The sequence below is a fragment of the Arvicanthis niloticus genome, chromosome 1 (genome assembly GCF_011762505.2).
Source record: "Arvicanthis niloticus isolate mArvNil1 chromosome 1, mArvNil1.pat.X, whole genome shotgun sequence".
Taxonomy (NCBI): domain Eukaryota; kingdom Metazoa; phylum Chordata; class Mammalia; order Rodentia; family Muridae; genus Arvicanthis; species Arvicanthis niloticus.
In genome coordinates this window covers 3,082,760-3,202,552 of record NC_047658.1, presented here as the reverse complement: position 1 = coordinate 3,202,552, position 119,793 = coordinate 3,082,760, and the positions used below count along the sequence as shown (strand labels likewise).

At 50.3% G+C, this 119,793-nt stretch overlaps 7 protein-coding genes across 9 annotated transcripts; all 7 read left to right on the top strand.

Annotated features, from left to right (window-relative positions):
• The first annotated feature begins 742 nt into the window (after positions 1–742).
• On the top strand, positions 743–34,264 carry Nectin2 (nectin cell adhesion molecule 2). Of its 2 annotated transcripts, XM_034516404.2 has the most exons (9): positions 743–1,065; positions 11,845–12,207; positions 17,041–17,337; positions 19,320–19,437; positions 19,833–19,981; positions 28,673–28,826; positions 31,210–31,273; positions 31,404–31,490; positions 33,155–34,264. In XM_034516404.2, the coding sequence occupies exons 1-9, from the start codon at positions 978–980 to the stop codon at positions 33,422–33,424; spliced, it is 1,590 nt and encodes a 529-aa protein (XP_034372295.1). In that variant the 5' UTR covers positions 743–977; the 3' UTR covers positions 33,425–34,264. The 2 variants fall into 2 exon arrangements, with proteins under 2 accessions (XP_034372295.1, XP_034372303.1); XM_034516412.2 differs by lacking the exons at positions 28,673–28,826; positions 31,210–31,273; positions 31,404–31,490; positions 33,155–34,264 and adding an exon at positions 25,217–25,929 and having other exon boundaries at positions 761–1,065.
• Positions 34,265–35,426: 1,162 nt separating this feature from the next.
• Positions 35,427–47,251, top strand: Tomm40 (translocase of outer mitochondrial membrane 40). Its single transcript, XM_034499361.2, has 10 exons — positions 35,427–35,563; positions 35,663–35,938; positions 36,631–36,698; positions 37,227–37,319; positions 39,438–39,539; positions 39,619–39,724; positions 45,166–45,288; positions 45,407–45,483; positions 45,596–45,698; positions 46,705–47,251. Exons 2-10 carry the CDS (start codon positions 35,668–35,670, stop codon positions 46,842–46,844), a joined length of 1,083 nt encoding a protein of 360 aa, XP_034355252.1. The 5' UTR covers positions 35,427–35,563; positions 35,663–35,667; the 3' UTR covers positions 46,845–47,251.
• Positions 47,252–49,089: 1,838 nt separating this feature from the next.
• Apoe (apolipoprotein E) lies at positions 49,090–52,004 on the top strand. Its single transcript, XM_034499372.2, has 4 exons — positions 49,090–49,249; positions 49,999–50,064; positions 50,591–50,759; positions 51,166–52,004. The coding sequence occupies exons 2-4, from the start codon at positions 50,022–50,024 to the stop codon at positions 51,890–51,892; spliced, it is 939 nt and encodes a 312-aa protein (XP_034355263.1). The 5' UTR covers positions 49,090–49,249; positions 49,999–50,021; the 3' UTR covers positions 51,893–52,004.
• A 3,814-nt stretch (positions 52,005–55,818) lies between these two features.
• On the top strand, positions 55,819–58,852 carry Apoc1 (apolipoprotein C1). 2 transcript variants are annotated; one of them, XM_034519040.2, is made up of 4 exons: positions 55,819–55,863; positions 55,978–56,053; positions 56,388–56,535; positions 58,696–58,852. In XM_034519040.2, the coding sequence occupies exons 2-4, from the start codon at positions 55,996–55,998 to the stop codon at positions 58,754–58,756; spliced, it is 267 nt and encodes an 88-aa protein (XP_034374931.1). In that variant the 5' UTR covers positions 55,819–55,863; positions 55,978–55,995; the 3' UTR covers positions 58,757–58,852. The 2 variants fall into 2 exon arrangements, with proteins under 2 accessions (XP_034374931.1, XP_076785236.1); XM_076929121.1 differs by having other exon boundaries at positions 57,089–58,712.
• A 7,851-nt stretch (positions 58,853–66,703) lies between these two features.
• Positions 66,704–71,421, top strand: Apoc4 (apolipoprotein C4). The gene is made up of 3 exons (XM_034490750.2): positions 66,704–66,862; positions 70,778–70,910; positions 71,203–71,421. Exons 1-3 carry the CDS (start codon positions 66,787–66,789, stop codon positions 71,366–71,368), a joined length of 375 nt encoding a protein of 124 aa, XP_034346641.1. The 5' UTR covers positions 66,704–66,786; the 3' UTR covers positions 71,369–71,421.
• A 1,086-nt stretch (positions 71,422–72,507) lies between these two features.
• Positions 72,508–76,583, top strand: Apoc2 (apolipoprotein C2). Its single transcript, XM_034522290.2, has 4 exons — positions 72,508–72,625; positions 75,571–75,637; positions 75,806–75,956; positions 76,321–76,583. The coding sequence occupies exons 2-4, from the start codon at positions 75,583–75,585 to the stop codon at positions 76,406–76,408; spliced, it is 294 nt and encodes a 97-aa protein (XP_034378181.1). The 5' UTR covers positions 72,508–72,625; positions 75,571–75,582; the 3' UTR covers positions 76,409–76,583.
• A 7,583-nt stretch (positions 76,584–84,166) lies between these two features.
• Positions 84,167–116,201, top strand: Clptm1 (CLPTM1 regulator of GABA type A receptor forward trafficking). Its single transcript, XM_034508194.2, has 14 exons — positions 84,167–84,266; positions 92,728–92,840; positions 102,678–102,801; positions 103,532–103,690; positions 105,841–105,958; positions 110,281–110,366; positions 111,078–111,198; positions 111,607–111,851; positions 112,193–112,286; positions 113,642–113,832; positions 114,090–114,185; positions 114,477–114,612; positions 115,218–115,385; positions 115,480–116,201. The coding sequence occupies exons 1-14, from the start codon at positions 84,195–84,197 to the stop codon at positions 115,749–115,751; spliced, it is 1,995 nt and encodes a 664-aa protein (XP_034364085.1). The 5' UTR covers positions 84,167–84,194; the 3' UTR covers positions 115,752–116,201.
• The last annotated feature ends 3,592 nt before the right edge of the window (positions 116,202–119,793 follow it).

Sequence of the window (119,793 nt, the reverse complement as noted above, 5' to 3'; positions counted from 1 at the left end):
ATACTGGATGGGAGGGACGCAGAGGCCAGATGCAGGGACAGAAACATTAAGAGTGACACAGAGAAAACTATGAGACAGGAAACAGAAAGTGACAGGAACGCAAAGAGAGACGCACACAGTCAAAGGAACACAACGAGAGACGGGGACTAAGTGACATAGGCACAAGGATAGACAAAGAAACACCAGAGCAGAGCCACAGAGAAACATGGGGATGTGGAGGGAGACTCAGATAGAAAAAGAGAAGAAATCTGGAAAGAAATGGTGCGGCGACACGAGAACCTAGAGGAGAGATCAAAAAGAAACGGGTCCACAGAGAAGTGACCCAGACCTACCACAGCAGCAGGACTAGAAGGGCTGGGACAGGGGTGTGGCCTCGTCAAGGGGCGGTGCCTCAGGAAGGGAGGCCCTATGAGAACTCACACACTCAGGCTAACCAGAGGGCAGTGGGGCGTGGTCTGGGCGAGAAGGCATGGCTTCTCCTGCTAGGAGGCGACCGGAAGTTTAGAAGGGGGTGTGATCACGTCTCATTAGAGTGACCAGTAGGGGGCGCAGTGGGTCTTCTCGGGTTGCTTGTGGGCGTGGCTCCACAGCGAGTGGGCGTGGTCAAATAGCTTAATTCCAGGAGAAGGCGGAGATAGAATCGTGGGGCCAGACAGGTGTGGGACGCGGGATGGGCGGGGTCATAGCTTTGAGAGGGGCGGAGCCTGAGCCCTAGGATCGGCTTGGCGGAGAGGGGCGGGGCATGTGACGTCATGAGTCCGGCCCGCTGGAGCTAAGCGAGGGGCCGGGGGGCGCGGATCCTGAGAGCCAGGCGAGGGAAGGCTGGGCCGAAAGAACTGATCCAGGGAGCCGTGAGCGGCGGAAGCCGGCTTGGAGCCGGACACTTCAGACCCCTGACTGCCCTCCCAGTCGATCGGTACACGAAGAGTGGTCCCTAGGCACCCCCTGCCCGGGCCCAGTCCCTCCCCGGGCCCCCCATGGCCCGGGCCGCAGTCCTCCCGCCGTCCAGATTGTCACCGACGCTGCCGTTGTTGCCGCTGCTACTGCTCCTGCTTCAGGAAACAGGTGAAAACGCGCGGAAGCCTTCGTCAGTCCTCAGAAGGGAGGGAACGGGGCATCGTCCCCCACCTTACTCCCAGCTCCCCGAGGCCCCTTTACTCGTGCCCCCTTCCAGGCTGGCCCTACTAATCGAGATCCCCTAAACACACCGGGCTCTCTCTCCGAGTCTCCTAACCTGCCTCTCTGCACCCCGCTTAATTACAAGTGCCCATTCTAGCCCGGGTTTCTGTCTCCCTTCGCCTCCCTCGGCGTGGAAGGGGTTAAATCCTCCCCATCCTGTGCCGATCACTTATCCTGAATCTGGATTTCCGTCTCTGCTCTCCCTCCCCTCAGGAATGTGGAGAATGTTCCCCCCACTCACACTAGCTGGAGGGTCGTGATGGTGAAGAGGGACGACACCCCCCCCCCCTTTTTTTTCTTTTCCTTCTTGCTGGGTTGGGCATTTGAGGCCCGGAGAGAATTGGGCGCGAGGGACCCACGGTAGAGGTTCCCTGGACGAGGGGGGTGGAGTTCCGTCTTTGGGAGCCCTTGGCAAACCAATGTTGAGAGTTGGGGGCACACTGAGGCGGGGAAGGTGTGAGTCTGGAGTTCAAGCCTCAGGCCTCTAGGAGTTTACAGACACTGACCCCTGGGTTCTGAGAAAATTAAGAGGTTCTGCCTCCAGGATCTCAGAAGGCGAGCCTAACCGGGATCTAGGTAGAATTGGGGAAAGGGGGTTCAAACTTGTGGGTCCTGGGTTTAACTGTGGGCAAAGAGCTCTGTTCGCTGGGGGGGTCCAGGTGCAGTTGGGAGTCTGAGGCACTATCTTGGCAGGTTCGGCTTTAACTGCAGGCAATGGAATTTCATGACCAGAGAACTCTGGCCTTTGCCCCCACTCCCCGACCCCAAATATAATCAAAGGCTAAAGACTCAGCCTGAAATTGGGAACTTAGTCGGCTGTGTCCCAGGTAGAGTCCGAGCCCAGGAGGTTTGCAGTTTTCCTCCCCTTCCCCCTTCCTTGTGAGTGGCGACGTCCCTGGGGAAGTTTTCCGGTATCGCTTTCACCTAGGTTGGGAGGGGCGGGGCGGGGCTGGAGCGCTCTGGAGTCCCGACTCCCGGTTTCGGGACCTTATCTCTCCTTTGGTCACGCCTTTGTCCTCGAAGCTCTCGGAGAGGTAAATGGGAGGAGCCTCCTCTCCAAGACAGGCTCCCCTTTCCACCCCCCAGCCCTGGAGGGGAAAGGCTCTGAGAGGCTGGGGGGGGCGTGTAAACAGGTGTGCTGACCTCGCCCCGCCCCTAGCAGGTGACCTGGCTGTTTCTTCTAACTACACACTATGGGATGGGGAGCGGGGAGTTTCTGGAGAGTTTGCTCAGAACGCGGATCAGAGGGATCGTGGGGAGAATGCCTATCACTTTTGGCCTCCTTTTTCTTTCGATGCCTCCTTTGAGGTCATCGGCCTTGACCTCCCAGATGGATGAGATCAGTACTTGTCCCTCTGGGTGAATTCTTAGAATCCACCTGTGTGGTACCTCACAGAAGATTCCACAGAACCCCAGAGCAAACCTTGTTCCTCTTCCCAGCCTGCAAAGGAGGAAACCAGAAAGGACACTCACTCTCTCTCCCCGTGTTCCACTCCTGCCTTGGAAGCCTTTAAAAGCCAGCAACCCAGCAGCCATGCTGAGCAGGCTCCCCAAAGTGCTTCCTGTTTCCCAGACCTGTGGTGACTCCCTTCTCTGCCCTGCCGAATCCCTGAGGGGATTCCCAGGGGCTGGGCCTTCCCTGTGAACGCTGAGGAAGGGACCTTGGCCTTTCCTGACCACCCTGCTCCTATCTCCACTTCCTCATTCCTTCTCCCTCCCCTTTTTCTGTCTCTCTTCATTTCCCTTTCCATCTCTCCCTTCTCTCCCCATTATCTCCCTTCTCCTGGCTCCCTCTCCTCTCTGTTCTGTTTGTCCTTTGCTCTCTAGGTCTCTCTTGCTTTTCCTACATCCTTATCCCCCTGACTCTAGATGCTTAGTCTCCCTGCTTCCTGGCCTCCTCTGGGAATGGGGCTTGCACCACCTGGACCTCCCGCTAGCCTGAGCCTCCCTCCCCACTCTTCCCTATCTCTCTCTGCTCATCTATGTCATCCAGGCAGCCCCACACAGTGGCGGGGGAGGGGAGAGGAGGGGATGACTGGCCTGGCTGTCTCTTCTCGTTAGGGAAGGGGAACTGAGCAGAGAAGAAATGGGGGATGGGGGGGGGTAGGAACTGGATAGAGAGCAGGGATAGGGACAGGAGCCAAGAGAGGGAGGGGACCAGGAATCAGACCTAAGGATGGAGTCATGCGCAAAGAATGAAGGAAGATTGCAAGGGAGGGCAGAAAGATACTGGAAAGGGGCAGGGATGCTGGGGTGCTAGGAGGGGTGTAGGCAGGGACACTGGAAGGGCAGAGAGGTTTGGTGACAGGAAAGGAGACCAAAAGACCCCAGCCAAAGGGCTGTGGAGATCCTGTGACTCAGAGGTCAGAGCACAGGCCTGTCTCAAGGCCACCCAGCGTGTAGGGGCCACAGGGAGTTAAAGACACAGGAGGCACAGGGAGTCTTGCACAAGGGCCAGCTCCCCTGCCCCCGCCTGGGATGCTGTTACATTTTTAATGCCCCAGCAATGCTGAGAAACGGAGCAGGAAGGGGAGGAGGAGAGGGACCAGGAGAGATGGCCCCGGCAATAAGAAAGTGTGTCAGGAAATGTGGAGAGGTGTGGATGCTGGTACACAGAGACACGAAGACCCCAGGGTCACAGAAACCTAAGATAGGGATGGGGAGAGAACACCTGTAACTCCAGCACTCGAAGAAGGCTGAGGCAGGGGAATTATAGGGAGTTCAAGGCCAGGCTGAGCTACATAGGAAGACCTTGTCTCAGGAAAAACAGAGTGGTGGAGTCAGGCCTGTAATCTCAGTGCCAGCATGGGGGAGGCTGAGGCAGCAGACTGTCCACCCCCAGGGCCGCCTGGAGAGTGGAAAGAATGGGAAAAAGAGATGGGCTGGGCCATGGCCCAGTGGATAGAGCTCACCTAGCATGCTTCAAACCCTGGGTTCCGTACTCAGAACTTCCTACAGCACACATAGTGTCACAGGACTGGAATCCAAACGTGAATTCAAGATTGTGCAGCTACATAGTGAGATTGAGGCCAGGCAAGGTTATCTGAGTCCTTCTCTCAGAAGAGAAGGAGGGAGCAAACCAGTTGGCAGAGTGCTTGCCTAGCATGCGTGAAGCCTAGGGTTCAATCCCCGGCACCCTAAAATCACCAGTGGGAGTGTGTACCTGTGATCTTGCACATGGAAGGTCCAGAGCCTCAGCAGTTCAGAATCATATTTGGCTCCATAATTAAGTTCAGGAAAGTTTGGACCACATAAGACCCTGACTCACACAAAACTTAATGTCGTTGTGGCAAGTAAGCCTTTAATCCCAGCACTCAGAAGGCAGAAGCAGACAGATTTCTGAGTTCGAAGCCAGCCTGGTCTAATTAGAGAGTTCAGGACAGGCAGAGATACATATTAAGTCTGTCTGTCTGTCTCTCTCTCGCTCTGTTTCTCTCTCTCCATATATGTGTGTGTATTATATTTAGAGAAACAGGCAGGTACTCTAGGGAATGAGAGGCCAAGGGTCAGGGAGAGAAGAAACAGACCCTAAAAGTAGGATCTGTACACAAGCAGAGGTCAGAGTCTCCTGGAACTGTGATGTACACTAAGGTGTCCACTCTCTTGGCAGGATGTGGGAGTAGTCTATCCCAGGGCCCAGCCAGGAAGAGCCTTTGAGAGCTTCACCCTGGTCAGCCTGTGCTTCCACAGGGGAGGTCGTCTGGGAGCTGAGCCTCCGCAGCAGAGGGAGGCTGCTCATCTAAGGGGCCAGAGGGGCCTCGGGAGGCTCACGTAGAAATCCAGACACAGCCCAAGCCATGTACCTTGGCAGCTCTGGATGTCTCACCCCTCAGACAGGCTCCGGATGTCCTCTGTGGGGGTGGCAACTTATGATTAATGTAATTAATTAATTACCCAGGTGGCTGAGGCAGCAGCTGATGCTGGTCCTCAAAGCCCTCTGGCCTTGAAGGGTTTGCTCCAGCCCTGCCGCACCCTGACATGGTGGGGGGTAGGACACAGCATGTTTTATAGGTGTGCAGGGGCCAGCTGGGACTGGAGGAGCCAGCCAGGCTGGAAATCTAAGAAACTAGGCTTCCAGACCCTCCTCCAACCTCCTCCTTCTGACGGGGAGTATAGAACCTAGCCCTCCTCCCTCAGACTATTATAATCCCCAGATCCAACCCAGCCCTGTGTCTTTCTTCAATCTAGGCTTTACTTATGCCAGAGGCAGTCTCTACTCTGGCCTGCAGGAAGTCTGCTCATCCATTCACCCGGGGGGAGAGAGGAAGTGTGTTTGAGGACCCAGCTGACATCTCTATAGAGCTGTCACCAGCCAGAGGCAAAGAGAATCAAATGTTCCCACTGGCCAGTCTCTGGTCACTGTCTCTGGGCATGGTGTTGACTGTCCGTGTCCCTGCAAGGTCACCACAGCTACTTGCCGAGAAGCCTACAGGAAATGTGTTTCTAGCACCAGGGCATGCATCTTCCCAGTTTCATGACTTCATCTCCCCTGCTCCCCCATCTGATACCCAGAATCCCTGTATCCCCCTCGACACATAGACTTCAAACTCCATAAGTCCACACGCGTCTGACCTCCTCCCCAAACCCAGTGTCCCATTCCCATTCCTGCTTGGGAGAAAATCTTCCATCTAGATCAGCAGTTCTCAACCTGTTTCCGCTGGTCTCAGGGAGCCGCAATCGTAAGTTTATTTTCATTGCTACTTCATGACTAATTTACCACTAAGCGGTGGTGTCTCAGTTCCTAAGGCCATTAGAGATATGTGTTTTTCAGTGGTCATGACCCACGTGGTTGAGAACATGTGATCTAGACATCTCTCCATCAATGAAGTCCTTACCCTGATCCAGAGGCCTTATGTTTATTTATTTATTTATTTACTTACTTACTTACTTACTTACTTATTTTTTGTTTTTTGTTTTTGTTTGTTGGTTTGGTTTTTGGTTTTTCAAGACAAGGTTTCTCCGTGTAGCCCTGGTTGTCCTAGAACTCACTCTGTAGACCAGGCTGGCCTTGAACTCAGTTTTGCCTGCCGCTGCCTCCCACATGCTGAGATTAAAGACCTGCCCCATCGCCACCTGGCACCAGAGGACTTTTCTTGACTCTTCCCTGACCTTTCCAGACTTTATCTTGTTCCTTACCCCTGTTTACAACTCTCCGAGGCTCCCCAGTACCCTCTCAGAAAAGCCCACACACTCCAATCCAACTGCTGCTTATGCTGTTTTAAGACGGGAGTTCATAGGCTAGCCTAGGCTAGGCTCTTGCTGTATCAGTCTCCCCAGGCTGGGGTTAAAGTGTGTACCCTCATACTTGGAGGTGTGTGTTCCCCATACTGGGAAGTGCAGCACTTTTTGGTTGCCCATCATTCATTCATTCATTCATTCATTCATTGAGTACATTTACAGAGCATCTTCAGAATACCAGACACTGTTCTAGGCTGCAGAATACAGCAATGAGTGAAATAGAACGTTCCTCCCCTGTGGCTTGGCTGGGGAGATGGGTGGTTGGTTCTATGTTGGACGGAGCAGATTAAGAATCCTTGTTATCATCTCCCCTGCTCCCCCATCTGATACCCAGAATCCCTGTATCCCCCTCGACACATAGGCTTCAAACTCTACAAGTCCCCACGCGTCTGTCTTCCTTCTCAAACCCAGTGTCCCGCTCCCATTCCTGCTTGGGAGAAAATCTTCCATCTAGATCAGCAGTTCTCAACCTGTTTCCGCTGGTCTCAGGGAGCCCCAATCATAAGTTTACTTATGGTGACCAGATCCTGCCATCACTAAGCTAGATAAGGAGGAAGCCATGTTGACCTGCTACAACCCATGCGAAGGCCTCTGAGGTAGAGCCTCTGCCCCAGACGTCAGAGAGGAGGCTGAGGGGCTGGGCATGAACACGCAGGGCTCCGAGTGAGAAGGGGAGGCGCCTGAAGGTCCTCGCACAGAAGAGGGATGCCAGCTGCCCAAGTCTCTCTCTGGCTGTGTGTGGAGCCTGAGAGGTGGGCATCTACCAGGTGACCCAGGCAGGAAAGGCTGGTGAGTTAGGCCAGAGTCCGCACCCTGAGGGAGCACACATAGCCTGACCGAAGATAAATTTTAAAGATCGAGCCTGAAAGGATGGGCTTCCTGTTGGCTTTTACTCGGGGAGATGGGAGAAAATGCCTCAGGCTTCCATGCTGATCTGCTATTAATTAAGAGTTTAGAAGAGCCTTAAAAATGGACTAGTACCCAGGAGGCAGAGGCAGCAGATCTCTGTGAGTTCTAGGCCAGCCAGGAGAAACTCTGTCTTGAAAAACCAAACCAAACAATTAAAAAAGGACTACTCCTGGTGGTGGTGGTGGTGGTGGTGGTGGGGTGCTGGTACAACAATGTGACCCCAGTATCTTTAGTTCCAGGCTAGCCAAAACTATGTAGTCAGACCCCATCTCAAAAACAAACAAACAAACAAAACAGGAGCCAGGGAAATGGCCCAGCAGAGGTAGGTGCTTGCTACCAAACTTGACAGCCTGAATTCTATCTCCAAGACCACACAGTAGTAGAAAGAGAAAACCAAGCCCACACCATGCATTGGCAACCCCACCCCTGCCCCACACATAAGTAAATGTAATAATTAAACAAACCAAACAAACAAAAAACACTGTTAATCACTTTCTAGAACACCTGTTATTTTATTCAGAATTAGAATCTTAGTTTGGAGGTCTTGGGGCCATGAGATTTTTGTCACTTGTAGGTTTTCATTTATGAATTTGAGACAGTCGTGGATAACGCAGGTTAACCTGGGACTCTCTGGCCCCAGATTCATGATCCTTATGCCTCTGCCTCCTTAGTTTTGGAATTGTGACTGAAAGCCGCTGAACCTGGTTCATTGACACCTCTTGTTACTTTAGCATGTGTGTGTGTGTGTGTGTGTGTGTGTGTGTGTGTGTGATAATACATGTGTGGAAGGCAAAGGACAACTTTCAGGAGTCTGTTCTCTCTGCCCACTATGTGGGTCTCAGAGATTAAAGTCAGGGCATCAGTCTTGGCTGCCATCACCTTTACCTGTTGGACATCTCACCAACCCCTCCCTGACACCTTTTCAAGCCCCCTTTTTTGTCCTTAATGCCCTTCTGCCTAGCTCCAAGACCTGCTCTAATTCACATTTGCAAAGATGTGCAATCCCAGCTCTTCCGGATGGTGAGACAGGAGAATGAATGTGAATTCAAGGCTAACTGCAGCTAACCATTGAGACCCTGTCTAAAACAAAATAAAACCCAGGCAAAGCAAAGGCAAACCCTGCCGGATGTGGCCTGTGGGGACAGGCACCGACCCTGTGAGACCCTGTGACCCGGCCTGTAAAGAGTGTCAGACCTTTTACTGGAATTGTTCCAGGGGACCCTGCAGGGTGACTTAAATGTCTTCATTTTACACATGGAAGAACTTGGGCTTGAAAAGGTCACCTAGCCTGGAAACAGCAAGCGGCAGGAAGCTCACATCTATCTGTGTTGCAATTCTTTGAAAAATGTACTCCTACTGCTGCTGCTCCTCCTCCGTGGTAGGGCTAGAACCCAAAGCACTGAGCCACGCCCCCAGCCCCTCACTGGGGGATTCTAGGCGGGGCTCTACCACTGAGCCACGCCCCCAGCCCCTCACTGGGGGATTCTAGGCAGGGCTCTACCACTGAGCCACGCCCCCAGCCCCTCACTGGGGGATTCTAGGCAGGGCTGTACCACTGAGCCACGCCCCCAGCCCATATGGATCTGCTCTGTGGTAGAAGATGAAGCCCTTTTTGTCTAGGTGGTCTGCTGGGTTTGAGTGGTGAGGCATATCCGAAATGGTGTGACTCTCTTAACTGGTGGCCACTTGTCCGTCCTCCCTAGCACTGTCTGACCCCAGTATTGTGTTTTGTCAGATTCCCTCACCAGGACCACCCAGGCTCTTCTTTTTTAAAGATTGTTTTAAGTGAATTGGTGTTTTGCCTACAAACATGTCTGCGCACCATATGTGTGCAGTGTCCAAGGAAGAGCTGCGTTTAGGATGGCTGTGAGCCACTGTCTCAGGGAACCCAGCCCAGGTCCTCTGTGGGAACAGTGGGTTTTCTTAACTTCTGAGTCATCTCTCCAGCCAATGTTTTTTTTTTTTTTTTTGGGGGGGGGGGGTTGTTTGTTTGTTTGTTTGTTTTTATTTGAGTCAGGGTTTAGCTATGTCTCCCTGACTGGCCTGGAACTCACTATGTAGCCCAGGCTTTCTTCAAACATACAAGAGATCCACCTGCCTCCACTTCCTGTGTAGTGGTGTTAAAAGCCCTTGCTACCACAGCCCAGCTTCCCTGGGTTCTCATGTGTGAGGAGGCCAGGATGGTACACGCTCACCACTGTCCACTGAGAGGGCAGCTCTGCCTGGGGTGCTTGTGCTCTGCCCTCTCCTCCCTTCCCTTCTTCCCTTCCCTTCCCCTCCCCTCCCCTCCTCCTCATCCTCTTCCTCTTCCTCCTCCTCCTCTTCCTCCTCCTCCTATTCCTCCTCTTCCTCTTCCTCCTCCTCCTCCTTCTTCTTCTTCTTCCTTCTCTCTCTCTCTCTCTCTCTCTCTCTCTCTCTCTCTCTCTCTCTCTCTCTCTGGTTGTAAGCAGCTGCTCATAGAGACAAGTCATGTGCTGTCTTTGAGTCCCTCACCTCACCTTGGGCTCTCACCTGGGGCTCACTGTCAATGGCCACTTGTAATTATCAAGCCTCTTTGTTTACAAAGTTCAGTTTCCTGTGGACCTAGGCTGAGTGCTCTTCAAGCATTCCTTGTTCCTCATAACACCCCTGGGGTGTGCGACACTGTCATTATGCCCTCATTAGGCAGCTGGGAAACTGAGGCACAGAGATGTTAAGCCCAGGATTTAAACCCACACATTGTGCCCTGGGTCATCGTGGAGTACTTCCCCCAAAGACCAGACACGGGCTTCCTCAATTCTATGTTTGCTCCCAGTGGGGAGACAGGGGCTGAAGAGAGAACTGGTGCAGAGGACTTGATTCCGGCTACAGTTGTCTGTAGCTCTGATTCCACTGGCTTTTGCGCCCCCTTCTGGCCTGCACAGGTACCTGGACACACCTACCATACATAGATGCACACACACACACATAAAATAAAATAAATATTTTTTTAAGGGAGGAATTAGGGACTGGAGAGTTGGCTTGGCAGTTAAGAGCACAAGCTGCTCTTCCAGAGGACCTGAGTTCAATTCTCAGCACCCACACGGTGGCTCACAACCGTCTGTAACTCCAGCTCCAGAGAATCCAATGCCCTCTTTTGCCCCTGTAGGTACCAGGCACACATGTGGTGCACAGACACACATAGACACACATAAACATCTGTATACATCAAATAATGTTTTTTAAAAATTAAAAATACAGCCAGGCAACAGTGGTGCACACCTTTTATCTCAACATTTCAACAGGCAGAGGCAGGAGGATCTCTGAGTTCAAGGCCAGCCTGGTCTACAGAGTGAGTTCTAAAACAGCCAGGGCTGTGTAGAGAAACCCTGTCTCCGAAAGAACAAAAGATAAATAAAGTGGGAAAGTAAGAGACGGGGCTCGTGAGACCCCACCCTCCTAGAGGAGATATTGGCAGTTGGTCGTCAGGCAATGGGGTAGCCTCAGACTTGTGGCCCATGTTCTAGTAGATAACCCCACAGCCATGCCCATGCAAAGCCCCAGAAAATACGACATCAAAGTCAGAGACAGATTTCTTGGGAAGAAAGTGGTCCAACGGGAGCCATGTGGGGGTGAGAAGATAACAGGGTGGGGCGGGGGCGGTAACAGTGACCAGACTACATTGTGTACATGTATGAAACCCTCAGGGAAAAAAACTAATGTAACTCACCTAGTAACTCACCTAGCATGTGTAATGCGCTGAGTCAGTCAGCATCAGTGTAAACGCAGGCAGAGAACATAGCCAGGCAAAGTGAGCGCTGGAGCAAATACTTCCTGTGTTAGTATTAGGACTGGAGTTCCATCCCCAACACGGAGGAGGCTGAAACTGTGAGCTCCTGGCCAACAAGCGACCCATCTCAAATAATGTGCGTAGCTGAGAGATGGCTCAGCAGTTAAGAGCACTCTGCCTCCTGGCTTGGTGGCACATACCTTTAATCCCAGCACTAGGGAGGCAGAGGAAAGTGAATCTCTGTGAGTTTGGGGCCAGCCTCGTCTACAAAACAAGTCCAGGATAGCCAGGACTTTGTTATACAGAGAAACCCTGCCCCATCACTCCCCTCAAAAAAGAGCACACTGCCTATTCTTCCAGAGGATCCAGCTTCCACATAGAGGGTTAGAACCACCTGTAACTCCTGTGTCTGGGACTCTGACGCCCCCTTCTGGCCTCCACTGGAACTGCTTGCACATGCTGCACAGACTAACAAGCCTCTATCTCTATAAACTAAAAATAAATAAATCTAAAAAATAAAGCTAAAAAGACAAGGTGGGTCAGGTGTGGTGACACACGGTTTGGATCCCAGCACTGGGAGGCAGACCTCTTGTGAATTCAAGGCAGCCTTGACCACATAGTTCCAGGCCAGCTCTGGGCTACATAGTGAGACCCTGTATAACGTAAGTCATTCAAGTGAGTAGTCTCATCTCTGCCTTGGCACTGCCTGTCCTGGGGATCTCTGGCTCGTTCCCTCCCCAACAGTACTGACCTCTTTCTCCTCTCCCCAGGAGCCCAAGATGTGCGGGTTCGAGTGCTCCCCGAGGTTAGGGGCCGCCTGGGAGGCATCGTGGAGCTACCGTGCCACCTGCTCCCACCCACGACAGAGCGCGTCTCTCAGGTGACCTGGCAGCGCCTGGATGGCACAGTTGTGGCCGCCTTCCACCCATCCTTCGGCGTGGATTTTCCTAACTCTCAGTTCAACAAGGAGCGTCTGTCCTTTGTCAGAGCAAGACAGGAAACAAACGCGGACCTGCGGGATGCCACACTGGCCTTCCGGGGACTGAGGGTAGAAGACGAGGGCAATTATACCTGCGAGTTTGCCACGTTTCCCAACGGTACCCGCAGGGGGGTGACCTGGCTCAGAGTCATAGGTGAGTGGGGGGGACCCTGGCCATTTCTCCATGTCCCAGCTTTCAGGTTGACCGTCCTTAATGTGTTGGCAAGCATCTTGTCTTTTGTTTTTATAGAAGTTTGTATGTTTGTTTTATTGAGATGGAGGGGTGTGTGTGTGTGTGTGTGTGTGTGTGTATCCATGTGCACATGCGTGTCCATTCCCTGCACTGTTTAGAGATCAGAAGACAACTTTTGGGAATCAATTCTCTCCTTATACTACAGGAGTTCTGGGGATCAAATTTAGCCTGGCGAGTGTCGGGCGTGGCAACGATTGCCTTTGCCTGCCGAGCCACTTTGTCCTTTCCAGCCTCTGCCTCTACCTCAGAGTGCTGGGATTAAGGACATGAGCCATCACACCCAGTTTCTTGGGTCCTGGGGACACAAACAGCACTTGGGTGTGTAGTAGCCCAAGCAACTCCGCCAATTGAGCTACATCCTCAGCCCCAGTTTTCTGAACTTCCTTCCTTCCTTCCTCCCTTTTAAATAGGCTCTCATGGAGCCTAGGCCGGCCTTGAACTCACTCTGTATGGAAGGCTGACCTTGAACACTGCATCCTCCTGCCTCCGTCTCTGCTGGGATTCCAGAAGTGTGCCAGTGCACCTAGCTTTGACAAATGCTAACTAAGCGCCTACTGAGCGCTAGTTGCACCAGGCGGTGGTAGCGCACACCTTTAATCCCAGTACTTGGGAGGCAGAGGCAGGCGGATTTCTGAGTTCCAGGCCAGCCTGGTCTACAGAGTGAGTTCCAGGACAGCCAGGACTACACAGAGAAACCCTGTCTCAAAAAAAAAAAAAGTAAAGCTAGTTGCTTACTCTGTCTGCTGAGGATATGACAGACAACAAGGTTTTGGTTTTGGGGTTTTTTTTGCGGGGGGGGGGGGGGGAGGTGGTTTTTTTGTATTTTTTTTCCTTGAGTCAGGGGTCAATATGTAGCCCAGACACTGGCCTCGGAGGCAGCTGGGACTGTAGGCATGGGCCATTACACTCTATCTACTCTGGTTTCATTTTGAGAACAAGAGCCATGGGGTTCTCAGTAAGCAGGAGCTGTGAGTTGGTGAGAAATTCTCCTCAGTGTCACAGGGAGGCCAGGCCAACTTGTTCGAATTAAAAAAAAAAAACAAAAAAAACAAGTAACTGAGTGGAGGACTAGAGAGGCAGGGAAGGCTCAAGGAAGCCAGGAGTGAGCTGTAGGCATGGGCTCTCCTTGGCTGGAGGCAGTACAAAATAGAAGAAGTTTTAAGCAGTTTTACACCACTGTCCCTGGACTGAAGGAAACATGGGAGCCAGAAAGAACACACCCACCCACGGGGCTGAGCGATGACTCCGTGGAAGAGACCCGGCAGGCACATGGCAGCTCACAACCATCTACAACTGCAGTTCTGACGGATCCACCGCTGTCTGCTCTCCTCTAGGGATACTGCACATGTGTGTACAGACCTAGGCAGGCACAACGCCCATACCCAGACAGCAATAAAGGACTCCCAGCTTGCTGGCTTCAACAGAGTGGCCCGAGGGCAGAGACTTCTCACTAATGCTGGAAAATGCCCTGCGGGGCACAGCCCTCCCGACGCCACAACACCCAGAGCCTTTGCCTGTTTCTGGCTTCAGAGAGTTGGAGCTTCCCTGGAGCCTCCCTGTACATTCCAGAACAGAGACTTCCTTTCTGAGGGATGCCAAGAGGGCTGCGTCCATAGCGCAGAGCAGAGCTCTTGCCAGTTCCTGGGGAACAGGTCCATCATGCCAAGCAACTCAGGAGGCTGAGGCAAGCTTCAGAGTGAGTTGAAGGCCAACCTGGGCAACTTGGACTTGTGTCAAAGTCAAATTTTTCCATCTCGTAATTTTTTGCTTCTTCAAGACAGGGTTTCTCTGTGTAGCCCTGGCTGTCCTGGAACTCACTCTGTAGACCACACTGGCCTCAGACACACAGATCCACCTGCCTCTGCCTCCCAAGTCTTGGGATCAAAGGCGTACATCACTACTGCCTGGCTTCAAAGACAAATTTTAAAAAGTACTGGCTAGGGATGAAGTTCTTCCAAGCATTTGTCTAGAATCCCCCAGTGAGGGGCTGGGGGCGTGGCTCAGTGGTAGAGCCCCTGCCTAGAATCCCCCAGTGAGGGGCTGGGGATGTAGCTCAGCAACAGAACACATGCCCGGTGTTCTACGTTCAATCACCTATGCAAAATAGAAGCAGGGCAGGAAGTGTGTGTCTCAGTTGCTTTCAATGCTTTCCTGTGCTGCACAAAGCCCTGGGTTTGATCCCCTGCACCACATAAAACTAGGGATGATGGCACCTGCCTGCAATCCTAACACTTGCAAGGTAGAATTAGGATAATCAGAGGGTGAAAGTCATCTTCAGTTGCATAAAGTGAGTTGAGGCCAGCCTGGACTATAGGAGATTCTGTCTCAAAATGAAAACACACACATACAAACACATTGCAAAGCCTCATAAAACTCTACTCTTATGCAGTAGCTTGAACAAGAGTATAGTCAAGACAGACTTCAAGCTGGGCATGGTGGCACACGCCTTTAACCCCAACACTTGGGAAGCAGAGGCAGATAGATGTCTGTGAGTTTGAGGCCAGCCAGGGCTACTCAGAGAATCCCTGCCTCCTCAAAAGAGAAGAAAGAAAGAAGTATATCAAGCCAGGCATACAAGCATTGAGGGTCTAAAGCAGAAGCACTAGTTTGAGGCCAGCCTGGGCTACAAAGCAAGATCCTACTTTGATAGAGAAAAATAGTGTTTCCGCTGCGTGCACAGTGTCTTGGGGTGTGCACACCTAAGCTGCGCTAGGAAAGGGAGGGAGACAGGAGAGAACCCAAAAGCGGTGGGGTGGCTCAGTGGCAGGACATTGCCTGTCATTTACGAAGTCCTCAGTTGCATCAGTAGTAGAAGAGAGGAAGGGATGAGGGCAGAACTACTTTTAGAACATTGATTAGGCCATAGGTACGGTGGATACAGTAACTTCTCCCTCTATGGAGAGCCCGGCAATATCAGAGCCACAAGAGGCCAGAAAAGTCCCCTGGAAGTTGGCCTTGACCTGGGGATGGGATCTGAAGAATATAGAACCCCCAACTTGGGACTGCACCCTAGCCAGGGTCCACGGGCAAGAGGAGCTTCCCAAGGGAAGGATCTGGAACATCCCTGTGGGTGCTGATGGGCAGGACCACCTGTTGGACCCTGTTTGGTCAGGAGGAAAACAGTGGGGAGAGCAGACTGACAACCGAGTGGGTACCTGCCCCGGTAGGCAGGTCCAGCAGGACACTGGAGACGCGTGAGTCCTGGCTCCAGAGACAATACTGGATAGAACCACACGAGGGAGTGGGCCCTGCTATCTTCGTTGGAGGTTTTTCCGTGTTTTCCGGAAGGATAAGGTTTTCGAAAGGGTAAAAATGGCGAGCTGGGGAATCGTTTCTCTTCCCTTTGGAAGCACAGTACAATGGCCATCACGGAAAACAATTAGGACACTTTGGTTTTTTTCCCTTCTAGTGCTGGGGATGGAACCTGGCGCTTCAGCACGGTTGATCGGAGCTCTCCCACTGAGCCCTCCCACAGGCCCCTAGGTTTTTTTGTTTGGTTGGGTTTTTGGTTTTTCAAAAAAGGTTTCAGATTTTTGTTGTTTTGTTTTGTTTTTTGAGACAGGGTTTCTTTGTGAAGTCCAAACTATCTCGGAACTCACTGTGTAGACCAGGCTGGCCTTGAGATCAGAGATCCGCCTCCTCTGCCTCTGGAGTGCTGGGATGAAAGGCGTGCGCCACCACCGCCCAGCTCAGGCTGGACTTTTAAACCATAGGCTCAGCTATGGAGTTTTCATTTTCTTCCAGGCTGTGACACTCTGTCTCTACTTTTGATTTATGTATTACTTTTTGTAACTTTGTTGTTCTGTTTTGGTTTGTTTCTAGGTTTGTTTTGGTGTATGTTTTGGGTGTTTTGTTTGTTTGTTTGTTTTTTTGTTTTTTTGTTTTTTTGACAAAAATCTCATGTATTTCAGGCTCGCCTGTAATTTGTGTGCCTGAGGCTGACCTTGAACTTCTGCTCCTCCTCCCTCCCCAGTGCTGCCGAGCACCACCTACCATACCCCATTTATTCTTTTGATTATTGATTATTGAGACAGAGTCTGAGTATATAGATCAAGCCAACCTCAAACTCAACGACTTCCTGCCTCAGCCTCTCCCAGTGGTCAGATCAGTTTGTGCTCCCAGCCTTGGTCTGTGCATCTTTCTGATAGGGCACAGTGGAGATTGTAAAATGTCCTACATGGGCCTGGCTTGGTGGTGCACACCTTTAATCTCAGCACTCGGGCGGAGGCACTTGGATCTCTGTGAGTTCAAGGTCAGCCTAGACCACATTGTGATACCCAGTCTCAAAAAAAAGTTATATATACATAGGTATATCATATATATAACATAACAATGATAAACTACAATGTATTATAAACATAATATATAATACACAAATATATATATATATATATATATATATATATCTCAGAGTAGGATAATGTATGCCAGACAGATCCTAAGCACTGGGTATGTCAATTTCTTTAATCCGTGTATCAGTCCCATGTAATATCAGAGAAAATGATTTAAATGGCTGCCCAAAGCTGTGCATATGCTAAGCTAGTGAGCTGGGCTCTGAACCCAGGAAGCAGAGCCTTACTATGTGGTTTCATGTTGTCTGTCCGTAAGTCCGTCCTGTCTGGTTCCGTCTGGTCTCGTGTCCGTGTCTCCCCGCCCCCACCCCAACCCCTGTTGAGACATTTGTGAAGTGACTGCAAGTTGTGAGTCACAAGCCTTCTTTGGTCGTCTCCCTAGCCCAGCCTGAGAACCACGCTGAAGCCCAGGAGGTCACAATTGGCCCCCAGTCCGTGGCTGTTGCCCGCTGTGTCTCCACGGGGGGCCGCCCCCCTGCCCGAATCACCTGGATCTCATCCCTGGGTGGAGAGGCCAGAGATATTCAGGAGCCGGGGATACAGGCTGGCACGGTCACCATCATCAGCCGATACTCCTTGGTGCCCGTGGGCCGAGCGGATGGCGTCAAGGTCACGTGCAGAGTGGAACATGAGAGCTTCGAAGAGCCAGTCCTGCTGCCGGTGACTCTCTCCGTACGCTGTGAGTGTGCCGGGAGGTGGCTTTCTCTCACACGCTGTCCATGCTGGCTCCGAGTTCTGGTTTCCTCAGTCTCCACCAGCCAAATCTTGCCTATGGTCTATACTACTAGAGATCCACCCTAGCCTGAGTCTCCCAGGTACTGAGTGGAACGCTCGCTTCTGTGGGTTCCTGCCTTCCGGAATCAAAGATAAGCTGAAAGAGGGTTGTGAGCCCAGAGGTTCACTTATTTTGAGGTTTCAAGAAAATAGGAAAATATGCCGAGCATAAATAGGAAATAGCTCAGTCCTTCAATCTCAGCATTCGGGAGGCAGAGGTGGGAGATCTCTGTAAATCCGAAGCCAGCCTGGTCAACAAAGCAAGTCCAGGACAGACAGGGTTGTTACACAGAGAAACCCTGTTGTGGGGGCGGGGAGGACTGTGAGTTTGCCTGCAGACAGCTGTCCCCTGCATCATCATCTTCTCTGGCTTCCAGGTAATGTGTGGTTCCCTGAAAGTCTTCCACTCTCCTAGGTCCACGCTGATCACCCGCTCTGTTGCCACACTATGTAGTCATTGATTCACTTTTGGAATCATGTAGCCTGGTTTCATGTAGCCTGGTCTAGCCTCAAACACCCCAGAGAGCTGAGGAAGATCTGCTCATGCACAGACCCATAAACTGTGCCTTTAACCTGTAGTCTCCACACAGGGCTCCCTCCTGCCTGAGTCACCTGGATTTCATCCCTGAGCAGCCACCCAAGGGGTCCCAATTCTTTTGTTTCGGGACAAGGTCTTGTGTAGTACAGGCTGCCCTCACGTAGCTGAGGATAACCACTGCTCTGAAACTTCTGATCCACCAGACACCACAGATGCCACTTGAAGAGTACAAGGATAGGACTGGAGAGATGGCTCAGTGGTTAGGGGCACTGACTGCACTTCCTAGAGGTCCTGAGTTCAATTCCCAGCAACCACATGGTGGCTCACAACCATCTGTAATGGGGTCTGATGCCCTCTTCTGGTGTGTCTGAAGACAGTGACAGTGTGTTCATGTAATTAATAATGAATAATTATATATTTTTTAAAAGAGTGTAAGGATTACAGGCCTGAACTACAGCAGGTCCTATGAGGAGCTGACAGCGGAACTCAGCGCCTTGTGCGGGCGAGGCAAGCGCTCTAGCCCAGCTGCCCCTCCTGTTTAAATTACCGATCTCTGACCCTCCTCTCCTACGGTGCCTTTGGCCTCTAGAGTCCCTGGGCTTCCCCAAGCCTTCCCAAAGTGTCCTAGTCTTCGGCAGAAACTGCCTATGGTGACAGCCCTCCATTTTGTCTGGGGACATCTCCCAGCACTCTCCACACACAGGGCGGGACCGCCCACCCCCAGCTTCATTTTGTTTTAGTTTGTTTTGAGTCAGAGTCTCACTGTGTTGTCCTGGCTGGCCTTGAACTTTCTATGCACGGGAGTGTAGGGCAGAGGCATTGGGTGGGTCTAAAGCTGGAGACACAGGCAGATGTGTGTCTGCGGGTGCTGGGAGCCATTCTCTGTAGGAGCAGTTAGTGCTCTTGACCACTGAGCCATCTCTCCAGCCTGTTTCTTGAGTGAGGGTCTCTGGTGTATGTACTGGGTTACCTTGAGCTCTCTGTAGCTGAAGATGACCTTGAACTCATCTTCCTGCTTCTGCCTCCTCAGTGCTAGAGTTACAATCATGAAACATGCCACTCAGACCTGGTATTTGCAGTATCCTGTCATTCACTGTGACAGCAGACTCGAATCCCAGTGGGATGGTTGTGCCCTTGTTTTTGTGATAGAGTTCCCTCACTTCATCTGCAGTGGCCCTTTCCAGCCATGCTCATCCTGAGACCGTCAATGTGAGCCTGGCTACCCTGGCTTCCTGTGGCCTGCTAAGCCACGTTTGTTATGACTGAAGGATCTCTCGTCACCAATGCTGCTAACTTGTCTCCAGTTCTGAATTCTGCCTGTCTCTGAGTCAGTCATCCTTTTCTCCCAGACCCTCCCGAAGTATCGATCTCTGGCTATGATGACAACTGGTACCTTGGCCGCAGTGAGGCCGTACTGACCTGTGATGTACGAAGCAACCCAGAGCCCACAGGCTATGACTGGAGCACGTGAGTGATGTGAACCTAGGATTGGGTCTGAGAAAGGGAGGAAGGCTGGGGTGTGCACCCCTGGGTCTGAAGGAGGAGAGCTGCGGTGTGTATTTCTGGGTCTGAGGGAAGAGGGCTGGGATGTGCACTCATGGGTCTGAAGGAGGAGGGCTGGGGCCTGGACCCCTGAGTCTGAGGGTGAAGGGCTGGGGTGTGCATCTCTGGGTCTGATGGAGGAGGACTGATGTGTGCATCCTTGAGTCTGAGGGAGGAGGACTGGGGTCTATATCCCTGGGTCTGACGGAGGAGAGTGCCTGGCCTCCCAGGTCTGCAGGAGGGCTGACTGCTGGAGTCTCCAGGACAGCCTGCTCTCCCTGGATGCCTGCTGTGTTACTCACCTCACCCCATACCCTTAGGACCTCGGGCGTCTTCCCAGCCTCCGCAGTGGTTCAGGGCTCTCAGCTGCTTGTCCACTCTGTGGATCGAATGGTCAACACTACCTTCATCTGTACAGCCACCAACGCTGTGGGGACAGGTCGTGCTGAGCAGGTCATCCTGGTGCGAGGTAAGGAAGCCTTGTGGTGTTTGAGTTTAAAGCCCAATGGTTTCTCCCTTTGGGGCTTGGGTCCACTTTGGGGTGTCACTGACGCTGCCCTGGGATAAGAGAGAGTCAGACCCACCTCTGTCCGCACAGATGAGCACGCACTTCAGCTTGCCCATTTGGTCTGCAGGTGTAGGCTGTGACCATGGGCTGTAACTGGAGGTGACCAGAGAGGAGTATAGGTGGGGGACTTTCAAACTAGGGGCTTATCCTTAAGCCAGGGCTTAAGCTGGGCACGATGTAGGTCTATAGTCCCAGCACTTGTTCAAGAATCTGAGGCAGGAGGATTAATGCGAGGCTAGCCTGTGCTACATAGTCAGACCCCTGTTTTTAGAAAAATGCCCCAAGTTCATTGAGAGAAGAGACTCAAGAAGTCGGCTTGGGTCTGTGGTGGAGGCAACGTCTAATGGCAGCGGTAGGGCTTTGTCCCTCGGAGAAGAAAGGAGTGTCTTAACTCCCTCAATCCTTATAACTACCAATGAACAGACCCACACAAAGCAACAGCCTGCTCAGTTGTGAGAACCATGGCCAAGATCCTCAGCTGGAGACCCAGGGCTGGGAATTCTCTTTAAACCTGGATATCCAGTCACCCAGATGTAACCCTATATAGTTGGAACAATTGTCCCCTAGACACACCCCAAGAAAGAGCGACACTGGCCAGGGCCTATGTATGACATGCCACAGGAACCATGAAAGGATGATCCTTAGAAATACCCTTAGCCGCCGGGCAGTGGTGGCGCACGCCTTTAATCCCAGCACTTGGGAGGCAGAGGCAGGCGGATTTCTGAGTTCTAGGCCAGCCTGGTCTACAGAGTGAGTTCCAGGACACCCAGGGCTACGCAGAGAAACCCTGTCTCAAAAAACAAAAAACAAAACAAAACAAAACAAAACAAAACAAAAAAAAAAAAAAAGAAAAGAAATATCCTTAGCCAGAATTAGTAGAAAGTATGGCAGAAGAATAACAAGTTCAGAGCACACAGGGACTACCGAATTAGTTCTGATCTAGCCTGGGCTACATATAGAAAAAAAAACTATAATCTCTCAAAATAAAACATAAGAAGAGGCCTAGAGAAATGGCAGTGGTAGAGCCACGCCTAGAATCCCCCAGTGAGGGGCTTGGTGGTAAAGCAGCTGCCTAGCACTTTGAAAACCTTAGGTTCAATCCTCAGTTCCTATACAAAAAAAGAAGACTTTGCGGCACTGGTGTAGGTACCACAGTTTGCCTATGCAAATACATGAATCTGAAGTAATGGCCCTACCAGGCAGGACCTGAGCCCCTCAGAAACACAACAGATGGCTTGAAGGGACAGTGTAAGATAAAGCCTGGCCCTGTGATGTGCTGGGCATGCCTTTCTTGAAACACACCCTTGCTGAGACACAACAACTTTTGTTCAGGCACCAAAGGCAAGGTAACGTGCCTGTAGGAACACAAGCTCGCATTGGTGGTCAGCTCTGAACCCTTGAGACATGTACTCATAACAAAGCAGCGTCAGACAGGGCCGTAGTTCACATACAGAAACATGCTTCCTCACACACCTGAAGAATATTCCAGAAGATACCTCTACATCCAGAAACTCAATTGGGGAGATTCTTGGGTCACTGGGTCAGCTGCTAAGCAATGTGTATTGAGGTTTCCTCTATAAAGAGGGATTACACTCATCTCAGGGACCCGGCAGGTGCCTCACTTAGTCAGCCTCCTCGCTGATACATACATAGACAGCACAGGGCATCACAAGGCAGAGACAGGGAACGAGCATGTACCTATGTTTCTTTCTCATCTTTTTAGATGGGGTTTGGATATGTAGCCCAGGCTATCTCTGTCTTTGAATCCTCCAGTGTCCACCTCCAAGGGCTGAGGTGACAGTATGTACTGCTATACCCAGCTTACTTAGTAAATAGTCCACTCTACAGTCAGATGCTCCTGTATGCTACATGCAGAGAGAAATTTTGGTGGGCTGGAGAGATGGCTCAGTGGTTAAGTGTGTGGCTTGCTCTTGCAGAGACTCCCCCTACCCCCGTTTGGTTCACAGCACCCATGTTGGACAGTTAACAACTGCCTGTTAACTCCAACTGCAGAAGTACTTCATCTATGGGGACACACAAAGAGGGAGAAAGAGGTAACACAGAGAGAGAGAGAGAGAGAGAGAGAGAGAGAGAGAGAGAGAGAGAGAGAGAGAGAGAAATCTTGGGGTGGTCAACTCAAAGAAAATTCACAGTATAAGAAAGACACCGAACTCCCAGAAAGGTAGCCACAGGCTACCTGTCGTGGGACACTATTCCTGAGGGGTCATGCACAAATGGCTACTTGTTCCAAATAGGGCATCAAGGACAAATCAATGTGTAGATAATACCGTAGTCCAACCGTGGTGGACCCGCGAGTTGTACTGCTTATAGGAGCAGAAATGACACAAGGACAGCTTCATCACCAACGGCCACCCCAACATAGTGACAGCTCACAAGGCTGGGAGCCTTGAGTACCCTGCAGAGCCTGCGGGCAGCTCCCAGGGTAGAGTGTTGTGAGAGCAAGCTCAGTTTATCTGCCTCTCCGTCTCATCTGGGAGGCTCAGCTGCTGTGAGAGTTTCAGGTTTCCTTACCTCTCATATGTGCTCAGAGAGGGAGCAGAGTGGCCCTGCATCTCTGGGACTTCCTGTAACCTTTAAGGCAAGTCCCTGGGGATGGAATGTTTTACCTCCCTTTTGACACCCTTTCCCTTAAGGTTCCTCCAAGACGGAGGTTTTAATTTCAGGGGAAACTGCCACATGACACCAGTGTACTTGAGGACATCATGACAAAGACAAGCCCAAAATTTCACACCAGAAGAAAAGGGCACACTGAGCACCCCAGGAATCAGTGGCTGAGCCAGGCATGCGGCACACACTTAAGACTAGCATTCAGGAAGGCTGCAGAGGAAGGAGGATCAGAAAGATATTCAAGGCCAGCACTGGCTACTTAGTGAGTCCAGAGCCAGTAGGTGCAGCCTGAGGACCTGTCTCAGAAAACCAAACAAGCTGGGCATGGGGGCACTGCCCTACAGTCATAGCACCTGCGAGACAGAGGCAGGGGGTTTCTTTGAGTTGGAGGGCAATCTTGTCTATATAGCAAGTTCCAAACCAGCATAATTTGGGGGGGGGGGGGCATATAAATCCAATTGGCAGAAGTTGGAGTGGCCAAGTCACACCAGGGAAACTCGGTTTTGGGCCCTGCCGCTCTCCAAGGTACTGACTTAGCACCCACCCAGACACACAGCCTTAGTTCCCACACATTCAGTCTTGCATGAGCGTGGCTTTAGATTCTCAGTGAAAACCATGAGTGGACACGCTGCGCCACATGGCAGGCCTCTCTGCAGCCAACTCACAATCCTTGACTCAACTCACTGACCCAGGAATAGAATGTCCAAGCTCCAGAGCCCCTCCCTCACTTCATGTGGGTGCACCCACATGTCCAATGAAGCAGCACTCAGAGAGACCTCATTACTGCCTCTGTGCAGTACTTAGAGACAGACATACTGTCAAAGTGTCCTTTCGGGGACCACTCACACACACTAGATGCAGGTCCATATATAGAATGTGCTGTTTGCATAGAACTTGCACACAACCCCCAGAACTATGACTTTATTTGTATGTTTTTTATTACTTTGTCCCTTGGATTTTGGTTTTTATGTGTTGTTTTGAGGCAGGGTCTCACTGTGTAGCTCCAGTTGGTGGGGAACTCACTCTGTAGACCAGGATGGCCTTGAAGTCAGAGATCTGCTGCCTCTGCCTCCTCCTACATGTTGGGATTAAAAACGAGCAATGTCTGAACCCAGCACAATACTCTACTTAAAAAGACTACTCAGAGCCTGGGCGGAGTAACCCAACTCCACAATTTCAGCACTTGAGAAATAGGTTGCATGGGGCTGGCCACCAACAGGCTTACGGGTCAGGAACTTTCAGGCATTTATTCGTGTCTCCCTTATGGGCTGAGGACCATCATGACAGCCCAACAGGACTCCTGTGTTGCAAGAAAGGCACCGTGGTGTGCGAGGCTTCAAATCCCTGTACTGTTGATTTCCTTTACATTCCCCTGCCATGGTGGAGCAGGTGGGGAGGGGGCTGTGAGAGGTGAGCATGAGACCCACTGGAAGCAGGGAACGGTAGGAACAGCAGCGTGATGTGGAGAAGATGATCTGAGACCTCCCAAACCAAGGAGGTACACTGATAGGACCGCAGTCTCCCGATACCTCCTCTTATATCCACATTCTGGACCCTAGTGGGAGACAACAGAGGGGTTCTACTCACAGTAGCCTCCCATCCTGCACCTCTGCATACAAGGGGCCAGCACCCCACCCCCTGACAACAGCTACCACTGGCTTTATTGTCTTTTGTTGTTTTAAGTGAGAGATGGAGACAAAACATGGGATCTTACCTGAGCTTCCTCAATAGGTGTGACTACAGGTCACAAAAATGATTTTAATTCTTAGTGTTTGGTAACACTAGAGATGGAATACAGGTCCTCTAAGCAAACAAATGCTCTACCACTGAGCCCCCCGCCCCTCACTGGGGGATTCTAGGCAGGGGCTCTACCACTGAGCCACGCCCCCAGCCCCTCACTAGGGGATTCTAGGCAGGGGCTCTACCACTGAGCCACACCCCCAGCCCCTCACTGGGGGATTCTAGGCAGGGGCTCTACCACTGAGCCACGCCCCCAGCCCCTCACTGGGGCATTCTAGGCAGGGGCTCTACCACTGAGCCACGCCCCCAGCCCCTCACTGGGGCATTCTAGGCAGGGGCTTTACTGCTGATCATTCGAGGCCCACCAACACTTTTTCCCCTCTGTAGAGTTTTTGAGAGTCTGGAGTCTCACCCAGGCTAACCTTGATAGTATGGCTTTTTTCCTCACTCTCCCCAGTGCTAGGATGTCAGTCTTGTGCCACCACACCTTGCTACAGTCTTCATTTTGGGGGACATTATGGGTATAGATAGCTATCTAGGTAGCATCAGCTGGCAGCCTCTCCTTGTGCAGTGCCTGTCCTGAAGTGAAGGGTCACGGACACCCCTTCCTCCTCCTCCTTGCCCTCCTCCTCCCTTTTCCCACCTAGTCACCTCCTAAGTTCTGGTCTGGTCACTAACCCATGTCCTAAGTCTCCCCTGTACCCTCACGCCCAGATGTGTCCTCTTGACTCCCTCTCCTCTTTTTCTCTCTCCTTCCTTTCTCCTCAGACACCCCCCAGGCCTCCCGAGATGTGGGTCCGCTGGTGTGGGGGGCCGTGGGGGGAACATTGTTGGTGCTACTCCTGGCTGGGGGGTTCCTGGCCTTGATCCTGCTGAGGGGGAGGAGGAGGCGGAAGAGCCCTGGAGGAGGAGGAAGTGATGTCGACAGAGGATCCTACGATCCAAAGACTCAGGGGTTTGGGAACGGGGGTCCTGTCTTCTGGAGGTCAGCATCCCCTGAGCCCATGAGGCCAGATGGCAGGGAGGAGGAAGAGGAGGAGGAAGAAGAAATGAAGGCAGAGGAAGGCCTCATGCTGCCACCACACGAGTCACCTAAGGACGACATGGAGTCCCACCTGGATGGCTCTCTCATCTCTCGGCGGGCAGTTTACGTGTGACCCCACGACATAGACACTGGACACATGGAAATGCCAAGTCCCACCCCCACTGCCAACCACACCAATGCCAGCCAGCATCGATGGCTAGGGACCGGTTGGACTGGTTCTTCTGGGGCACACTGGAGTTGGAAGGGCACCGCCCTGCTTTCAGGATAGAGGACAAGTGGAACCACACACCAGACTCCTATCTTTAGGGCCTCATGGAGTAGGGGACCTCAGGAGCGCCATGGTGCACACTCAGGACTCCTCAGAGCTTGCTTTCGGCCCCAGCCTAGCCCTGGCCCCGAAACACTCAGGAGCTAATAAATGCCTTGTCGGAAAAACTCAGGGGTGTTTTGTAATACATCAGACCCCTCTCTTTGTGTCCTGGGGAACACCTGGGTGGGACAGGGACCACTCAGTATGAAGGAAGAAAAACCAGTGAGGGCCCAGATTGGGAGAGTTTAGGCCACTTGTCTCAACCGTCCTGAAGCTGTGGGGATTTAGAATGGGGTCTCTGACTTTGAGGCTCTGAGACCTGAGTGTGGGGAAAGGGGCTTGAACCCTTAGATGACAGGCCAGGTGGGTGACCAGACTGGCTTCAGATCTGAGCTTCCTTAGCAAGAGCAAAGCTGTCTTGGTCCTGGGTCCTAATGATCGGGAGTGAGGGTGCAGGGGGTGGGGGCCACACGGGTCCCCTTTCTCTGGTGTAAAGGGTCCTAGGAATGAAGGGTGGCTTCTCTCTGTACTCAAGGCTATAGAGGCAGACATCAGGTGTTGGCAATACCCAGATGGCCCCACCTTGATGTCCTCAAAGCAGCCTATCTGTGAATACCTGTCTTCTACCCTCCAAGAAGCGTTTCATTCTGTGGGAGTTATCAGCAATTCTGATGTGTCTCAGTGCTCCTACAGCACACACACATATACATACATACACAACACACAGACACGTACTCAACAACACACACACAGATATACCACGTGTACAACATATGCAGACACACCACACATGTAGACACACAGATAATCCCACACCACATATATATACAGACACAGACTACACACAGACACATGTACTCAACAACACACACAGATACACCACATGTACAACATATGCAGACATACCACACATGTAGACACATATACACAGAGACAATACCACATATACAACACATACAACATGCACACAGACACACAACACATATGCTCACACAGGCATACACCACACACACACATATACTCACATGTACACACTGACACACATATACTCACACACAACATACAGATACACCACACGTACAACATGCACACACATGTTCCTCCTCTAGCTAGCAGTCTTTTGACTCTCAGGACCCTAGAGCATTTGCTCCTGAGAGAAGAAGGTGAACTCTCTTTCCCACATTCCTGTGGCCTCCTGGGATACTAGCTAGGATCAGATGCCACCTTCTGGGTGGGTGGAGCAGCGAGGAGGTCTGGTCACACACACTTCCTCAACCAGTAGTCAAAGATCTCAAATTACCAAGCCTATGCCTGCCATGCTGGGGACACAGAAGTGGCCCAGATCACAGAGCCTTGTCCTGTGGGAACATAGCCAGCCAGCAACAAAGGCAGGAAATGCTGAGTGTTTGGGATGGCCATGTGTAGTGCACACCAGCTAGCCAACACACACATACACGCACACACTGGGACCTTCTGGAGGACGCCCAGCTGGAGAGCGGATGCTGACTGTACCCCTGGGGCAGCTTCCGTTCCACGTGTGGGAAGCACATTAATTTCATGGATGACACCAGTAAGGTTTTGAATCTTTGTCTATTCTGAGTGTTCTCAGCCATGGAGGACAGGGCGGGAAATTTGCTTGATTTGCACACAGATGCCCTCTTACATGCCTGCTGTGTGCCTGACCCAGGACAGTGGACCTGGTGAGGAATCAGGTCCTTGGTGCAGGAGCTCCGCCATTAGGAGAGACATACAGAACAGTTGGGATTGGGAAGCCAGGAGCTCTCAGTGTGTCTCCTGATGAGCTGGAAAACATCCTGTTCTGATAATAGGGTTACTTCCTTCCCCGCCCCCTGTCCTTCTCTCTCTTCAGTCCAGCCCAGAACCACTGCTGCTCCTGTTTCGTTCTTTTAAGTTTTTTGTTTGTTTGTTTTTTACAACATTCCTCAAGTGCTGCAGCCGAGGTTGAACTTGAACCTCTTCCTGCTGCTTCCTCCTTGTATGGGGTGTGGGGTCGTTCTGTTTGTTTTGGTCGTTGAGACAGTCTTGGCTATGTAGCTATAACTGGCCTGGAACTCACTATGTAGCCCAGGCTGGTTTCATACTCTGCCAGTCCTCCTGCTTCAGCCTCTCGAGTGCTGGAATTGTAGGTGCCTCTAAACTCACAACTGGCTCTTCCTTAAAAGTCCTGTTTCCCTGTCTGCAATACCCAGAGGACTCAAATGCTCCTTCACAGATAAGCCCTGGCTGACTGGCTCAGTGGGTCCAGCATTCTATGACTTCCTTGTCCCTCTCCCTACTCTGAACATGTGGCCAGTTCCATCTCTACATTAGATAGCATCAAATCTTCTTGTTTGCTGTTAGCCAAGGCCAGCCTGAGCTACAGAAAACTTCAGCTCCATGAGGGTGGAAAGTTCCTGCTTTGAGTGCACCTCTACAAAAATCAATGTTCCTGAAATCAGACGCACAGGGCTATTGGATAAAGCCACGCCTCTGGCCGTGACTGGGTGGACAGGCAGGGGATGTCCTCGGGCATACATAGAGCACTTGCCTAGCATGCTTGAGGCCCTGTGTTTAGTTCCCAATACAGCCAAAAACAAAAAACAACAACAAAAAAAAAAAAAAACAAAAAAAAACCCCTCACACAGGGCTACTGGTATGGTGGCACATGCCTGTAATGTCTACACTTGGAAGGCAGAAGCACGAATTTATTCTGGTTTTCAGAGAGTTCCAGCCAGCCTGGCCTACAGTGTGAGACCCTGTTTCAACAAATCAAACAGTCATTTGGAAACATGTGGTATCTGAAGACCAGGGCTGGAAAAAGCAGCTGTGAGTTTCACATACTGACCTCATGCTGTGTTTGTCCTCACAGAGTCACCCAGCACGGCAGGAGCAGGGGCCACGGGGGGCATCATCGGAGGCATCATCGCTGCCATCATCGCCACTGCAGTGGCTGGCACAGGCATCCTCATCTGCCGACAACAGCGGAAAGAGCAGAGGCTTCAGGCGGCAGATGAGGAAGAAGAGTGAGTAATGGGTCGGGAGGAGGGACCAAAGGAGATCATTAAGGCAGTATGAGACAAAGACCTGTCATGAATGAGATGTTAAATGGTGTGGTGAGGAAAGAATGTTCTTTTCCTCATGAGGTGTGGGTGTTAGAGTCTGTCTCTGAGACGCCATCATAGCCCAGGCGCCTACCATCTTGTTGCTCCCTAGCGATGGTCAGGAGCTTCAGATCTTAAACGTGGGAGAGAGAATTAGGAAGATTAGAAGTTCAAGGTCAGGCTTCCTCTGTTACATGAGACTCAAAATAATAAAAAAAAAAAACCCAGCAATAAAAAATAAATAAATGCAGTGGCCAGGGAGATTAGTTGGTTGGTAAGGACCTGAGTTGCATCCCTAAAGTCTTTATTGGTGAAAAAAAAAATCATCTCTCTGAGTTCATGATCTGCAGAGTGAGTTCCAGGACAGCCAGGCTACACAGAGAAACCCTGTCTGAGGAAAATAAAAAACAGATTTATTTTTATTTTCTGGTGTATTTGCTTGCATGTATGTTTGTGTACATGAATGCTTGCTATCCAAAGAGCTCAGCAGTTGCCGTGTGGGTCCTAGGAATCGAACCAGGGTGCTTTCAAAGAACAACAAGTGTGCTTAAAGCCATCTCTTCTGCCCTTTACTTATCTTTGTGGTAGTGCTGGTTCCACTCTAGACCAGGCCGTCCTTGAACTTGGAGATCCTCCTGCCTCCGCCTCCCAAGTGCTGGGTTTAAAGGTGCACACCACCATATCACCTGGCTTGTTGTTTACATTTTGTAAAATTAGAATTATTACCTGTTTGTGGATGTGTGCATACAGGCCTTGGCATGGATGTGAAGGCCAGAGGACTTGTGTATTCTGGGGATAAAACATGTCCCCAAGTTCTCCAGGCTTTTATCTGCTGAGCCAACTTGCTTGCCTGGTTTGTTTGTTTTTGTTGCTGTTTTTCTTTTTTAAATATTTATCTTCTTGCCTGACAATGATGGCACACACCTTTAGTCTCAGCTCTCAGGAGGCAGAGGCAGGTGGATCTCTGTGAGTCTGAGGCCAGCCTGGTCTACAGAGGAAGTTCCAGGACAGCCAGGCTCCACAGAGAAACCCCGTCTCAAAAAGAAAAAAAGAAGAAGAAGAAGAAAAAAAAATATATATATATATTATTGGTGTTCATGTCTGTTTCTATATGACTGTCTGTTTCTCTTTGTGTGTGAGTATGTTTGTCCCACATATATCTGTGTGTATGACTGTCACTGTGTGTGCGCCCTCTGAGACCAGAAGATGTTGAATCCAGCAGTTTGAGTTGCAGGCTGTTGTAAACCCCCTGATGTGGTTGCTGGGAACTGAACCTGGGCCTTTTGGAAGGTCAGTCAGTGCTCCTAAACACTGAGCCGTCTCTCCTAAACACTGAGCCGTCTCTCCAGTCCCCTTTTAAACATTTATTTAGTCCAAGCTGATCTTGAACTCATCATCCTCTTACATTGGTGTGTGTGTATGTGTGTGTGTGTGTGTGTGTGTGTGTGTGTGTGTGTGTGTGTGATAGTACTATCTTGTTGGAAGTCGATTCTTTATTTCCACTGTTTGGGTCTCAGGTTGTCAGGCTTAGTGGCAAGCCCCTTCACTCATTAAGTCATCTTGCCAGCCCCATTTTGTTTTTTATCTGTGTGTGTCAATTATAGCTTAATCAAGTGTGTGTTACTAAATGTGTGCTCATACATAGAGAAGGCAGAGGACAACCTTGGGTGACATTGCCCAGGCTCCATCTGCCTTAATGCGTTTGTTTTTGAAACAGGATCCCACTATGTGGCACTGATGGCCTGGAGCTCCCCCTGTAGCCAGGGCTGGCTTTGAACTCAGAGACCTTCCTTAGTAGTGGGAAGACAGGTGTGGGCCACACACCTGGCTCACCTGTTTGAAAGAGAATTCTCTGAATTCTGTCCAGAGGGTTCTGGGACTGTGACTCCTTCATGACACTGAGGCAGGGGCAGGGATGGTGCTGAAAACCCCTATTAAAAAAAAAAAAAAAAAAAAAAAAAAAAAAAAACAGTGTTTCACCGGGCAGTGGTGGCACAGGCCTTTAATCCCAGCACTTGGGAGGCAAAGGCAGGCAGATTTCTGAGGCCAGCCTGGTCTACAGAGTGATTTCCAGGACAGCCAGGGCTACACAGAGAAACCCTGTCTTGAAAAAACAAAACAAACAAACAAACAAACAAAAAACCAGCGTTTCCTACCTACCCATCAAGTGGCCAGACTGGCAGCAAGGGCCAGTGACCAGTTCTTTGTTCCTCTGGAGAACCAGAGGCACCTCCTGTAAGAGCAGAAATTGGGAAAGGAGGGGCTAACCTCCCACTGATCTGCCATCTACCTCTGACCCCTGCAGACTGGAAGGACCTCCCTCCTATAAGCCACCCACTCCGAAGGCCAAGCTGGAGGAACCTGAGATGGTGAGATGTTCCTAGAATCCAAGCTACCATGCCTCCATACCCTGCCTTCCTCCCTGGGGTCAAGCTGGGAGGGGGCTGGCTGGGAGTGGCAGCCAGGAGGATCCTGGCTTACCTTTGTGCCCTTCCACAGCCCTCTCAGCTCTTCACTTTGGGAGCCTCGGAGCACAGCCCAGTGAAGACACCATACTTCGATGCTGGTGTCTCTTGTGCTGATCAGGTGGGAGCTTCTTCGTAAACCAGGGTGGGCTTAGGGGGTGGCTTAAGGGTTAAGGGTCAAGGTTGGGTAGAGTTGAGTGATGTAGAGAATATGAGTTGCCCAGGGCTGTGCCTGAAGCAGAGATACCACCAGAGAGCCATTCCTCTGGGGCCCCAGTCTATGATGGAGCCATTCCCCTGGGGCCCTCTTCTATGATAGAGACATTTCCCTGGGGTCCCCCTCTATGACAGAGACATCATAGACCATCTCCTTGGTAGTCAAGGGTCAGATAAGGAGGCCAGAGCAGCCTGAGACACCTGATTGGCACTCAAGGTTAAATAAAGTAAATACTGAGGTCAGAGCTGTGTACCATAGCTCACCATGTGATGCCAGCACAAGAAAAGAGAATCACCAGAAATTTGAGTCACAGTGGATTCAACCAACCATGGCTAGAAGGCTAGCCTGAGCTCCAGAGTGAGATTTGGTTTCAAAATAGCCAAGAAAAGCAGCAGGATTGTTGGCTCAGCAGTTTAGAGCTTGCTGTGTCATGAGGACCAGAGTTGTGTTTGAGTCACATACTAGGCAGGCATCCCCCAATACCCGTGTCTCCAGCTATAAGGGATCAGATTCTCTCTCTCTCTCTCTCTCTCTCTCTCTCTCTCTCTCTCTCTCTCTCTCTCTCTCACACACACACACACACACACACACACACACACACAGACACAAATTTTTACAAAACTGTAGAAAAAAAAAAAGCCCAAAGCCAAGCCTGGTGTGGGGTACACATGGGGTACACACCTGTAATCTTAGTATCTGAGGCAGGACCACCATGTTTGGATCCAACCTATGCTACCTAGTGAGACCTTGTGTAAAATAAAACAACAACAACAAAAAAATCAGTCAGATCACAACAGTGCACACTTCTCATCCCAACACAAAGGAGATGGAGGCTGGAGGGTCAGGAGTTCAAGGTCATCCTTGGCTACAGAGAACAAATTGAGTTACATTAGGCCTCTTCTCCAAACTCACAAAAAGATTGAGGTCAGGCTCGGGTTATAAGTTGGTTGGTCTCGTTGTTTTATGCCCAGCACGCACAAAGCCCTGGGTTCAATCTCCAGCATTTTGTAATTATGGCAGCCCAGACCTGTGTGATTCTACCACTCAGGAGGTTGAGGAAGAACACTTGAAGACTGAGGCTCACTAGAACAGCCAGAGCTACATGAGAGGGAGAGGGAGAGGGAGAGGGAGAGGGAGAGGGAGAGGGAGAGGGAGAGGGAGAGGGAGAGGGAGAGGGAGAGAGAGAGACAGGGACAGGGACAGGGACAGGGACAGGGGCAGTGAGAGAGGGAGAGAGGGAGAGGGAGAGGGGCAGGGACAGGGACAGGGAGAGGGGCAGGGACAGGGGCAGGGACAGGGGCAGGGGCAGGGGCAGTGAGAGAGGGAGAGAGAGAGAGACAACAGAGGTCAGATGTTCTTGGTTAGGGACTGGGTTTCAGAGGTCAAAGAGGAAGATTGAGGGTAAGGAGTCAGTGCTGGGCTTGGGTTAGAAGTGACTGTACATAGAAGTTTGGTCCAGGGAGAAAGGAAGACAGTGGTGGTGTTGGATCTGATTGGCAGGAGGCAGACCTGGGATGCCATCCTGAGACTGAGATGACCTTGACATCTTGCTTGCTCCCCACTGCTAGGAGATGCCTCGGTATCACGAGTTGCCCACCCTGGAAGAGCGGTCAGGGCCCCTGCTGCTGGGGGCTACAAGCCTGGGACCTTCTCTTCTGGTGCCTCCAGGACCCAATGTTGTGGAGGGGGTTTCCCTGAGTCTGGAAGATGAAGAGGAAGATGAGGAGGAAGACTTCCTGGATAAAATCAACCCTATTTATGATGCCCTGTCCTATCCCAGCCCCTCTGACTCCTACCAGAGCAAAGACTTTTTTGTGTCACGGGCCATGTATGTGTGAGGGAGGCACAGGGGCTCTGACCTCTCACCTTTCACCCTTGACCCCTCAGCTTTCCACCAGTGATCTAGGACACTTTGACTTCCAGGCAGGCCAGTGACAGCTGTCACCCATGCAATCCACCTGTGACTTCTTAGTGGCTCCACCAAGACATCCAGCCTATGATTTCTGAGGCAGGCAAACCTGCATAACTAGAAACCTGGGAATTTTATCTCCCGAGGCAGGGAGCTCAGAATATCCTTCTGCACCACCTGTGACCCCCTCAAGGACTCCTAAGACTGTGACCCTACCATGGCACTCACCGAACACTACCCTTAAAGTCCCAAAGAATTCTGGACCTTGCACTTGTCCTCAGGCAATAGAATCCCAACAGATAGATATACAAGAACAGGATCAGGGGCTCCCTGCTGCTCAGACCTGAGCCCTCCAGGCAGCAGAAGCTCATCTGATCCCCAAAAGTGAAAAGGATGGCGAGTGTAGAAGGATACTCAGTATAAGGTAGGACCTCGCCATCTCCACCCACTCCTGCAGGCAGGAATCTCAGGGTTCACTCCCTCTCCTCATCACCCAGCACCTCATTTCCGGTCTCCAGAGCATGAATTCTAGATCCAGTGCTGGAGGGGAGAGCTTAATGCAAGTGTGCCTTGCCACCCCAAGTTTGGGAAAATCTACTCTTATCTTGAAGACTACTGAATTCTTTTAACCCCTATCCAGTGAGATGAGAACTACACATCCCTCTTTAGGGGATGGTGTGTGTGTGTGTGATGGAGAATCTGGGCATCTGGGTTGGGAATATTATTTTGTAAGCATTTCCTACATAATATGAGTTTATACTTTGATAAAGTCTTGTGTTTTCTGTTAGAAGTGAAGGGAGTGGGGTAGCACGTGAGTGAAATGAATGAGAGCTGGTGCTTGAAGGTATTCGTGACCTGTAAGTCAATAGATTTCCCTCCCTCCCAAACAAAAGTTAAAAGGTGCCCCAGAAATTAATGAGTAATAAGCAAAACAGCATGAACTAAAACAAAAACGATAAGTATGCAAGAGGTGTTCAAGGTCATGAGGCAAATATTTTCAAAGAAGCCCCCTAGGCGTGATGGGTAAAGTAGCTAAACGAATGAGCCGGAGGCAAAGAGATAAGCAACTGGAGCCGAGGGCATAATGAGTAATAGCCAGAAGGTAAAAGATTCCGAGACGATTAATTAGAGGAAGGCCAGAAGGATGGTAAAAGTGAACAGTCAGAAACGGGCTAAGCGGAGTCTAGGGACTGAAGCGCAATGAATGGGCGAATGAATGCTGGGTAATGGGAAAGGAATGAATGGGCCAAAGATAGAAGCCACAGTGACGCAAGGAACAGATGGCATGATGGGTAAAAAAGGGGGGGTCAAGGCAGCTGTTGCGTTAAGGGAGAAAGCGGGCATTGTGGGTAGGTAGATGCGGGCCAGTTTTCACAAAACTGGTTTCAAACTTTCCCGAGGCACTGTGGGAAGGGGCAGCACTTCCGGCTTTCCGGTCAGAGACCCTGCCTCTCCACCGCGGTGCCTGTTGGGACGCGAGACCTGACCTTGCTGCCTAGCAGCGTCTGCAGCGCAACCCACCTCTACCAATGCCCTTTGACCCTGACACGTTAGCCAATGAAAGAACTATCATGATACGTCACCAAGGTCGGCCCATTAGAAATACTGTAGCCAATTAGAATGCGAAATGAGCCAAAGTCCGCCAATGGTCACGGCATTTTCTGGGGCGGGGCTCCGCGCCTCCTAGAGGAGGGCGGGGCAACGAGCAAGTAGGCGTTTCAATGCGTGAGATATCGACCAATAGCGAACTAGTTCCAGCCCGCGGCGTCGCGAACCAATGGACACGGGATATACGAGCCAATAGGAAAGTAAAGGAAGCTGCCCTGACTGATTTCGACTAGGAACCAATAGAAATAGGTGTTTTAACGAGGAGGGTGAGACTTCCTACCAAGTCTCCAATAGAATGTCCTTCTTCTGGGGCGGTGGGCGGAACTCGGAGGACACCGAACCAATAGGCTCCATGGGGCGGGGAAACAGCGGCGGCGGCGGCGGCAGCGGGTTCGGTTGCGCATAGCGCACGGGGTAGGAGCGGATCCCAGGCCGGGAACAGGCGCCGCAGCCGCCGCCAGTGAGAACCGAGTCTGCGTTGGGTGGGAAGCGCCTGAGGTTGCATCCGGGGGTGTGCGTGTAGCCCCTGACCCCTGCCCTCTGACCTTTCCCCTCGCAGATACCATGGGGAACGTGTTGGCTGCTAGCTCTCCGCCCGCAGGGCCACCACCGCCTCCTACGCCGTCCCTCGTGGGTCTACCGCCGCCGCCTTCGCCGCCTGGTTTCACGCTGCCGCCACTCGGAGGCGGCCTGGGCACTGGGTCAAGCGCTGGCCGCGGTTCGGAACGGACTCCCGGGGCTGCGGCCAGCGGCGCTGCGGCGGCCTCGGAGGATGGGAGCTGCGGCTGTCTACCCAACCCGGGCACGTTCGAGGAGTGCCACCGGAAGTGCAAGGGTGAGGGGCGCCCGGCCCCAATAGCTCCAGGGAAAGGGAAAGGACCCCCGGAGGATTGGCACACATCATTGCGATCCTTGATCGGAATACTAGCAACGTTAGGAGCTGAGGATGGGATGGGGCGGCGAGACCTTGAACTTGGTGCTCCGTACTGCGATCAAATGTTGAACTCCTTGGGGGAAGAATGCAACAGCAGAAGAGAGAAGTCTTAGGGTATTTAGAGCTAGGGGACCAACCCCACCAAGACTCAGTAGTGTGATCAGGAAAGGAATTATAGCCCAAGGTCACGGTGTCAAGAGGTGTTCCCCAATGTTCCCCCAAGGGGTTCAACCCAAGGATCCTAGCCTAGGATCATTTTGACATTTTGATCATAAGAGGGATACATTCTTACTCTTGATATTCAAGTATGTGTTAACTTACTAAATACTGAGAACTGTGTGGTGACAACTGTAAGAATGAGAACTTTGGCAAGAAAGTATGTTTCCTAAGTTCAGATGATTGCACTGGGTATAAAACATGCAGAGGGCCTGGCCCTATCAAGTAGGCCAAGGTTCCTCTAGTGCTGGGATTAGTTGGTTGGTTGGTTGGTTGGTTGGTTGGTTGGTTGGTTGGTTAGTGAGATATGGGTCTCTGGAGAGAGCTTCGGATGGGAGGAAAAGAATTTGGGGTGTGACAGCATCTCTCTTCTGCAGAGCTGTTCCCGGTTCAGATGGAAGGTGTCAAACTTACAGTCAACAAAGGGTTGAGCAACCGTTTCCAGGTAAGTCTTTGTGGTGCCTTAACCCTCCAGAGATCACAATAGGCATACCTCTCCATGCATACAGATCCCCTCACTCTTGAAGGCTTGGGCTTTTGGGTAAGTAGAACATTCTGATGGCACTCCAGTGGTACCACTGGCCAAGGCAGAGGCAGAAAGATCATACTCTCCCAACCAGTGTGGCATGCATAGCAAGCTCCTGTATCAAAACGTGGAAGGCAAACTAACAGTAAGGCTCACATATTCCAGGGTGACTACTCGGGGTGGGAGAATTAGGGTTTAGGGACCCAGAATTCTTACCCTGTAAAGTCAATCGGGAATGCAGACGGTGAGTGTGGAGCCCACCCTGGCCCCACTTTTCTCACTAGTAACCTTTATAATCTCATAAGTCAGGCCTGGTGTTTTCTTGGAACCCTGGGCATTGATGCTGCCAACCACGGCCTGCCACCCAGTGTTCACTCCCCATTTCCACACCAGTAGTTTTCATCCCCCAGCCATCACCAAGACCCCACCGCCCACTCTTTCTCCCAGGTGACCCACACAGTAGCCCTTGGCACAATTGGGGAGTCCAACTACCACTTCGGAGTCACATACGTGGGAACAAAGCAGCTGAGTCCCACAGAGGTAAGGTTCCTTTAGTCATTCTAATATCTGTGAAGGAAATCCACTGGCCAGGTGACAGACTCAAGGGGTTCGAAGGGGAGGAGGAGAGGGGGTGAACAGCCAAAGGCTGTGGAGGTGTTGGGACATGGGTGATTCCTTCCTGTCGCAATATCCCTAACACACTGTTCTTTGTCTGGTCCTGGGCTGGGTTTTGTCTGGGTGATGCTGGGAGCAGGGGCTTGGGGGACAACTAAGTGATGACCAGGATGCTTGGACCCAGATATCTAGAATGTCAAGCTCTTTGCTTGGGTGTGCTCTAGGGGGCACTAGAGAGCCACAGAAACAGGGTCAGATGGGTGCTTCAGGTATGTTCCTCAGACATGGATAGTGGGGTGTGGAGCTGCGTGGGGTAGGAGGTAGAGGTCTGAGTTAGAGCTCTCCTTATGTTACCTGTGGTTTTTTTCTTGGTGTTTTTGGAGATACTGAGCTGTGGCTTAGGTTGATCTTAAACTGTCAGTCCACCTGCCTTTACCTCCCCTGAGTGCTGGCATTGCAGGCCTAAGTCATCACGCTTGCTTTTCTCTGGTGCTGGGACTCAGCCTGGACACACTAGACAAGCCTTTGCACTGACTGAACTGCGGCCTTAGCACTTGTTTGTGTGGAATAGCATGTGTGCAGGTGCAAAAGCCAGAATGGGACATTGGATCTGAAAGCTCACTGCCTAGGCTTAGGCAGGCCACCAGCCGAGCTCACAGGCACCCACCATCTCTACAGGGTTAGAGTGACAGGCATGTGCAGCCGTACATGATACTTACACCATGAGATACATGTGCTAGGGATTTGAACATGGGTTCTCATGCTTGCATGTAGGAGTACTCTTAACCAGTTCATACCTATCCAAGCCCTTCCTGGACTCAAACTCTATGGAAACATGTTTCCAGGCAGGAAAGACTTGAGCTGCACTCGGAATTGCATGGGGGTGGGGGGCCTGCTGTGGAGGGCAGAGGACAACGTCTTTCCTTCCATCTTGTGTGCTCTGGGGCTGAAACTGCTGTCCTCAGGCTTGGTGACAAGCACATTTACCCTTCCTACTGCACCGTCTCTTTGGCCCCTTGAGGCCTGTTTTGAAGAGTGGAGCAGGTCGGTATCTCAGAGTCCAGGCTGGACTTAGCCTGGAGATGGTGAAGTGAGGTGAGCAGATGGCCTCTTGGTAGTTGGACAGAGAGAGTATGCTATTGTGGTAGGGACAGAAGGCCACCATGGCATGGAGGTCCTGTGCTGTCAGCCAGGAAGGAGAGCCTGCTCAAACACAGCTGTGGCAGGAGGATGAGGAGTTCCAGGCCACATAGCAGGACTGACTTCCATAAGTAAATAAAAATACAAGCCAAAGTGCTGGCTGGTGGTGCAGACTGTAACCCAGCACTCAGGAGCTCGTGAGTGTGTGTACGTGAGCGTGCATAGTGGCGAAGCTGGTGTGGTGACTAGCTAGTGCAGGACTGTAACCCAACACTCAGGAGCTCGTGAGCGTGCGTAGCAGCGACTCTGGTGTGACTAAGCTAGTGCGGCTGGTCGGGCTGAGAAGCTCCAGTCACCTGGGGAGACAATATCAACTGAGAAAATGCCACCGGCAGATTGTGGCCACTTTCTAGAATGACGATGGATGTGGAGGCCCAGGCTCACTGTAGGCAGTGCTGCCCCCGGGCTGGTCGGGGGTGCGCAGGAAAGGCTGAGTGCCAGTAAGGTGCACCCTTCTGTGGCTCAGCACCTGCCTCCTCGGGTGCTTGCCCTGACTTCCCTCCCTCCCTCAGTGACAGACTGTAGTATGGAACTATAAGCTGAAGGAAGTCTTTGCTTCCCCAGTTAGTATTTGGTCCTGCTGTTTATCCAAGCAATAGAAACTTTAGTTAAGATAAATAGTTTCAGGCTCCTGAGCAGCAGGGAACCCTGTCTCTCAAAAAAATAAAAATAAAAAGGACTGTCTGCCTAGCTGTGGGGTTCACAACCCAGTAGCTCCAGGGCCAGGTATGTGACTGAAATGATGACCCAAGTTAAGTGTGGTCGGTGTAAGCACTGAGTAGGCCTCATGCTGGAGGCAATGCCAATGTGATTGTGACCTCTAACCTTCCCTCTGTCCCATAGGCATTCCCCGTGCTGGTGGGTGACATGGATAATAGTGGCAGCCTCAATGCACAGATCATCCACCAGCTGAGCCCAGGACTCAGGTCCAAGATGGCCATTCAGGTGAGCCTGTGTGGGCATGGCCCGTCACCCTTAAAGGTGCTCCCTCACCCATAGTCCTCACACTGCCCCTCCCCCACAGACCCAGCAGTCCAAGTTCGTGAACTGGCAGGTGGATGGCGAGTACCGTGGCTCCGACTTTACGGCTGCTGTCACCCTGGGCAACCCAGATGTCTTGGTGGGTTCAGGTAAGAGTTGGGGGCTCACTGGTGCTCATGAAGTCTTGATCCAGATCCCCTCTCCCCACAAGGCACATGGCTTTGCCACTGAGACGTGGCAGGGTAAGAGTGGCCTGGGATCCTTGGGTGCTGAGACAAGCTTGTAGTCCCAACACTCACAGGCTGAGGTGGGGCAGCCTGAGCTGTGAATCCTTCTCAAAAAATGAAATAAAAAGCAAACCACAAAGTCGGGTGTGACTACACCTGTAATCTCAGGACCAGGGAGGGTCAAAGATAGATGTTAGATTCCTGTCGGGGACAGGTACCTACTTTTTTTTTTTTTTTTTAACTTTATTTGATGTGGGTGCTGGAAATATCTAGATCTTCTGCAAGAGCTGTCAGTGCTAACCGCTGGGCCATTGTGCCTTTAGGCGTAGCACTCCGTAGGCAGAGGCACTGGATCTCCTAAGTTAACTCCTGCATAGTGAGAATGTCTCTGAAATAAAGGAAGAAATCTGGCCGTGCTGATACAAGCCTGTCGTTCCAATGCTCAGGAAGACTTGTGCAAGAAAGGCCAGCCTCCCCTTTGAGTGTTCAGTTGGTGTGGTCAGACACCATGGCCAGTGCCACAGTGGGAAGGCTGAGTTTGTTTGGGCGTCTAGGTCCAGAGGGTGAGAGTTTCTCCTGTCAGTGGAACCTGACGACAAGTGACAGGCCTCGCAGCAGAAGCAGGAAACAAATCGAGAGAGACCACTGAGAATGACATTGGCTTTGAACCTTCAGAGTCTGCCCCAGTGACATACTTCCTCAAGCAGGCCATGCCCAGGCCTCTCCACACAGTACCACCAAGGGATACAAGTGTTACAATGCCTGGGACTGTGAGGGTTTCTCATTCAGACCACCACACCTGGTCTCCGTAGGTAGGGAAACCTGTTTCCCCAAGGAAAGCGGTAAAATGGAGTAAATATAGATGGCGTGGGTACCATGGTAAACTTCCTGGATTCCATTCTCATGGAGCAAAACTGTACAGTGCCATCAGGCAGTGACCATCATTGGGGGACCCAGTTCAGCCCTGGGCTGCTGTTGTCTGCTCAGCCATGTGCAGCCTAGTGACACTGGTGAAGCTTGGTGACTCCCACTCTCTAAGGTCAGGTACGTCCTGAGTGCTAGGGGATGGAACTGTTTTTAGTCTACCTACCTGTGGTACTTGGACTTGGGTTTTGGTCATAGAACAGCACAGGATGGCCATGTACAGACAGAGAAAGACAAGACAGGCCAAGACGGGTACCATAACTCTGGCCATGTGGCCCTCGCACGTCTGTCTGCTCCTTCTTCAAGGTGCACAGGAGTTGCTCATCACTGTCCATTGAATGCAAGCCTACCCCATAGGGTGTATTTAAGCGCTGACAATGAGATGGTGGACAAAAGGCCTGTGTGAACTCTGGGGAGTGGCCATTCTAGCATGGACTTCCAGATAAAAAACACGTAGGAATGTTAGCTGTAGACAGGGCTGAGGCTTGGCACCTGCCTAGATCCACCAGTGAGGTACTCATGGAGTGGTCATGACTTTGTTTTCTTCTCTTTTATAATATAGGATTTCACTGTGTAGCCCTGACTATCCTGGAGCTTGCTCTGTAGAACAGACTGGCCTCGGACTCAAAAGTATCTGCCTGCCTCTACCTCCAGAGTGCTGGGATTAAAGGCATGTGCCACCATGTCTGGCAATTGTTGAGGGCTGGCCCAGAACTCACCTGAGTTCTTGCCTGCTTTTCTCCTGAGTAGTACCTTTAGAGTATACAACTCTACCTGGCAAATATGTACTTTACCCCAAATGTTCATACAACGAGTGTGTCACTGTTAGGATAAGTCACACATGAAGCAAATTCAAGTAACTGAACACTTTCTGGGTAGGTGGGTGGAAATTTTTTTCATTCAGGGTTTCTCTGTGTAGCCCTGGCTGTCCTGGAACTCACTCTGGAGACCTGGCTGGCCTCAAATTCAGAGATTTCCCTCCACCCCCCACCCTCCACCCCCCACCCCCAGTTTGCCTCCCAAATGGCAGAATTAAAGAAGTGTGCCACCACTGCCCAGCAACTGATTGCTGCTTTATTTTTTGATTTTGTTTATCATTGTGTGTCACTGTATGTGGAGGTCAGAGGACAACTCTGAGGAGTGAAATTTGTCCTTTCACTGCAGGTACCCAGGAATGGTAGTCAGTTCTTTGACTTACACAACGGCCTCTGTTTAATCTCTGAGGGCTTTGGGGGGGGGGGGGGGGCGGCCGCACATCTTTACTGGAGTGAGCCGGACAGCTGCTCCAAAATGCCAGAGCCTCACCCAGGAAGGGAGAAGAGGAAGGGTGGCTTTGGTTTTGGTTGTTGTTTTGTTTATTTTTTTTAAGGTATTCCTGGCATGTCAGGGATGAGAAGGTCTCTGCTGGAACACAGAGCTGCCTGCTCTCCAGGGAGCCAGCCTGCACATCTGCATAGTGATTGGTATTCATTCAAGATGCTGTCAGCCAAGCAGGTGTAGCTGCACACACCTTTAGGACAGCCAGGGCTACACAGGGAAACCCTGTCTCAGAAAAAAAGAATTAAAGCTGTCAGCCTTGATCAGGCTGGGACCTGGCGGGACCTTACAGCCTGCCTGAGGCCTTACCTTGGCTTTTCTCCGTTTGAATGATTCTAGTCCCTTTGAGCCACTTTGGTTGGTCCATTTGTGTGAAGAACATGATTTTGTTGAGCTCTGCTGAAGTGCCAAGCTTTGGTATTCATTTATCTATTGGCAGTGCTAAAGATGGCAACCAAGGCCTTAGTATGCATGTTAGGCAATCTCTCCATTGTGCCCCAGCCCCTCACTGGGGGATTCTGGGCAGGGGCTCTACTGATGGGCTGACTCTCCACTACAAATTAATTCAAGCATTTCTGGGCTTTGAGCCTTAGGACATGACTCTGGCCAGACTGTTCTTGCATAGGTGGTGTGTAGCCATATGTAGACAGACCTTCCAGTTTTTACCCATCTGAAACATTTTCATGCATTGCAGGAAGACCTCATTTGGGAGCTGCTGCTGTAGTCAGAACTCCCCTGGAGACCAGTGTCATAAGCATGGTAGTAAAGGCTGGGCATCCAAAGCAGCCTGTGATGGAGGTTAGAGTCAAGCTGTGAGCTGCTGACCTGAGACCTTGCCTGACACATACAGAGCCCTCCATTAAATCCCTAGCAGCCAACTGACCAAAGTGGGCAGAGGAACACACCCCGAATTCCCGTGCTCAAGAGGCAGGAACCTGGAGGATTTCATCTCCAGGGTAATCCTGGGCTAATTAGTGAGCGAATTCCACATCGGCTTTGATTAGGCTTTTGGCTCAGCCTAGCTGAGCTTGGTGGCTCACACAGGCAGAAGAATCCCCGCAAGTTCTGATCTGTCCAGGATTGCACAGAGTGAAAACAACAGTCACAGCAACAGAACAAGGTGGGCAGATGGCAGGGCTGAGCCGGTCAGGCACTTGCTGGCACACCTCTTCTTGAATTTCATTCCCTGGGACACGTGGAAAGGAACCAACTCCACAAGTTGTCCTTTGATATGCACACCTGTGCACTTGCACAAGCACCTGCACATGCTTGCACAATTACTGGTGGAGTGGGTGTGCTATCTTGAATAGAAGGCAGGGCACACTTAATAATCCGAACCACTTGGGAGGCCAAGGCAGAAGAATCACCCCAACTTTGAGGCTAGCCAGAGCTCTAGAGCAAGATCCTTTGTTGTTTCCTGAAACGGGGGTCTATGTAGTCCTGGCTTTTCTGGAACAAAGTATGTAGAGCAAGCTGGCCCCAGACTCAGAGGCCTACCTCCTTCCACCTCTGTCTCATGTTGGGATGAAGTGCCCATCTGGTATAAGAATAAATTTTCGAAAAGACTATAAATAGGTCAGGGGTCCTAGAGAGGTGGCTGGGAGCCCTGGCTGGTTTTCCAGAGGACTCATGTTTAATTTCAAGTACCTATATGTCTGCTCATAACTCTAGTTCCAGACAATTCAATGTCCTCTCCTGTCCTCTGTGGGTACCAGGCATCACAGAGACATAGGTGCAGGCAAAACACCCATTACACGTAAGTCCGGAGAGAAAATACTTTAAGCCACAGTAAGCTCAAAGCTGGGCTATGGTGATGCTTCTAACCAGGCTGTACTATGTAGTGGGCTAGACAGGGCCATGCACTCAAGGTAGACCTGGGCCACCAGTGGGACACTGACTCAGAAAAAGCCCTCACAAACTCAAAAGGAACCACCGTAATTCAGAGCCTTCAAATTCAATCCACATAGGAGAGGACTGCCTGTGGCAGGTTGACCAGGAGTCCCTTGGTGGTGGCTGGCTCTGTTTCGATGCTGTGGCCGACCCTTAGGTCACCACAGTCTATTTGAGGAGCCCAGATATTCATTAAGCACTGATAAACTATGGGGGTCTTCTGTAAGATACCCTCTATGGCTGTGAGATCTGTGGGTAGAGAAATGGCTTTCTTGGAGCAGTGGTGACCCAAGGTTAAAGGTTGAGATGCACTTGGGGTTGGCTTAGCCCCACAGCTGTAGGTGGGGGAGGGACTACTGCCTTGCAGTTGCTATCTGTAGGACTCACAGGAGTAAGTCTCAGTTTCCTCTTAGTTACATGAGTTAGTACTGGTGACCAGAGGTATGCTGTGATTGAGTTGATCCTGTTCTAAAGCTAATGGTCCCTTGCTCACTGAGGGGACATTCACACTGGCCTCTGAGCCTCTGAACCCACGGCACCTGCTTCTGTCCTAGCCATAGTCAGACTTCTGGGAACACACCCACCCAGGCCCTGGCTGGGAGCCCTGGACCCTGCCTCACACATTCGGGGAACAGGGAGGACTTAGTTCTTTGTACAAGCTGGTCCGCATGTAGTCTCACCCACTATTCTCCCAGATGTGCCTGGGAAAGTTTTTGCAGACATGCTATGGCCTGGCATTCTCTCTCAAGTGTGGGATCCCAGGTGTGCTTGTTTGTTCCCACTCTCGGGAGGGCACCCTGCCTTAGCAAGCCTCTCTGCCCACCTGGCTGGCCTTGGGGTCCTCCCTGGGAACTCTCTGGTCTTTGCTTCCCATCTAGTCCAATCTTTTGGTTTTTACTTTTCTTTTTTCTCCCCTCTCCCCATTCCAGGGCTAGAATTCAGACACTTAAACAGGCCAGGCAACTCTGCTGTTCCTCCCTCCCGGTTACCTGTCTTGCCTTTAAACCAGAGTGGCTCAGAGTGGGCTTGTGATGTAGAGGGGCCTGCAACCATGTTCTGTTGAAGGGTGGCTTGCCTCTGTTCTCCTTTTGGGGGGCCATAGCCCAGGAGATGCAGGGCAAGGAGAACTGCTTGAATTTTTGTGAGGTTTAACAGACAGGAGCTGCTGGGGGGGGAGGGGGCAAGGCTAGGCTTGGTCAGGGCTGGTGAGTGACCATCCTCTCCTCCTGCAGGAATCCTCGTGGCCCACTACCTCCAGAGCATCACACCGTGTCTGGCCCTGGGTGGAGAGCTCGTCTACCACCGGCGGCCTGGAGAGGAGGGCACTGTCATGTCTCTAGCTGGGAAATACACACGTGAGCCTGGGGTGCACTTAGGGAGGAGGCTGTGGTCTGTATCTCAGGGTGAGAGGGAAGGGTTTCCAGATGCCCACATCCCTTGATACCTAGTCCTCACCCAACTCTGCTCTCCTAGTGAACAACTGGTTGGCTACAGTAACGCTGGGCCAGGCAGGCATGCATGCGACGTATTACCACAGAGCCAGTGACCAGGTGAGCTGGAGGGAGCGCCTAGCTGTGAGTCCCAGGCTGGTTTGCTGGTGCTGTCAGTGTGCCCAGGAGTCCTGATGGGCAGCTAATGTGTGCTGGGCCTTCCCTCCCCCAGCTGCAGGTGGGTGTGGAGTTTGAGGCCAGCACCAGGATGCAGGATACCAGTGCCTCCTTTGGGTATCAGCTGGACCTGCCCAAGGCCAACTTCCTCTTCAAAGGTAAGGAAGACCTCAGTTTCCCTCCTGGGAAACAGGCCAGATATGACTCGGCTGTGTCTGTGGGAAATAGAGAGGTTGAAAGTATGCTACGGGAGTGGGGTTGGGAGCTATGTACACCTCCAGATTACTCAGGCTTGTCAAACAGTGGGGCTCCTACCCTGCCACATCTAGTGGATGTTGGGGCCATGCTTTAAACCCTCTCTTCCCATTCCCGTCTCACAAGCTCTCTGGCTTCCCCACTCACTCTTGCCTTACTTGGGGTTCTTCTATTGCTGATGAGACACCATGATGGTAAACAGCAGGGGAGCAGAGAGCTCCCTCTGGAGCTGGAGTTGGGTTATAACTCTCAGATCACATGCCTATCACTGAAGAGAAGATGGGGCAGGACTCAGCAGGAAACTAAGGCAAGCTGATGTAGAAGGTTGTGGAGCAGTGCCACTTGTTGGTTTGTTCCTTATGGCTTCCTTAGCTGGCTTTTATATCCTCAGGACCATTAGCCCAGGGTGCCCCACTGAAAACAATCTGGATACTCCCACATCTATCACTAAGAAAGTGCCCAATAGTCTTGCCTGCTGCCCTAGCTCAGGGAGACATACCTATTGAGGTTACCTCAGGTGGATCTCTTGAGTTCGAGGCCAGCCTGATCTATGGAACGAGTTCTGGGACAGCCAGGGCTATACAGGGGCTGTTGTGGTGATCTGGCCTTGGTTGTGACCCCAGCAGCCTTCCCTGCTGTTGGGCCAGGCCGACTGAGTCCAGCACTATGCCTCCATCCCCTTATCCCTTACCTAAAGACAGAGCTAAGCTGGAGCCCAACTCGGGGACACTAGCCTATGTGTTCATGGAAGCTACCATTCCAGGGTCCCCAGAGCTAGAGAGGAACAGGTCCAAGTAGCTGTTTCACAAGTGACAGGACATATACTAACCGGTCTGTTGTGGCTACCACAGAGGTAGGGGACCAGACACATCGAGCCACCCAAGTCTCTGCCCCACTCTTGGCCCACAGGCTCTGTGAACAGTAACTGGATCGTGGGTGCCACGCTGGAGAAGAAGCTTCCGCCCTTGCCCCTGACACTGTCCCTCTGCGCCTTCCTGAACCACCGCAAGAATAAGTTCCTGTGTGGCTTCGGCCTCACCATCGGTTGAGTCCTCCTGGCCTTCCTCTGCAGACCACCGCTGGCCCGGCTGCCCTCCCCTCCTCTCCCTCTGGGGGTTAGGGCAGTGGGAAGGAGGGGAAATACCCCATGCCCCAGGATCCCCAGCGCCAGGGGACAGAGTCCAGGGGGCCTGGAGTCCCGGAGGGAGTTCTGGGATCTGAAGGGCATTGGATTGTGAGCGCCCATGCCGAGGCGCAGAGGCCGCTGTACGTGCTCAGGAAGGAAAGACTTGATGTCCCCGTCCTCCTGAAGGCAGCAGAGGAGCGCCGGGCCGCCTGTCACTTCCCCTCCACCCCTCCATAGAAATCATGTTTATAAGTTATGGAAAACCGGGACATTTTACAGAAAAAAAAAACCTTAAAAAACAAAAAATACACATGGAAAAAAAAAATAGGATCTGGGAAGCCTTGGTTTTCTCCAGTTGTTGACGTGGTTGCCAGCAGGCGGCGCTGGAGGTCAGAGCGCCAAGCCTTTCAGAGGCAGCTTGGCCAGGCATGGTCACACCCTCTGCTCTTGGGACTTACACTGCCTCCGGAACATCATAGGCCTGGCCTCAGCAGGAGGGTGGCTCCAGGTCACTCTCCCCTGTGCAGCCTGGCCCCAAAAGCTGGCAGAGGACTTTGTCTCTGCAAACAGGGCGGGGGCAGGGAGATGGGCTTAGGAGCCTCCCTGTCCCACAAAGGGCTGAGGTGGTAGCCTGTGCTGACTTTCTCCCAGTGGGAAGGTCAAAGGTCTCGGAAACCTCAGGAAGAAACCAAGTTCCTGGAAGTTCTGCACAATAAGGAAAGTAACTGGGGGGAGGAAGGGGCCCTAGGACCTTCCCAGGCTGAAACAGGAAATGTGAAGTTTTGATTTGTTTTGCTTTTAATTCTGTTGAAGATGTAACTCTGGGCCTCACATGTCAGGCAGGTGCTGGGTTACTAAAGTGCTTTTCCATGGGGCTACATTCCAGTCCCTGCTCTGACGGTGTGTGAACGGCCTCAGATTGGGCCCTGCATCTCAACTGCTCCTCATAGCACTCCACGAGAAGAAAAGACTCAGATGAACTGGTCAATGTCCCTCTAGACAGCCACACTGAAACCCTTCCTACTGCCTGGTCTGGAGATGGGAGATGGCCCTTAGTAACCCCTGAAAATCATCTCACCACACCCACTCCTTGCCCGGGTTTTCTGAAGCCAAAGCTGACAGGCCTGGGCCTGGCTAGGCACCCTTCCCCTTGGACCAGGTGTTCCTCCTCCCCGTCCTGCAGCATCATGAGCTGCCAAATCTAGCTCTGTGGCTCCTCTCCTACTGCCACCCCCAGAGGGACAGCTGGAACGGGACACCCTGGGCAGGCAGTGCTGCTAGCCCTTTACCCTTAACAGCCCTGGTTCAGTGGCTTTCCCAATTTTTAGCCTGGGCTCTGGGGATCCTCCTGCCTCAGCTTTGCAAATGGCTAGGGCATGTTTCCATAAGTAACTTCTTCTGGCTTGTCTTTTTTTTTTTTTTTTAATATGTGCATTGGTGTTTTGCCTGCATGTATGACTGTGGGTGCTGCAATTTGAACCTGGGTCCTGTGGAAATGCAGTCAGTGCTCTTAACCTCTGAGCCATCCACCTCTCCAGCCCGAACTCTTCTGCTTTTATGAGGAAAAACCGCTTGAAATAGGCAAATGTGCATGCAGAGAGGTACGCACCTGCAATCCCAGCATGCTTCAACACAAGCAGAAGGACCTTTGTGGTTTTGAGGACAACCTGAGAATTCTATGTCAAAACAACTTTTAAAATGTCCTCAGTAGGGGTGGGGGTAGCCCCTCCTTCCAAGGTTACACATCTGGCAACCGCCAGAAACAGGACAGAAGCATCAAAGCTTGGCTTCCCAGAGCTTGGCTTAATGTATGGCTTCAAATCTATTGGGAGCCACCACTGAACAACTCCTGAAGGAACTGGAACATGTCCCAGCCCCGGGATGGGAAGAGTTCACCTGTGGCCGAGGAATCAATGAAGGGCCAGGGTTAAAACTCAGGCTTCACCCCAGAAGCTGAGCCTCTTAACGGCCTCCCACCCATTTCCATTTAAGTCGCCAGCCCTTTGCCTTACAATGCACCAGACCCCACGGGGAAGGGGAAAGAGAAGTGGTACTCCGTGCCCCAGTACCAAGGCCTGGATTATTCAATGAGGTGTCAGCTCCCTTTGGAGGGTGGGGGTGGGGGTCACAAGGCATCCAAACTCCACCTCTTTCCTCTGCCCTGCTGTGAAGGGGGAGAAAACAACCCGCCTCGTGACAAGGGGCTGGCCCAGCCCGCCCTAGCCCTGAGGAGGGGGCGGGGCAGGGGGAGTCCTATAATTGGACAGGTCTGGGATCCGGTCCCCTGCTCAGACCCGGGAGGCTAAGGACTTGTTTCGGAAGGAGCTGGTAAGACAAGCTGGGCTGGATAAGATGTGGGCTGGGGACCTTGAGATTCCCCTGGAGTCCAGGAAACAGGCACAAGAATTGGAAAGCGGGATGCAGATAGAAGACTTGGGGGACAAACTAAGGACGTGAGGTAACTAGCCTTTGCCAGAGTCAGAACAGATGGAGGAGATGGAGGGATCACCTCCAGGAGTAGGGAACTGTCGGTGCACGGCATACCGGCTCAACTAGATGGGACCATCCTCTAGCGAAAGAATCCGGGATGAGCCCTAGGCTGCGTTTATATAAATACCTACTGATTTCCATCACAGTCCTCAAGTAACCCGGGCTGTTTTCAAACTGACGATCCTCATGCCTAAGCGCCTAAGTTCTGGGATTGTGGGAGGGTACCACCTCGAAGGGATGGAGGACGGTTGTTAAATTAGCACAAAATGGAAAGCAGGCCTTGGCTGGGAAGGTACAAAGAGAAATGTAAGCGGGACCACCCGCTGTCCCTCTGTGAAGTGGAATTTGAACCCTTGGAGAGGGAGCTGGAGTTTTTGGCAGTGGCTCCACCCCGGGGTGCCGAGATAGCGAACACGGGAGAGGGAAGATAAATAGACCTTTGGGAAGAGCGGGTGCTCTATTTTGGAGATGTTTGTGATGGCTCACAGATCTGAGAAGGGAGGTAAGGTGGGGCTCTCTGGGTGGCCAGAGTATGTACCCCCACCCCCACCACCTGGTGTTCAAAGACATTTTTTTTTCCTCCGCAGACTGACCAAGCACAATTGGGAAGATGAAGGCTCTGTGGGCCGTTCTGTTGGCCACATTGCTGACAGGTATGGTGGCTCTCTGTGCTCCTCTCTGGAGTCTGTTCCAGCACTAGCCCTCTTCTGCCGACAGGCTGGGGCTGGGACAGTTCTGAGACCTCTGAGATTCAACAGCCCTGCGCAGCTGTTTTATATACACTTTAGGCCTGACTTCCCCTATCTGTGAGAGGATTGATGGTTCAGCGGGTAAAGATGCTTGTCATAAAAAGCTTGAAGACTTATCTCTGAGACCAGCATGGTGGAAGGAGAGAGCCAGTTCCCTCCAGTTGTCCTCCGACCTCCAAGGGTACACACACAGACACACACAAATAAAAAAGTTGAAATGTGTACTTTCTTAGTTGCTTTTAAAAGGGAGGTATACATTATCTAACTCCATACCTGCCTAGGCTCAGCTCTGTACTATGTACAGAGGATACAAGACAATGCATGCTTGTAGTAGCTAAACAGACCCCCACAGCCTCCAGACCCACTGTTGCTTCAAAGAGACCCAAGAGCACTCTAGGTCCTGATCCAGCCTTAAACGTACTCTCCACAGGATGCCTGGCCGAGGGAGAGCCGGAGGTAACAGATCAGCTCTCATGGCAAAGCAACCAACCCTGGGAGCAGGCCCTGAACCGCTTCTGGGATTACCTGCGCTGGGTGCAGACGCTGTCTGACCAGGTCCAGGAAGAGCTGCAGAACTCCCAAGTCACACAGGAACTGACGTGAGTGGCCAGCGCTTTCACCCTCGGCACCCGCTGAATATCCAGATACAGGGTCTCCTCCTGTCTGAGCACCTACCCCCTTCTTGTTTCCTTTCTTGATTAGTGTGTAGGCCAGGTTAGCCTTGAACTCTGAATCTTCCTGCCTTCTTTAGCCTTGTGGATGCTGGGATAAACAGGCATTTATTTATTTACTTGCTCAGTTGGCTTTTGGCTTTTTAAGACAGGATCCCAATCTGTAACTCAAGCTGGCTTCGAAGGCTCCGCAATTCTCCTGCCTCGGCTTCTCAACTTTTGGGAATACAAACAAGTCCCACCACACCTTGCTCTGCGGTTTCCCTCCCACCCTAGTTTCTGGCCCTTCTGTCTCTGCCTTCATCTCCTTCCTGTGTTTCCTCTGGGCCTGCAGGGTACTGATGGAGGACACTATGACGGAAGTAAAGGCTTACAAAAAGGAGCTGGAGGAACAGCTGGGCCCAGTGGCGGAGGAGACACGGGCCAGGCTGGCCAAAGAGGTGCAGGCCGCACAGGCCCGACTCGGAGCGGACATGGAAGATCTACGCAACCGACTCGGGCAGTACCGCAACGAAGTGCACACCATGCTGGGCCAAAACACAGAGGAGCTGCGGTCGCGCCTCTCCACACACCTGCGCAAGATGCGTAAGCGCTTGATGCGGGATGCGGAGGATCTGCAGAAGCGCCTGGCGGTGTACAAAGCCGGGGCACGCGAGGGCGCCGAGCGTGGTGTGAGTGCCATCCGTGAGCGCCTGGGGCCATTGGTGGAGCAGGGTCGCCAGCGCACAGCCAACCTGGGCGCTGGGGCTGCCCAGCCCCTGCGCGACCGCGCCCAGGCTTTGAGTGAGCGCCTCCGAGGGCGGCTGGAGGAAGTGGGTAACCAGGCCCGTGACCGCCTAGAGGAGATGCGCGAGCACATGGAGGAGGTGCGCTCCAAGATGGAGGAACAGACCCAGCAGATACGCCTGCAGGCCGAGATCTTCCAGGCCCGCCTCAAGAGCTGGTTCGAGCCGCTAGTGGAAGACATGCATCGCCAGTTGGCAAACCTGGTGGAGAAGATACAGTCCTCCGTGGCTACCAACTCTGTCCTCTCCACCTCAGTGCCCCAGGAGAATCAATAAGTATCCCTCTCCTATCCCCTGTGGCAACATCTATGACCAGCCAGGTGGCCCTGTCCCAAGCATCACTCTGGCCCTCTGGTGGCCCTTGCTTAATAAAGATTCTCCAAGCACATGCTGAGTCTCTGTGAATGATTCCACACAGCTTCAGCCTCAGTTTATTGTTTTTGCCTTATATAACACACATTCCATGGCCGTGTCACTGTCTGTAGAAGGAGGCCATGTGCTTTATTCCAACTCTAGTTTGGTCTGTTCCCTTTTATTTTGTTTTTGCAGCAATAGAGATTAAGCCTAGGACCTAATAACATGAAAGGACAAGCGCTCTCGCTACCACTGAGCCATGGCTCACTGGGGGATTCTACAACCGAACCCCGCCCACAGCCCCTCACTGGGGATTCTAGGCAGGGGCTCTACCACTGAGCCACACCCCCAGCCCCTCACTGGGGGATTCTAGGCAGGGGCTCTACCACTGAGCCACGCCCCCAGCCCCTCACTGAGGGATCCTAGGCAGGGGCTCTACCACTGAGCCACGCCCCCAGCCCCTCACTGAGGGATCCTAGGCAGGGGCTCTACCACTGAGCCACACCCCCAGCCCCTCACTGGGGGATTCTAGGCAAGGGCTCTACCACTGAGCCACGCCCCCAGCCCCTCACTGAGGGATCCTAGGCAGGGGCTCTACCACTGAGCCACACCCCCAGCCCCTCAATAGGGGATTGTATCTACACTGAGCCACGCCTCTAACCCCTCAATGGGGGGGATTCTACTACTGAGCCACGCCCCCAGCCCCTCACTGGGGGATTCTAGGCAGGGCTCTACCACTGAGTCACGTTCACAACCTCTGCGGGATTCTGGGCAGAATTAGGATATAGCTAAATAGATTCTCTTCTATCCACCCTTCTTTTTAGTCTGAAATAGGATCTCAAGTGACTTCCCTTGCACTCCCTCTAGCCTAGTTTGGCCGTCAATATTTGAATCTTTGTCTTCAAATCAATCTCTACAGGAACTGAGAATGGTGTGTACCACTTTATGTCTGTCTGTTGCGCTACTTTCTCCCCCCACCGTACCCCCAACTTAAACACCTGCTCCACAGCTATCCTGTGAATCAACATGTAAGACACCATAGTCGCAGCGGTGTTTACTTTTCTCCTTGCCTTATCCATCCTCCGTCCTCCGCTCTAGTCTTATCTGATACCCACTCCTTGCTTTGTCTCCCCTCTGTTCCCTTCTAGGCTTCCTTTTCTGGCTTCCTGTTTTCCTAATCCTCTGTTATCTCACCCTCCCACGGTTTCTTTTGCTCCGGACCTTTGCTCAGCCTTTCTCCCTCACTCTGAAGTTAGCTGGGTCTTTGTTCCCTCTGGGTCATGAGAAGTCAGCCCCATTCTCTCTCCTGCCTGTGCTGTGTGCCTTTTGACTTTCCCAGCAAGTGTATGGGGAGTGAGTTCAGGCTGGGGACACAAAACCATTCTCCCCATGTCCTGGCACTCAAAGGGGTCGTGGTAGAAGCTGGAGAGCCCCTGGCTGGCTTCCCCTCCCACCCCCTCAGTTCTCAGGGACCCAGCAGGGCTCCGACTAACAGGGGCAGGCTAGGGCTTGAGCTGTGTCTTGGGTCAGGCCAAAGCTTCAGAACTCAACTGCCTCTGGCACACCCTGAGCCTGCAGCTTTTCCTGGCACCAAGCTCAACATTATCTGGAAGCAGGCAACACGCCCACAGATGATTCATCAGGCCTAGTGAGAAGATGGGTCAGTGGGCTGAGTGACAGGGTCCTAGACAACCACACTTCATGCCCAGGGGCCAGGAACACATCCCCAGAGCCTCATTACCCTCAGATATCAAGATGAGGGAAGAGCAGAGAGGGCATGTCTCCCTCTGAAGACCTGAATTATTGCTATGTTATTTGACCCATGCTGGCTTTGAACTCCGAACCTTCCTGCTTCATCCCCAAAGTTTGGAATTACAGGTTTGTGCCACCAGGCTTAGCTGAGAGCTCAATTTTGAATTCTACAGAAGAGATTTTGTTTTCGTTGGTTTGAAACAAAGCCTAGAGTCTGGACCCAGAGCTACTCTCTTGCCAACTGTAGACCCAAGGATGATTTTCAACCCCTGGTCTTCCTGCCTCTGAGTCCTCAGTGCTGGATAGGTAGTATGATCCTAACACCCAGTTTTATGTGGTGCTATACAGAGAGCATCCAGGGTGTCCTGCGTGCTAGGCAAGTAATCAACCAGCCGAGCCTCATCCTCTTCAACCCTTTGTTGGTGGTGGTTTTCAATCCAGATCTCATGGTGCCCAGGCTGGGCTCAAGCTCACTATATAACCAAGACCTGGTCTTCCTGCCTCTACCTAACAAGTGATGGTGGGATACAGGGATGTACAACGAAGAGCAGAACCTTACTTCTAAACAGAGGAGGCGCGCCACCTCCCTGTGGACAGACCCAGAGCTGGGGCAGGGGCCATGTAAAGATATTAGAGAAGCAGGATTGTGAAGGGAGCCATGGAGTGCTGGGCTGATCCTACTAACAATCCGAGTCAGAGCTGGGCGATGAATGGCGCACGCCTTTGATCCCAGCACTCTGGAAGCAGAGGCAGGTGGACCTTTGAGTTCAAGGCCAGCCTGATCTACGGAGTGAGTTCCAGGACAGGCAGGGTTACACAGAGGAACCCTGTCTTGACAAAACAAGAAAAAAAAGAAAAAATTCAGAGTTGAACGGCTGGTAGTTTAATGACCTTTGTTGTGCTTCCCTTACTCTACCTGTGGCACAGGAAGCCCTTGTTGCTAAGAGGAGGATGAAATTGGAAGCGCCGGGCAGAGTAAGGGGGAAATCTGTTACATTATTCAGATGGTTTCTTGAGGACTGAGCAGGACTCCTTTCAAGAAGCAAGAGGGTCAAGCCTGTCGCCCACAGGGACTGGAAGCGGTGGAGTTGGCCCCAGAGATGTTGCAACCCAGCCAGGGTTGAGTCTGTTCCACCCCTTTCACAACCACCCCCCTGTTGCACCCCCCCCCAGCTGACACGTGGGTTGCAGGGGCACCAGGCCAGCCAACTTAGAGTCTGGGCCCCTTAGCCACCAGCTGCCAGGGAGTCACTGGCGGTCAATGACAGCTCTGGGGGGGGAAGGGAAGGGCCTTGGACTCTAGCCTGAGGGAAAGAATGAAGTGGAGGGAGGGGGCAGGGAGGCAGGCTTGGGGCCTGGAGGGACCCTGGAGGTCCAGAAAGAGCTAATAGTGTGTGTGTGGGGGGGGGGGGGCAGGGAATAGGGGCTGTGCCAGTTGGGGGGTACTGTGGAGCTTTGCAAGCTGAGAGGCACTGCAGTTTTGACTAGCTGAAGAGGCAACTCATAAGAAGGGAGATGAGGGGATGTCAAGACCCCAGAGAGCATCAAAGGAGGTCTGAGGGCGTCCAGATGCAAAGGCATCAGAGGTGAAGGAAGCCAGAGCACAGCATCCTGGACAGAGTGTGAGCTGCGGCTTGTGGACAAGGGAGGGTAGAGAAGAACTAACCTGAGGGTGCAGTGTGAGCTAGGGGTGAGGTTGGGGGCTGGGGGTAGTTGTTTGTTAGACCTGAGGTGGGACAGCCTCAGAGCGAGGGTGAGTAGGCAGAGCAGCCAAGGCTGGGCGAAGATCAATGAGATTTGGGAGTGAGGGTGCTAGCCAGGCCTTAGGCCTAAATAAAAGGCCTAGATGTGGGCTCTGGCTCCCAGTATCCACTAGTATGGCAGAAGAGGATGGGCTGGTTGTGTTGGTGCATGCCTGTAATCCCAGCACTCACTAGAGAGGCAGAGGCAGGAGGATCACAAATTCCAGGCCAGCCAAAAATCCTATGCCAAAAAATAAATAAATAAAGGAGGTGGGCACAGAGACAAGGGGGAGGCTCAGGGGGAGGGCTATCAGCCTGCTCCGCCCCCTCCCCAACCTGTTAAACTCTGTGCAGGATCCTCCCACCCCTGCGGGCTTCCAGAGAGATCCTGAGATCCAGGTTAGTGCATGGGAAAATGTTCCTCGCTTCCTACAGATAGGGAGTGGGGTGGTGGGATCACGGTGGACGGTGGTGGACACTAGTGATGCCCCCCTACCCCGCGTCTGCCTCCAGGGTGCCCCTCCAGCCAGGATGAGGCTCTTCATCGCACTTCCTGTCCTGATTGTGGTCGTAGCCATGGCTGTGGAAGGTAAGAAAGAGGCTTGGAAGTGTGAAGCTGGTCTTGGGCCTGAGGCCCAGGCTTAGAGGACCCTTGAGGGAGAGCTCTGAGGTCCCTTTTCTGTGTCACCATTCCTCACCCCACCTGCCAGGTGCCGTATTTTTCGGTCACATTGGGTGCTGCAGAAGGCAATTCTGTCCAGAAAAGACCTAGTAACCAATGACCTAGGATACCACCCTTTGGGATTGGCTGATCTTCCTAGAAGGGGCGGGTATAAAAAAAAGGAGGTGAGCAGTGCAGTAAAAACAACCTTCCAATACCCTCCTCCATGCTAACGGGTTTGCTCACTACCCTCTCGCTGCAGGCCCAGCCCCCGCCCAGGCGGCTCCTGATTTGTCCAGCACGTTGGAGAGTATACCGGGTAAACTGAAGGAGTTTGGGAGCACTTTGGAAGACAAGGCCCGGGCAGCCATTGACCATATCAAACAGAAGGAAATTCTGACTAAGACCCGGTTAGGACCTTTCAGGGCACGGATGGGTGGGGGGTGTGTGTGTAAGTAAAAGCCCTAGCAGATAGTCCCACACTGATACAATGGGGAAACAGCACCAGATTGAAGTCATAGAACTGGATCTTGAGGTGCTTGGAGTGTGGGGACAGGCCATGTAACTCCCAGCCGTCTGTTAGAGATGTTTCTAGGTGGTAGTGAAGGACCAAGCTTGGTGGCTGACTAGTTAGGATAGACCCTGACCCTTCCCTGTGCAGCTTTGAGACAGTACATGACCTTGAGTCTTTGGGACAGAGAAAGAATGTAGGAGAATTGAGGCAGGGTCAGAGCCGGAGCTCTGCAGTTTAGACTGGCCAAAGAGAGATTAGGGCATGCTGGGTTAAGATCCTAGCAACTAGGCAGGCTGTGGTGGCACATACCGTTAATCCCAGCATTCATGAAGCAGAGGCAGTCAGATCTCTTTGAGGCCAGCCTGGACTATAGAGCTAGTTCTAGGAAAGCCAGGGCTACACAGAGAAACCCTGTCTCAACTGCCCACCCAACCCACCCCCCAAAAAAGGTCTCAGCAAAATGGGAGGCTAAGAAACAGACATAGGAGTTTGAGACCAGCCTGGGCTACAGGCAAGGCTCTGCATCAAAATGAAAACAACAACAACAAAAACAAAACAAAAAAAAGCAGGAGGTGAAGACACCCTGAGAGACACCTGGTATGTTGTAAACAAGTTGGTTAGCCAATTTGGCAAGTAGACAAAACTTTTAAAGTGAGTTCTGATTTTGATTACAAATATCCCTCCAGGCCTAAATTTGTCCAGGAAGTTTCCTGTGGAGGGAAAGTGCAAAGGCCCTGGGGCGGGAAATCTGTAGATAAGAGATCTTGGCCTTCTAGACAAGGGGTAGAACTTGGGCCAAGGACAGAGGCCAGAATGAGTGGTGACAGCTTGGGCAAGCAGAGGCTAGAGAAAGGGTGGGCGGGAAGCAAGAGTTGGCAAGCCTTGCGGGGTGTAGCTGCACATGTTTTTAATCCCAGCGAAAAATAAAAACAAACAAAATTAAAAAAAAAAAACTAAAAAAAAAAAAAAAGATAAGAAGAAGATGGAAGGAGACTGAGGGAAGATTATTCAGTGCTTAAAATGCCTGTGAGGATCTGAAGTTGATACCCAGAATCCACATCTTAGGAAAGTCAGTCATAGGGCTGTTAAGAGCACTTGCTCTTGCAGAGGACCAGGTGTCTGTCCCCACCCCCACACACAGCTCATGGCAGCCTGTAACTCCAGCTCCAAGGGATCCAGGCCCCTCTCCTGGATCTGCGGGCACTGAGCACAAATACGTGAACAAAATAAAGCTGTAAAGAAATGTATAGATGCCAGGTGGTGGTGGCACATACCTTTAACCCCAGCACTCAGAGGCAGGTGGATCTCTGTGCTCCAGGATACAGAGCTAGTTAGAGGGTAGTCAGGGCTACGCAGAGAAACCCTGTCTGGAAAAACCAAAAATAATAATTAATAATAATAATGATAATTGTGAGTGAAGTACGATGCTGCATGCTTTTAACCCCGCTAACGGGAAGGCCAGCCGGAAGCCTGGAGTCAGCTGATGGGGAAGGAGAGATAGATGGAACCCTGGCAGCCAGCTGCTAGGCTAGGAGCCCAGATCAGGGACATGCCTGAAGAAGACCTGAGGTTGTCCTTCGTCTCTGTAGTCATCTGCTAGCCACCTCTCACACAGTGGCTGGCTTTGAAAGCCAAAATGAAGTTCAAAATGAGTTTTGATTTCACGATCTGATCTGGGCTGGGGATGTGGCTCAGTGGGTAGAGTGCTTGCCTTGTATGCACAAGGCCCATGGTTTGGTCCCCAGCACCACATAAAACACCAGCATTTGGGAGGTGCAGGCAGGAGGACTGAAAGGTCAAGGTCATCATCCTTAGCTACATATCAGGGTTGAAGCTAGCCTGGGCTACAAGAGACCGTGTCCCAAAACACCCACACAAATTCTCTGGTTTCTGAGAGAACCGAGGCAGAGACACTGACCCCCACAACCCAGGGTATTCACCCCACAGACAGAATGAGAGGAACTAAGGAAAGGGGTGGGAAGGGAGTGGAAAGCAGAGCTCTGGGTCCCTTGGAGGGTACAGTAAGCACTGACCCTGCCCCCATATCTCTCCAAAGGACCTGGTTTTCAGAGACATTCAGCAAAGTGAAGGAGAAATTAAAAACCACACTTGCCTGAGCGCCTGGAGAGCCACCTCTAAGCATCAAGGACGTCCACGTGAAGTTCCAGGTCCCTCTTCATGGCACAGCAATAAAAAACCTGTAGAAAACAAAAGCTCCCTGAAGTGCTCTGGACTGGGTGGATCGGAGGGACACTGCAGGGACCCAGTTCATTTGTTTGTTATTTGTTTCTGTATTTTTATGTGTGGGGGGTGTTTGGCCTGCATGGTTTTATGTGCACCACATGTGTGCAGTACCCACAGAAGCCAGAAGAGGGCCTTCTGAAACTGGCAACGGTTGTGAGCTGCCATGTGGGTGCTGGGAATGAAACCTGGGTCCCCTGGAAGAAAAGCCAGTGCTCTTAGCTGGTGAGTCATCTCTCCAGCGCCCCATTCCTGTCTACATACGTTTCAGGTTATGGTTCCCCAAAGAATCTTTTTGAGAACCCTATCCACATCCTAAAAGCATTGAGGCTAAGAGAAGGAAAGTTGCTGGTACAAGGCACACAGTCAGACGGCAGGGACAGGGTTGAATGCTTAGCCTGGCATGATGGCTGGCTTATACTTTCCTACTTTGGTGTGATCCAGATGAGGCTGATTTTGACCTATCTATGCACAGAGTAGGCACTCATTAAATCCCAAGTGGATAGTGCAGAAGACTAGAAAACAGAGTGGAAGGGACGGGCATGGGAGGGAACCAGAAAGACAGTACTCACCTACAGATCACCATGTCCCCTTCTCCAGGAAGTCCTCCCAGACCGGCTTCTCCATTGCAGCTTTGCCAACTCTTGCTACTTACCTTCTTGGAACTATTACCATGAGCCCCCAGATAACAGGGCCAAGATTGTTGTCACCGGTGGGTCTACAGCCATTGCCCAGCTTCAGATGACCATGGTCCCAGTGTTTAATAATACTTGCTCAAAGCAATGATTGCTTAACTTAAACACATCAGATGTTTTGGCTTTGGGGTGTTTTGTTTGTTGTTTGCTTTGTTTTTTTGAGAAGGGGTTTCAATCATTGGCTCTGGATGGCTTTATAAACCAGGCAAGCCTCATGCCAGAGCATCGTGCCTCAGTCTTCTCAGCCTCCAGAGTTGTGCTTGTAGGTATGCGCCACCATGCTGGGCCTAGTGGTCTTCTTTTCCTTACTGATTAGTTAGTTATTAAGACATGGCCTGGCTGACCTAGAACTCCCTGTAAACAAGGCTGGCCTACACCATCTACCTCTGCCTCCTGAGTGCTAGGACTCAAGGAGTCCGCCACCACCACCTGGCACCAGGCCTGCCTTAACACACAAAAACTAGGGCCTGACACATGCTAGGCAGGGGCTCTACCACTGAGCCACGCCCCCAGCCCCTCACTGGGGGATTCTAGGCAGGGGCTCTACCACTGAGCCACGGCCCCAGCCCCTCACTGGGGGATTCTAGGCAGGGGCTCTACCACTGAGCCACGCCCCCAGCCCCTCACTGGGGGATTCTAGGCAGGGGCTCTACCACTGAGCCACGCCCCCAGCCCCTCACTGGGGGATTCTAGGCAGGGGCTCTACCACTGAGCTACACCCCCAGCCTCTCACTGGGGATTCTTTCCTACTTCATTTCTCATTTTTTTGAGGCTGGGTCTTGCTCTGTATTTCCTACATAAGTCAGTCTGGCCTGGAACTTATAGAGATACCCCTGACTCTCCCACCCCAAGTGCTGGGATTAAAGGTGTGTGCCATCATCTCTAACTCTTTGGAAATACTTTCAAAAAACGTTTTTATTGCTTTTTAAAAAAAACTTTGGGGGGGAAACAATACTAATTAAGGTTGAAGTCCATCATGACAGGATATCCTGTCTGGGCTCTGGACAATCTGGAAGTTTCTCTTCCCTTCTCTGACCAACCTCTTTCTCTGACCTTGCCTGGGGAATTCTAAGCCCCAGTACTCACCTCTACCTGAAGATGTCACATAGCCTCAGTTGGATTAGAGGACCAATTTCCTTTTTCCTGACAAAACCTGTTAGCACCTGAGATTCCTGAAATGCTTCCCCATGTTAATGAGGCATTTTGGAATCCTAAACTCTGAGACAGTGACCTCCGCCCATCCTGAATGTCCCTACCCTCAGTCCCCCATAACTTTAAGCCTTCAGTCACCCTAGGTAAAGTTGTTCTGCCTACTGAAAGCAGGTTTGGTGTGGCCTTTCACCTTACAAACTCACAGGGCTTCTGAACCGTCGTCCCCCCACCCCACCTCACCCCCACCTCCACCCTCTCAACATCTCTATTCCCTTTGCCCTTGTGGATGGCATCAGCCGACAATTCACAAGGGTGAACTTACTTTATTATGTGTGTGTGTGTGTGTGTGCATGTCCCAATGAATGTGTCAAAGGGCAACTTGCCTGAGCTGCTTCTCTAGGTCCTGGGATTGAACTCAGGCCATGGGTCTTGGTGCAATCATCTTTATCAGATAGGCTGGAGAGATGGCTCAGTCGTTAAGAGCACAGACTGACTTCAGTTCCAAGCATCCATAACAGGCAGTTCCCAACAGTGTATAACTCCAGCTTCCATGGGACACCGTGTACAACACCCTCACAACATCTACATAATTAAGATTTTTTTATTTTTATTTTTAGGATTCTTTTTTAGTTTTTTAAGATAGGGTTTCTCCATGTAGCTCTGGCTGTCCTGAAACTCTGTAAAAACAGGCTGGCCTTGAACTCAGAGATTTGCTTGCCTCTGCCTCCTGAGTGCTGGGATTAAAGGTGTGAGCCACCACTGCTGGGCTACATAATTAATTTCTAAAAGATTTTTTTTGTTTGTTTGGTTTTTGTTTTTCAAGTCAGGGTTTCTCTGTGTAGCCCTGGCTGTCCTGGAACTCACTCTGTAGACCAGGCTGGCCTCGAACTCAGAAATCCGCCTGCCTCTGCCTCCCAAGTGCTGGGATTAAAGGTGTGCGCCACCACCGCCCGGCTAAAAGATTTTTCAAAATATTTTTTATTTGATAAAGTTTCATGTAGCCTAGGCTAGCATCTTTTATTTGATAAAGTTTCATGTAGCCTAGGCTAGCATCAAACTTGGATGATGGTAAACGATGCATCTTCCTGCCTCCACCTCTCAAACCCCGGGTCACAGACTTCTGCCACCGTGCCTAGTTTTAGGCAATGCTGGAGACAGAACTCGGGACCTCATGTGTGCATGGTGAAGGGCTCCACCGACTGAGCCGAATCCTCAACCTCTCTTTCACTCCAAATTTCCCTGCCAGAGCCCCAAGCATCCATCTGGAGACGTGAGCAGTTAGAGACCCTTGAAAGATGTGGGAGGTGGGGGTGGGGTGCGGGGGAGGGTGATGGCTCAACAGCATGAGTAGGGGATTGTCAACCTTGACAAGATCGGGGACCAAGAGGAGGGAGAGAGGAGAGTAGACACCTGGGAGGTTGCGGTGGGGGATCACCAGGAGCTTGAGACCAGCCTGGCTACAGTGTAACTGTCTCAAAAACAAAAAGAGAGATCAAAGGAGAGTCAGTGCTAATTTTGCTGGCACTCTTGGCAACTTGAAGGACAGTTTAGGTCTCAGGGCTGCTCCCAAAACCTCAGATATACACTAGGGTGGCAGGATCTCCAGCTGTCCCATTCTCCTCACTAACCCCTCTTCTTTCTCCCCCAGCTCCCTCCCTGGCTCGCTTGTTTTTCAGTTGCTCCTGATGTCCACCCTGAACTGACCTTCAGCCTGTCCCTGTCCCCAGTTTGAGCAAACATTGCAGGCAGCAAATAGCAAACAGCCCACAGCCACCCTGTATGGTGACTTTGGCTTAAGGGCAAAGGACAGAGACCGTCCTCAGCCCCAGCCCCCTACCTTAGCCTCCCTCTTGGGCTTTGCATGGGGAAGGTTGCAGGCTGTGAAATGGTAAAAGACAACCAGATTCAGACCACGGCCCCACCACCAACTACTGTCTCAGTTTCCTCTTTAATAAAATAAAAGAGAGATTTTATTTATTTTATGTATATGAGATATACCAAAAGAGGGCATCAAATCCCATTACAGATGGTTGTGAACTACCATGTGGTTGCTGGGAATTGATCTCAGGACCTCTGGAAGAGCAGTCAGTGCTCTTAACCTTTGAGCCATCTCTCCAGCCCTCAGAGAAAAAAGAATGCTAGGTAGGAGTGTGGCTCAGTGGTAGAGGCCCTGCCCAGGATCCCCTAGTGAGGGGCTGGGGGCGTGGCTCAGTGGTAGAGCCCCTGCCTAGAATCCCCCAGTGAGGGGCTGGGGGCGTGGCTCAATGGTAGAGCCCCTGCCTAGAATCCCCCAGTGAGGGGCTGGGGTTGTGGCTCAATGGTAGAGCCCCTGCCTAAAATCCCTCAGTGAGGGGCTGGGGTTGTGACTCAGTGGTAGAGCCCCTGCCTAGGATCCCCCAGTGAGGGGCTGGGGGCGTGGCTCAATGGTAGAGCCCCTGCCTAGAATCCCCCCCAGTGAGGGTCTGGGGGCGTGGCTCAGTGGTAGAGCCCCTGCCTAGAATCCGCCAGTGAGGGGCTGGGGTTGTGACTCAGTGGTAGAGCCCCTGCCCAAACACAAAGCCCTCTGTTCAATTCCCATCAGTGGGAAAAAACTTCCTAAGCTGTGGGGAAAACTAAAGCAACTCCCTCTAGACCTTGAGCACAGGGTGTTTAGGGAAGCACAGGCCAAATAAAGCCCGTCATACGTGGGCTCAGTTGAGGGAGTACTTGCTACCTTGCACTTGGCCCTGCATTCAGTCCCCAACTGTTCATTAAATGCAGTGTGGTGGCCAAGGCCAATAATCCCAACACTGGGAAGGAAGGCAGACGCAAAGGTGTCCACAGTTCTAGGCATGCAGGGCTTCGTTCAGAAAAGAGAATTCTTATTTAAAAGTCCAAAGCCTGGTGTGGTGATTCCAGCTAGACCCCTGTCTCTGCTTCCTGTGTGCTGGGACTAAAGGCCTGTGCCACCATGCCTGAATTTATTTTTTCCCCTTCCCTTCTCCCTCCTGCTCTGGCCCCGTTCACTTCGGGCCCTTCTCGCTCCGGACCAAAGGTTTTTTATTTATTTATTTATTTATTATATGTAAATATAATAAATATTTACTGAAGACACTCATATGAGGGCTCATATGAGACACTTATAATGAGATCTCATTACGGATGGATGGTTGTGAGCCACGATGTGGTTGCTGGGATCTGAACTCATGATCTCCGGAAGAACAGTCGGTGCTTTTAACCCTGAGCCATCTCGCCAGCCCCATTTTTGTTCTTCAAGACAAGGTTTCTCCATGGCCTCAGTGGCCTGGAGCTCTGTAGAGCAGGCAGGCTAGTCTCGAACTCACAATGATCCACCTGCCTCTGCCTCCAGAGTGCTGGGATTAAAGGTGTGTGCCACCAACTTGGTTTAATTTTTTTAAATAAATAAATAAATAGCAACTGAGCATTACAGCAAGTCACATTTCAGTGTGCGATACTCAGCCCGCAGACGCTCAGCAATCTGCACGTAGTCTCAATGCTGAAAAGAGATGGAGTTTGGTTATAAACTCCACCTCCCTCCTGAGTTTCTGGAGAGTAAGGTCTTTCTAAGTGATCCAAGCTCAAACTCAATAATCCTGCTTCAGCTTAAGTTCTGCTGTCCCAGACACGCACCTCGTGTGCAACAAGAGGTCTTTTTTTGTAACCGCCATGGGATCTATGGTTGTTTGGTTTGTGCTTCTGTCTTTCTTTTTTTGATGTGGAAAAACAAAACAAAACCACAGGACATAAAATTTACCATTTCAGCCAGTTTCGGGTGTTTGGGTCAGCAGTACTGAGACATTTACATAGTTGTGCAACAGACCCCAGAATCTATTTCTAAAATGTTTGCATCGTGGCAAGCAGCAGCTCTGTGTGGGTTTTCTTTCTTTCTTTCTTTCTTTTTTTTTTTTTTTCTGTCAGCGAAAAACCGACATGTGATGAGCCATACCATATCAGTTTGATGTCTCAGCCCTCCTCAGGCATCTTGGGGCAGGGTCACTCTGTACAATTGCTCCAGCTGCAGCTAAAAAACCATCAGGAGTTTTTGTGTGTGTGTGTGTTTTTTGTTGTTTTGTTTTGTTTTGTTTTTCGAGACAGGGTTTCTCTGTGTAATCCTGGCTGTCCTGGAACTCACTTTGTAGACCAGGCTGGCCTCGAACTCAGAAATCCGCCTGCCTCTGCCTCACAAATGCTGGGTTTAAAGGCGTGTGCCACCACCGCCCGGCCAGGAGTATATATATATATATATATATATATATATATATATATATATAATTTATTTGTATTTGTATTTCATGTATTTCATGTTTTGCCTGCATGTATGTTTATGTGAAGGTGTCAGATCCTCTGAAACTGGAGTTACAGTTTCAAGCTGCCACAAGAGTACTGGGAATTGAACCTGGGTCCCCTGGAGAAGGAGCTGGTGTTCTTGTCTCTTGAGCCATCTCTCCAACCACCACCCCCAATCAGGGATTTGCTGCATGGAAACAAAGTATGTCGGCCATATGGGCACTGGGTGTCAGCCCAACACTGGGAAGGCAGAGGCAGGAACATCAGAAATTCAAGGCCAGTCAAGGTTGCCCTGAGTTTAAGTCTCAGTAAACAATAAGCAAACAACAGGCATCCTCGGGGACCCAATGGCAGTTAACTTCAGAGGAGTGGCACTGTTCAAGTATTTATTTGGTAAAAATTCCCAAATCTTGCATGGGACATATTTAAATTAATTTTTTCCATTGATGTGGCTTATTCTTAAAACTGTAGATCTCAAGAGCCTGAGGCAAAAGGGTTATGAGTTCAAAGCTATCATGAGCTATATAACAAGACCTTGCCGAAGAGGGGGTGGAGAGAAGGAGACAGTGACAGTGGCAGTTGCATGATTGCTCCACAGGTAAATGTACCCGAGGTGAAGCCCAACTACTGGAGTTTGATCCCTGGGATCTACGGTAGAAGGAGAGAAGCAACTCCTGAAAGCTGAAGTTGTCCTCTGACCTCCACACATGTTCCATGGCATGGATACACACACACACACACACACACACACACACACACACGCAGAGAGATACCCTCACAGAGACACACATAGATACACAGAGAGAAAGAGACACATACAGACACACACACAAAATAAATATAGTTTAAAAAGCATTAAAGTCAGGACAGCCAGGGCTATACAGAGAAACCCTGTCTCGAAGGAAAAAAAAAAAAAAAAAAAAAAAAAGCATTAAAGGGCTGGAGGGACGGCCCAGCAGTTAAACAGTCCCTCCAACTCTTTCTGGGGACCTGAATTTGACTCCTAGCTCCTCCATCAAGAGGGTCACACCCTGCTCCAAGGGATCTGATACATTTACACTAGCCACTGTGGGCCCCTGCACTCATGTGCATCTACCCTGACACAGACAGACACACATACACATAAGTAAAAATACATTTTTTTACATTTATTTTTAGCAAAAAGAACTCAAAACTCAAGACACACGTAGTGTGCAGAGACAAAGACCCGTAATCACAGCTATTCCAGAGGCAGATACAGGAGGACCACCATTTTAAGGTCTGCTTGGTCTACTTAGTGAAGCCATGCTACAAAATAAAAAGTGAAATGGAGAGCCAGGTGTGGTTTAATCCCAACATCTGGAAGGTAGAGGCAAGAGGATGCGGATTCTATGCGATATTCTTGGCTCCATAATGAATTCCAGGCCAGCCTGGCCTACTTGCAACCCTGTCTCAAAATATGATAGAGGGAACCCTTCACACACACCAATCTCTTAAGTGTAGATTATGGGCTTATTTCTCAAAGGAAGAAACTGAGTCCAGGAAAATTGTGGTGGCATGTAGTGTCAGTGTTGGGCTTCCTGTCTTCTGCAAGGCCAGAGAGACACTCTGTATAGGAAAGAGGGAGGCAGGCAAGGGCAGGCATGGCCTCTGACTGTCACTGGCCCCATTGCTTTGAAGTCCTGCCAAAGGGAGTGGGAAGGTCACAGGGGAGGGCTCTTTCCAGTGTTGCCTGTCCCTTCCCTGATGTGAAGAGTGGAACACAGAGGGACAGAGGGACCAAGTCCTCAGAAATGTTCTCGCTGAGAGGCAGGCCGCAGGCCCTGCCATCACTCTGCCTTTCTGTGCTGTTTCTGGCCTGCTTTGTAGGTGAGGAGTTGGGGGGCTGCTGGAGGTGGGGTTCTCTGGGTGAGGCACGACTGTGGCTTCATCAATGGGTCAGTAGCCATAGAAGAGGAGCACAACACACATGTGTGCACACACATACACACGCAGACACGCACACACAAACAGACCCATGTGCACACACTGGGCCTTCAGATGCTAGGTAAACACTCTACCACAGGCTTGTTTTGTTCTTTGGAGACATGGTCTCATGTAGCCTGGGTTAGCTTTGAACTCCAGATACAGCTAAGGATGATCTTGAATTCCTAATGTTCCTTTCGCCATCCTGGATGTGCTCAGATCGCAGGAATGCCTCACCATGCCTGGCTTATATGATGCTGGCATCGAACTCAGGGCCTCGCATACACAAGGGAAGAAGTCCTCCTAGCCAAGCCTTATACTCAGCCCTTTGGCCTGCACTGCAGTTGTGACAAATGTAAATGTCCAGCCTGGGGATATGTTTGCTTCTGTTGCTATCATTTGATACCATTTATTGGTGGGTGTGTTGCTGTCTGTAGATTTTGGTTTTATTTTGTTTTGAGACAAGGTCTCAAGTGGCCCAGGCTGGTGTTGAACTCCTGATCTTCCTGGTTCTACCTCCTAATCAACAGAATCACACGCATGCAATGCTTCTTGGGTAGGCATGCGTGTGCTTGCTCTCTACAGGGCACATGTATGAAAAGGTCTAAGCGTGTGGCTACAGAGAGGCTGTCACTGAGCATGCGAGCATGCGTGCTCACACACAGCTTTGTGTGTTGTTCATGCATTCAAAACTATATCTCAAAAGCAGAATACACGATGTGGATCTGTAATCCCAACTTTTCGAAGGCTGAGGCAGGGGGATTGCAGCCTGAGGGTACTCCTGTCAGTTTAGTGACACTCAGACTTTTAGTTTGTTTGGTTTTTGTTTTCTTGTGGGGTTTTTTTTTTTCAAATGTATATGAGGACACTGTCACTGTCTTCACACACACCAGAAGGATCCCATTACAGATGGTTGTGAGCCACTGTGTGATTGCTAGGAATTGAACTTACGACCTATATCAGTGTTCTTAACCTCTGAGCCATCTCTCCAGCCCCACCTCAACACTCAGTTCTTAAAAGTAGAGAAAATTGGGACCTAGGAGATGACTCAGTGGATAAAGGTGCATGCCACAAAAGCCAGGGGACCCAAGGTTAGTCCCTGGAACCCACATGGTGGAAGGAACAAACAGGCTTCTGAAAGTTGTCCTCTGACCACATGAGGGTCATGAGACACAGAGGACCTCACACACAGAAACATGTATCACACACACACACACACACAAATAATTTTTAAAATTTTCTTCTTATTTTATTTTTATTTTATGTGCATTGGTGGCTGGTCTACACTACACATTTGTCTGTGTAAGGGTGTCAGACACCCCTTGGAACTAGGGTTACAGACAGTTGTGAGCTGCCATGTGGGTGCTGAGAACTGAACCCAGGTCCTCTGGAAGATCACCAAGTGCTCCTAATGAGCAGCCAGTGCTCTTAACAGCTGAGCTATCTCTCCAGCCCTTTTTAAATTTTCATACAGAATGGCCAGGAGTTATATCTTAGTGGCATAGCACCTACCAAGCATGCATGAGGCTTTTGATTCAACATCCAGTACCATTAAAATAAATTAATTAATTAAAATACAATCACCTAAGGAGCCATGCCTAAAAGACATGTGCAGGCCTAAATTCCCAAACTGGGGACACTGAGGCAAGGGGGCTTTTTGAGGCCAGTATGGGCTACATAGGAAGATTCATCAACTAAAGAAAAAAATCCAGAAGCTCTGCAGTGGTGGCACACCCCTTTAATCCCAGCACTCTGAAGTAGTGGCTGGAAGATTTCTGCATGTTCGAGGACAGCCTGGTCTACGAATGAGTTCCAGGACAGCCAGGGCTTGACAAGGAAACCCTGTCTCGAAAAACAAAAGAGAAGAAGGGAGAGGGAGAGGAAGAAAGAAGGAAAGAAGGAAGAAAAATAAATAAATCAGGATAGGCAAGGTTTTCCGTGGTTAAGAGCACTGGTTACTTTTGTGGATAACCTGAGTTCGGTTCCCAAAACTCAAAGAGTGGCTCACAACCATTTGTAATTCCAGGGGATTCGGTGTTCCCTTCTGACCTCTGTGGGCACCAGCTACACACAGTGCACAGACATACATACAAGCTAAACACTCACAGACATGAAATAATTCCAGTAACTCATCAGGCAGAGGCAGGAGAATCTCTGTGAGTCTAAGGCCAGCCTAGTTTACACAGTGAATTCCAGGTGAGTCAGGGTTTTATGGTGAGCCCCTGTGTTAAAATACACATGTATTTCCCCAAGACAGTGCTCAGGGCTTGCCTGGCGCCTCCCAGATACGTGTACTCCTCATATGCTTAGCTCTGTGCTCCTTTCACAGAACAGGAAACGGTGAAGTCATGGGTGAAGTTTCATAAGGGTCTTGGAACTATAGTGTGGTCTGGATACATTTCCTGGAACCCCAGGGAGGTGGAGGCAGGAGGATCAGGAGTTCAAGGCTAGCCTCAGCTACATAGGAACTTTCTGGACAAGCAGAGGATATAGCTCAGTTGGTAGAGGGCTTATGTAGCATGCCTGAGCCTGGGTTCCAGCCCTATCCTGTCATAAGACAGACGTGGGATTATACACCCATCAGTCTGATACTTTGGAGGTAGAGTCAAAAAGATCAGCAGTTTGAGGTCAGAGGTTATCCTTGGCTACTGGAGGCCAGCTGGGACTATAAGAGGCCATGTCTCAAAATAACAACAACAACAATAATAACAATAATAATAGGTTAGATGAATGGCTCAGTGGTGGCTCAGTGGTTAAGGGCACATATTGTTCTTGCAGAGGACCGGGGTACAGTTCCCGGCCTCACAACTGCCTGTAACCCCAGCTCCAGGGAAGCTGACGCCTTTGACTCCACAGGCAGTACACTTGTTATGTTCCCACAGACAGGAACATATACACATGATAAAAATAAAATAGGGCTGGAGAGATGGCTCAGTGGTTAAGAGCACTGGCAGCTCTTTAAGGGTCCCGAGTTCAATTCCCAGCAACTACATGGTGACTCACAACCATCTGTAATGGGATCTGATGCCCTCTTCTGGTGTGTCTGAAGACAGCAACAGTGCGCTCATATCAATGAAATTAAAGAAATAAATATAAATTATTTTTAAAATGTTAAAAAGTAAACAACACAAGCATGTGTATGTATATTTGTGTGCCGGGCAGTATCTGGGGGTGAGTCTCTACCTAGGTGTGTGGGTGCTGAAGCAGGAGGAGTGTGTGTGTGTGTGTGTGTGTGTGTGTCCCAGAGGAACTGGAAACAAAGCTGGGGAACACTGTCCATGGTAGAGGATAAATTACAACAGGCTTTTGCTCCTTGGTGCATGGAGGAGACAGCTTGTTTTGTGGGAAGGACTGGGAGGTTGTTCTGGGTCAGGGTCCATCCTTGGGCAGGAGAGCTAGGTGGTTAGGGGAGAGAGAGGCAGCAGGTGGGAAGTGGAGTTGCAGACTGAGCAAGAAAATCTCAGAGACAGAGAGACAAGGGAGGGACCAGCAGTGAGAGAGAGACAGGTCAAATGGTGGAGAGAAGGCTATAGTATCAGAAGGCCTAATGGGCCAGGATGGGCAAGGTTGTACAATGTACTGGGCACATTCCTGTTGACTTGCTCCTATGTCATATAATACCCTCAAAAGGACATCATTGTGCCCTCTTCTACAGGATGGGAAACTGAGTCTAGGCCAGGTGAAATCAGGTGTGGCCTGAAATAAGGGGTGACATGGGGTGTCTAGGTACAAAGATGAGTCCACCTGTCCCCAGGAGTAACAGGCAGGGAAGGAGGAATGGGGTTCTGAGATCTCAAGCCCCTCTGTGGTTTCCCCCAGCATCCATGTCTACAGAAAGCCTGAGCCCCACTCCTGGCCCTGAGAGCAGCCGCTGGAGTCTGGTAAGGGCCAGGGTGATGGAGATTGTGGAGCCAATGGTGACCAAAACCAGGGACAGATGGCAGTGGTTCTGGTGAGAGTTCTGGTGCTCAGCTGGGAGGGGACACCAGAATTAGAGGGGAGAGAGAGCCTGTGGCTAAACCCTGGGTCTGAGGGAGGAGGGCTGAGGCCTGGACCCCTGGTCTGAGGGAGGAGGTTGGGTTCTGGAGTCCTGGGTCTGAGGGAGGAGGGCTGGGCCCTGGACTCCTGGGTCTGAGGGAAGAGTACAAAGACTCTGGATTCTTGAGTCTGAAGAAGGTCAGAAGTAAAAAGGATCGAACCCCTGTAGTATCTGGTTTGTCACCTGAGATGTCCCCTTTACACAGGGGCCCCGAAGCTGTCCAGGGCTATGTGCAGGCCTACTATGAAGATCATCTGAAAGACCTGGGTCCCCGAGCTCAGGCCTGGCTACAGAGATCCAGAGACCACCTCCTAAACAAGACCCACAGCCTGTGTCCCAGACTGCTCTGCAAGGACCAGACTCAGGGTTAAAGTGCCACGTACCTCCCTCCCCTGGCACCCACAATAAAGGTGTTTGTTCTTGATCTGTGTCACCGGACGCATAACTCCTCTTGAGGCCAGAGGTCAACCTTCGTCATATCTAGGAGTTAATAAGTGGAAACGTTGTCACCTGGCTGGGGAGGACACAAAGAAAACTTTAGGGGAAGGGGCCAAAGTGATAACCCCCAACCCCCGCCCACGGGTTCCGGCTTGAATTGAACAGGAGACTTCCAGGCGCCAGCTCAGATTCAGGAGGCAAAGTCTTGGAGGCCAGTATGGGTCACATAACCCATACCCTCGCAATGTCCCTCTCTTCCTAGAACATGCATACCTTATCCGGTATTCCAAGTGGGTTCCACAAATCCAGAAAGCCCTCCACAATACCCAACCACACCTCTCTCCCCCAGGAATTGGGGGATTGTCTCTCTTTTGTGGGAGACAGTGGGGGGAGGCTCTAGGAACCCAGGGCCCAACACATACATGCCAGGTCATGCCCTATCACTGAGTGCCAGCCCCAGCGTTCTTTTTAAAATTACATTTATTGAGGGGATGACAAGGTAGCTGAGTGGCTAATGTGACAGACTGCCAATCATTCTATTTATGTGTGTGTGTGTGTGTGTGTGTGTGTGTGTGAGCGCGCATCATGTGCACATGTAGAGCTCAGAAGACAACCTTCACTTAGAGGACTGAACACAGGTCATCAGTCTTGGTGGAAAGCTCCATTACAGGATGAACCAGCTTTCCAGCTATCCTGGAACTTGCTTTGTAGACCAGGCTGGCCATGGCGGTACAAACCTCTAATGCCAGGAAGATCTGGACATCCTCAGCTACACAGAGCATTCTGGGGGTAACCATAGCTACACGAAACCCTGTGTTTGATTAAAACCATAACAAAGCCTTTTCATCTTTAGATAAAAATCTTGTAAAGTTGCCCAGTGGTTCCCGGACTCACTCTGAATTCTTGATCCTCCTGCCTCAGCCTTCTGAAAGAGCTTGAGGTTACAGCCCTGCCCAGTTTATGGGTGATTTTTCAAAGTGGGGCTCCCCTGAGGTTTGACCTGACAGGGAATGTCACTGGCCATTACCCTTCCAGGCCTGCCACCCCACCCCCTCTGTGGCTCTGTTGGCCAGGACTTTGGCCTAGGACGGAGGAGCTGCCTGATATGGAAGGAGGGGGCCTCAGAGCTATAAAGCTGGCCAGCCCACTGGAGTTAGCGAGGATAGTCCCTTCCTGCCCATCACATTCAGGTAAGAGGTGGACCAAGGGGTGGGGGCTGAATATGAGGGGAAACGATTCCTAAGTCAGAAAATTACAGGAATAATTGCCTTAGATGTCTGTCTTACAAACACGGGATTGAAAGGCTTTCCTTCCTTCCTTCCTTCCTTCCTTCCTTCCTTCCTTCCTTTCATTCTTTAGTCAGGGTCTCACTGTGTAGCCCAGACTAGGTTTGAACTTCTGTTCCTCCGGTCTCAGCCTGACCAGGCATGCTTTGGTGTGCCTGACTAAAACCGTGGAGTTTAGAGTTATACTCTATTTGTTTAACTTGGCCCGTCTCCCAGGTTTCATCTCTACCTCTTTTTAAGGCATCTTTTTAAATTAATTAATTAATTAATTACTTGCATAAGGATGGTTTGCCAGCATGTGTGTCTGTGCATCACATGCATGCCTGACTCCCTAGAGAAGCCGGAAAAGGCCACTGGATCTCCTGGAGCTAGTCTTACGGCTATTTGTAAACTGCCTTGTAGGTAGTGGAAATCAAACCCAGGTCCTCTAGAAGGGCAGTTAGTGCTGTCCCTGCCACTTAAACCCCTTTATCCCCATCACTTTTCGGCCTGGATTTCAGCCCCTTGCTGTCTCAATTTCTCATCCTCAAAATATGGATGATGGTTTTGTGCCCTGCCTATACGACCCTCAGCATACGGGAGAGGGCAGGTGGGCAAGGCAGAGACAAGCTGAAGAATCTGAAGACACCAGAATCAGAAGTCTGGTGTGACCGGTGTCCCAGGGTGCCCCTCTCTCCCTCTCCCTCTCTGTCTGTCTCTGTTGAACTCTATCTCTGTCTGTCTGTCTGACTCTCCCTCTTTCTATCTTTCTCTGTCTCTCTCTGTCTCTCTCTCTCTCTCTGTCTCCCTGAGACAGAGAGGGTTTCTCTGTGTAATAGAGCCCTGGCTGTCTGGACTCAAATTATAGACCAGGCTGGCCTTGAATTCACAGAAATCTGCCTACCTCTACCTCAGGAATGCTGGGTTTAAGGTGTGCCTGGCGACCTTGGACTTCGGATCCTCCTGCCTTCACCTCTGAAATACTGAGATTATGGGATGGCGCCACCACTGCATGGCTGGCTAAATTACTTTTTCTTATATTTTATTTATTTATTTATTTATTTATTTATTTATTTATTTATTTATGTGCGTATGGGTGTGTTTACATGTGCGTGTGTGTGCATGCATATGTATGTGTGTGTTTGCATGTTTGCATGTGCCATGGCACACATGTATAAGTCAGAGGGCAACTTGCAGGAGTAGGGTCTTTCCTTCCACCACTTGGTTCCCAGGATTTGAACTCAAGTTCCCTGGCTTGGCGGCAGACCCACTTACCAGCTGGAGCATCTCACACAGTGTGCCCAGCACCACCCTCAAGGTTTTAACAAAGAATTTGTTTGTTTTTAAAACGTTTGTTTATATTGCCTACTAGTCCAGGGTTGTTTAGGCCTCCAAACAGCTTTCCTGAATGAATGAATGAATGAATGAATGAATGAATGGAGAGCTGTGTCTCAGTTTCCTTGTCTGCCTTTCACTAGCATGTAGGAGACCTGAGTGACATCGATACCACTTAAAAAAAAAAGTCCCTGCCATTATGTCACATGATTGTCATCTCAGCACCCTAGAGACAAAGGCAGAGGACTGCTGTGAGTTCAACACCAGCCTGATCTACTTAGAAAGAACCTAGTTTGGGGTTTCTTTCTTTCTTTCTTTCTTTCTTTCTTTCTTTCTTCCTTTCTTTCTTTCTTATTAGAAAGGAAAAACAGGGAGTGCCGAAATCTGAAGGGCAGAAGCGGAGTCGTAGCTCAGAGGGTAGAGTGCTTACCTGGGATGTTCAGTACCACATGAAACTAGATATGGTGGCACATACATGTGATTCCAGCATTCCAGAGGTGGAGGGGGGTCATCAGGAGTTCAAGGTCAGCCTAGGCTACTTAGTCAGTTTGAAGCCAGAGACTATATGAGATTATATGAGACTTTGTGGGTTCGGTTTTGTTTTTAAAAGGTGGACCCTTGAGCCATGGCTCAGTGGTTAAGAATGCTTATTGCTCTTGCAGAAGACTTGGGGTTTAGCTGGGCTTTAGTGGCACTCACCTTTGATCCCACCACTGTTCGAGGCCAGCCTGGTCTACAGAGCGAGTTCCAGGACAGCAAAGGCTACAGAGAAACCCTGTCAAAAGCAAAAACAAAACAAAAAACAAACCCCCAAAACAGAACAAACGAACAAAACTCTTGGGTTTGATTCACTAACATCTGTATTCCAGTTTCACGGAATCCGACCCGTTTTCTGGCCTCTCCAAGGACTAGGCCTGCACAGAGTGCATTTATACACATTAAGGCAAAACAGCCAGATACATTTATTTTATTATTATCACCATTTTGTTATGTTATTTTTTTTCCAGACAGGGTATCACTCTATATAGTTCAGGTTGTCCTAGAATTCACACTTGTAGACCAGATTGTCCTTGAACCCATAGAGATCCACCTGCTTTTGCTTCCCAAGTTCTGGAATTAAAAGCATACACTACTGTGCCTGGCTTCACACACACACACACACACACACACACACACACACACACACACACACAGGTGTAATGACACACACCACCAACCCTAGTGCTTCAGAGCTCAAGGCAGGTGATACTCTGAGTTTGAGGCTAACCTGGTCTACTTAGTGAGCTCTAGGCCAATCAGTGCTACATAGTGACCTTGTGTTGTCCCACCCCTTTTTGCCACCCCTCCCTCCTCAAAAAACAACCCTTTAGAGTAGAATTCTAGGAGAGACCTCATCTGAATGAACAGGTTTCAAATCATTGTTGGGCAGGAATAGGGACATAATAGGGTCCCACCCACCCCTGGTGAGCAGGACTTGAGGAATGCACTGCCCAGTGATCCCACTGTCTAACATAACCCTGTCCTCAATGTTCCAGGTCCCAGACAGCATGGGGGCGCGGTTCTTCCTGACTCTATTCCTGGTCCTCCTGGTGTTGGGAACCGGTAAGTGGGTGGGGTGGGCGGCAAGGTGATGGGGAGGGGTTAAGAAGGGGTGAGGTGACCCTCAAGCACCTCCCCACCTTCCTCAGCCATTCCTTCATCTTCCTCACCTGCTTCCACTCACCCAAAGTCCCCTCAGCACCTCCAATCTAACTTTCATGCTTCCCACAGAGGTCCAGGGGACCCAGGAAGATGATCCAGGCAGCCCGGCTCTGCTGAACACGATGCAGGAGTCCTTTTTAAGTTACTGGAGCTCTGCCAAGGCGGCTGCCGAAGGCCTATACCAGAAGACATACCTGACCAGCGTGGATGAGAAACTCAGGTGTGTCCCTCTCAGCGGGGACAGATTCCAGCCTCCTTCCTCAGATCCAGGAGTTCAGGCCTCAGCTCTCTTCCCTCAGACCCTTCTTCCTTAGATGCATGAGTCTAAGCTCCAGCCCTCCTACCTCAAAACCTAGGAATCCAGACACCGGCCTCCTCCCTCAGACTCAGGGGTCCAATCCCTAACCCTCCTCGCTCACACCAAGAGGTTTAGACCCCAGCCTTCCCCCTCAAACTAAAGACTATCGACCCCATCCCTTCTCTCTCAAATGCAGAGGTCCAAACCCTCCTTTCCTCTCTCATTCTCAGGGCTCCAGCCTCTAGGCTCTTCCTTCCTACCCCTCCCCGTTCTTTCTTCTCTCCAGGGACATGTACAGCAAAAGCTCGGCAGCCGTGAGCACTTACGCAGGCATTTTCACGGACCAGCTCTTTTCTCTCCTGAAAGGAGAGTAGCTGCTACGTAAGCCCCAAGTTAGGGGAAAAGAAAACCCGGACACCCCGCCTCTGCTTTCATCACCTGACCAGGATGGTTCTACACCGCCCTGTCCCAGCAGCTCCCGCTTTCTCCCTCCCAACTCTAGACCAAGTTCTTTCAGTGAAAGAATAAATGAGTCCAGGTTCACTGGCATCAGTGTGGCTTCTTTTCTGAGGTTCCCAGAGCCAAGATGGAGGGTCTTTGGAATCTAGTCCACATTTGATCAGTGTGGTTTTATGACAAGGTGGTGACTACCCGCATGTCTGTGGCTTTTACTCAAAACCTGGTCCATTGGAGTGAATGCTGAGTATAAGCCGGGGTTCACACATGGAATCCTAGCACCTGAGGCCAGAGGCAAAGGATCGGAGCAATTCTACGTCCAGCTTGGGATACAGACTGAGTTTTAGTTTTCCTGTTTTTCTTTTCTTTTTCGAAAAAGATTATTTATTTATTTATTTGGGGGGGGGCAGGTAGGGTTGAGACAGGGTTTCTCTGTATAGCCCTGGCTGTCCTGGAACTCACTCTGTAGATAGACCAGGCTGGCCTCAAACTCAGAAATCTGCCTGCTTCTACCTCCCAAGTTCTGGGATTAAAGGCGTGCGTCACCACTGTCTGGCAGATTTATTTATTTTATTTATACATGTACACTGTAGCTGTCTTCAGACATATCAGAAGAGGGCACCAAGTCTCATTATAGGTAGCTATAAGCCACCATGTGGTTGCTGGGAATTGAACTCAGGACCTCTGGAAGAGCAGTCAGTGTTCTCAACTGCTGAGCCATCTCTCCAGCCCTAGTTTTCTTTTTAAAATTACTTTATTATTTTATTTGTTTGTTTGAGATAGGCTCTATGTAGCCTTGACTGTCCTGGAACTCACTGTATAGACCAGGCTGGCCTGGAATTCAGAGATCTGCCTGCTTCTGCCTCCTGATTACTGGGATTAAAGCTGCAAGCCACTACCACCCTGCTTTTCTTTCTTTCTTTCTTCCTCTCTTTCTTTCCTTTTTTACACAGCAGGATTTTTGAGGCCAACCTGGTTGGCAGAGTAAGATCTCTCGTTAAACAAAATACAAACAACACACACAGAAAACTAACAAGCACAATTTAAGAATTATGCATACATATATGTTTTTTTCAAGACAGGGTTTCCCTATGTAACTTTGACTGTCCTGGAAGTCATTCTGTAGACCAGGCTAGCCTTGAACACAGAAATCCGCCTGCCTCTGCCTCACGAGTGCTGGGATTAAAGGCCTGGGCCACCACTACCTGCTCAATAAATAATTTTTAACCCCTCCAAAATACTGGGATGTGGCAGCTGGAATACTTCCAAAGTCCTGGGGCAGACAGGGGCAAGGAAATCAGGAGTTAAAGATCATTCTCAATTGTGTTGTGAGTTCAAAACCAGCCTGGGCTACATGAGACCCTGTCTCAAAACCAAACAAAGTTAAACAGACAAACAAAACCAGGGTGGTAAGGTGGCTCAGTGACTACAGGTGACGTGTCCCCAGGACCCACATAAAGACAGAAGGAGAGACGTACTCCACAAGGTTGCCCTCTGGCCTCCACATTTATGCTGTGTATGACACATGTGAGCACACGCACCAGCACATAGAGACAATAATAACTCGGGCTGGGCCTCTCGCTTTCCCCGTGTGAGTGTCTTCAGTCCAAACCAGAAAAAGCCGGGAAATGAATTGTCCAAACAAACACCTGGCACAGAGGAAAGGCCTGTTGGGGCTCGAAAGGCATAAAGTTAAGATAAAGTTAAGAAGTCGATGCCAGAGTTGCCAGGGGCCCAGGAGGACACACACTGAAACCTGGGTTCTTGGACAATTCCAACATATTAACCTCCTATGCATTTTACCAAAAATCTTGCTAGATAGGGAGACGGCAGGACTTAGCAGAGGAAAAGGCAGCCGTGCTTTCATGTAACCTATGACAAAGAGCCGACGGTGTTGTGTATGCTGGCACGCATTATAATCCCATTACCTGGGAGGGAAAGGTAAGCAGATCTCAGAGAGTTGGTAGTCTGATTGGTCTACCGAACCAATTCCAGGATTGGTGGGGGCAGAACAGAAAGACCCCGTGCCAAAAAAAAAAAAAAAAAAAAAAAAAAAAGGAAAATAGTACCCTTTTGATGATTAGAGCTTTGTTTCATTTGGCTTTTCTTTTTGTTTATCCAAGATGGGGGTCTTAAGTGCAGCTCGCCCAAGTTCTCCGGTCTCATCGTGAGGATTGACAAGACTGTGCGCCTCACTCCTGTGTCCTATAGGTGGCGCTGTTGGTCCCGCAGAGGACCCATGGCCTGGATTTCTCCTAATCTGTTCGGCAGTAACCTACTCCTGGGGCAATTTTCCCAGGTCCTGAGGCTGGGCAGCTGTGAGCCCAGTAGAAAACAGGGACTGGGAAGGAGGGGCGGTGGGAAGGCTCCCAAGTCCCCAGGGCCTGGGAAGAACTAAGGCTGCCAAGCTCTAGGGGTGCCTGGGAGGGGGAGACACATGGGGAACAAACAATTCCTCCTCTGTCCAGTGTTTCCCACAGACTCAAGCCAAAGGGAACCACTGCCCAGGCAAGTTCTGCTCCCAGCCAATGCCAGTGCCACCCCCCAAATGCTTTTTTTCCCCTCAGATCCTCACCACTTCCGTTTAGGACCCCACAGTCCAGATGCCCAGATTCTTCCTAAGACGGAGTGCTCTGAACCCTGGATTTCCCCTCTCTCAGACTTAAGACTCTGTACCTTGAGTCCTGTCTCCTAAGATTCAGAAGATGGATGTGCCAGCCCACTTCTCCTTTAGAGACCGAAAACACAGTTCTTGATGGTGTCGGGTGCCCCCTAACGGTGGGCAGGGTGAATCTGTTCTGTGTCCCACTTAATATTATGAACTGGCACTGAGTGAAGGCACAGACAGACCTGTAGTCTCAGCTTGTGATGATGCCTGGCCCGCTTCCAGTACATAGTGAGAATTTGAGCAACAATAGCCTGGTTGTTCTTGGTTTTTTTTCTATGTTTTGTCTGTTTTTGTTTTTTGAGACAGGGATTCTCTGTGTAACAACACTGGCTGTCGTGGGACTCACTCTGTAGACCAGGCTGGCCTTGAACCCAGAGTCTGATCTGCCTCCCTCTGCCTCTGGAATGAAAGTTCTCCAAAACCCTGGTTTTATGCAATGCTGGATATCACACCCTGGCACCATGTCTGCTGGACTCCACCTCTACACTTCTAGTCCCTCTGTACAATCCAACCCAAAATTTTACCTTAAATTTTTAAAGATTTATTTATGTATTTATTTATTTTATATGAGTATACTGTCCCTGTCTTCAGACACACCAGAAGAGGTCATTGAATCCCATTACAGATGGTTGTGAGCCACCATGTGGTTGCTGGGAATTGAACTCAGGACCTCTGGAAGAGCAGTCAGTGCTCTTAACCACTGAGTCATCTCATCAGCCCCCATCTGTATATATTTTTTCCATCTGTATATTTTTAATAGTTCCTTCTTGCCATTGTGTTGATCCTCAGGTAAGTCACCTTCTGTACTCAGAGAGCTTGGTTCTTTGATTCAGCAATGATGATCCCAAAGTCAATGTTGGGTACACATCGGGGCCACAGTAGTCCTACGGCTGGCCTGTGAAATGCAGGTAGACACACTCAACAGTGGGAATGAGAACACACTCGGTGGGCATGAGTGGGGCAAGTGAGGAGACTAGAGAGCCTGGAGGGCTTCCTGGAAGAAGAGGTACGGCCACAGAATGGATATCTAAAGGACAAAAGCTTACTTTTTACATTTTATTGTGTTGGGTTGGGCATGTGCATGACACATCAGTGGAGGTCAGAGGGCATCTTTCGGGAGTTGCTTCTGTCCTCTCGTCACCTGGGTGCCAGGGGTTGAACTCCCAGATGCTTTATCTTTACACTTTTAGCTTACTGGGTCTTTGCAGCAACCATGTTGGATGTGGGTATGGGGCAAGTAATAGAATTCTTAGGCAGAGGAAAGACCCTGAAGGGATCTTTCATAAGGGATGCTACTTATGAAATAATATCTGTCAGCCTGTCAAGAGTCAGACCCAGATTGGTCTTGTTTGTTCATCTTCTTCTTGGTGTTAACAGTCCTGGCTATCCTGAAACTCACTTTGTAGACAAGATTGGCCTTGAACTCACAAAGATTCACCTGCCTCTGCTCCCCTAGTGCTGGGATTAAAGGTTTGTGCCACCACTGCCATGCTTATCTTAAATTTAAGTTTTTGTTTATTGTATATGTGTGATTTTTGTTTATTGTATATGTGTATACCAAGACATACATGGAAGTAAGAGGTCAATTTATGGAAGCCCGATCTCTCCTTCCATCATGGGAGTCCCAGAGACTGAACTCAGATCCCAAGTGAGTTCACAAGGCTTGGCCACGAGAGACTGAGCCACCTTGTTAGCCTCAAGTGCAACTTTTCTCCTCCTTCTCCTCTTCTCTTTCCTCCTCTTCTTCCTTCTCCTTTTTTAAAGACAGGGTTTCTCTAGTCATGGCTTTCCTGGAACTCATTGTGTAGACCAGGCTGGCGTCAAACCGGCCAGCCTCTGCTTCCCGAGTGCTGGGATTAAAGGTGTGTGTCACCACCCAGCTCAGAGATATCTTCATTTATTTCTTCTCCTTTTCTTCTAGACTGGGTAGAATGTAACTCAGGCTGACCTAGAACTTGATGGTGGCCTTGAACTTCTGATCTTTACAGGGGTAAAAACATCATACCTGTCTGGCTTGGAAGCCCAGGCCTTCCTACAGAGGTAGTAGCTCTGCTGGTATGACCTGGTATGAACCTGGGGGAAATTGAGGCAGAATAGGAAGATGAGAAAATGAAAGGGGTGCATGAAGAAAAATGGGAAGAAGAAAAGGCCTCTGACTGGGGGTCTGGTTTGCTCTTCCTGTTCAGAGCCAGGAAACATGAGAACTCAATGAGGAAGTAAAAATTGCCTACAGAGGATTCATGTTCTCCTATGGTGTAATGGTTTGAATGGGAATGTCCCCATAGCCTCAGAGGTGTGGCCTTCTGGTCTTCAGTTGGTGGTACTGTTTGGGAACACTTAGAAGGTCAGGCCTTACTGGAGGAAATGTGTCATTCGAAGTGGGCTTTGAGAGTTAAAAGCCTCCTGACTCCCCCCCAACCCCCACCACGATGTACTCTCTCTTTGGAGCTTTAGGATAAAATAAACTCTTTTTTCCAAAACTATTGGTGTTCTATCACAGCAATGTGAAAGTAACTAATACAGAGATCTGCCTGCCTCTGCCTCATAAGTGCTGAGATTAAAGGTGTGTATCACCACCCTGCTAATTTATCTATCCCTATTTTATGAGCATTGATGTTTTGCTTGCATGTATGTTTGTGTAAGGGTGTTAGGGACCTGTGTCCTCTGGAAAAGCAGCCAGTGCTCTTAACCTCTGAGACATCTTTCCAGGTCCTTATGCTAAAGATTTTTTAGTTGGAGCTGCTGAGATGGCTTAACTGTTACCTGGGTTCCATTTCTAGGACCTACACGGACACTCACAATAGTCTGTAACTCCAATTCCAGGGACCTGGTGCCCTTGTCTGGCCCTCAAGAACACTAGGCACATACCTATTCACATCCAAACATGAAGACATAAAATAATGAATCTAAATTTTTAGCAGATTTATTTAGTTATTATATGTATATGAGTACACTGTCATTGTCTTCAGACACATCAGAAGAGGGCATCAGATCCCATTACAGATGGTTGTGAGCCACCATGTGGTTGCTGGGAATTGAACTCAGGACCTCTGGAAGAGCAGTCAGTGCTCTTAACCGCTGAGCCATCTCTCCAGCCCCGAATCTAATTTTTTTAAAAGAGTGTTTTAGTGGGGATATAGACACTGTCAGCAATTAAGGGGTCTTGTTTCTAGAGGACTAGTGTTCAGTTCCCAGCCTTCCCGTTGGGCAGCTTACAATTGCGGATTGAAATAGAGTGTAGCTATGTAGCTCAGGCTGGCCTTGAATTTAGAGATTCACTGGCTTCTGCCTTCCCAGTGCTGGGACTAAAGTTGAGCACAACACACCCAGTCCTTTTTTTGTTGTTGTTGTTCTGTTCTGTTTTGTTTGTTTGTTTTTCGAGACAGGGTTTCTCTGTGTAGCCCTGGCTGTCCTGGAACTCACTCTGTAGACCAGGCTGGCCTTGAACTCAGAAATCCACCTGCCTCTGCCTCCCAAGTGCTGGGGTTAAAGGCGTGCGCCACCACTGCCCGGCAACACACCCAGTCCTTGATTGTGGTCTAACAATCTTTGATTTTGTAGCAACAACAAAATTTGAGAGATTTTTCTAAGTGATATAATTCACTAACTTTGTAGCTAATAAAATTGAGAGATTTTGTATCTAATGTAAAATCATGGTGTTCTTGTGTTGTGCCATGAAACGTTCGTGAACTCCCAAAAGACCACCAAGGAGCCGAATCCAATACAATCGCATTAGGCTCTCTTTATTCAAGCTCTTGTTAAGGTGTAGCCTAGAAACTGGTGCTAGGTATCAGCCTGTTAGTTTACTTGAGTTCAGCCTTAGGTCGGGATCTCCGAGATGGAGTCTGAACCCAAAAAATTTGGTCTCTCACTTGTTTAATGTGCTGGGACATAAACTGTAATCTCAGATAGCACTCTGGAGGATGAGGCCGGAAGATGCCTCAAAGTTCTATGCCTGCCACAGCCAGGGCTTCATTTCAAGACCTTTTCCTTTACCCATCAAAACGAACAAACAAAAAAGAAAATAGGGTTATTAAGATCATGTCTGTCGTGTTTTATCCCCAGTATTCTAGAGGCTGAGGCAGGAGGATCAGGAGTTGAGGCGGGCCTGGGCTACAGAATGAGATCCTGTCTTTGGGCTTAAAAATTCGAGGTTTGCAGGAAAGCATAGACCCCTACTGAAGAGTGCTAAACTAAGCTGCCTAAAGCCGGCAAGGGTCCCGGCTGGAGAGATGGTTCAGCGGTTAAGAGCATTATCTGCATTTCCAGAGGTCCTGAGTTTACGTCCCAGCAACCACACGGTGGCTCACAACCATCTATAAGGTGATCTGATGCCCTCTGCTGACATACAGAGACAGTGCTCACATACCTAAAATAAATAAACGAATCTTTATTTCAACAAAGTGATTAGGGTCCCATTTCCAGGTGCGGTGTCCGTAAGAAAGCAGATACGGACTAAAGATGAACTAACTACACTCTCCGGGAGTTGATGATGAAGGCTAAAACAAGGAAATCGCATGAGAAGTGAAAAGAACAAGGTAATGACCAGCCCGTAGGTCGGACAACCGCAGTCAGTGAGGGGTTTTCTCTTCAAGAGGGGCGTGGCTCTAGCGCGGTTGTTACGAATCACTACGGTGGCCGGGAAAGCTCCGAAACCATCGACTGTGTAACCCCGCGAAGAAACGGCAATCTGAACTGTGGTAGAATTGCTTGGAACGCCCATTCGATCAAAAAAAAAATTGCCCAACTTGGCCGAGTTAAAAAGTAGAACCCATGAAAAGAGCATTTTAGATTAGAAAGTTCAAGCACTCGGAGAAGTCACTCTCTGCTAGACCAAAACAAATATCCTGAGATGAAAAGGGGCGGAAGTCGCGTACGGTGGCCGAGTCGCTTCTTCAGAAGGGCGTGGCTTGAAGCGCTCCATCGGGTACGGAAGCCTGGCGGGGCGAGCTAAGTGTGAAATCTCGCGCGATCGCGCTGACGCCGTCGGGGACGGGGCGGGGCTGGCGGCGGGGGCGGGGACCCGGAGCAGGAAGATGGCGGCGGCGCAGGAGGCGGACGGGGCCGGCAGCGCCGTGGTGGCGGCCGGGGGAGGCAGCTCTGGTCAGGTACGGAGGCCGAGAGGTGCCTGAGGGGGCTCTTCCCCAGCGGGGGGCACTCCCGCAGGGAGTGTCTTGTCCTTTTTGGAGGAATCGGGTGCACCGGGGGCTCCATGCCCCAGAGGGACCTTGAGTATTGGGCCCTGGCGGCGCCCTGCCGCCCAGGAGGCCGGACAGTGGCGGGAACCCGGCCCTGTTGCGCGCCAGGTCTCCTGCAGGCTCGCGCCGGGCGTCCAGCGGACTCCTTGCTCGAGCTGAGGAGAGGGTGTTGCGGAGGGGCGCCGACTTGTAAACCCAAGTGTCCTCGGTCCTCGACTGTGTAGTTCCAGGCTCCAACACTGTTCCTAGAGCGGTCTGGTGTTCCGGGTCCGCTCCGCAGTGTCTGAGAAAGGGGGCAGTGGTTGCTTAATTGGGAGTTTTCAAGCTCAGGGCAGATACGGCAATTGTGGTGGATAAAGGGCATGGGCAGCGCAGGCCGACCGACCCATTTCACAGACAGTGATCCGAGGGACAACACGACGAAGGCGCTTGTAGAAGGTCACCCAGGTTAGCTTTGGCATCCGTTCTATGAAACAGCTAACTGGGGGTGGTCTGGACTCAGATGGGCGCTTTTAGCCTAAGCTGATCAAATAGAGAAATTGGACCAGGCACGTTTGCCTTCTAACCCATTACTACCCAGACTAAACTGAGACCTCAGAGCCTACCAGTTCACTCAGGCACCGTGCAGGCTTCTGCTGAAATTGATGGAGTGACAGGAAGGTACTGTCGACCCTCCCACTGGGATGTCGCTGACATGTAGGAGGCAGCTCAGGGGTGAGGAGCACCGGTTGGGAGGGGTGCATGAAGCTGGCTGGATGTGACCTTGGACGAGTTTCTTCCTTTGGGTCTTTATTTCCCCAATGGTTAATGGAGGAGTTGGGTGAGAGGGGCAGCCTTATGGCTGTAAAGATGTCTCCAGCCATGTCTCTGCAGTCAGGGGAGTGGGAGAGGAGACTAGTGTAAACAGACTAGGGAAGCTACAGAAGTTGGGCTGAGGGGCTGTAGGATCTCAAAGGGCAGGAGGTGGGGGGAACAGGTACACTCACTTGAGAGAAGATACGGGGTTAAGGTGATGAGGTAGAACCCAGCTTTTCTGGACTGAGTCTTTCTGGCATTTCCAACCAGACCTAGGGTGTAAGCAGCTCAGGAAGTTGTTGGTTTATCCCTGCTGGGATGAATACACTAGCTGGCTCTTCAGGGACTTCCTAGCCTCGGATCCTTGGGAGTGGCTCCTTTAAGTTTCTGTTGATTATTGAGTGTCAGTGACACGAGAGACCATTGAGCTTCCAGTCACATGTGGAGCTTCTCTGGTTCCCATCTCTGCTCTAAATCTTTTGTCTGTGACTTTTGTCAGGGTCTTCCTATGAAGCTAGGGCTGGTGGTGACCTTCTGCTTCAGTCTCCCAAGTGCTGGGATGACAGTCAGATGCTTCTAATCCTAGCTCATGCCTGAACAGTTTTAAAATTCATCCTTTGGCCTTCAGGATAAAGTACACTTTTTTCTCATTTTTCTTTTTCCTCTTTTTTTTTTTTTTTTTTTTCTTAAAGCAGATCAAGATCTGGCATGGTTTTCTTCAGACTAGACTAGGCTTTCTTCATTCTTTTTCTTTTCTCTCTCTCTCTCTCTTTTATTTTCTTTTTTCTTTCTTTTTTTTTTTTTTAAATTTTTGAGAATGTCTTTGTAGCCATCTCAAGTTTTTGTAGCCTTGGCTGGTCTAGAACTCAAGAGTTCTGCCTGCTTCTATCTCCCAAGAGCTGGAATTAAAGGTGTGACCATTATACCCAGACTTGTTTGTTTTTGTAGTTCTGGAACTCTGTAGCCCAGACTGGCCTGGAATTCAGACATCCACCTGCTTTTGCCTCCCAGGTGCTGGGAATAAAGGTGTAAGCCACCATTGTCCAGTTGAAAAAAAAATCCTTTGTTATTCACATTTTGAGTTGGCAAATTCTTCAATGTGGGGCTGTCCAGTGCACCTTAGGGTGCTCAGCACTGCCCCTGGTATTTGCGGACTATGTCAGTAGCATGTGTACCCTTTCCTGGTTTGACAATCAAAAATGTCTCTAGAAGTTTCTAAATGTTGTTGGGGTGGGGGCAGGGGTGATGGAGGCAGAATCGCCTGTGCTGGAGAGCCAGCTGACTGGAAGAATGTCATCTACTGTAAACCTTACTTCCTAGAGTGCTTCCCGTCTCCTTCCTTGGTCTTCCCTCTTGGGTCTTCTTGCCTGCTCTCTCACACAGTCTGTGCCTTAGGAACAGCCACTAAGGAGTTCACCCCAGTGGTGGTGGCTGTGGCAGCTCTAGATATAAGGCATGTACAGGATCACAGGAGGTTGGGCAGTGTTTGGTTTTGTTTGATAGAAGACAAGAGTCTCACCATGGAACCCAGTCAGCCTCAGATTCAGAATTCTTTTGCCTCAGCTTCCTAACATGACATGCCCCACTCCCTGGATGATCCTTAGTCCTCAGATCTCAGGTTTCCTTTCCCTAAGAAAGAAATCCTCTCAGACTGGGTCAGCCATACCCTTTGGGCTCCCCATGGTTTTTTGGTATTTTTTTGTTTTTGTTTTTTTTTTTTTTGGTTTTTTTGGGGTTTTTTCAAGACAGGGTTTCTCTGTGTAGCCCTGGCTGTCCTGGAACTCACTCTGTAGACCAGGCTGGCCTCGAACTCAGAAATCTGTCTGCCTCTGCCTCCCAAGTGCTCCCCATGGGTTCTGATGGCCAGGCCTGCCCACTGTGTGTTGTGACTGTCTCCTCCACTGGACTTTTAGTCAGTACTATATCTCTAGTCCCCTCAGCTCAGGCCTGGGCAGAGGAGATGGTAAGCTGGAGGAAATTTGTTTTGTTTTATTAATGGTATAGGCAGTGAATTCCCAGGATTCCTGCATGCCTATCAAGCCCCGCACTGAGCTCCAGCCCTAGTGCATCCCCTGACAGGTGCTCTACACTGACACCTCCGCGCCAGTCTGGTCGTTGAACTAAGAGTCTGAGGTGGTCATGGTGGATCTGAGCAGTCCTTGAGGATATGGTCCTGTAAGTGGGCATAGCTGTTTACCAGACTGCTAGGTGCTCCTGGAGGAGGGTCTGAGCTCAAGCAGACAGAGTAAGAGCGAGCAGGGGCTGTGCTACCCTTCCTACTGCCTTCTCATTCTCTGCTGGCTTAGCAGGCCCTTCCCTTGCCTGTGTCCCTGCTCCTCTTCAAGCTGGCCGAGCCACCCATTCCCTCAGCTGATACAGGCGGTGGGTAGAACGAGCTCTGCTTTCTTGGACCTCATGTATCTTCAGGAAGAGGTGGGGAAGTCTAGATGGGGATACAGTAACAACAATATACCTGCCGCAGATGGCAGAGACTTGGATATATGACTGCCGTGTGTAGGGAGTGAGCAGTGGCTATGTGGGAGGGCTGCCATTCAGATAGGGTCTTGGGGAAGACATCCAAGAGAAGGTGGCACTCTATCAAAGATCTGAAGGAGGGACAGGAGGAATCACAGCCCTGTAAAGGAAAGGCCATGGATGTAATGGAACTCAACTGTGCAGAGGCCCTGAGGTAAAAGATGCCTGGTGTGAAGAAGGGCATCAGAGGAGCAGGGAGGCATGGTGTACCAGGTTTTGGTGAGGAGTGGGCTTTGACTCTGAAGGCAAAGGGAGCCCCAGGAGGGTCACCTCTCTGTCTCGGTTTAACTCTGATACCTTTACATTTGTCGAATGTCAGTGCAGGGTGTGGTGATACACTCTGCAGGGTGTGGATCAGTTTGGTATCAGTACATTTGTCTCTAGGGACTGGTTCCAGGGTTCCCTTCCTTCAGTTTCAAAATCTCAGATGCCCAAGTCTCTCTTGTAGAATACTGTGTACATGTAACCTGCATGACCCCCTTCCCATGCCTTGTGGGTTGGAAGCGCTGTGGAAGTTGCTGCCAGGTTGTATTGGTTAGAAGGAAGTGACAGTAAAAAGTTTGTAAATGCAGGACGGAAGCAATTTGGTTTTGTCTTTTTCTTTTTTTTTTCTTTTTTTTTTTTTTTGATTGATTTATGTGTATGAGTGTTTGCCTACATGTATGTATGTGTACCACGTGTTTGCCTGGTGCCTGCAAAAAGTCAGATCTCTTGGAATGGATTATAGATGTTAGTAAGCCATTGTGTTACTGAGAACCAAACTAGTCCTCTGCAAGAGCAGCAAGTACACATAACTGCTCAACCATCTCTCCAGCCCTGTTTATTGGTGTTTGTTTGTTTTGAGACAGAGTTTCTTACATAGCTCTCAAGGTTCTGGAACTATATAGACAAGGCTTGCCTTGAACTCACAGAGATCCAGCTGCCTCTGCCTCTCAAGTATAGGATTAAAGGCATAAGCCATCAACCAGCTTTACTGTGTTGTAGAGAGAGGACCTCATATGTCAGCTGGGATGGCCTTAGACTTCAGGCAGGCAGTCCTTCAGCCTTCCTTCCCAAGTTGGCATTACAGGTGTGCAGTTGAGAACACTGGGGCTGGGAAGGCTGCTGAGATAGATGAGGAGATAGACGGGGACCAGAGAAGCCCGCCAGCCCGGGTTTGACCCCTCGAGCCTATAAAGGTTGAAGGAGAACTTTATGTCTCCGAACTTCACATACATGATGGAGCACACCTATATACCATGCATATATACAACAATGAGTAATCATTTATATATTTACTTCTTTGAGACAAAGTCTCTGTATGGAGCCTTAACTGACCCAGAACTCTACATGCAGTCCAGGTTGGCTTCAAACCCACAGAGATCTTCGGAGTCTGCCTCCCGGATGCTTGGATTGCAGGAGTGGACCATCACATCACTTAAACATTTTTTTTTCAGGGCCTAGAGAGCTGGCTCAGACACTAAGAGACTGGACTGCTCTTGTAGGACACCATAGTTCAGTCCCCACCACCAACATCGGACAACTCACAAGTTACTGCTTGTAACTCCAACTCAGGAGCTCGGCAACCTCTTCTGGCATCCAGGGGCGCCTGCATCCACATGTATATGCCATCCAAATGTATATGCCTGCACACAGTTCAAAAGAAATTCTGGATAGTGGTGGTGCACACCTTTAATCCTAGCACTTGGTGGACAGAGGCAGGAGGATCTTTGAGTTGGAGACCAGCCTGGTCTGCATAGAGAGTTCCAGGACAGTGGAGGATCTTTGAGTTGGAGACCAGCCTGGTCTGCATAGAGAGTTCCAGGACAGCCAGGGTTGCATAGACCCTAACTCAAAAAACAAAGCATTTATCGGTAGATAGCTAGATAGCTAGCTAGATAAAATCTTTGGATGGCTCAGGAGTTAGGAGCATTGACTACTCTTCCAGAGGACCAAGTTTTGATTCCCAGCACCCACATGGTGGTTCATAACCCTCTGTAACTCCAGTTCCATGGGATCCCATGACCTCATCTGGCCTCTTCAGGCACTGGGTATGTACGTGATGCAGACATACGTGTAGACACAACACCCATATGCATAAATATTTTTAAAAGGGCACTTGTTCTTGTCCATTCACACACAGAAACGGTTTAGGGACCAATGAGATGGAGCAGTGGGTAAAGGTGTGCATTGCCAAGCCTGTCAACCTGAATTTGATTCCTGGAACCCACATGGCAAAAGTACAGAACCAACTCTCACAAATTGTCCTCTGACCCCCCCACACATGGCTGTGGCATATGTCCCCACCTCCCCATAAAGTAAAAGAAACATTAAGAAGGAAAAGAGAAACGTTTGTATTTGCTTCATTTCTTGTATATGAGTATTTGCCCACATGTGAGTATATGATGTATATCACATGCGTACCTGGTACATGTGGAGGCTGACAGAGTATCAGAACCCTGGAACTGGGATTACAGATAGCTGTGAGCAATTATGTGAGTTTCCTATCTCTTGACTCAGGATTCTTTCTTGCCCTCCCAGTACTGGGGATAGGACCCAGGGTTTGGTGTATCCTGAATTCTGGGAGTACTGAGCCATGCCCCCCACCCCACCCCACCCTCATGGTGAAATCTAGGCCGGCAGTAGCTCAGAGCCCATCCCTGTTTCCTCACATCCCAGCAGCACTTTGAGGGGTATACCTTATGGGTTTGGTCTGCTTGTCTGTGGGAGTCTTCCCAGATGGATTGTCCATCACTGGAGGAGACGAGATCTTAAAAGCACTTGGGAGGCAGAGGCGGGTAGATCTCTTGAGTTTGAGGCCAGTCTGGTCTACAGCCTGAGTTCCAGGATAGCCAAGGCTACACAGAGAGACCCTGTCTTGTAAAAACAAAAAATAAACAAAATCAGGCAGATAGATGATAGATTGTTGGTTGATAGGTAGATGATAGAGGACTAGATAGGTAAATAGTTGATAGGTAGGTAGGTAAATAGACAATAGTTTTGTTTTGTCTTTTTTTTCTCTCACCTTTTTCTTCCAAGTGCTAGGGTTTTAGGTGTCTGCCCGTACATGGCTTCTTTACTATTTGCTGTTGTTCTGCTGGTGTGTTTCCCTCTTGACTCTGCAACCTGGGCCACCAAGCTCCTGAGCTTAATGACTACTGCCCAGCTCAGGGTCTGGTGCACAGTAGGCATGCTTGTCACACAGTAGGTATGTAGAACAGTCCTGGGAGCCCATGGAGGAGAGCATTTCTGTTCACCCTGTACCAGTGTTTTCACAAGTCTGTTCTCAGGGCAGAAGAGGGGACATGCCTAATGACATGCTAAGGTGTTTCAGTCAAGAACTGTGGGGAGGACTACAGCTGAGATTTACTGGACCCAAGAGTCATCCCCTGTCACCTCTCTGGTGTTGTCCTGCACTTTGGGACATAACGAGGATCTCACTGGGCAGTGGTGGCGCACGCCTTTAATCCCAGCACTTGGTAGGCAGAGGCAGGTGGATTTCTGAGTTCGAGGCCAGCCTGGTCTACAGAGTGAGTTCCAGGACAGCCAGGGCTATACAGAGAAACCCTGTCTCAACAACTGTCCGTTCCCCCCCCCCCCCCAAAAAAAAAAAACAAAACAAAAAACACAAAAAAACTAAGGAGGATCTTTTACTGAGAAGTAACAAGTGACACCTGCCCTGCTCTGTTTCCTGCTGTGAGGTGATAAGGAAAGATGGGCAGGATTGGGGTTCAGGGGCCTGGGGGAGAGGGCTGGGCAGTGGAGCCTGGAGACAGTGGGTATGAGTGGCCCAGGGGCAGGGAGGCACTGGATGTGCTGACTTTGCAAGTGTGGATCAGGTGCTGGTTCTCTGTATGCTCGTGGGGGTGTGAGACCTGCCTCCCCCACCGCTTTTAAAAAGATTATTTCTTTTATGCATATGAGGGCTTTGCCTGCATGTACATATGTGTACTATATTCGTGTCCAGTACCAATGGAGGTCAGAAAAGGATATTAGATCCCCTGCAACTGGAGTTACAGATGTTTGTGAGCCACCACCTGTGTGCTGGGAACTGGACCTTGGTCTTCAGAAAGAGGGGCCTTTGCTCTGAGCTACTGAGCTGTCTTTATAGTCCTCGGGTTCTACCTTTTGAAGGTTGACAGGATGGGACAGCCAGTGGGAGAGACTAACACTGGACTGGAGCCATCAGTGTCCAAAGAGAGAGGCTTCCAAATGGCCCTACCTTGGACTCTCTCCTTCCTAGCTGTCAGAGTGTCTCTGCTTCTGAGAGAGTTCTTGTGTTTTGAGTTGGCCTGTGTTGTCTTGTGTTTTAAGACAGACTTTGAACTCTGGCTTCTCCTTGTTTTACCTTTGAAGTGCTTAGATTATAGGCATGTGCCACTCTGCCTGGTGAGAGAATGATTTCTTTCCATGTTATCCCCACCTGATTCTTTGTCTTTGGTGTCTTGCTCCTGAGTAACCCAGACAAGTATCTTAATCTCTCTGAGCCTTTGTTTGCTCAGTTGCAGAGTACAGTTATATTCAGAGCTTGGTGCTCCACAGGCTGTACAGGGTGGATGTTTGTATACCAGCTTGCAGTATGACGTTCTGCTGGAGAGCTGGAGAGCAGGGACTCAGAGCCCTCATGCCCAGGGAAGGATCTTGTGGATCAGCCCCAGCCTTCCGTGGTAGCCAGCTGCAGAGCCCTAGGAGAGCCCTCATAGACAGTGCTCAGCTCACACTGTCAGACTGTGCCTCAGCTGCTGTCTGCATCTGTGCCTGCTCCCTTCGATAGTGTACTGTGATTTAACTCTTAGCACCTGAGCCTCAGGCCTGGCCACAGCTCTTAGCACATGCTTCTCAATGCTGCCCCCTTTGGGTTAGCGCTGATAGACAGGTCCCCATAGACTGGAAGGCAGTTTAGGACTGACCCCAGCATAGATATCCTTGGGGAGCAATTCCTCTTGAGCTCTTTCTACCTGGGGACTACTGGTTGTGCCTTCTCTGAAGAGTGATAGTCTCAGCCTCTGAACTCAGGGTACCCTAATCAGCCCCTTTATCCTACTCTCTATTCCCCTTATAGGTGACCAGCAATGGCAGCATTGGGAGGGACACACCAGCCGAGACCCAGCCTCAGAACCCTCCACCCCAGCCAGCCCCCAACGCCTGGCAGGTCATCAAAGGCGTTCTGTTCAGGTGAGCATGTGGGCTTGTGGTTCTCACTCTGCAAAAAGCAAGGCCTGGGGAGAGGGAGTGGTGACCAGGAATAGCACACTCTACATTGATCAGGGGTCTGCATATACAGGGGCCTCAGGACCTATGTGCCAGAGAACGACCTTGTGGATAAGCCATAGCCTTTCATAGTCTCACCCCAGTAGCCACCTTCTTCAGTGGTGGTTGCTGAGCCCCTAAGAGACCTGAGCCCCTAAGACCCCTCCTGGACAATATTCAGACTAAAATGGATTTGTTTTATCTATCTATCTATCTATCTATCTATCTATCTATCTATCTATCTATCTATCTATCTTTAGTCTGAGACAGTGTTTTTCTACTATGTAGCCTGGCTATCCTGGAACTCCCTCTGTAGACCAGGCGGACCTTGAACTCAGAGATCTGCCTGCCTCTGCCTCCTGAGTGCTGCGATGAAAGACATCCTTTTTGAGCCATACCTCAAGCCCCTTATTTCAAGACAGGGTCTCACTACACTGCCAGGCTGGATTGAACTCACTGTGTAGTCCACGCAGGCCTTGAGCTTTTTTATTACATTGAGTTATTAATTTTATGGGGTGTAAGAAGGTGTGTACATGCCGGACAGTGGTGGCGCACACCTTTAATCCCAGCACTTGGGAGGCAGAGGCAGGCGGATTTCTGAGTTGGAGGCCAGCCTGGTCTACAGAGTGAGTTCCAGGACAGCCAGGGCTACACAGAGAAACCCTGTCTTGGGAAAGAGTGAGAGAGAGAGAGCGAGAGAGAGAGAGAGAGAGAGAGAGAGAGAAAGTGAGAGAGAGAGAAAGTGAGAGAGAGAGAATATTGAATGAATATGAATGTGTGTACATGACAAGGTGTATATGTGGACATAAGAGGACAACCTGGGGACTCAGTTCTGTCTTCTCCCATGTGTTTCTGGGGATGAGACTCCACTGGTCAGGCTTCAGAGTACACACCTTTACTCTGGGAGCCAGCTCACTGGCCCAAGTCCTCGGACCTTGATCCTTCTTCAGCTTCCCAAATACTGAAATGGCAGTCCCAAAGGTCCGGCTGAAAACTCGCTTTGTATCGTGGGAAATGGAGTCTCACCAGGCACTGGAAGGGGAGAAGATTTTATGCAAGCAATTAGAGAATCTGCCTTAGTAGATTTTTTCCCCTCAACTTAGAAATTGCCTGCGCCCTTTTACAACATAGGTAGCCGTTGAGCATATGCTCAAGTTACTGATGAAGTGACATCCTAAGTGTATGGGACACATCTGTGTCCTCTGTTGATAGTGGCCTTAGGCTAATCATAGGTTTTGTGTCCTATTGATTAGAAAAGGTCTCAGTATGTAGCCCTGCTGGCCGGTGAATCCCTTGAGTGGTCCTCTCGGCTCACAAGAGACTAATCATAGTACAGGTTTATACTTACTCAGTGGAGATGCAGGGATTTATTGTTGGTTGAAAAGGGTCTCACTCTTTAGTTCAGTTTTAAAACATGACGACCCTCCTGTTTCAGCCTCCTGGGTGCCAGGTTTACAGGTGTGAGCTATCAGGTCTAGCAGATATATTTGGTATTTACAGACATTAGGAACAACCAATATTTTGTCTAAAATATAAGGCTTGACTAACTAACAATGTTGAGGGAGTCAGAGAGTGCATCTAATACATAGAAACACCATTCACTAACATCTCATTAAAGGCACACACCACTGCTCCTGGCTGTGTTTGCTATTTATTTATTTATTTATTTATTTATTTATTTATTTGTAGGAAGGTTTGAGACAGGATTTTTCTGTTTAGACTTGACTGTCCTGGAACTCACTCTGTAGACCAGGCTGGCTTCCAATTCAAGAGGTCCTTCTGCCTCTGCCTCCCAAGTACGAGGATTAAACATATGCGCCACCACCACTTGATTGTATTTTAAAACTTAATCTCTCTCTGTGTGTGTGTGTGTGTGTGTGTGTGTCAGTGCTGGTGGTGCTGGTGGGGTTGGGGGTGTTGGCATGTATAAGTATGTATATTCAGAGGTCAGAGGACAGCTTTCAGAACTCCGTTTTCTCCATCTGAGACCTGGAGATCAGACTCAGGTTCAGGCTTGGCAGCAAGTGCCTTTACTCACTGAGACATCTTGCTGGCCCTTTCTTTTTGACAGCTGTGACTTGGGCTGGCCGTCTTCCTCCCTGCACGTCTTGGGTGCTGGTGCTCCAGACCTGTGCCGCCGTGTCCAGCTTTATTAACGTTCTTTCTGGTTTTTAAAAACATGGTCTCAGGTAGTTCGAGCTAACCTATTAGATTTATAGCTGAGGATGTCCCCCAATTTCTATCCCCCCGCCTCCACTTCTTACAGTTTTCTTACATGGCCATCCAGAGCATCAAGCATGCCAAGCCCTTGCTGAGTTGGCAAGGTGCCCTGCCAACTGCACTGAATTCCCAGCCCCTATTGCAATTCTCGTGCTTCAGTTCCCACTTCAAGTGGAAGTCCTATGTTGAGCTCATCCTAGGGATTCTGTGAAAACTTGTCACCAGAGGGAGGTGTGTGTGACAGAAAGGGAAATGACTGCTGATTTAGAAGGGTCTAGTCTGCAGTGGGCACGCCTCAGCACAAGAGCACTCATCCAGCGTACTTGAACTTCCAGGGTATCTTCCCAGCACTGAGAGAAATAAAAAAAAAAAGAAGAGAAAGAAAGAAAAGACTTCATGACCTCCATTTCCATCTCTAGGCACATTCTGGTGGGGACTCCCAGGTGTGAAGCTGTGGAACCCTGTGCCTTACTCTGTCTCCCAACTCTGCCCTGTGTGCTTTCAGATTTTCTTTATTTCTTTGTGTGCGTGTGCGTGTGTGCATGTGCGTGTGTGTGCGTTCATGTGCGTTCATTTATTGTGTGGGAATGCATGTCGTGGATGCACATGTAAATAGCACAGCATGTGTGGAGAGGTGGGAGAACAACTTGTGTGAGTCTGTTCTGCTCTCTGACATGTAGCTTCTGGGTATGGAGCTCAGGTCCTTAGGCTTGGTGGTAAGTGCCTAGCAGGCAGAGCCATCCCTGGGCCTTATTCTTTAGTTTTTAAAAGTTGTTGGGCAGTGGTGGTTCATGCCTTTAATCTCAGCACTCGGGAGGCAGGCAGGCAGATCTCTGAGTTTGAGGCCAGCCTGGTCTACAGAGAGAGTTCCAGGGCTGTTACATAGAGGAACCCTGTCTCAAAAAAGCAAAAACAAAATGTTATAAACTCCATTTATTGTTTGACTGTATATACACGTGTGCTGTGCTCTGCACATGGAGTCAGCACGTTCCTACCACCACTCAGGTCCTGACGCTCAGTTGTGAAGACGGCTAATCTTACCAGCTCCTTTTTAACATTTAATTTTTTATTTATTTTGAGGCAAGCCTGGAACTTACTATGTAGATCAAGCTGACTTTGAACTCCCAAAGACCTCTCTGCCTCTGCTTTCTAGGTGTTGGGGTTAAAGTTTTTATTAGCATATATTATTTATACACAATAGTGGTCTCCCTGTAACGTTTGCATATGTGGACATAATGTATTTTGATCTATTTACGCCCCACTTCTCTTTGTGTGTGTGTGTGTGTGTGTGTGTGTGTGTGTGTGTGTGTGTCCCGTTTATATAGTGCTGTGGAGCACACCCAGTGTGTGCTAGGCAGGCTCTGTCAGCAGAGCCTCATGCCTGCTTCCTTAGGTTTCCTTGTCCATCATCCCTGCCCACTTTTAATTGAGATAATGTCTCGGTCCGTAGCTAAGGTTGGCCTGTAACTCAGGACTGCCTTCGCTGCCTGAATGCTGGATCACAGACTGTACCATCACGTCTAGCTTGCTTTTTGTTTTCATGCTCCAAGGGACAGGACAGGGCAGTCAGCTTTCTCAGGTCCTTGCCTTCATTTCCTCACAGCCAGCAGCACACCTCCCAGTGCTTTTTATTAACTGCATATCTGGACATCTGCACGTTGGTGCTGAGGGTTGTTTCCTTCTCAGGGGCTCTGCTCCAGCCTCTGCAGGCTCACTTCCTTCCTTAGAACTAGTGGCAGCAGACATGGGGGGGGTGTGGGTGGCTGCTCACACACTATCTCATCTGAAGTCTTGTGTGTGTGTGTGTGTGTGTGTGTGTGTGTTGCTGTGAGTGGAACAAAAGGCCTCAAATATGCTAGGCATAGAGCTTCTTTTTTTAGTTATTATGTTAATTGTTTGTCTGTGAGGTCAGGGGTCGGGCACATGCTGCCATGGACAACTGCCAGAGGACAACTTTATGGCATTTGTTTTCTCCTACTTTTTACATGGTATGATGGTTTGTATATGCTCGGCCCCGGGAGTGGCACAATTAGAAGGTGTGGTCTTGTTAAAGTAGGTGTGTCACTGTAGGTGTGGGCTATAAGACCCTCATCCTAGCTGCCTGGAAGCCAGTATTCTCCTAGCAGCCTTCAGATGAAGATGTAAAACTCTGAGCTCCTCCTGTACCATGCCTGCCCAGATTCTACCATGTTCCCACCTTGATGATAGTGGACTGAACCTCTGAACCTGTAAGCCAGGCCCAATTAAATGTTGTCCTTAATAAGTGTTGCCTTGGTCATGGTGTCTGTTCACAACAGTAAAACCCTAACTAAGACATGTGGTCATCAGGCCTGCATAGTAAGACACTTATGATGAGCCATTTATCACACAAACCCTAGTTTTGAATTTTTATTTTACTTACTTACATATTGAGACAGGGCTTCATCATGTAACTGCCTGGCCTGGAACTCACAGAGATCCCCTTGCCTCTGCCTCCTGGGTGCAGGAATTAAAGGCACTTGTTTCTTGGAGGCAGTGTCTCAGTATGTGTCTCAGGCTGTCCTTGAATTTGCTGTGATCCTCTTACCTCAATTTCTCCAGGGCTGTGATTGTCTGGTTGGTTGGAGCTTGCTTCATTCCATTCATTTATTCGTTCATTTTAAGATGGCTTTATGTATATAAGTTTATTTTGCTTGTATGTGCGTATCTTTGTACCCTATGTGTGCCTGGGGACCTCAGAAGTCCGAAAGGGCATCGGATCCCCTAGAGCTGGAGTAATTGATGACTGTGAGTCCCCATGTGGCTGTCAGGAATTGAACCTCAATATTTAGGGAAAGGAACAAGTTCTGCTAACCACTGATCTATCTCTTCAGCCCCAAGGTTGGATATGGTGGTTCACGCCTTTAGTTCGAGTATTTGGGAGGCAGGGGCAAGCCAATCTCTGAGTTCGAAGCCAGCCTGCTCTATATAGTAAGTTCTAGGACAGCTAGAAAAACACACAAACAAAAATACAACATCCAGGGATTTTTGTTTTGATTTGTGTTTTGATATAAGGTCTTGTACAGTCAAGAATACTCTTAAATAAAAGTTTCTGTTTAGCTGAGGATGACCCTCTCCCACCAGTTGAGTACGAAACAGGGTGTCTCTGTGTAGCCCTGGCTGTCCTGAAAATTGCTCTGTAGACCAGGCTGGCCTCAAAACTCACAGAGATCTGCCTGCCTCTGCATCCCTAGTGCTGGGATTAAAGGTGTGTGCTACTATACCCAGCCAGTTTTATTTTTTATTATTTTATTTATATCTGCATATATTGGATCTTTTGATGAGCTTCCCTGTGGGTGCAGGGGATTAAAAACTCAGGACCTCTGGATAAGTAGCTTTTAACCACTGAGCCATCTCTCTAGCTCTAAGTGCCAGATTTATAGATGAATGCTAAGATTCTGGGATAACTAAGTAATGCATAAAGCCCCCAAGCAGATTCTGTGTATGGCAGTGACCCTCTACAGCGGAATAATGTCCAGAGATGTGAGCTTACCTTTTACTTGCATTGGTGTTTCCTAGTGGAGTTGCAGAAGAAGTGGATATTTGTTCTTTCCAAATTGTGTGTGTGTGTGTGTGTGTGTGTGTGTGTGTGTGTGTGTTTTGTTTTTTGAGATACTAATTTATATATCCCTGACTGGCATTATGTTCACTGTAATCCAAGCTAGTTTTAAGCTTTCAGTGATCCTCCTGTCTCTGCCTCCTGGATGCTGCAATTAACAATTATAAGCTATTATACCCACATTTGTTTATAAGCTTTCTGAACTTTAACTGTAAAAGTATCTATTTGAACTGTCTGGGTGGTGGTGGTGTCACATGCCTTTAATCTCAGCACTCAGGAGGCAGAGGCAGGCAGATCTCTGTTTGAGTTGGTCTACTAGAGCTAGTTCCAGGACAGCCAGGGATACACAGAGAAAACCTGTCTCAAACCCAGCCCCGTACTCCTGCAACAAAGGCTATTGGAATGGGGTAGAGAATTTAATGCATACTTTTATTTTCTTTCTTAAGCACGTTTTTTCTCTTGTTTTGTTGTGTTTTTGAGACAGTGTCTCTACCGGTAGTCCAGTCTGGCCTGAAAAAACTTGAGTAGTCCTTTTACCTATCAAGTGTTGGAATCACAGGCATGAGCCACGGTGCTGCCTTTACTCCATTCATTTGGGAAGCCTTGGCACAGTCTCTTCCCTGTAGGCTTGGGTGCACAGAGGAAGGGCTTTTTTGTCCTACAAGCCCTCTGAGAGGTTCATGAGATAATGTACAGCTGTCCTCACATTGCACTCCAGATGTCTAGGACCCAAACCCTACAAAGTGCTGGCTGGTCTAGCCTGCCTTGTTTCACACATGGGGACAGAAGGCTGGAGGGCTGAGGATCCACAGCCCCACCCCCCACCCCCCAAGCGGGGCAGTGCTACTCCCACACTCTCTTTGGTGTATTTACCAAAGTGGGAGCTTCCCATGAAGGCAGCGGAGGTCCCCAGGGAGCACTGGTTCTAGACCTTTGTCAGCTATGTGCATTGGGGAGCAGATGGCTCAGCTGGGCTACAGCCCCTGAGACCCCAGACCCCAGGGCTCCTTGGTTTCAACAGGCAGAGGCAAGTCTTTGTGCCCAGTCCTGCCCTAATAGGGCTCAGCCGGGACGTACCAACCCCCGAGCTATCACTCTCAGTACTTTTCCACTTAAATGGTTTTTTTTTTTGCAGGTTTGAAACCCAGAGCCTTGTGCATGCCAGGACAGTGCTGTGTCTGAGCTCCACCCTGAGAGCTGTACCTGCCTATTTCTCTTGATGAAATAGCAGGAGCAGCTAACATGGGGAAAGCAGGCATGGAGTGGGTGCCAGGCTCCCGATTTGGTAATGCCATCACAACTCAGTGGAGCTAGCTCTATGCTCTTGACACCCTACTTCAGGTCACAAAACGTTAGGAGTCTCACCTGAAGCTGGATGGTGGCAGTGCACGTCTTTAAATCCAGCACAAGGAGGCAGAGGCAGGTGATCTCTGAGTTTAAGGCCAGCCTGGTCTACAGAGGGAGTTCTACAGCCAGGGCTACACAGAGAAACCCTGTCTTGAAATGAAACAAACAAAAGAGTCTTGCTTGAGAGTGAATGTTAGCAGGAGGGGGGCTGAAGCAGAAGGATTTTAAGTTCCAGGCTAACCCAGCTACAGACTGAGACTGCCTCAAAAAACCAACCCAGGGCTTGGTAGATAGCCCAGTGCACAGCATGAGGACAGTCCCCAGCACCCATGTGTTCCTGAAGGACTGTGAAACCTCAGCCCTGGTGGTAGGAGGCAGAGTCAAGAAGATTGCTGGGCTTGCTGTCCAGGCTGGTTTTCAGAAGATGGTAAGACAGTGCTGCTCACGCTCGTCTCGACGCTCTTGGCTCAAAGGGTCCTCGTGCTCCAGTCTCCTGAACTACAAGCCTATCACCAAGCCCAGCTATAGTTTTCTTTTTTCCTTGGTATTTTTGATCTAACGTTGGTTGACTCTTTTGATGGAGATAGAGACAGCTCATTGTAGCCTTGCTATGACAGTATTATTGCAAATACAAAATGTATTGATACAGTGTGTGTGTGTGTATGTGAGAGAGAGAGAGAGAGAGAGAGAGAGAGAGAGAGAGAGAGAGAGAGAGAGATGTGTTACTAGAGTAGAACCTTGAGCCTTGTCTATGCTAGGCAAGCTCTTGACCACGACCAGCATGCTATTCCCATAGCACTTTTAGTATAGTAATTAATTTTGTTTTTAAAAAAAATCGTTTTATTGATTGATTGTAGTATTTTGTTTGTTTCATCTTAATTGGAAGAAAAATTGCCCAGAGATGATATATGCCTTTATTCCCAGCACTCGGGAGGCAGAGACAGGCAGATTTCTGTGAGTTCAAGGCCAGCCTGGTCTACAGAATGAATTCCAGGGCAGTTACACAGAAAAACTTTGTCTTGAAAAAAAACAAAACAAAACTAAATAAATAAGCAAACAAATAATTGAAGTGAAATGAAAATTCTGAGAGAAAGTGAGTGTGTGCATGCATATATGTGATCTGAGGCCAGGAGAGGGCACCTTCCTTTAGAGCTGGAGTTATAAGGGGGGTTAGTTTCTTGTTGCTCAGATAAAGTACTCTGATAAAAGGAACTCAAGGCAGGAAGGGTTTATTTGGCTTATATTCCAGGTTACACTGAGAGAAATTACCATATGAACATAGAACCAAAACTGTGGGGGAACACTTCCTGTTGGCTAACTCACATAACCATGTGTGGATATAGCTTTTTATATAGCCCAGGACCACCAGCCTAAGGATGGTACCACCCACTGTGGGACCTCCTGTATCACTTAATAATAAAGACAGTCCTCCACAAAGAGCCATAGGCCAATCCATGGCAGTTCCTCTGTCTGACTCCTGTTTTGTTTTGTTGTTTGTTTACAGTTTTATTTTATTTTGTTGAGCTTTTGGTTGTGTTGTTTTGGAGACCAGAGACATACCTCTGGCTGGACTTGAGCTCACCGTGTAGGGAGGATGACTTTAATTCTTGTTCCTCTTGTTTCCACCTCCAAAGCATTAGAGTCACAGATGTGCCCACACGTGGTAATTAGCTTTCTAGAGACCTTTTGGTTCTTTTGGATGGGAGAGTGAGTCTTTTTCAGACTCCAAGCTATATGATCCAAGGTGAAAAAATCTTAAGTTCAAGGCCAGCTCACACAACTTAATAAAATTCTGGCTTGCCTAGTGGTTCATTCCTTTAATCCCAGTGCTCAGAAGGCAGATACAGATCTAAAGTGAGTTTGAGGCCAACCTGATCCAAAGAGTAAGTTTCAGGACAGCCAGGGCTACACAGAGAAACCCTGTCTCAAAAACAAAAACAAAAACAAAACAAAACAAACAAACCCTGGTTACAAAAGAAAAAATAATAAAATGTCTGGGGATACCATTAAGTGCTAAAGTCTAGAACCCCCCAATCAGGGGCTGGAGGCATGGCTTCATGGTAGATCACTTGCCTAGAACCCCCCCCCCCCCCCCCGTGAGGGGCTGGGGGTGTGGCTTAACTAGAACACTTGGCTAACAATTGGAAAGTCTCAGTTCACTCTCTACTAGCACAAAAAACATCATCACCACCAAAACCTGGCTTTCTATGTCTGTAAAGGTTAACCCATTACTTTCAGCTTCTTTAGTCTTCAATTGAAATTGGAAAGTGATTGCACTAAGGTCCCACTGCAGTGCAGTGGGAAGATTCGGGATCCTTTGGATACTCATTAGGCCGCTAAGGCCTGGGGCACCTTGACTGGCTTAGATCTCCCAACTCTGAGTTTGATGGCTAATCCCTGTGGCCCATGCGTGGCATAAGGTCCTGGAGGGATCAAGGTGGCGCTGTGCTTGTACGGGGCTTCTTGAGCCTCTATCCTGCAAGGGCACCATGTCTTCAGTAGCTCCACCACTGCTTTCTCAGACCTCACAGAGTGGGGGTTGGGTTTGGAGGCTGACATATGGACTTCAGCACAGGGACTTCAGCACAGGCCTTACTTGCCCCTGCTTCCTTCCTCAGGATCTTCATCATCTGGGCCATCAGCAGCTGGTTCCGCCGAGGGCCGTCCCCTCAGGACCAGTCGGGCCCTGGAGGGGCCCCACGTGTCGCCAGCCGAAACCTATTTCCCAAAGACACTCTAATGGTAATGCTGGGTGGGAAGCAACTAGAGGGGCTGGGACAGTGATGTGAAGAGGTCAGGATAGGACAGTTTCCAGCTTCGTCAGCTCTGTAGACACATGGGTCCCAGATGCTCTAGCCCATCAGTGCAGGTGACTTGTGCCACCCAAGGGACACTGAGAAAACAGGACTCTTGGGAGCTTGTACAGTAGTCTTCCCAGTTGTTGTGCATCTATTGCAACAGGGTCCCCGGGTGCTTTCTTTCAGAAATGTGTTTGGCCCTCGTGGTTGTGGGTGACAGGGTGACTGGGATAATTCAGGTTTCTGATCTAACAGCACAGCCACCAGACTCCTCCCCTCAAGCTCTTCCAGGTCCGTTCTCTGCTTGAGCTCTGTTGTGACGTATCTCAGCCTGTCAGCAGCCACTGTTGAATAACGGATCCTAGGAATGGGGATAGTTGTCCGGAGCCTGGGTAGGAGGAGGCTCGCCAAGCTCGCCTCCCCTTCTGAGGCACAGACACTTGACTTCCTTGTCCCAGATCTGCCCAGTTCCAACTGGGAGGTCATCCATGGTAGTCCTGCTGCCCCTTGTCCTTAAGTTCATCACTGGTAGTCTGGGCCCCCTTGGTGTCACAGTTCAGGGCAGAGCTGGCATATAACAAAAGCCAGAGTTGAGTTTCCCAGTTTCTGTGAGGCATCGTCAACAAATACATTGTCGTCTGACCAGTGTCCCTACACCCTCCTGCATTCCACAGAACCTGCACGTGTACATCTCAGAGCACGAGCACTTCACAGACTTCAATGTCACCTCGGCACTCTTCTGGGAGCAGCATGACCTGGTGTATGGTGACTGGACCAGCGGAGAGAACTCTGATGGCTGCTATGAGCACTTTGCAGAGCTTGACATCCCACAGGTGAGTCCTCCCCCACGTCTCGGCCTGGTCCTCCAAGCCACCTTTAGTGTGGTGTGGTTCCCAGCTTTTAGCCAGTCAGCCATCAGTAGCTGTCCCTGAGGGATTCACTCAGCACGGTGATGTCAAAGGCATAGTTTCCAGGTTATATGAATCAACAGTGAGGGGGTGTTTCCTGGTCAGGACCCACGCCAGATTGGTGTGTACCCCATAAACTTCTGTATCTTCTACATTTGAAAAGCATTGCAGCTGAGTGTGATAACACTCCCCTGTAGTCTCCCAGCACTTAGACAGCTGAGGCAGGATTACTATGAATTCAAAACCAGGCTGTGAATTATGGGAAGACATGTCTTAAAACAAAAAGCTTTACTGCCCCATGTAACTGTTATTGTCTCATGTAACTACTGCTTGTGGTAGATGAAACTGGGGTTAGCAGCAGCTTGGTGGCTTTCTCGAGGTCAACAGCTAGTGAGAGTAGTGAGAGATTCCTTCTGCTCCTTGGCTCTGCCTCCCAGGAAGGCTTCCTCAGCTTGTGTAAGTATGTCCTCCATTCTCATGGCCAGCTGGGCCAGGCAAGGCATCCTGGGACCTCTGTAAAAGCACAGCTCTTTCTTACAAATCCTTGAGCTTAGGAAAGTAAGGCTGGGCTTGGCAATCTCTGTACCCTATCACTGTGCAGCAGACTGGGCACACACAAGCACTCAGTGGGCTTTTTTTTTTTTTTTTTTTTTTTTTTTTTTTTTTTTTCTTGTTTGTTTTTGTTTTTTTCCCCCTTCATTATTGGCAATTGAGTGTAAAGCATGTATTTTGTCTGCTACGTAAACACTGTACAACTGAACTATAGCCCCTGCCCTTGGGTTTGATTTTTTTTAAATCTTTTTGTTTGTTTATTTCTAGATAGAGTAGCTCTGGCTGTCCTGGAACTCGTTTTGTAGACCAGCCTGGCCTTGAACTCAGATACTCACTTGCCTCTGCCTCCCAAATGCTGGGACTAACGGCATGTGCCACCACCTTCTGGAGGATTTTATTTTTTGAGACCGTCTCATGTAGCTCAGGCTACTCTTAACTGTGTAGCAGAAACTGGTTTAGAACCTTCATTCAGCTGCTTGAACTATAGGAATGTGCCCAGGACTGCTGCTGCAGCCAGTGTGCGCATGTTCATTCTTGTGTGGTGGAACTCTTGTCCTTTATACCCAGCAGGCTTTGGGAATCGGGGAGGAGAGATGCCCCACCTCTGAGTCGTTGGATCTGTGTGTGCAGACACAGTCTGTGACTCCAGTCATGCTATGGCCAGACTGTCAAGCTCAGGCCCTTTCTGGAGGCTCAGGAAAGGATGGGGACCAGCTAGCTGGTCTTGGGTACTCAGGTTTCATCCCCAAGAAGCAGCTGGTGGGCTTGGAGGTCGGGCCCTGTGTGGGCTGGGCTCTGCCTGTTGTCACACCAGGCTCTGCTCAGATCCTCCTTTCCTTCTCCATTCCTGGGAAGTTGAGAGTGAGCAAGACTTTGGCTAGAGGGGCAGTGGGGTGTTGCACAAGTCATGGAAGGTGGAGAAGTTTTCTTTTGTTTTATCATAATATGGTCTTCCTTGTGTCTAAGCTTGCCTCAGACTCAATCTGCCTGCCCCAGGTGGAATTAGAGGCACGCACCGCGCGCCACAGCTAGCTTCCAGAAAACTGAGTTCTGACTCTCTTGCAGCCTGTCTCTAACCTTTGTATGAGCCCCGAGCCTCATCAGCACAAGTGTCGTATTGTGACCTGTGGCAGTGCAGAGCTGAAGTGCTCTGTTCCTGTGAAGTCACTAGTGTAGAAGCGTGCTTCGTGGCGTGTTAGAGCAGGGCTGGCCCGTGGGCAAGCTCCTTGGCTGAGTGCTCTGGGCAGTTGTTGCTGCAGTGCTGGGTGGCCTACATCCCAGGGTTGGCTTCCTGAGTCTTAGGAAAGAAGCAGGGCCAGCTCTCGGTGTCCGCTTTAGCTGGACCAATCTTCATTCAGTCTGTCTCACTCCAGCATTTGAGACAGAACCAGTCAGCTGACCTCTGTGCCTTCAGTCCTCAGTAAGCTGCTGGAGAGCCGGAAGTAAGTGGAAGCTACTGTAGGCAGGTGACATATGGCCTTGGCATTTTCTAAGCCTCAATCAGCAGTCACCTTCTCTTGCAGAGTGTACAGCAGAATGGCTCCATCTATATCCACGTCTACTTCACCAAGAGTGGCTTCCACCCAGACCCCCGGCAGAAGGCTCTGTACCGCCGGCTTGCCACCGTCCACATGTCCCGAAGTAAGTTACTTCCACCAGGACCCTGACTGGAGTGTTGCATGCCAGCTGAGGTCTTGTGGAGCAGGCAGGAGCTCTGTGCTCTGGACTCAGGATTGATGAGACAGGCACCGGCCCCACTCGTGTTACTGAGACGCCCAGCAACCTGCTAATGAGAGCAGGAGAATCTGGTGTGATGCCAGCTGGGATCCTAGCTAGGGAGCTGAGAGGCAGAGTCATGAATGTGAAGCTAGCCTAGGCTTCTTAGTAAAAGTAAACAGATAAGAAAGAGCAGGTTGAAGTTAGAACTACTGAAGGAACGGAAGGTGGTGGTCACAAAGCTTGGCTGGAATGGAGGGAAGGAGCTCTTCAGAATTAGATATGGAGCTATGGGTTTAGAAAGAGCAGTGGGGCACTGGAGAGATGGCTCAGAGGTTAAGAGCACTGACTGCTCTTCCAGAGGTCCTGAGTTCAATTCCCAGCAACCACATGGTGGCTCACAACCATCTGTAATGGGATCCAATGCCCTCTTCTGGTGTGTCTGAAGACAGCTACAGTGTATACTCATATAAATTAATATATCTTTAGAAAGAGCAGCTGGGGCTCAGTTGACAGAGTGCTTGCTTGTCATGCAGGAAGCCCTGGGTTGGATCCCTTAAGCAGCAAACCAGCCGGGGTGGTATACACCTGTGTTTCCAGCATTGGAGGGGTAGAGGAGGACCTGACATTCAAGGTCATCCTTGATCTCTGATTAGAGAATTCAGGGCCAGCTGGATTGTGTGATACTATCTTCAAAAAAGAAAAGAAAAAAAGAAGAAAGAGAAATAAAGAAAAGAAAAGCAGCCTTTTCTCTAAAGCCAGTGATTAAGGCCTGGGGCGGCATTATCTATGGAGGTACGTGCCTATAGCTTCCTGCTGCACAGTCTTAGTGGGGAGTCAATAAGCCACTTGGTTAATTATAGTAATGGCCAGAAATGTACTGAGCAGCATCTGGTAGTAAGTACCTTAATTCCAGCACTTGTAAGGCTGAGGTGAGAAGATGGTGAGCTCCAGTCATCCTAGGATACATAGTAAATTCCAGGCTGTATAGCCAGACCACATCTCAAAAACAAAAACAGTAGTCAGGTAGACGGTTCAATGGTTAAAGTGAGCGCCAGAGTCCGTGTCCCCAGCATCCTGTCAGCTGCCAAGGCAAGCCCTGGTCAAGGAAGAAGCCTTGCCTCGGTATATACAAAAAACAACCAATGTCTCACAGGCCTTCATATGCATGCTCCCCACATAGGCATGTACATCACACCAAGAGAAAGGCAAAAGCAAAGTAATAATACTGGATTCATTATCTCAACATGGAGTTGGTGGACAAGAACAATATGGTATTTTACATTGTTTGGGGAGACAAGTGTCAGAGTGAATTGTGTATCACACCCATACCTTATGCCCAGTTGTATCAGCATCTGTGACTCTTTGATGGATGGAGCAGCTTTAGAAGTTTGGCCTTCCAGAACAGGACTTCTCTGCTTCCATGGGACAAGGGCTGTTTCTTACTAGGATCCATCCGTCTGGATGTCTGTCTGTCTGTCTGTCTGTCTGTCTGTCTATCTATCTATCTATCTATCTATCTATCTATCTATCTATCTATCTAGATATGCATTTATTATATATACAATGTTCTACCTGCATATATGCCTACAAGCCAGAAGAGGGCACCAAGTCTCATTATAGGTAGCTATAAGCCACCATGTGGTTGCTGGGGATTGAACTCAGGACCCTTTGGAAGAGTGGCCAGTGCTCTTAACATCTGAGCCATCTCTCCAGCCCCTATTTTTATTTATTAAATTGTATGTGTGTAAGTGTTAACGCCTGCATGTATGTATGTATGTATGTATGTATGTATGTATGTATGTGTACTATGTACACTCCTGGTGATGGCAGGGCTCAGAGGACGTCAGCCTCTGAAACTGGAGCTATGGTTGGCTGTAAGTTATGGTGTGAGTGCTGTGTGTGTGTGTGTGTGTGTGTGTGTGTGTGTGTCCCCTGTTTTCTTTTCTTTTTTTTTTTTTTTTTTTTTTTTTTTTTTTTATAGACAGGGTTTCTCTGTGTAGCCCTGGCTGTCCTGGAACTCACTCTGTAGACCAGGCTGGCCTCGAACTCAGATATCCGCCTGCCTCTGCCTCCCAAGTGCTGGGATTAAAGGCATGCGCCACCACCGCCTGGCTGTGTCCCCTGTTTTCATTAGCTCTGTCTGTCACGTGTAATCTTGAAGGCTGACAGGCTTCTTCCTGCCTGGAGGCTGTCTCTGGAGTTTATTCTCTGAGATACCCAACTTCAGGTGCTTGCTACTCCAGCTGGACAAGGGGGGCTTCCGAATAATTCATCGAGAAATAATGGAATGATGTTGACGTTGTAAGAGCTGCAGGCCTTGGGCCGTGAAGAAGTGTGGGCTTTATCCTCATTCTCCATGGTAGTTACTGAGGTTCCAGCAAGTGGCATTAACTCACCAGCATCTCTCAGCTTGTAGGAGACAAGAGCTAGGATCTTAGCCCAGAGCTGTGTTGGCCAGTTTCTGGTTCCCCTATAGGGTGGAATGGGGGCAGCTCAGCAGTACAAGCCGCCTTGGTTTTGTTTGCCTCTTTTTGGAACCCAGGCTTTTCAAACAGTAGACCATGCTTTTGATCTATGCCTTTGGGCCTCTCTCTGGGACATTTTAGGCAAGGGCTCTACCACTGAGCCACGCCCCCAGCCCCTCACTGGGGGATTCTAGGCAGGGGCTCTACCACTGAGCCACGCCCCCAGCCCCTCACTGGGGGATTCTAGGCAGGGACTCTACCACTGAGCCACGCCCCCAGCCCCTCACTGGGGGATTCTAGGCAGGGGCTCTACCACTGAGCCACGCCCCCAGCTCCTCACTGGGGGATTCTAGGCAGGGGCTCTACCACTGAACCACGCCCCCAGCCCCTCACTGGGGGATTCTAGGCAGGGGCTCTACCACTGAGCCACGCCCCCAGCCCCTCACTGGGGGATTCTAGGCAGGGGCTCTACCACTGAGCCACGCCCCCAGTCCCCCTCACTGGGGGATTCTAGGCAGGGGCTCTACCACTGAGAGAGGGTCTCTGTTTTGTTTTTTGAGAGAGGGTCTCTGTGCTTGACTGGCTGGCCTGTAACTCACCAGATTGGCCTCGAACTCACAGTTATTTCTGCCTCTGCCTCTGTACTGGGATTAAAGGCTTGTGCCATCTCACCCAGCCACTTCTGTTTTATTAGGGTATTTGATTTTATGTATTTGAGTGTTTGCCTGTTTATATGTACCTGCACCCTAGTGCTGCCACTCACAAGTCATCTCTCCAGTGGCTACTGGCTTTATTTTGAGAGGCTTTCACTAGGTTGCTTAGGTTGGTCTTGAACTTACTGTGATCCTCTAGGCTCAGCCATTAACTACTTGGGATTACTGGCTTGCACCACGAGGTCTAGCAAGGAAGGCAGTTTTACTTCTCAACATGAATAAGAACTGGTGACATCCAAGTTGGGAGGACGTGGTCAACCGTTTGCTCTTGTCTCAGGCAAGGTGGTGGTGGGAACCCTGACTAGCCTGACCTTAGCAAGGGGAAGTAAGTCTACTTGTGGCTGGGGATTCACAGTGTCAGAGTTCTCATGTTGGCTTCTCACGTTGCTGGCACCAGATCTCTGGAACTGCTTTCTGACTCCCCATGAGTCCAGGTTATGGAGCACATGGGTGAACTAGGAGGCAAGTGTGTCGTGGTGGAATTAAACTGTCCAGGAGAGGGATGTGTCACCTCCTTGGGAAGGTGAATGCCAATGAAGTGGCTCATGCCTGTAGTCCTCAAGATTGAGGCCAGCCTAAGTTTATTTGTTTGGTTGGTTTTTGTTTTTTTCGAGACAGAGTTTCTCTGTGTAGCTCTGGCTGTCCTGGCACTCACTCTGTAGACCAGGCTGGCCTCAAACTCAGAAATCCACCTGCCTCTGCCTCTGCCTCCCAAGTGCTAGGATTGAAAGCGTGCACCACCACTGCCCAGCCAGCCTAAGTTATATTATGAGGTGCAGTTTCAGAAAAACAATGACCACGGCCATGTAGGAAGGAGGTCGTGAGGAAGGGAGCAGTGGTGTAGTGTGGCTCCAGGTAGATGTGTGTCCTTCACTGGCTTAGGGAGTGGCCAAGCAGGCTTTAGAGATGGGCAGCTCTGTCTTCTGCCTGGGTAAATCTGTAAGTGGTGGGATGGTGGCTCCTTGAAATTTAGGGGGTGGTTGAGGCTTCTCAAGTGATATAATCATTAGTGGGAAGCTATGGGATGGCAGTGTTCACAGGCCTCACCCACTCCCTCTGCCTGCAGTGATCAACAAATACAAGCGTAGGCGATTTCAAAAAACCAAGAACCTACTGACAGGAGAGACAGAAGCTGACCCGGAAATGATCAAGGTAAACAGAAGTGGGGTTGTTGGGGGCTCGTGGTGTTACCTAGTTGCGCACAAGTTTTGGTCAGACTAAGTGGTTGCCATTTCTGTGCGCTTCCCTGGGAAAGTTCAGGGATGAGAACACTGCAACAGGAAGACTACAGACAGGGTCAGCCCAGGTGGCCCTTGGGGTAGATCTGGCCATGAGCCCATTTCATGTGGGACCCTTGCTCCACATTACAGAGGCGGCAGGTGGAGGGGCCGGCTTGACACCATGTAGCTGGCACAGAGCAGGAGTCGTAGCTTGGAGCAGCTGTAGGTTTAATCAGCTCTCAGGCTCCTAGTGGGTTGAGCAAACCAGGGCATTTCACTAAAGGCTCACAAACTCACCTTTCTCTGTGGCTTTGGGCAGGAGGCATGGTCCCAGAGTGGAGTAGGACCACTCTGAGAGGGGATGCCAAGGTACTTCTCTGGGCTGGACTTTTTGTCCTGCCTGTGAGTAACCTGACTGTACCTCCACAAGCCTCTCTCCTTCTTTCAGATGAGGAGGTGGGGGAGGATGGTCGAATCTGAATCTCATGTCAGGCTTAGTAGGTGATGGCTGTCAGCATTCACCTCCAGTCATAGCTGCGGTGGCTGTTCTTCTGCCCCAGTTGTCATGGGAGGGTATGAGCAGTAGTATTTATGGGGTCTCTGCCTGCCTGAGGCCTACTGCTCATTTCCCATCTCCCCACAGAGGGCTGAAGACTATGGCCCTGTAGAAGTAATCTCGCACTGGCACCCCAACATCACCATCAACATCGTGGATGACCACACACCATGGGTGAAGGGCAGCGTGCCACCCCCACTGGACCAGTGTAAGCTCGGCCAAAAGCTCAGGCTTGTGACCTTGTCTTCCCCCTGTCCCTCTGTGAGAGACCCTTCTAGTTCCACATTCTCCTAACCACTCTACGCCTGTCCTCTTTCTTCCCACACTCTTCCTTAGCCAAGGACTGGCCACTGTGGGTGGGAATGGCTGTAGAACTGTCCCTGGGTGTCGGTTCACACCTGGTTTCTCACTATTTTCTATAGAGTTGGGGTTATATGACCACCAGTGTAAGCTGTACTGGAGACAAGCTTCAGTGGCCTTCATTCAGGGCCACTCCCTTTGCCACTGCATCCTTTCCATTGAGGTCCTGGGACCCTTCTGCTCCTCATGGCACAGTCAAGAAATGCTTTGTGATGTCTTGACCAGGCTGAGCAGTGCCTGCCCCATGTGCCCACAGATGTGAAGTTTGACGCCGTGAGTGGTGACTACTACCCCATCATCTATTTCAATGACTACTGGAACCTGCAGAAGGATTACTACCCCATTAATGAGAGCCTGGCCAGCCTGCCACTGCGTGTCTCTTTCTGCCCGCTGTCACTATGGCGCTGGCAACTCTATGCTGCACAGAGTACCAAGTCACCCTGGAACTTCTTAGGTGATGAGCTGTATGAGCAGTCGGACGAGGAGCAGGATTCAGTGAAGGTGTGTGGGGTGGCCACAGGCCAAGGGGAAGTGGGGAATCCCACCCAACGCTCCCCAAGACTGTTTCACAACTGCCTAGTGCTCCCCCACCCCATCCAGTGGTCAGGAAATGAGTCCAGCCCTAGCTGACCCTGGGGACTTGGCTCCCAACTTGACTCCTTTACTTTCTCCTGTTTCTCTCTTGTTTGTAACACACACTCTCTTGCTGATGGTCACTAGAGAGAATCTGTAGCGGTCTTACTGGGTCCTGCTTGGGATTCCAAGGGACATGTAGAGAATGGCTCCTGGAAATGAAGTTTCACAGCGGGGATAGGGCAGTTCTCACAGGTTCCTCTCCCCAGGTTGCCCTGCTGGAGACCAGCCCGTATCTTCTGGCACTCACCATCATCGTCTCCATTGTCCACAGTGTCTTCGAGTTCCTGGCTTTCAAAAATGGTAGGCATGGGGGCTTGGGACATTAAGGCAACCATCAGAGGAAGTAATCTGCTCCATGCTTCCTTCCCCGGGGGTGCCTGGGTTCTCTCCCTGTACTTTAGAGGCCCGAGGAGGATGCTGACCGCCTAGGCACAGATCTGAGGGAGGCGCTGGGTCTGCTGCCTGGGCCAAGACCAGGGTGGCACCACCAGGAAGCAGGGTGGGGAACTCCAAAGCCAAAAGAAAGGGAAGCCCCAGGGCTGCTCCCAGCACCCTGTCTGTCAGAGAGGCCCCAACATGCAGCTCCCTAGTTCTGGAACAGCCCATTGCTATGTTCAGCTCCAGGTGCTCGGGCAGAGGCTTAGTGAATAAACTGCTGGCCTGCAACTGCACAGCTCTGCCACAGCAGTCATTCCAACTGCTCTCTCTGTCAGCATCTAGGCTGCTGGCCCATAGTGAGGGGGGTGGAGGTACGCTGAAGCTCCTGGAATTGGCAGGAGTGCTGGACACCTCTGTCACACTGACACTGCAGTGGAAGCTGCCATCCAGAAGATCTAGTGGGCAAATTTAAGGGGTACTCAGTGTGACCTCTCCTGGAAGGCCTTACATGGGAAGCTTTGCCGTTCTCTGCTGGCACCACAAACAAACCCTAACATCAAAACTGCAGCACGGCCAGAGATGAGTGAGGAGTGGGTGTTGCCACGCGTGTGAAATAGCAAGTGTGAGCTTAGCTTTGCGCCCTATGCCAGCTGCCCCCCTGATCATCCAGAAGGGATTCTGTCCACTTGGCTTCCAGAGTCCTATCCCCAGACCCTTCCCTACCGTTTGGGGGGATGGATGACCTTGTGAGTGGGATGTGCTAAGCCCCAGGTTTGGACATGTGGGCCAGGGTCCATGCTCCTGGTTCATGAATGCCAGGAGCCCTGAATGCTTGTGGTCCAGCTTGACTTCTAGAAGTCAGGCACCAGGGAGACCAGAAAACAGGGGGGAATGTTATCAGCTCAGGTCCCCCAGGGGTCTACATGGAAACTAAAAACCAGGGCTTGTCCGTGCCCCAAGTGTAGCTCACAGTTTGAGTTTTGAGTTGGGGGCCAGAAGATAAGGTCCCCAAGCATACCCTGGATCTTCCTGTTTAAAGGAGGTAGGATGGCATTGTGTGTCTGCTATGCAAAGCTGTACAGCCCCAGCTATGGTCCTAGCTAACCTGCTTCCTGTAGCACCTGATGACCCCTCATTAGTACCCAAGTGACCAGCCCAGGGAACTGGTGCTTCTGTGCCATATGACCATGGACAAAGTCCTATGTGCCCTCTGCTTTTGTGGGAGAGAATGCATCCCAGGGGAAGCTGCTGACTGCCTGTGCCCACATCCTCTGCAGATATTCAGTTCTGGAACAGTCGTCAGTCCCTGGAGGGGCTGTCGGTGCGCTCCGTCTTCTTTGGCGTTTTCCAGTCCTTTGTGGTTCTCCTTTACATCCTGGACAATGAGACCAACTTTGTGGTACAGGTCAGCGTCTTCATTGGGGTCCTTATCGACCTCTGGAAGATTACCAAGGTCATGGACGTCCGGGTGAGTCGGGCACTATGTTGCTGTGGGGCTTGCAGGGTGGGAAGGGGGTCGCCTGCCCAGCCAGGACCTGCCTTGGTCTCTAGGGGTTTCCCAATGCCTGCCTAGCTCCCAGGACCTAGGGGATTTTCACAGTAGGGGATTTTTTTGGGGTCACATTAGGGCAGGGGAACTGGGAAGAGTGAGGAAGGGCAGGGGCCGTTTCTGGCTGGGGAGTGGCAGGAGCCAGGTCCCAGCTGACCTTGACTTTCCCTTTACAGCTGGACCGGGAGCATAGAGTGGCAGGAATCTTCCCTTGCCCAACCTTCAAAGACAAGTCCACCTACATTGAGTCTTCAACCAAAGTATATGATGACGTGAGTGACCCCCATTGCCCTGGGGTGGTCTCCAAGCACCCACACTCATGAGGGACAGGCTAGACCGTTGGTCTTGCCTGCCAGTATCACTGCCAGGCCCATATCACACCCTGTGTTCTCCGGCTGCCACATCTACTTCCTGGCCAAGTCCAGAGTTCCCAGAGCCACCTGGAAATTCCCCTGGCCTAGCCTGCTGGACCAGGTGTGGGTGGATGAGAAGGAGGAGTAGAGCCACTGAACAGGGCCAGCAGAGCTGACCTGTTCTGTGACCCACCCCACCCCACCCCACAGATGGCGTTCCGGTACCTGTCCTGGATCCTCTTTCCCCTGCTGGGCTGCTATGCCGTCTACAGCCTTCTGTACCTGGAGCACAAGGGCTGGTACTCCTGGGTGCTCAGCATGCTCTACGGCTTCCTGCTGACCTTTGGTGAGCAGGCACAGCTCTACCCCTGCCTGGAGGGCATGCCCACACTGTTCCAGGCCCATCCTTCTTGTAGGCCACAGCCTTGAGGGCCTGTGCTTGCAGACCGTCTGAAGCCCATGTTCTCATGCTTCAAGTGAGCACAGCAGCCAGACCCTGTCCTGGGACTCACCAGCCTCCAGACAGTGCCCACCCAGTGTGGGCACTGTGGGAATAGGGAGCTGTAAGGAGGCTTCTGGCCAGGTCTGCAGACAGGAATTCATGTGTTGTGGGAATCCCAAAGTGCAGAAAGAAGGCAGGCGCTCACAGTGAGTACAGAGCAGTAAAGGTGCACTCTGAGGAAAGAGGCTTAATAGTCCCCAGAGCTGACCAGGAGGGACAACATAAAGATCTGGAAACGCTTGAAATTGGGAAGCTGAGCTTGGGTATCTGAGGTCAAGGCCATCCCGAGCTATGACCTAAGACCCTGTCTCGAAAAATAAAAATAAAAACAAACAAACAAACAAGCAGAACAAAAGTGTTAGAAAGAGAAAGCAAAGATCTGTGGTAGGCTCCGCTGGAGGAGCAGAGTGAGCCGGGGTAGCTGGTCATGGCATCCTGTCTTCCCGAAGGCTTCATCACCATGACACCCCAGCTCTTCATCAACTACAAGCTCAAGTCTGTGGCCCACTTGCCGTGGCGGATGCTCACCTACAAGGCCCTCAACACTTTCATTGATGACTTGTTCGCCTTCGTCATCAAGATGCCTGTCATGTATCGGATTGGCTGCCTACGGGACGGTAAGGCCCAGAGGGACACAGGGATCCGGTGGGCGGGGAGGAGCCTCATCTCCTCTGTGGTGGACCATCTCCCTCACACCGTCCCTCCCCGCAGATGTGGTTTTCTTCATCTACCTCTACCAACGGTGGATCTACCGCGTCGACCCCACCCGTGTGAATGAGTTTGGAATGAGTGGAGAGGATGTCTCAGCAGCTGCATCCAGGGCCCAGGCGTCCACTGCAGCAGGGGCTCTCACACCTGCACCCAGCACAGCTGTCACCGGAGAGGATGCCTCCACAGTCCCAAAGGCCACTCCTGGGGCCTGCACTGCCAGCCAGCCCCAGGAAGCCCCTCCAAAGCCAGCAGAGGACAAGAAAAAGGATTAGCCACTGCAGTCCTCCTTCTCTGCTCCTGGTGACTGACCATACCCACCTCCCGGGTCCCTCCCTTACCCTCCCTGTCGCCCTCTTCCTGGACAGATCAGGCCGGGGCGGCAGGAGGCCCCCAGGGCCAGGGCCCAGTGTGTGAGATGGGGCCGGGCAGGCCGGGGCTGGCTGTGTGTATGTGGAGGCACCGTCCATCGTCTTGTCTATCCGTCTGTTTCTGTGTGTTTGCAGACATCTCGCCCTGCCAGCCCAGCACCATCGGGAATCATGATGAAGCCAATATGGCGCCGAGGGTGGGCCAGGCGGGGAAGGGGCCAGGGCTCCTCTATGGGATGCCTGTGGTCCTCCATCATCTTGTCCTCATCCCCTGACCACCCCTGCTCCCAGACCGCCACCCTTTAACACAGTCTGGATTTAATAAATTCATATGGGTGTTTAACTTAAGCTCAACCACCGCACCTCCTCTGCCTTCCTTGTCTGGGCCATGCAGCTGGCTCAGGTCTTCCAAGAGTCCTGGAGGTGATGACAGTGGAGCTTGGGATTGTTCAGCATTTCACATCCTGGGTTAGCCCTGTGCTGCATAAACCATTAGTGGTGGTGCATGTAAGTCGGAGGTAACTTGGAGAGATGGCAGAGGCTTGCATGGTGGCTCAGTGGGTGAAGGTATTTGCTGAGCAACCCTGACAATCTTGGCTTTGCACTTCCATTGTGCTACAAGGCCACACAACCTGTTGATCACCAAACCACACAAGCAGGCAGGAGGGAAGCAACTCCAGTATTATTTGACCTCCACACACATACCTAAACATGATAACTGCCCTGCAAGAGGACTCCCAAAACAGTTCTATCTTAGACTCCAACAAGGCTGCTGGCTCGAAGCATCTGATATTTCTGTGTCCAGATGCATGCCACCAGGCAGGACCTGAAACACTAAACACTACCAAATATGCCTATGAGTCAAGAGGCTATACCCCCAAGGACAAGCCCTACTTAACACTCTCAATGGAGAAACCAGAATGGAGCCTGTATGCACTTACTTGGGCCACAGCAGAACATAGTGAATCCTTGGGTGCAGTTGCAGTGTCCTGTAGTGTTGGCCTCAAGGGTCCAACTTTCAGTACCAGGAGCAGGGCCTGCTTACCCACTCTAGGAGAGTGACAGCCATTGGGCTACTCACTACACCTTCCCAGATGTAAGATCAGCCATGCTAGAAGGAGGCACTGGGCCACCCAAGGTTCCTTCAGGCTCCACCTACTTCTCTCTGTTGAGTCAAGCAAGGATGGTGTCATATTCACTCTCCTTGCTGGGCTCCACCTCCACCTGCTGTGGCTCCCTGGTGTCCTCTGAAGAGTAGACAGCTAACTGGTGATCCCCAGGGGCTGCTGCATGTCCCCAGAGCCTTTGTCTCATGCTTTGTCACAGTTTCACAAATCCTTCCTGGGACCCAAGTACCTGCAGGATACAATTAGTGTTGCTTCCCAGACATCTCTCACCACCTAGTTCTGAGGCTCTGCTCACTGGTACATCATGGCAAGGAGACTGTACCTTCACTGAACCAAGACCTGTGAAAACATGGCTGTTGTCTTCTCAGTGACTTGTGTCCTAGCCACTCTTGTGCCATTTGCTTTCACGGACATCTGGGCACATCCAGAGCCCTTATTGGGGTACTAGTGGATGGGTCAATAGAGGCTTCTTCAAGTCCCTCTAGGCAGACAGCACAGTACAGTTCTGCATACCCAGTAGGATCAACATTATTCTATGGCAGCCCTGTGGAGCTCACAGCCTAGCAGAACTCTAGGCACTGTTGGACACAGTGGCCATATCTCATCCTTGATTTTGAGAGATCAAAGCAGTAGAATTCTGCTAGCTGGGCCTACAAAACAGGATTACACACTTGTAATCCTGACACTTCAGAGGTGGAGGCAGTAGGATCAGGACATGAGGGTCATTCTCACTGGCTGTAAGTTGAGTCTGAGGCCAGACCTTATTTGAAAGAATAAAAAATGGAAAACATGAATATACCATGTACTGTCCTTCCCCCCCCCCCAACTTTGAGAACGGTGTCCAACACTTGCACTGTGTGTGTGTGTGTGTGTGTGTGTGTGTGTGTGTGTGTGTGTGTGTGTGTGATGATTTTCTGTACCTCCAGATGAGAAACTCAGATTTTTTTTTCCAGCTGGGCATGGGGTCTCACACATTTAATCACGATACTCAAGAGTCAGAGGCCAGCCTGGTCTTTGTAGCCTAACATGTATTTAGTAGTTTGAATAATGCTGCAGGTGCATGGAAGACCTATGGCAAGAGTCAACTACACCTCCTTGAGTCCTCAAAGCCATTCCTGTTAGGGGAAACTCAAGTCCAGATTGGTGATATTAGTTGCCTAGGGTTGCATAACTGTCCAGAAACCCTAGGATTTGAGAACACAGGAAATCTGATTCAGGATCTTCAAGTTATAATTCTCTTGAAAGAGACTGTCTTAGTTAGGGGTTTTACTGCTGTGAGCAGACACTATGACCAAGGCAAGTCTTATAAAGGACAACATTTAATTGGGACTGGCTTACAGGTTCAGAGATTGTCCATTATCATCAAGGCAGGAGCATGGCAGCATCTAGATAGGAATTGTGCAGGCAGAACTGAGAGTTCTACATCTTCATCTGGAGGCTGCTAGTGGAAGACTGGCTTCTAGGAAGCTAGGACTAAGGTGTTAAAGCCCACTCCCACAGTGATACACAAGCAAAACCACACCTACTCCAACAAGGCCACATCTCCAAATAGTGCCACTCCCTGGGCCAAGCATATACAAACCATCACAAAGACTGCTTTTCTTTTAAGGCAGTGTCTTGCTATAAGTAGTTCAAACTGGCCTAGAACTCATGGTGATCTCCTGCCTCAGCCTTTCAAGTGTTGAAGTTACTGGTGTGAACCATCATGCCTGGCTCTCAGATTTGCTTTTGAATTCACAGTCCTGTCTCAGATCCAGACAATCAACCCAGGTCCTCTTACATGTTAGGCAGGTGCTCTACCCCCAGCCCTCATTTTTTTCTTATTTCCCCTCTTTTTTTTTTTTTTTTTTGTTTGTTTGTTTTTGTTTGCTTGTATTGAGACAAGGGCCTGCTATGTAGTGGACCTTACTACTTGTCAGTGAATCTCCTGTCTCTGCCTCTCCAGAACAGGTATATCATGGGCTACAATATCTTTGTGTGCTGCTGAGGATACAACCTAGAATCTCATACATGCTAGACAAGCATTCTATCAAAAGACACATCCTCAGCCCTACAGTTGGAAAATCTAAAGGAAAGCAGTGATTGGTGTGTGTGTGTGTGTATGTGTGGCTGGCTGGTAAGCCTGATGAGGAGCCTTATCCTATGGAAGATGTCCACCCCTGGACTTGCCTACTATACTGGCACATTACCTATCTAATGCAAAATGAAAAAGAATATATGGTTCAGTGTGAAAGTCACATGATATTCCCATTTACATATTTATCAAATTATGCTCTAGTAAATCGGCCACACCCCTGTTTCTGGTCCTTGGCTGTTTGTGTACGATGACACATTTGAAAATTAAGACCATTTGGTTCTCAAAGTCTGAGCCTGATGTCTTTGATTGTAAGAAAAAGTGTGCTCTAAGCTGGGCATGATGGTAGGTGCCTGCGATCCCCAGCACTTGGAAGACTAAGGCAGATGAATTGTCATGAATTTAACTCCAGCCAGAGCTACATAGCAAAACCCAAACAATGCTCTTTGCTTTGCTGTGTGGCAGTAGCTACCGGTGCCACTCCATCCACAGTAGTTTTCTGCCTCCAGAGCAAGCAGTGGGCCTGTTTTTAGGAATGCTGAGCTCTAGTTTTCATTACAGGCTGCAGCATACATCAAGTGCTTAGTTATGCGTAGGTTGCTTGAATCATTGATCGCACATTCGATGAGAGAAGTGGAATGGAACATTCAGGTTTTCATAGGTGTCATATGCCACCAAGGGGTTGTTTGCCTAACATGCACGAAGCCCTGTTTTCAACACTCAGTACGAGGTGGTGGTTCATGTC

Bases quoted from the DNA above. Each gene is read 5' to 3' on its own strand.
- Apoc1 (XM_076929121.1), top strand. From the start codon at position 55,996: ATGAGGCTCTTCATCGCACTTCCTGTCCTGATTGTGGTCGTAGCCATG. The intron at 56,054-56,387 runs GTAAGAAAGAGG...CTCTCGCTGCAG, and splicing joins CGTAGCCATGGCTGTGGAAG to GCCCAGCCCCCGCCCAGGCG. The intron at 56,536-57,088 runs GTTAGGACCTTT...CCCCCAAAAAAG, and splicing joins GAAATTCTGACTAAGACCCG to GTCTCAGCAAAATGGGAGGC.
- Apoc4 (XM_034490750.2), top strand. From the start codon at position 66,787: ATGTTCTCGCTGAGAGGCAGGCCGCAGGCCCTGCCATCACTCTGCCTT. The intron at 66,863-70,777 runs GTGAGGAGTTGG...GGTTTCCCCCAG, and splicing joins GTTTCTGGCCTGCTTTGTAG to CATCCATGTCTACAGAAAGC. The intron at 70,911-71,202 runs GTGAGAGTTCTG...CCCTTTACACAG, and splicing joins GACAGATGGCAGTGGTTCTG to GGGCCCCGAAGCTGTCCAGG.
- Clptm1 (XM_034508194.2), top strand. From the start codon at position 84,195: ATGGCGGCGGCGCAGGAGGCGGACGGGGCCGGCAGCGCCGTGGTGGCG. The intron at 84,267-92,727 runs GTACGGAGGCCG...TTCCCCTTATAG, and splicing joins GGGGAGGCAGCTCTGGTCAG to GTGACCAGCAATGGCAGCAT. The intron at 105,959-110,280 runs GTAAGTTACTTC...CTCTGCCTGCAG, and splicing joins CACCGTCCACATGTCCCGAA to TGATCAACAAATACAAGCGT.
- Tomm40 (XM_034499361.2), top strand. From the start codon at position 35,668: ATGGGGAACGTGTTGGCTGCTAGCTCTCCGCCCGCAGGGCCACCACCG. The intron at 39,540-39,618 runs GTGAGCCTGTGT...CCTCCCCCACAG, and splicing joins GGTCCAAGATGGCCATTCAG to ACCCAGCAGTCCAAGTTCGT. The intron at 45,484-45,595 runs GTGAGCTGGAGG...TCCCTCCCCCAG, and splicing joins ACCACAGAGCCAGTGACCAG to CTGCAGGTGGGTGTGGAGTT.
- Apoe (XM_034499372.2), top strand. From the start codon at position 50,022: ATGAAGGCTCTGTGGGCCGTTCTGTTGGCCACATTGCTGACAG. The intron at 50,065-50,590 runs GTATGGTGGCTC...TACTCTCCACAG, and splicing joins GTTGGCCACATTGCTGACAG to GATGCCTGGCCGAGGGAGAG. The intron at 50,760-51,165 runs GTGAGTGGCCAG...CTGGGCCTGCAG, and splicing joins CAAGTCACACAGGAACTGAC to GGTACTGATGGAGGACACTA.
- Nectin2 (XM_034516404.2), top strand. From the start codon at position 978: ATGGCCCGGGCCGCAGTCCTCCCGCCGTCCAGATTGTCACCGACGCTG. The intron at 17,338-19,319 runs GTGAGTGTGCCG...CTTTTCTCCCAG, and splicing joins GGTGACTCTCTCCGTACGCT to ACCCTCCCGAAGTATCGATC. The intron at 19,438-19,832 runs GTGAGTGATGTG...CCATACCCTTAG, and splicing joins ACAGGCTATGACTGGAGCAC to GACCTCGGGCGTCTTCCCAG.
- Apoc2 (XM_034522290.2), top strand. From the start codon at position 75,583: ATGGGGGCGCGGTTCTTCCTGACTCTATTCCTGGTCCTCCTGGTGTTG. The intron at 75,638-75,805 runs GTAAGTGGGTGG...TGCTTCCCACAG, and splicing joins CCTCCTGGTGTTGGGAACCG to AGGTCCAGGGGACCCAGGAA. The intron at 75,957-76,320 runs GTGTGTCCCTCT...TCTTCTCTCCAG, and splicing joins AGCGTGGATGAGAAACTCAG to GGACATGTACAGCAAAAGCT.